Below are 144,179 nucleotides of genomic sequence, written 5' to 3'. Positions count from 1 at the left end.
GTATCAAGTGCTATTTACACATTTTTTAATTTAACCCTCACAACAACTCTGGAGCAGGAGTTATTATTGTCCCCATTTTAAAGTTGAGGAATTGAGGAACAAGGATGTTAAGAACTTGCCCAAAGTTCCATAAAGAGCAGTGATAGAACTAGAGTCTAAGCAGTTTTTCACTATTACACTATATTACCTGGATGGAATTTACCAAAGTTCATTCAGAAAACAAATAGAGGACACGAGATGATACAGGAAAATTACAAAAGAAGCTGACCATAGAGGAGTTCCCTTTTCCCTTCTGGAGAGAGGCTCAGGAGTACGTAGTGACACTTCATGACCCATGGACATTTGACTGGTATTTCCACTAGAAGGAGTATCACATCCTACTCCATAAAAAAGGAGAAAGTGACAGGAACTTCTATCTGCCTGCTAGAAAAAAGAAAGAAAGAAGCTTTACTGATGCACTGACAACCAAGAGGAATAAACACTTATATGGGTGGTCTTCTTGTTTGAGACTCTTCTAGAAAACCTCTCCTCTCAATCTCTATGCCCCACCTTGAAGGAAATTCACTAGAAACCCATTAGAACAAATAATGTTCACTTAATGTATTTAAAATTTCTTTCAGTTTCCCATTCTCTAAATAATCAGAAACAGTAGATTCTACAAATATAAATTAAGTCTAACATAAGCATAAGTAAAACATCAACAATGTAAATCCACTGTATGAAAATTATAATTTGATCTCAATGACAAAGATTTTTTTTCTGCAAGATTTTATCCGTTCCATGTTGGGATAACTAGAAATTGACTCTTGAGATTAAGTTCTTCTGGACCAGTAATTAACCTTGGTATATACACCAAGTATATCACAAGAGTGACTGTGCTGACCAGGGCACTACGAATTCATTACTGGATTCCTCATACTCATATTCTGGAGATTATGCCATAGGCAAGGGCACGAAAGTCTGAAGTCTAATCTCTTTCCATATCTTTGGAATAATGCCAAATTCTGCTACATTAACACATCAAATAAGCCAGATGTGAATAAACCCACTTCACCATTAGTCTATTTGTAAACAGAGACAATTTATTAATAACAAGCTGTATAATACTGAAAAGGATATGAGTTTCATACATTTAAGGTTTTTCACAGCTATGCTTCTAGTACCAGATAAAAATTCATTAAATCAAGTACTCCTAAAACTAGGCCATAATAGAATTCCTAAATTGATTAACTATAGAAACTATATGTTAAAAGAAATGTCAGACTCTTCTCTATCTGCCACAACCTCACCATGTTTCAATAGTGCAGAATCAAAAAATTTCACTCCACCCCGAGAAGTGTCGTGAAATTTTCAAGATGTGAAACCCTTATTGGAGGCATAGAAATAAACCTAGATTGAGGACCCTCAACCTTTTCCCTTTTGCTTCTTGATAGATAATTCTCTGGACTAGTCTAGCCACGACATCTAGGCCTTTATGATTTCTCAGAGCTATGATTCTAGAACTGGACAAAAAACTCATTAAATCAAGTACTCCCAAATCTATGCCATAATAGAATTCTTAGATTAATTATAGAAGCTATATGTTAAATTTTATGTATGAATTATGTCTATGTGTGAACTTGAGAGTAAAGATAGAATATGCTCCTCAAGCTACTTTGGTTATAGCAGCCCCCACTTTTCCTAGGCCTGTCCCATAGAGACCTATTTAACTCAACTAGAACTAGAATTCATCAACAGTGTGGTTTTAAAAGGCCAAAGCTTCAGAATAATTTTTAAAATGCTAATTTGCCAGCCCTTGTCCTCTGCACATATATATCCTTTTGAGAACCTTGGGGGGAAGGAGGAGCTGAAATAGAAACTAATTTGGCTATAAAACACTTTCTTAATCTCTCCCCATCACCATTCCAAATATTCTCCCATTTTTAAAAGATGTCATTTCGTTTACCTTATTTTTAAGAAAAAAATTTATTCCTGCAGATCAAAATTTCCTGCAACCACTTGAGAATTTCTGTGCTACTAGGCATTTAATGACTAGTTAATTTCCTGCAGATGTAAAAATACACTTGTGAGCTGCAGTAACATAAAATTTATTGTTACTAGCATCAACAATAACCTAATGCAGATATAACCAGACGTAAGAATGGCATTCTCCCATAATGAATACAAGTTTGGAGAAGCTTAGTTATGTTAAGCATGTCAGTTGAATGATACGGAAATTAAAAAGAAAGAGAAATGTTAAGAAATGGTAAGGGCAATTAAGAATCTGATCTAATTATATCAGTATTCATTATACATTAGGATTCTTAGAGACGTCTTAGTTTTCAGTTATGATCAGAAAGGATCAGTAAGTGCTCTTGAGCTAAAAATTACCCTCAAGGTCTTGGTGTTTCAGTTAAACCAAATGAACTTAGTGTGGTAATTTTGAGACATTTCATAAAAAAAAACACTTACACAAAGCAAGAGCTCTGGATCTGCATGAATTAGTTTCACCATGGATAAGAGAAGATACTTACAGCTTCTTGTCTCCAGGCCTGTAGGTTTTTCTTTAAATTTAAGGCTTGTTACTTTTCCTTTAAATATAAGACTCTAAAAACAAAACAAAAACATGGTATCAGACATAAGACTCAGGATAATAACTATCCAACCTTTTAAAAGAAATTTATTATGAGAAAACTTTGAAAAAAGCTATTTTTATACTACCAAATGTGCGGTATAAGTAGAAACACTCAATAGTAAGCATAAGGTCAGTATTATTAAGCTTACAAAATGGAAATTGTTTTTGCACCATTTATATTATTTTTTAATCAATCTAATGAAACAATGAAAATCTACTACAATACTAAAAGCTTAATATCAGGTTGTAAAAAACCTCCTATTTAAAAAACTATTTTCCAAAATGTAAAAACATAAGGGAAAAAATATTTGGTCTATAGTTCTCACAAATCTCCACACTGGGTAACTCATTAACAAACACTCCCCACACATATATGCAAGTATTTCACAGACTCTACAGTATTGTCAGTTTTAAGATGCAGCATTATTTGATGTCCCAAAAGGAATGAAAACACACTGTCAATTGTAAGACACCATTTAGAATAAGATATACTCCCAATTTCAGAGAAGAGTAAAAATAAGTGCTTCTTAGAATTAATGAAATATGGTATCTAGACAATCTCTGTATTTACTAGTTTAATTGTAAAATCTGCTTTTTCCTTCGATGGCACTCCATCTCTTTTGAGTTACAGAATGCACGCATTTTGCCTGAAGAACATTCATAAAACAGAAAGAATTCTGAGAAAGGTAAACTTATGGAAAACATGTTTCCATTACAGAGACATAGGATGAATTAAAATAATCATAGATGTTTTTCAACCAAAAATCCAACAATTATATTCTAGATCTAATATCACCTATTATTATAACATATTTCCTTCCTTTTCTTCTTTAAAAGAACACAAAACTATCTGATTTTGACATGAATGCCTTTATATAAACATATATATATAACATAGAAATAGTAGACTGTATACCAACTGTGGACCCATAATACAAATGTCCAAGTAAACGGGCTGCCTTTCAAAGTTAAAAAGCGGACATGCATATCTACAACACAAATGAACCGTCTTCAGTGTTTAAGTGAAATATGCATTTGTTATTATACCCAAGAACACTGAAGGGCTGTAGTCCTCAGAAGGGAAGAATAGCTATTTAAATGCACACATTTATATTCAAGAATGTCACAACAGAAGAGAAATAGCAAAACTTACAAATAGTTTGCTTTTATATTTATAACTGCCCCTGAACCCCTAGGCAAATGTTTTATTAAATGATGTAATAAATTCTGGTTTTACTGTTTGCTCCCTTTCAACTGTATTTTTTCCTCACTCTAAGTTGAGGTGTTTCACCTTAGATCAAGCTGAAACTTTGATTAAACAAATGTATTTACTTTGATGTAACTAAGTGTAACTATCAAACGACTCTTCTCTGATGCAGCCATTGCACAGGAAGATAAGATCAGAGAACAAGTAGTAGATATCAGAATTTTTCCTTATTTAAGAATAATTTCCAAAAAAAGTAAATAGTCTTATGCCACATAACAACATTTCAGACAATGATAGACAATATGTAACACAGCTGAAAAATTCCTATCACCTAGTGACAAAACCATCATGATGTCCAAGCACAATGCATTACTTTTTGTTTGCAGCGATGCTGGTGTAAACAAACTTTCACTTCTATTCATATAAAAAGAGTATAGCACATTCAATTATGTATAGTATACAATACTTGATAATGAGAATAAATAACTGTTACTGGTTTATGTATTTACTATAATATACTTTTTCTTTGAGATGGAGTCTCACTTTATTGTCCAGGCTGGAGTGCAGTGGCGTGATCTCAGCTCACTGCAACCTCCGCCTCCCGGGTTCAAGCAATTCTCCTGCCTCAGCCTCCAGAGTAGCTGGGACTACAGCTGCAAGCCACCATGCCTGACTTATTTTTTTGTATTTTTAGTAGAGAAGGGCTGTTGCCATGTTGGCCAGGCTGGTCTCAACTCCTGACCTCAGGTGATCCATTCGCCTTGGCCTCCCAAAGTGCTGAGACTACAGGCGTGAGCCGCCAGGCCCAGCCTACTATGGTATACTTTTTATTGTTATTTTAGAGTATACTCCTACTTAAAGATAAAAAGTTAACTATGAAACACAGCCTCAGAAGGTCCTTCAGGAGTTACTCCAGAAAAAGGCATTGTTACTACAAGAGATGACAGCTGGATCCACACGTTATTTCCTCCAAAAACCTTCCAATGGGAGCAGATGTGGAGGTGGAAGAGAGTAACACTGATGATCTTGACCCAATGTAGGCCTAGGCTAATGTATATGTTTGTGTCACAGCTTTTAACAGAGTTTTCAAAATGAAAATTAAAATAGAACGTTTTTCAAATAAAAAAACTTACAGGCTATAAAGAAAAATATTTTTATACAGCTAGCTGTACAATGTATTCTAAGCTGTTATTACAAGTCAAAAAGTTAAAAAATTTAAAAGTTTATAAATTTTAAAAGCTACAGGAAAGTTAATTATCAAAGAAAAAATATTTTTTAATAAATTTGGTGTAGCTTAAGGGTACAGTGTTATAAATTCTACAGTATAGATCCTGAGTATGAGAAAAAAAACAAGTATTAAAAGAGGCAGCCTGTGCCCTGGACTCAGGGGCTTCCCTAGGGGGTGCCCCACTTGCCCAAAGCAGTGCAGCCTGAACACAAAACTGTGAGCAGAGAGTCCCATGTGTGTTTGAAGGGTTTCCTATGTCCTCTGTGTTCTCCTATAGAAAGCAGCAGGGGTGTGTCAAGCACACACAAGACGCTCTAACAACACCCTGAGCACACCCTCATGCTGCTGAGATGCACCCGGACCCTGGACAGGCCGTGGTGAGAGCAGCCCGAGGATCGTGGCTGGGGACTGTGTCTGGCTTCATGGAGGAAGTCACATGGAGTGCCTTCTCCAAGAAGACGGCCAACGCCCTGCAGGCAGCCCGCTCCACTGCGCACGTATCAGTCTGTACAAGTGTGGGATTTCATTTGGCAGATCCCCAAGGCAGGAGAGAAAAGGAGGAAAGCTAACCTAACTCCAGGCTCTCCATAGACGCCAACATCTAGAAGTGTCTGACAGGAGGCATGCATCCTTGGCCCCTATGAGGCTGTGGGCCATCCCTGCAGTCCTGGCTGGGCAGCCGAGAGGCAGGCCTTGTGGATGCTCTGGGCACAGGTGCTGAGCAAGGTGGTAACCTAGTGCTTGTCCGGGAGCTGCAGCCGCCTGGAGGTCACGCGGTGGTGCATCGACCTGAGGAAGGGGTTGGTGCCTGCAACCGAACAGTGGGCATGAGCCTGAGGCAGCTGGCGCTGCACCCACGCCCTGCACACCCGGCAGTGCTCTGGGAAGTGGCAGCCCCAGGACTGGCTGAAGCACCAGGAGGATCCCTGCACGCTGCCTGCCTGGCCATCAGGCTCTCCTCCCGGAGCCTCACCATCAGTGAAGAACTGAATCTGAACGGGATTTGGAGCTCAAGGCTTTGCCTCTGACAACCTTGGGGACCCAGCCCTGGCTCTGCTATGGGCCAGCTCTGGGCTCAGGGAGACTGACTCCTGTCAACATGACTCTTTGGAGCCACATCACCCAGATGGGGTCTTGTGTGCCCAAGCTACTGGTAGGACCTGTCAGCTCCACTGAGCTCCCTAGTGGCCTCTGGGAAAAGTGGGGTCTGTCCTTGAGCCATAGGCTTTCTCACCCCTCAGCCACTGAACACAGCCACCCTGGAAAGCTGACCGGACACAAGATGAAGGGGCAAAGGGACACAGAAGAAGAGCAGAGCCTCCTATCTCTCAGGTTACCACTGGAACCTGAGAGATTCCACACAGGAGGAGCCAGAAGAGGGGAGGAAGGGGCCTGAGCCGGGGAGGGGCACAGAGACTGTCCCTGCAGCACTAGAAGCTTGGTTTTCCAGAATGACCCCTGCCTGCCCTGGGCCCCCAGACAGCTCCTCTGGGTCTGCCCACTGTACAGCCACTGCCAGTCCATCCACAGTGGACTCTGGGTAGGGTAGTGGGTGGGCACATGGTGGCACACTTGGGAGGTCCTTGTCGTTTGCAACACACAAGGCTGTACCTGTGACCTGGACAAGCCCTGGCCTGCCCCGCCTCACAGCCCTGCTCCTGAACAGGACTCTTCACACCCCGGGAGGTTCTGGTGAGGCTTGTGGCAAAGCCTGGATGTCTCTCTGACTCTCGGATTTTCAAACCTGAAGCCCAGAGTGCCCTGCATCAATGGGTGCCCAGAGGTCCTGCCTGCCACCTCCCTAGGGCCTCAGGCAAGCCGAGCCGCATCTGTGTTGGGGAGGTGAGGGTGCGTGGGGGCAGAGGCATGGCCAGTCTGTTCTGGGCTCCGTGTATGTGAAGACAAAGCAGACAGCCTGCTGGGGTGTGAACACAGGGTGGGGTCTGGGCATGGTGCCCTCCGGCTCAGATGGCAGAGACCTGGTGCTGTGGACAAGGCTTGCTAACTTGTGCCAGCCTGGCCCTCCTGGACACTCGCCCAGCTTGCAGATCAGGTGGACGGTGCCATTGTTGCTGCAGTGAGAAGAGTCCAGGTTTATCATGCACTTGGGGTCCAGCCTGGCCACCTCGCCCTGGAGCATGCTGGGGATGCTCTGCCGCTCATCATCCTCAAGCCTGTGCTTCTGGGTGCATACCACTGTGGACTTGAGGAGGCAGCATGGTGACCACAGTGGGAACACATGGTCCAGGGCTGGCCATCCGCTCTCTGCAAAGCCCAGCCCAGCTGGATGTATGTGATGAGTGGGCCGTGGATGGCAGTCATGGCTGGAGCGAATGTGCGGTACAGGGAATGGCTGAAGAGGGTGAGCGGATATTGGCCAGGACAGCATCCAGGAGCTGCTGGCATAGGTACTGCTGTTTGGTCAGCGGCACCAGGGGCAGTGGGCTGGAGGTAGGATGGGCACGGTCAGAAGCCCGGGACCTGAGGGTTCTCCATTTAGGGGGCCTTCCCACCTCAGGCCAGTCCTCACTCACAGCCAGATTCCCGAGGCCTCTCTCTCAGCCTCCACCCTTGTGCAGACAATGTTGGCCGATCCTGGGTATAATCCCCACCCCCACAGCCTTGTCCTCCCCAGAGTCCCTGCTGTCTCTGGACCGGGTGGCAGAGGCACCCACGGGGGCCACAGACAGAGGGTGACTTCTCCCACGTTCCCGCCCAGCACAGCAAACCTGGCCTGGAAGAGGCCTGGTGGGCAGGGTCTCAGGTCAGGCCCAGCCCCTACGCAGCCTGACCGTGAAGGCCCCTCCAGTGGTGCCCCCAGGAGTTCTTGAGGGAGCCCCGATCCCCCAGGGGTCCCCAGCATCCCACTCACCACCGCCATGTCATTCTTGAGTTTCTCCAGGGCGATCTCACACTTTGGCAAGGTCTTCAGGGGACCTGCAGAGAGAGGGGACTTGGGCTGAGCTCTGTGCTGGAGGGCTGGGAGACATGGCAGGTCTCAGGCTGGGATCTGGGATCCCAACCACTGCCACTGGGCCTCGGCCCTCAGAAACCTCTGCAGGAGCTCCCTTCAGCTGACCAGCTGTTCCCAGACCCAGAGTCTAGGCAGGTGGCCCTCACCCCTAGGAGCTGCCCATCCCTGTTGGCAGTGAGGCAATGGGTCAAGAGAAGGGACAGTGGCCAGGACCCTGACCAGGCTGGGAAGGCCTCAGTTGCACCTAGGCCAGTCCCTGTCCTGCTCAGTCCTATAACCCTAATGAAGAATCAACTCAAGAAGGCCTGGAGGACCACCCAATAGTGACTGGCATTCTATCCAGACAAGCAAAACAGAGAGACACTTCTAGATGGGGGTGGGGAGACACCCTGAGTTTAGGTGACAGGGAAGTATAGGCCAACGCCCATGCGGTTCTGAGGTGCTGCCCGAGCTCACAGCAGCCTGTGGCCCGTGGCCCTGCCTTCCACCTGCTTCTCACCAGCACCGTCTTGTTTCATTTTCATGACAGCACACATGGGCTGCAAATGGGGTAACTGAGATGCAGTCGCCTGTCCATGGTCACCGGGAAGTCAGGGGCAGAACTCCAGGTCATGCTCAGGCCCATCACGGCCAGCTGATGGTCAGGTCACTGCAAGCTGGGCCCCCAACTACTGGCTGGATGAGACCTGGCTGTGATGGGCCAGCATGAGGGCCACAGCAGTGGTCAGGAGTAGGGCAAAGGCTGGGCACCAGCCAAGATGAAGCCTGGGCTCGAAGCCCCAGCACACACCAGAGTGGAGACTTGGAGGCCTCTGTCCAGGGCCCAAAGAGCTGCCTAGGGCATTTGCTAACCCCACATCATCACCAAATGCCCATCCATGGCTGGATGACCCACGCCCTTGTGGACCCTACGTTGGCTGTGGGCAAAACTCACTGCTTGGAGAGGTCGGTCACAATGTCCAGAAGGCTCTTCATCTTGCTCAGGTCCTTTTTTCTGTCTGGGACAGCAGAGGGGACCATAAGACACGAGCCTGGTGGCATCCCCAGGGTGCTGGCCCCCACCCCGGCCGCAGCCCACCTTCATTCTTGTCGATCTTGTTGACCACGCGGTGCAGGGGCTTGATGCGCTTGGACAGCTGCTTCAGTGTGTCCCAGTACAGCTGCTGCTGGCCCGGCTGGAGCTGGCTGGACTCACGACAGAGCTGGGGTCACTGCAGGACTATGGGTGGGTGAGGCCTCAGCCACAGACCCTCAGGCTGGGAGCTTGGGCTCTGAGGGCCCCAGAGCACGCATGAATGGTATGACCTGAGGCCTTGTAAAGGTGAGGGGTGACCTAGCACCTCAACCTGCCAGGCCGTGTACAGCTCACATGATGGAGCTGTGGGTCCCAGGCCTGGCTTAGCAGGTGTGTGTAAACGACTAGGGGAGGGGACACTGGAGTTCTGTGGGGTTTGTGCTGTTTCTGGGTGCTGGGAAGGCTGCAGTGTGGGGCTGGGCAGGAAGCTATGGGGGACAGAGCAGGGCTGGAGCTGCTGCCAAGCGGAAGAAACATGGGAACTGGGCCCAGGCAAGGCAGCCACCAAACTCACTCTGCAACAAACCACAGTGGTGACCAATCCCCATCCTCCTTCCCATGCCAGCTGGGCGGGGACCTCACCCGAAACAAGGGGTGGGAAAACTGGCAAGACCAGCACCCCAAGCACAGAGCCAAGAGCACATACAGCTGGCATCCTGCTTCTGGAAGGTGATGGGATGCCAGCGAGACTGCAGGGTGGACACTTCCTTCAGCTAGAAGTCTTACGAGCATACCAGCTGGGTCTGCACCAGCTGAAAACACCGGCTGTTCCATGGCTGCTCACTTTCCAAATACCAAGAAATGGAAAGAAAAGGGAAGTTTGGCCCGGCACAGTGGCTCATGCTTGTAATCCCAGCACTTTGGGAGGCCGAGGCAGGTGGATCAGTTGAGGTAAGAGTTAAAGACTAGCCTGGCCTGTCTCTACGAAAAATACAAAAGAAAAATTAGCAGGGCATAGTGGTGCGTGCCTGTAGTCCCAGCTACTTGGGAGGCTAAGGCAGGAGAATCGTTTGAGCCTGGGAGGTGGAGGTTGCAGTGAGTCGAGATTACGCCACTGCACTGCAGCCTGGGGGACAGAACAAGACTCTGTGTCAAAAAAAAAAAAAAAAAAAAGAAAAGAAAAGGGAAGTTCTAGGCTGGGCTTGATAGCTCATGCCTATAATCCCAGCACTTTGGGAGGCCGAGGTGGGCAGATCTCTTGAGGCCAGGAGTTCGAGACGAGCCTGGCCAACATGGTGAAACCCTGTCTCTACTAAAAATACAAAAATTAGCCAGACATGGTGGCAGGTGCCTGTAATCCCAGCTCCCTGGGAGGCTGAGGCAGAATAATCCCTTGAACCCGGGAGGCAGGGGTTGCGATGAGCCGAGATCTCGCCACTGCACTCCAGCCTGGACAACAGAATGAGACTCTACATGAAGAAAAAAAAAAAGAAAGAAAGAAAAAAGAAAAAAAGAAAGGAAAAGTGAATCTCATTTTCCTGCTGGGCTTGACCTGAGGTGTTTAGATGAAGTGTCCCCTGGACAGGGGAGGGACTGTCCGAAGAGGCAAGAGCAGCAGCTTCCACTGGCTGGGCAGTCACTACGTCCCACCACCAGGCTGGCTCTCAACACACACTACGTCTTTCCTCTGCATGAAAGACCAGGACAAGGGAGCCCCCAGCAGGCCTGAGGACATGTGGAGACACACAGGGAAGTGTGGCAGTCGGGTTCCAACCTTGTCACACAAGGTGGTCAGCCTCCCCCAGCTGTAAGTGAACATAACTTCTGTGGTGTGTTTCACACAAGACTCCATCTAAGAAAGAAGATGATTGCTGGGCATGGTGGCTTACACCTGTAATCCCAGCACTTTGGGAGGCTGAGGAGGGCAGATCACCTGAGGTCAGGAGTTCGAGACCAGCCTGGCAAACATGGTGAAACCCAGTCTCTACTATACTTTTACTGATAAAGCAGACAATGAACATAATGTATAGAAATCTTGAGCACAAATAGACATCAAAATCACAAACAACAAAAGCAAAGATGTAATTACATTAAACTTGTCAAAAGTATAAGCAACAAAGGCAAAGATGTAATTACATTAAACTTAAAACCTTCTGCAAAGCAGAGGAAGCAATCAGTAGAATGAAGAAACAACCCAGAGAGGAACAAAATATTTGCAAACTATGCATGAGCCAAGGGGTTAATACACAAAATATATAAAGAACTCAAACTACTCAAAAGCAAAAATACAAATAATCTGATTTTAAAAAATCTACCCAAAACCTTTGTCTCCCACCATTATTTCTCCACCTTCTTTTCCCAACCGCCTTTGGCCTCCTCCCCCTTGCCACCCATTTTCTTCCTCCATCTACCCCAAAACTTTTTCCCCACCATTTTTCCCCCACCGTCATTTCGCAAAGCCTTCTCTACTCTCCCGCTCACCACCCTTTTCCCCATCTATCTACCCAAACACTTTCCCCACTGTTTTCTCCCACCGTCTTTTCCCCTTCTCCCTGGCCACCTTCTTTTTCCCCGTCTCACTCTCATCACCATCTTTTGCTCCTTCATCTAAGCAAAAATTTTTTCCCCCCTCTTTTCCCAAAGCCTTCTCCTCACTCCTGCTGCTCACCAACCTCTTTTCCCCCTTCATCTACCCAAAAACTGTTTTCCTCATCGTCTTTCCCCTGCTCCTCCTTGCCACCCTCTCCCTTCTCCATCTACCCAAAAACATTTCCCCATAGCCTTTTCGGAAAACCTTCTCCCCACTCCTGCTCACCTCCTTCTTTTCCCCCTCCATCTATCCCTCAAAGTTTTCCCCACCGTCTTTTCAGTATTTCCCCCTTCCCACTCATCCTCTTTGCCCTATCCTGCTTTCCACTCTGTTTTGCCCTCCATCTACCCCAAACTATTTTTCCATTTTTTCCCCCAACCCTCTTTCCCTGCTCCCTCTCGCCACCCTCTTTTCTCCTCCTCCTGGTCACCCTCTTTCCCCCGTCCATCTACCCAAACACATTTTACCCATCATCTTTTCTTTCTCCCCCGTCTTTCTTTTCTGCCTGCTGTGTTTTTGCAAAACCCTGTCTTCCTCCCGCTGGCCACCCTTTTCCCACTTGTTACCCTCTTTTCCCCCTCTATCTACCCAAAAACTTTTCTCCCCACTGTCTTTTCACAAAACCTTCTCTCCCTACTGCTTGCCCCCATTTCCCTCCCACCCTCTTTCCTCCTCCCCCTTGCCACCCTCTTCTCCTCCATCTACCCATAAACTTTTTACCCACTGTCTTTCTGCAAAACCTTCCCTCCCTCCCGCTCCCCACCCTGTTTCTCCCCCTCCATTTACCCAAAAACTTTTTTCCCACCATCTTTTCCCCACTGTCTTTTTGCAACACCTTCTCCTGCTCGCTATTCTCTTTTCCCTTTGTCACTAACCACCCTCTTTACCTCCCTCCATCTATCCCAAAACTATTTTCCTCCTCCTATCGCTTGCGCCACACTGCTTTCTCCGTTGCTGTCACCACAAACTGCAGCCAGGCGAGGCGTCCTCCAGCGTACGTGGCTCCAGCCTCCAGCGTACGGCCTGTGATTACCCATTCCCGGTCCTCTAAGCTGGGCACTGAGCAGCTCTACAGGAAGATACGGGAACCTTAAAGGGGCAGCCTTCCCTTCAGGATCATTCATATACTGAGGATATATATATATGAAGGTTCCTAGACTGCATGTTCTGATTGGATGAGAAAAACCCTCCAGGGTTACTGGGATTGGACTTTATTATCATGTTCTGATTGGATGAGAGCAAGTCTTAAGACAACAAATCACAGCATGAAAATAAAGCCCAATCAGAGTAGGCCTAGAGGTTTTTCTCTCATCCAATCAGAACATGTAGTCCAAGAACGCATGTGCGTAACCTCAGTATATAAAGCACGGTGAGGGCAACCTCAGGTCATTTCAGGTTCTTCAGTGGTGGTGTGCTGTTCTTCGCTTAGAGAACTAGGAGAGGGGACCGCCATCTGCTGCCAGCTGGAGCCAGGGTACTGGCTCTCTCCGGTTGGTGGTGGGAATGGAGCGGTCAAAGGGCAGCCGGCTGTGGGAGCTTTTCCTGCCGGGCAGGAGGAAGAGTAGAAGGGAGAGGCACGGGCGCATGCTGGAGGCTGGAGCTTGCGCCACCGCAGCTCGCCTCACTGCGATTGGTGGTGATGTCGGACACTGCAGTTCTGCCAGAGTGGTAGACGTGCCGTTGGGTAGGTGAGTTTTCTGGGGCTGCACTGCCCACCTCTGGGGGCAGGTGTTGGGTGTCCTTTTGGGGCTCACTGCCCAAAGCTGCACTGCCTGTGGCAGGCAGCTCGTTCGAGGCACTCTCTGGGGTTGTATTGCTGGCGGTTGGGGGGGTTGGCTGGCTATCACTGGCTACACTGCCTGCGGTGGCGGGGGTGGTGGGGGAGGCAGATTGTGTGCACTAATGTGTACTGTTGGTTGTGGGTGATGGGTTAGGGGCACTATTTTCTGCTCCACTGCCTGCGGCAGGGGGTGGGTTGGGTGGTTATTTGGAGCTATAATGCTGGCAGTGGGCGGTGGTTTAGGGGTGTTATCGAGTGCTGCACTTCACTTACTTGGGGTGCACTATCAGGAGTTGCACTGCCCGTGGTGGGGTTGGGGGGGTGCGGGTTTGGGTCACTGACTAGTGCAGCAACCCTCTTGGCTGGGTCGGGATGTGGGCCCTGTAATGTGCTACACTACCTGTTGGGGGGGGTGGCTTGGGGGGGGTACTGGGGTTATATGCCTGCAACTGGCACGGGATGTGTTGGGTGTGCTATCCGGGGGCTACACTGCTGGTGGCAAGGGGCAGGCAGGTTAGGAGTGCTGTCAGGGGCTACACTGCATGGCATTGTTGGGCTGCAGAGGTGGCAGCAACAGCAACAGTGGTGGCCTCCTTTCTCCTTCCAGTGACCATTCTTCTTTTCCCAGATTCCAGACTCTAGAGGGTAATCTTCTCCTGCTCATGCAATTGTGAGCACAGCAGGGCCCCCACACCCCCCGTGGTTCCCCAGCCTGTGCCTCATGCTGCCTGTTGGGGAGACCACCTGGGACTACCGGGCAGGGATTAGTGGGTATCATGGGGGACTGTGGGGCCAGGGCACTGTAGGTGGAGGCGTCAGGAACAGGAACCAGCACTTGGGTGGGGAGGGCTGCCTAGGTCTGAGTTTTTCCTACTCCTGCTCCTGGGGAAGTGCAGCCCTGGTGGGCCCAGCAATTTCTGGCCAGCTGCACCTGAACGGGGGCACTTTCAGCAAAGGCACTCACACCCACCTCAGGCCCCAGTTCCTGGCCAGCTTTGCCAGAAGGAGAAGCTGGACTTTGGAGGGTGGGTGTGAGTGCCTTTCTGAAACTGGTCCTTGCCACCCAGTGGCCAGCGTGACAAGGTGAGGCTCTAAGGCTACCACTCTCTGCATCCCATTCTAGGCTTTTCTGGCTTTGCCCTCCCAGCTGCTCCAAGCCAGGCTGGAGGAGGAGGACAAGGAAGAGTCACCTGTGGTAAACTGGAGCCTGCATATGGCTCTGCAGCTGGTCTCACGAGATTGGTGGCAGTGACAGAGACTGCAGCTCGACTGGAGTGGTAGGAGGGTGCCCGCGGGGGCAAGGTGGTAGGAGCCTTGTAGGGTGGGCTGCTGCATTGAGGGCGACAGCGGTTGTATTGGCATCGGTGCTAGTGGTGGTAGCAGCATTAAGTCTGGGGGCTGGGAAGGGGGAGTAGGAGCGCTGCAGGGCCCAGCCCGACCTGGGGATGGGGAGGAACCTGCGGGTACTGTACCAGGCCTTGGTGGCAGCAGTGGAGGTGCACCTAGGGAAAGGAGGAGTCCTCCCCCTTCTCCTGCAATCTCTGGAGGGTGCCCTCCTCCTGCTGGTGACTGAGCCAGGCGTGAGGGGCAGGATTGTCTTATTCTTAACAAAACTTAGGGGGTGACTATTTGCGTATCTTTTTTGTTTCTTTTTTGTTGTGATAGTCTCTGACTTTTTCAAATTTCATGAATTGGGGAGGGGATAAAAGGTATCATAATAGGCCTTCTACTTCCCACACCTGTTCTTTTTTCTTTCTTCTAGTCTGTATTGTCTTCTTCTCATCTTCTTGTTTCTCTTTATTTTCTTTTGCTGCTGCTTCTATTTCGTGTTTCTATTGTGGTTTATCCTCCTTTTTAAATTTTCTTTATGCCAAGCAATGGCCTTAACAAACAACAAACCGAAACTGAGTTAAAAAGAAACTCCTGTGTTGTATTTTTAAAATAAATGGTCCCTTACTGTGTTTTAGAGATGAGAAAAAAAATCAGTTGTATTAGTCACTTGAATAAGTATGCTTTCATGATCGTGTTAACCCACTTATGCCTAGTGTTCCATTATTGGAATACTGAGCATGAGGAATTAACTTACATCCTACTGCCCAAGATCATTGACAAGGTCTGATTTTTCACTCATGCAAAAATTCAAAAAATTGCAGCCTCTTGCATAAGTGGGCTAATGCGTTGTAAGTAGTTACTCAAGGAATCAAAAAATGAAGCATCACATAAAATATCGGTTGCAAACAGCCATTTCATTTCTGTCACATATTTGTCTGGAGCTATGCAAGAGTCACGGGAGTAATAAGTTCCAATTTATGAGATTATTAAGTGAACTGTATTCTCTTCATTTTATTTGCCACCATTTTCTTTTTTTCATTCATTCTTTCTTTTTTTATTTTTGAGACAAGAGTTTCACTCTTGTTGCCCAGGCTGGAGTGCAATGGGGCGATCTCGGCTCACCGCAACCTCTGCCTCCTGGGTTCAAGTGATTCTCCTGCCTCAGCCTCCCTAGTAGCTGGGATTACAGGCATGTGCCACCATGCCCAGCTAATTTTGTATTTTTGGTAGAGACGGGGTTTCTCCATGTTGGTCAGGCTGGTCTTGAACTCCTGACCTCTGGTGATCCACCTGCCTCAGCCTCCCAAAGTGCTGGGATTACAGGTGTGAGCCACCACACCGGCTCTCTGCCACCATTTTCAAGAGTATTGTCACCTGCATGAGCAAACCTGGTTCATCACCACCTCTTTGTAAGAAAAAAGGAAGTGCGGAGAGTTGTGTGTAACTTTTTTTCTTTTTTTTGAGATGAAGTCTAGCTCTTGCCCCCAGGCTGGAGTACAATGGTGCGATCTTGGCTCACTGCAACCCGCACCTCCTGGGCTCAAGCAGTTCTCCTGCCTTGGACCCCCGAGTAGCTGGGATTACAGGTACCCTGCCACCATGCCTGGCTAATTTTTGTATTTTTAGTAGAGACGGGGTTTCACCATGTTGGTCAGGCTGGTCTAGAACACCTGAGCTCAGGTGATCCACCTGCCTTGGCCTCCCAAAGTGCTGGAATTACAGGCTTGAGCCACCATGCCCGGCCGTGTATAATGTTTTAAGGCAAAGAGTCACAACCAAAAACAAGGCTTTGTTAACTTTTGCCTCTAAGAACCTGCAGTGTTGAGCCCTCTTTTATTCCTAGTATTACTACCTTTGGTGTGAACTGTTTTTTTATTTTTATTTTTACTCATTCTTCTGGAAGTTTATACATTTTCTTGCCTGCTTTAAAGACAATCTATATTATTTTTCAAGCCCACAGTAAGGTGTAAGGCCTGTAATTTGGACACTTTTCAGTTACGTTTAAGGTTATGAGCATGTAAGATACTGTTGATATGTGGAAGAATATGTATAATTACCACTAGATAGCTTATATTGAAGAGATAATATCTAAATGTTTGTCCAGAGTTGATTGGGTGCAGTTTCGTAGGTGTGTTTCTCAATAAATTGCATCCGTGTTTTAAAGCATATAGGAATTTGAATACTGTTTAACCTCATATAGTCCTTGTTTGTAGGTTTAATATTTCTGAAGACAAAAGTCATCACAGCCCCCTTTAAGGTTCAGTAATGTTAATAAAATTTGAGATACACAGGGTTAGAATCCAACAAATTCAGGGGAAAATTGTAAACTTATATAGCTGTAGAGCAGGAATGAAACTCAGGTTCTAAGTTCCTAGGGGGCCATGAGCTACCATACAGGGGCATCAGTGACTGGGCATAGAGTTGGCAAAATTGCAGGATGGTAAGAGAGTGAGCTGTGGAGCCTAACTCTATGTGAACATGAATTTTTAAACTGCATGGTGCCTCAGTTTATCCATCTTTATGGTGGGGACAGTAGTAAGTTTTTCTTTTTCTGCTCAGTTGTCCGAATTATTTCCCTTGTCTGTCTTGTTGCCACTCTTGATGCTCACATGAGAGGATCTAAGGTAATTTCTGACAGCCTGGGACTCCTTAAGGAAAAATAGAAGGTTCCACAAACCCCATTTTAGGAGAAACTCTGTTTTCCTCATGGAACCCCAAGAACTTTAAGCAGACAGGTCCTTCTCAAAACCTAAGGCTCTCCTCTGTTTTGCCTTGCGTTATCTGACCTTTTTGGTTTAGGTGGACATCAGAAATTAGTAGGGGAGAGAGATCTAAAGAAAGTTGTAGATATGAAGATGTATTTATGGTAAGAAAAGTTATGAAGGAAAGAAATGTTGTATGAGAGAGGATCTTATATGGCAAATTGTTGTCCTAAAGTAGAATGACTAATTACGAAAGAGGAAAATACAGGACAGGTCAGAAAGTTTAATCATGTCATAGATGGTCTGTGGAAGTTGTGTTATGGTTCATGAAATGGGAAAGAAAATCTTAACAGCTGCTAGATCTTTTTCTGTCTAGAAGTGTTGTGTATGTGATGTATATATAAAGGAGCTCTAGTGGCTTGGCTTAAAAGAAAATGAAAGCTCTTAAATATTTTGTCAGAAAAATAGAAGCTCTAATGCCTTTTATTTCATGTGAGTTCAGTAATCTTGGGGAAGTAAAGACAGTGTTAAAATCATTGGTAAAATAAAAATATCTTCAAAATTTATCCATTTGGTCTAATTTAAGTCAAAGTTCAGAAGTGCTTTAATGTCATAAATTGATTGTTTGACTTTGGAAAATAGTTCTGTTTATCTGGTTTGGAGCCATTAGATTTCTAGGTAAGGCCTCCAGACAGGTGGAGTTAGCCATGTCTCCTAGCTATGCTGGAAAGAGTCAGACTTTATCTACGGTTCCGTCTTGAATCCTAAACTCTGCACCTGGTACGTAATTAAAACTTCCTGCTGCTGCTAATCTCTGGGTTCCATTTAAAATCCTTCCATCACATGAATACTATCCCCTGTACTAAATTTTTCCACAATTAAGTACTTAGAATAGTTTTTGCTGACTTGACCCAACCATTAGTGATATATTTTAAAAATACTTATAATGTGTCACAATGTATTTAGTAAATGCAGGGAATGACATTTTTCCTTTTGTCAGCATTTACATAGCATTTATGTAGCAATGCTATTTCAAGTATTTTTAGTCATTTAAATATTGAATAATAGATAATGCTTTTGATTCTTTCATTTCTATGTAAATAAATGTAATTGAGATATTTAGTAAATAGTATCAATTACATGTTTCACTTATAGAATATACTTATAAAATTGGGATTATTGTTTTTATACACTGCATCATATTTCCTTGTTGGTTTTATAATAACTTAGAAATAATATTCTGGATTAACTGTGTGACTCATGAGAGAGGGAGTTTGTGCAATTATAGTCTTTACAAAATTTTATTAGATTTTCAAGACTTACACTGGAACTGTGAGAACAAGGTAATAAATAAGCATATCTATTAATATCATCTTTGGTCAACTCTTGGCTGGACCCAATGATAGTGTAGGAATTAACATAATTTTTCCTACTAAAGGTATTGGATTTGTTTTGAGAGACCACAGTTTAATATCATTGACATAGAAAGTTTAAAAATTGTTAGATTAAAATTTTTTAGTGCTGTTGAAGTTGTTTTACAGAAAAATATCTATCCTGGTTTACACTTATAGTTTTTTTAATAAGAACTAGATCAAGAGAAAGGGAGAGTAGTGATAAACGTCCAGGTTTTCAAGTTGAAAAGTAACAATCAGTGTATTACAACAGATAGATTTGATGTCAAATTGCAAATGCTGAAAACGTTATATGTAATTGACTAGCCAGAGTAATTATACAAGGCAAAGAAAGGAAAAGCATCTAAATAGGAAAGGAGGGGGTGAGATTGTCTCTGTTTTCTGAAAATGTAATCTTTTAACATAGGGAAAATCTTAGACTCCACCAAAAAAACACATTAAAGCTGATAAACACTATATTCAACAAAGTTGAGAGTTACAAAATTAACATACAAATAGTATTCTTGTTTTTATACACCGATGATAAACTATTATCTGAAAAATAATAAAGTAATTCCATTTATAATAGCATCAAAACAAATATATAAATAAATAAAAGGCCAAGGAGTAATTTTAATGAAGGATATGAATGATGTGTATACTGAAAATTATAGCACATTGATGAAAGAAATTGAAAGTGACATAAATAAACATCCTATATTTATAAATTGAAAAAATTAATATTGTCAAAATTTCAATGCTACCGAAAGCAGTCTACAGATTAAATGCAACTGCTATCAAACTCCAATGTCATTTTTCACAGAAATAGAAAAATTAGTCCTAAAATCTGAATGGAACCACAAAAGACCCTGAAAAACCAAAGCAATCTTGAGCAAAAAGAACAAACCTGGAGGCATCAGACTATACCTAATCTTTGATAAAGCAAACAAAACATAAAGTGGGAAAAGATGCCCTATTTGGTGCTGGCATAATTGGCAAGCCACGTGCAGGAAAATAAAACTGTTCTTCAAAAGGTTAAGTATAGAATTATCACGACTCAGTAAATTAACTCCTATGTATACAGCAAAAAGTAATTTAAACAAATGCCTTACACAAAAAGTAGCATACAACTGTTTATAGCAACAAAAAGTAGGAAAGAACAGAAATGTCCATCAGTTGAGGAGTGGATTAATAAAATGTGATCTGTCCATAAAATAAAATATTATTTGGCAATGAAAAAGAAAACGGTATTAATAGATGCTCCAAAAAGGATGAACATTGAAAAAATGATAAGTGAAAGTAGTGAGTCACACATAACTATATATTGTTATGATTCCACTTACATGAAATGTCCAGAATAGGCAAATCCTTCCAGAATTGGCAAATCCTTAGGAAGTAGATGGATGATTGCCTAGGGCTGGAAGGGTTTTAAAGGAAGAGTGGGGAAAATGGGAAAAGATTGCTAGTGGGTGCAAGGTTTCTTATAAGGAGCATAAAAATGTTCTAAAATTATATTGTGATTGTTTATGCACCCAATTAATACACTAAAAAAACCTGAATTTTATACTTTAATTGAGTGAATTAAATAATACATAAATTATATCTCAATGAACCTGTGAAAAAAGTTTAAAAATATGTGGTATGCATAAACAAAAAGTTCTTGTATTTCCATAGGGTTTTGGGGAACAGGTGGTGTTTGATTATGTGAGTAAGTTCTTTAGAGGTGATTCATGAGATTTTGGTGGACCCAACACCTGTGCAGTATACACTGTATACAATTTGTAGTCTTTAATTCCTCACCCCCTTCCACCTTTTCTCCCAAGTCCCCAAAGTCTGTTGTAGTATTCTAATGCCTTTGCATCCTCATAGCTTAGCTCCCTCTTACTAGCGAGAGCATACGATGTGTGCTTTTCCATTCTTAACGTTACTTCACTTAGAATGATAGTCTCTGATCGGCTGGGCGCGGTGGCTCACGCGTGTAATCACAGCACTTTGGGAGGCTGAGGTGGGTGGATCACGAGGTCAGGAGATCGAGACCATCCTGGCTAACATGGTGAAACCCCGTCTCTACTAAAAATACAAAAAATTAGCTGGGCGTGGTGGCGGGCATCTGTAGTCCCACCTACTTGGGAGGCTAAGGCAGGAGAATGGCATGAATCCGAGAGGCAGAGGTTGCAGTGAGCTGAGATCGTGCCACTGCACTCCAGCCTGGGTGGGTGACAGAGAGACTCTGTCTAAAAAAAAAAAAAAGAAAGAAAAATGAAAAGAATTAAAGTCTCTGATCCCATCCAGGTTGCTGTGAATGCCATTATTTTTTTTCCTTTTTATGGCTGAATAGTATTCCATGATGTATATCACAATTTCTTAATCTACTCATTGATGGGCATTTGGGCTGCTTACATATTTCTGCTATTGTGAATTGTGCTGTTATAAACTTGTGTGTGCAAGCATCTTTTTTATATAATGACTTCTTTTCCCCTCTGGGTAGATACCCAGTAATGGAATTGCTGGATTAAATGGTAGTTCTACTTTTAGTTCTTTAAGAAATCTCCACACTGTTTACTATAGTGGTTGTACTAGTTTACATTACCACTAGCAGTATAAAAGTGTTCCCTTTTCACCAAATGCCCACGAATATTTTTTACTTTTTGATGTTTTGATTATGGCTGTTCTTGTAGGAGTAAGGTGGCATGGCATTGGTTTTTTTTTTTTTTTTTTTTGAGATGGAGTCCGCTCTGTCACCAGGCTGGAGTGCAGTGGTGTAACCTTGGCTCACTGAAACTTCCACCTTCTGGGTTCAAGGGATTCTCCTGCCTCAGCCTCCCGAGTAGCTGGGACTACAGGTGCCCACCACCACTCCCGGCTAATTTTTGTATTTTTAGGACAGATGGAGTTTCACCATGTTGGCCAGGGTGGTCTTGATCTACCCACCTCAGCCTCCCAAAGTGCTGGGATTTCAGGTTTGAGCCACCGCTCCCAGCCTGACATTGTGGTTTTGATTTGCATTTTCCTAATCTTTAGTGATGATGAGCATTTTTTCATGTTTGTTGGCCATTTTTTATATCTCCTTTTGAGAATTGTCTATTCAAGTCCTTAGCCCGTTATTTGAAGGGATTGGTTTTTTTCCTGTTAATTTCAGTACCTTGTAGATTCTGGATATTAGTCCTTTCTCAGACGTATAGATTGTGAAGATTTTCTCCCATTCCGTGGGCTGTCTGTTTACTCTGCTAATTGTTTCTTTTGCTGTGCCAAAACTTTTTGGCTTAATTTTTTGGCTTTTAATCTTCATTTTGTTGTTGCACTTGCTTTTGGGTTCTTGGTCATGAAGTCTCTGCCTAAGCCAATGTGTAGAAGGGGTTTTCCAATGTTACCTTCTAGAATTTTTATGGTTGCAGGTCTCAGATTTAAGTTGACTTTTGTATAAGGTAAGAGATGGGAATTCAGTTTCATTTCTTGGGATGTAGCTTGCCAATTATCCAAGCACCATATGTTGAGTAGGGTGTTCTTTCCCCACTTTATATTGTTTGCTTTGTCAAAGACCAGTTGGCTGTAAGTCTTTGGATTTATTTCTGGGTTCTCTATTCTGTTTCATTGGTCTATGTGCTTATTTTTATACCAGTATTATGCTGTTTTGCTATGGGTTTGTAGTATAGATTGAAGCCAGGTAATGTAATGCCTCCAGATTTGTTCTTTCTGCTTAGTCTTGCTTTGGCTATGTGGGCTCTGTTTTGATTCCATATGAATTTTAGAATTATCAGGAGCCACCAGGTGCTGCAGCAGCTTCGGGATAACTTGAGGGCGCATCCTGGGGAAGAAACACCTCCTTTCCGTGGTGCTGACTGCTGAGGACAGTGCTTCGGTGTGGCTTCTCCGTGGCCCAGCTTCTTTGGGGCATTTTTCTTTCATGGTGAGTACAGAAGCTTTCGTTTTGTGGAATGTTCTGTGTATTTCTGCTAGATTCTCACTCCTTTTTTCTCTCTTGATATCTTGCCATTAATTTTACAGTAGTACTCATTCCCTGAGGGCTTTTGAGGTTGGAATGTGTGGGAGGCTTTAGGGCTGTTTCTGAGGGAGACTCCCCATGTAGGTGGAGAGAGAGGAAAGCTCTGGCTGTGGGAGGAAGGGGAAGCCTGGCTCAGGTGGGGTTTTGGGGCCAGGCCCCAGTTTGGCTGCCTTGCTTTCAAGCCTTGGATGGATGGAAAGGATCCAACTTAACCTCCAGGGTTTGCTGATTTTGTAATTTTTTTTTTTTTTTTTTTTTGGAGATACAGTCTTGCTCTGTTGCCCGGGCTGGAGTGCAGTGGTGGATCTCAGCTCACTGCAACCTCCATTTTCTGGGCTCAAGGGATTCTCCAGCCTCAGCCTCAACAGTATTTTGGCCTATGCCACCATGCCCAGCTATTTTTTTTTTTTTTTTGTATTTTTGGTAGCGACAGGGTTTCGCCATGTTGCTTGGGCTTGTCTCAAACTTCTGAGCTCAAAGCAATCCTCGCGCCTCAACTTCCCAAAGTGCTGGGATTACAGGCATTAACTACTGCACCCGGTCTGGTGAATTTTTAAATCTGTATCCCTGCTGTCGGGACGTAGGGGTCACATTTCTCCACTCCCTGCAGTGCCTGCCTAACTCTGTCCCTCTAGTCATGGCCACCTGACTGGGGGAAAGGACCTTGAGTGTGGTTTACTGTCCTCTTTGCAGAAATGTCTATTCAGGGTCCCTGCTCATTTTTGGATGGATCATTGGTTTTTTTTGTTGCTACTTAGTACTGTTAATGTGTTGTATATTTTCCATAACAACCCCTTAGCCGATTCGTGATTCCTCAAAACATTCTCCCAGCCTTTCTTTTTGGGTTCATTGTTTCCTTTTCCTTGCAAAAACTTTTCACTTTGATGTAGCCATGCATGTTTTCTTATGGCCAGGCATGATGGCTCGTGCCTGTAATCCAAGCACTTTGCAAGGCCAAGGTGGGCAGATCACTTAAGCCAAAGAATTTGAGACCAGCCTAGGCAACATGGCAAAAGTTCATCTCTACAAAAAATACAAAGAAATTAGCCAGGCGTGGTGGTGTGTGCCTGTAGTTCCAGCTATTCAGGAGGCAGAAGTGGAAGGATCACTTGTGCCAGAGATGTCAAGGCTGCAGTGAGCCATGATCATGCCACTGCATTCCAGCCTGAGTGACAGAGTCCTTGTAGTTATCACTTCTATGTTTCCTTCAAATTTTCTAACAATTTTTTTGAGACAGAGTTTCATTCTCTCACCCAGGCTGGAGCACAGTGGCATATCAGGGATTGTGAGTCCTCCAACTTAGTTTCTATTTCTCAGGATTCCTTAGACATTCAGGGCCATTTGTGGTTCCATGTGAACATCAGCATTGTGTATTCACGTTTCTTAAATTTCTGTGCATAGTAAAGTATATAATTAGAGAGTCTGCTGGGACTGTTTTTCCTCTGGGACATTTTGATTCATGTGTATTTTTAGTAATGATCAAATCAGGGTACTTGGCATATCTGTTCTCTCATACAGGTATTATTCTTTTGTGAAAACATTGGAATTGCTCCCTGGGGCTTTTTTGAAAAATATAGAATTACGGAGCTGTGGTATAGAGCACAAGAATGTATTTGTCCCAACTAACTGCAACTTTGTTTCCACAACCAATCCTCCCATTCCCTCCTTCCCCTCTCCTCAGAAAACCACTACTTATCCAAGGCAAAGTTTTCTGGATTCCATTTAAGTGAGATGAATCTGTAGTTATTTTTCTATGCTTGGCTTATTTTATTTAACATATTTTCCAGGTTCATCCATATGGCTCCAAATGAAAATTACGTTAATTATGGATGAAGAGTATTGTGTTGTGCAGATATACTGCAGTTTCTTCATCCCTTCATCTATGGATGGACAGGTAGGTTGATTCCATATCTTCTATATTGCGAATACTGTCATGAAACATGGGAAGGCAGGTAACTCCTTAAGGTACCGGTTTCCTTTGCTTTAAATGCATACGCAGTGTGAGGAACATCCCAACTTTTTCACAGCATATTCACTAATTCACATTGGCATCAATAGCGTATAAGAGTTTCCCTTTCTGTAAGTCTACACTGGCTGCTATCTTCCAAAAATGTTATTGCTGTTTTTGGTAATATTCTCAGTGGAGTTTGATGGTATCTGATATTGGAGTGTGATTCTGACTTACATGTTTGGAGTGATTAGTGATGTGGAGAATCTTTTCTTTCACCTGTGAATCAGTTTCATGTCCTTTGCAGAAGTGATTGTGCAGGTCCTTTGCATATTTTTAGCTTGTGTATTTTTTTAATCTTTTCCCCACTTAGTAGCTTTAGTGCTTGAATATGTTAGATAACAACCCCTTCCAAAATTACGATTCTCCACAATTTTAACCCAATCATCCTTTCCGCAAAGGTAAGATGCTTTCTCTTTGGGTTCATTGTTTTCTCCCCCATGCAGAAGCTCTAAAGTGTTGGTCTCACAGTTTTTTATTTGCTTTTGTCAGCAGGGATTTCTGTGTCCAATCAGAGAGAGAAAAAAGAGATCACAAAGTCATTGTATTGTGTATAGGTATTTTTGCCTGTAAGTGAGAGCATGTGGTATTTAGTTTTCTGTTATTGTGTTAGTTTGCTTAGCATAGTGACCTGCAGGTCCATCCTTATTGCTGCCAAAGCCATTAATTTTTTTTTAAGCTGTGTAGGATGTTGCGGTATCTATGTACAGCACTTTTAAAGCATGTAATCAACTGTTAAGGAGGGACATAGGTCGATGTTATTTTATATTTCCATGTGAATAGCACTTCCAAGAACGTACCCATGCCTGTGTCATTTTGAAAGGAAGATTTATGATTTATTTTCCTTTGTGTAGATACCCAGTTATGCGATTGCTCATTTGGATGGTAGTTCTAAGTTCTTTGAGGAACCTCCAAACCACTTCTCATAGTGTGAGAACTAGTTTTTATTCCCACCAAGAGTGTAGTGGGGTTTGGTTTCCTCCGCTGCCTTGCCACCATGTTAATGCTTGGACTTAGGACAAATGGCCATTCTGACCGATGTGAGATGGTATCTCACTGTTTGTGAGAGTTGCATTTCTCTGATGATGAGTGATGTTGAGGTGTTTGTTCATGTTCTCTACCCATTGTTTGAATGGTTTGTTTTTCTGCCTCTTGATTTTTTTAAGGTCATATTAGAGTCTGGCTATCAGACCTTGGTGAGAAGCATAGTTTGGGAACATTTTCTCCCATCCTGTAGCCTGTGTGTTTACTGTGCCAGTGATTTATTTTGCTATCTGGCAGTGTTACAGTTTCTTGGGCCCAGCTTGTCCTTTTGGTTTTTCTTACTGTTGCTTTTTGTTTAAATGCTTTTCCAAAGCCCATACTGAGAAAGATATGTCCTAGGTTTACTTGTAGGACTTTTATAGTTTGAGGTATTCTGCTGAAATCTTTCATTCACCTTGGGTTAGTTTTTGTATCTGACGAGAGTTAAGGCTCCAGTGTTGTCCATCTGCATGTGTCTAGCCACCTAGCCCAGTGCCCTTCACTGCATAGTGAGCCTTTTGTCCATCTGACGTTTGGTATTTCAGCATGGCTTTGGAGTTTCAGGGCATTTTGTGGTCCCATGGGAATTTTAGCATTGTTTGTTTATGTTGTTTTTAGGAAACAAAATTGGCCCTGTCCTAAATATGTACAACTAGAGGGTCGAGTGGGACATTTGGGTCCATGCATGCATCATATAGGGATGAAATCAGGGTATTTAGCATCCTTTTATGCCTGGTAGAGTTTTCATGTCTTTGAGTGAGGAGAGCAAGAACCCTCCTTTCTGGCTGTCTTGAAGACCACCCTTTGGTAAAATTTTCCCTAGTCATCCTGCTGAGGAATAGAACAGCAGGTTTCATACCTCTCATGCAATGTGTCACTTTGTACCTGTTTCCTATGCCCACCCTTGCCCAGCCTTCTGTTCCAACCCTGGCAAGCACGATGGTGCTTTGTAGGTCTGTGTGAGATAAAGTTTCCTAGATTCCTTATGAGTGAAGTGATGCGAGGTTTGTCTTTCCCTGCCTAGTGTGTTTCATTTACCATAATGTCCTCCAGGTTCCACATTGTTGCCACGGATGACCTGATTTCAGTACCCGTGTCTGGCTGAAGAGTATCTGGTTTTGACTGGATACTGCAGTTTCTGGATCTCATCCTCTGTGGGTGGACAGGTAGGTTGATTGCTTATCTTGGCTATCGCCACTGGTTCCACAGTCAGCGTGGGAAGGCAGATAACGTCTTCTGTGTACTGATTTCATATGATTCCAGTAGCAGCACAGCTCAGTGAAATGGTAGTTGTAATTTTAGTTTTCTGAGGAACCTCCAGGTGGCCTCTGTAGTGTGCATACTAATTACCTGTTAACAGTTGTGGATAAGGAAGCTAACCTCTCTGGAAATTCACAGCAGCTTCTTTTAAGATACACAAAGGTCTTTGTAATAATCGTTCCACCAAGAGAGACACAGTATCTGAGTCTTGTTCTGATTTTCATTTTTGCCATGATTAGTGGTGTTAACCAGGTGTTAACAAGCATACTTATTTTCAGTTTTATGTGTCCTTTGCAGAAAAGCCTCTTTGGTTTCTTTATCCAGTTTTGGTTCGGTAATTAATTTCTGTTTTCTGGTGTTTTTTGCTAGTTAGTAATGTTAGTTGTGTTTTTTGCTAGTTAGTAATGTTAGTTACACCTTTTCCAAAAAATGCCTCATCAGCTGTGTTTTTCTCCAAATGCTTCTTATCATCCTTTGTATGTTTCTTTCTTTTCATTCATGTTTTTCATTCTTTCTTGCCCACAAGCCATGTAGTCTGATGCAGTTTCAGGTGTGTGCAGTGTTCTGGTTTTCCCTTACTTTGGTGACTGATGAAGTTAAAGAAATTCACTAGCTTATCAATCTGTTGCCAGTGAGTTTTGGTTGTTGCTTGTTTGTATTTTTTTTGTCTTCTTTATTTTTTCTGTTTTCCTTTTTGCAAACCATGAGCATAGATCCAAGTTGACCCTGGTATCCGCACGCTATATGCTTTCTTCTTAGAGAATGACTTTATCAGTTTTGGGTTTAGGTCTTTCTTTCATGTTGAATGAATTGTTGTGAATTTCGCACAATAAGGACCCTATGTTATTTTGCTTAGGGATATCCAGTTCCCTGAACACTGTATTGGACAGACTCTCCCTTCCCAGGGTGACTTTTGTGGTTGTTTTCAAACATGTGCTTACTCGTATGTTGTTAAAGGAAAGTATCTTGGTCCCCCAAAATCACTAAGGAAAACTCAGGCTGGAAACTGCTTAGGGCCAACCTGTCTCCCATTCTATTCAAAGCCACCCCTCTGCTCACTGAGAGAGATGCATATCTGATTGCCTCCTTTGGAGAAGCTAACCAAAACCTCTAAATAATGTAATTATTTGTGTATCTCTTATCCGTGACCTTGAAGCTCCCTCCCTGCTTCCAGTCTTCCTGCCTTTGCTTAAAGTTGTTCCACCTTTCCAGAACAAACCTATGTACTTCTTAACATACATTGATTGTTGTCTCATGTCTCGCTAAAATGTATAAAACCAAGCTGTGCCCTGACCACCTTGGGCACATGTTTTCATGACTTTCTGAGGCTTTGTCGGGAGTGTGTCCTCAACCTTGGCAAAATAAACTTTCTAAATTAACTGAGACCTGTTTCAGATTTTCAGAGTTCACCTTTTGGTAACCACGAGGGATTCTGAGTGGAGATGCCCCTGACCTTTGGCAAATCTCCTGTCAGTGCTTGGGACCAGTGTGAGCTCACTTTATGACCCAAACCAATAGGACAATTTGCTGAGATCTGAGAGCACCCCCTCCAAAGAATCCTTCATCTCCAAAACTTTGGTCAAGATCTAAAGTTTATTTTGCTGTACAACTCCTCTTTTTTTTTTTTTTTGGAGTTTTACTTGCGTCCAACAAGACAAGTTTTCACACCTCCATGATGCTGGAAGGCAGGTAACTACTTTATAGAGTTTGAGCTCACTTCTTCTATTAGGCAAATTTGTTTTGTGTGTTTGTTTGTTTGTGTGTTTTTCCTGCTTCTAGGATAGTAGAGAGTAGTTTGCAGCCTGAGATCCATCACTAGGTAAGAAACTAGTTTTGGATTCTGTCTTGCAAATTCCTTTTAAAGAATAAAGTTAACATTTAACAACCAGCCGGTGTTAATTTCTGCTTACACGTTAGAGTGCTCAGAAATCATATAATTTGTGTGACCATTGTTAGTTTAGCAGCATTTTGTCCTCGCTGAAATATGGTAATAAGATTAAAAAGTTTTGTTTAAAGGAGCACAATTGTGTAAAAGTCAGCTTAATTAAAAGAGTAACATCCAGATGTGTGTGCATGTGTGCATGTTTGTATTTGAAAGGCCTTCATGTTTTTGGTTTTTTTGTTTGTTTTACTCTCCTAAGACCTTGTTTTTTGCTGTTGTTGAGCAAATGTGTTTATGTTTTTTTGGTCTTTTTTTTCTCAGTTGACTGAATTCTGTTTTCACTTGATTTTTCTTGACTAAAGTAGTTATTGCAACAGAGGCTACTCTTGGGTTTTTAAGGAAGAGTGTAGTTTAATTTTATGTTTAATTTGGCTCGAAGAAAATATTAGTGTCTCCCTCTAGCACTACCAGACTCTTTCTTTGTGTGCTTTATGTAGTAAATTTCGCTATTTGATTTTCACCTGAATTGTTTCCCTTAACGTTCAAATTTAAGGCTGTTTAGTTGACAACTGCCTAGGGTTGTGAAACAAGTTACCAAGAATCTGAAAGTCTGAGAGAGAAAAAAAGGGGGAGGTCTTCAATCTATAAAATGTACCGTGACAGCCCAATGCGTTCACCTTGCCCGCTGCCTAGACAGAACCAATTTATCAAGATAGAGGAATTGCAGTGGAGAAGGAGTAATTCATGCAGAGCCGGCTGCGTGGCAGACCAAAGTTTTTACTCAAATCGGTCTCCCCGAGCATTCGGGGATCAGAGTTTTTAAAGATATTTGGTGGGTAGGGGCTTGGGAAGTGGGGAGTGCTGATTAGTCAGGTTGGAGATAGAATCATAGGGGGTTGAAGTTAGGTTATCTTTCTGTCTTCTATTCATGGGTATGACGGCACAACTGGTTGGGCCAGATTACTGGCCTGGGCAGGGTCTGCAACACATATCAAGCCCTGATCTTAGGTTTTACAGTAGTGATGTGATGTTACCTGCAGGAGCAGTTTGGGGAGGTTCAGACTTTCGGAGCCAGAGACTGCATGACCCCTAAACTGTACATTCTAATCTTGTAGCTAATATGTTAGTCCTGCAAAGGCAGACTGCTCCCCAGGCAAGAAGGGGTTCTTTTCAGGAAAGGGTTGTTATCAATTTGCTTTCAGAGTCAAACCGTGAACCAAATTCCTTCCCAAAGTTAGTTGAGCTTACACCCAGGAATGAACAAGGACAGCTTAAGGGTTAGAAGCAAGATAGAGTCGGTTAGGTCTGATTTCTTTCACTGCCATAATTTCCTTAGTTACAGTTTTGCAAAGGTGGTTTCAGTACTTCCATAGATATGCCTGATAGATTTTTAGATGTATTTATGTATTGTGTGCAGAATGTTGAACTACTAAAAATATATAAAAGCTCTAATCGGCTTAAAGAAAAATAAAACCACTTAAGTTAAATACTAAGAAAGACTTGTCAAATGCTTTTTCAACTTTATGTAACTTAAGCAAAATCTTTAATAAATAAGCTACCTTTAAAATTATTGGTAAAATAATATTAGAAATGTCTTAAGAATTGGCAGCATACATTTTTGTTTACATTTAGTAATCAACCAATTTCATACATATTCCTGCCAAATACTATAAGGTGTCAAAATTTGGCATTGGGGCTTCAAAAGTATAAACCCAGCCCAAAACAGAATGATCTTTACTTGTGTAATTTTTAATAAGTAAGACATTGATATGGGGTTTAATAAAAACAGCTGCATGTTGAATTTAGTAAGATTACTAGCACTTCTAATCCTGTGGCTTTTGGCAGTCTAGTCCACAGACAATAAGGTAAGGACTGTTACTGCCTTTGTTTCAAATCTAAACTATAAACCAGGTTCCTCTCAGTGTTAGTTCAGCCTATGCCCAGGAATGAACAAGGACAGCTTGGAGGTTATGAGCAAGATGGAGCCAGTTAGGTCAAATCTTTTTTTCACTGTCTCAGTTATAATTTTGCAATGGCGGCTTCATAACTTTAAATCATGACTATCACAGATTTCATAAATAATCTAGATAAACAATTAAAATAATTAGGTAATTGTAATGGGATAAATACTTGTAGACAAGCTGGTCATAATTTAGAATATAAAGTTAAGTTAAATAATAGATATTTCATTATTTGGGTATTTTCCAATACACATATATTGTAGGAAAACATTCTTGCCAAAAAAGTGTCTTTTTTTTCTAAAAAAAAAAAAAAAGAACAAGTTTTGTCTAATTCAAAGGTTATTTAAAATTATATATAAAACAAAGTAAAAGGAACCAGGAAATAAAAAAAATGTAAAGAAAGTTGTAAAGAGGTAGTTTTTGAGGTAAAAAGAGTTTAAAGAGAAATACTATTATATAAGAAAGAATCCTGTGTAGTAAGTTTAGTCCTAAAATAAAATAACTGGTTGTTTAAAAAGAAGGGATGTTCAGAACAAAACAGAAAGTCTGACCATGTCATGAACAATGTAAGTTACAATAAGGATTTATATATTTAAAAAATCCAAAAACTTTTATATAATAAAGTTGTCACATTAAGTTTTGGTTTACTTAGGAAAAAAAACTGAGATTTTTTAAAATTGAAGTTATTACATCCATGTATCTTCCTGTATATGCTTTCAAAATCCTTGCAACATTGAGTTACAGGGCTTTTTAACTCCTATGTCTAAAAACGAAAACCAATTCCTGCTAAATCTTAAATAGCCACAGCAATTAAAGCCTCATCTTCAGGACCAGTAGAAGACGCCAATTTAAATAAACTGCTGCATTCCTGAGACACAGGGCAGGAAATGAAAGCTATTGAACTCCTCAAGACCAAGAGACTATTGTGAAAGAGGTGGGAGCATAAGATTGTAAGGGCCGATTTTGAAAGATAAAGTTGGTTCAGTTTCTCTATACATTAATTATCAATGTCAAAGTCAACTGATGCAAAACCAGTATATGGACGCCTGTGTCAGATTAACAAGGTTTTCCTGAAGCATTTACCAACTCCTTAGTACAGGTTATAAAAGGCTTATGGAAGTTATATTTTATCATCAAGATTACATTTTATAGATTTAGAAAATTTTAAAAAACAAATGTAATTGGCTTCATGCTGTTTTTATTAGGGCTTCTTGTTTAAAAAATTAAGTCTCCTGTCTCAAAGGATGCAGGTTTTTACTTTTAAAAAATCCTTGAATTATCACTTTGGTTAAATAAATGACTTTACAATGACCTGTAATCCTATTTTTTAATATCAAGTGTTTTAAACATTTTATATTTGACAAACTGTCCAAAATCAAATTATATATTATGTCTTTTTCCATCCTAAATAGAACATTAGTTTCTCTAAAGTCTAAAAATGACATAATTTGGCTTATCTGGTATAAAATTTATACAGGAAAGTATTGTCAGATAAGAAATGGTGTTTGGCTTTCTTTCATATCCATTTGTATAAATATGTTATTGGCATGTGTTCCAAAATGATGGGAAACTCCTGTAATTCTGATATAACTTAGTGTACATTATTTGTAATAATCATAATTGCTATGTTAAAATTATCGTGTGCCACGGAGGTAACACATTCACTTGTCAATTGTATCTTTTAACTATGGCTGCCTTTACTTTTTTTTCATCCACAGACAGTTGTCTTGTTTTGTCTTGTTTTAAACCCTCTTTATAAGGTGGGTTTATAATCAGCTGTAGGACTCTTAACAGGTGCACTTAAATTCAGGTTTTCTGATAATTTTGGAAATTGTTACATTGGAATAAAGCAAAAAATTTCGGAATTCTCTCATGGAGAGCTGAAATGTTCCTGACTATCAAACGGAACAGGAGTTAATTGAAATAACTGAACCAACAGAAAATTGAAGTAATCTTTTTGACTTTTTGCTTAAAACATTGCTGATACTTTGTTTAGTTTTTCAGAGTTAAGAAAACTTTGTTAGTTGCAGCTTTTAACAATAAAGTATATTCCTGTGAACAAAATTTGGAGCATATTTGTTTTTCTCTACCTAATTTCTCCAGAATTTGGAAACTGGGGGTATTCTTAATTTATGGCAATATAGTTATTTGCATAAGTGCAATAAGAGTCTGTTTTATTTTGCAATAGGACACAGTTGGAGAAGTTGGTTATTTTATCAAGGGTTTGACTGAAATGGTGTGCTTTCCTTTAAGGAATCAAACTTGACTTATAGAAGCCAATAAAGCCCGTGGAAAAACTGGCCTCATATTATGTGTACACAGTCCCTGTACAGGGTTTTGACCTGTGGTAAATAAAGAATGTCACTTTCTGACAGGTGCAGAAGCCCCAGGTTTATCTTGGAACCTCAAGAGGAGAGGAAATTCACGGAAATCATAGGTATTTGATGGCACAAATCCATGGCTGGGCTTGGCTTTAAAAAAGTCTTATCTAAGATTCCTCCTGTGGAACAAAGTTCCATCAAAGCCAATTTAAAAGCCTGTGTAAAAAGTAATTATTGTTGTTGCACTGTATGCAAATAATTAGGCCAAGAATAATAAAGCAAATCAGTTCTAACATGATTTATCTTTAGTAAAAATGGAAAACTGGAGAGAGAAAAAATTATGTTTCAAAACTACAGAAGACCTGTTTATAGATTCTAGTCTTGCCTAATATTTTTTTCAATTTTTATTATTTTCTACAGTTGGAACCAAATTCTAATTTTTCTTGGCTACAAGTCTTTAATGTTTTCAATTTTTTTTTCAATTATTCCTAACTTGGAGTCACTGAAAACTAAGCTGTGTTTTCTTAAAACCCTGTGAACTGAAGCCAGACAAATTAAACTTCAGAAGAAAATAACAGCAACCTGTTTACATACCTAAGCCACTTTCATACCTGCCTACTGAGGCATGGACTGCAGAGTAATGTGGCTTACATTGATTTTTCCAGGATTGTTCTTTTGTTTGTTGTTGTTTTTTCTCACTTCCTCCCCCCTATTTTAACTTCAAAGGATGTGAGACATCACAACCTGCTAAAAATGAGCTTTTGGGACCTACCTCTCTAGGAATAAACCCTCCTAGCCATGAGAGATCAGATGAAACCTGAGACCAGAGACTCATTTTCTTGTAAAATGCTTTTTCCAAAAGATTTTTTAAAAAGAAAAGGGGGGAAATGTGAAAGGAAAATATCTTGGGCCCCTAAAATCACTAAGGAAAACTCAGGCTGGAATCTGCTTAGGGCCAACCTGCCTCCCATTCTATTCAAAGTCACCCCTCTGCTCCCTGAGATAGATGCATATCTGATTGCCTCCTTTGGAGACTAATCAGAAACTCAAAAGAATGTAACCATTTGTGTATCAGTGATCTGTGACCTGGAAGCTCCCTCCCTCCTTCCAGTCTTCTGAGTTAGCTTCAACTTGTCACACCTTTCTAGACCAAAGCAATATACTTCTTAGATATATTGATTGATGTCTCATGTTTCCCTAAAATGTATAAAACCAAGCTGTGCTCTGACCACCTTGGGCACATGTCATCATGACCCTGAGGCTGTGTCACGAGTGTGTTCTCAACCTTGGCAAAATAAACTTTCTAAATTAACTGAGACCTTCATTTGAGTTTGCTGCTGGACACCCTCATTGTGTTTGTTGGCCTGTGTTTCTCTGTTAATGCCTATCACGAATCGCTTGGGTATCTAAAGCTTTGGGAAGTAGTTGAAAGTGGAAGAGTGTGATGGCACTCCACCGACTTTGTATGTGCAGAAACTGCTTTGGGAATGCGGGGCATTTCATTGTCCCACGGGATTTTTAGTAGTGTGTTGTGATCCTATTTGGAAAACAAAAATATCACATGGTCTATGTTTTTATTTAAAGGGTGCAATGGACCTTTTTACATGAATCAATGAAACTACAGGACCTAGCATCTGTTTCATGCTACAGTGAGGATTTCTTGATGGAGAGAGCATTCCAAGTCCTTTCCAGCAATATTGAATATTATGCTATGATATTGTTAAGCCTAGTCACCCTGCTGTGCTGTAGAACACCAGAGTACCTGTGTCTCATCTGAGCATCCCTTTGTAGCCATTTCCAATCCTCCCCCGAGCCTCTGGTACCCACTGTTGACATTGCTACTGTATGAGATTCACTTTGTTAGATTCCACGTGCATGAGATTGCACAGTATTTGTGTTTGTCTTCCTCTGCCTGGCTCATGTGTTTTTAACTTAATGTCCTCCAGGTTTCTCCATCTTGCTGGTAGTGAACTGATGTCCGGAAGTTTGATGGCCGAAGAGTATACCGTTGTGCATATATCCTTCAATTCCTGATTTTATCATCTGTAGAAAGACAAGTAGGTTGATTCCCCACCTTGGTTATTGTCCAGAGTACTTCAGGAAACACGGGAAGGGAGATACCTCCTTAAGGTAGGTTTCCTTGGCTTTGCAGGTATACCCAGTGTTGGGATGGCTGGAGGAACTGGTGGTTGTGTTGTTAATTGTTTCAGAAACCTCCAGCTGTTTCCCAGTGGGTATACAAATTTGCATTCAAACCAGTAGTATGTAATAGTTCCTCAGTCTGCAAATCTACACTGCCCTTATCTTCCAAAGTTTTATTGCTGTTTCTGGTCATACTCGTTCTCTGGGGAGAAATTCTTCTGATGTGGAGAAACTTCTATTACCTGAGAGGCTGTTTCAGGTTTTTTCAGAAATGCCTATGCCAGTCTTTTGGGCATTTTTAGCATTGGTTTTTGTCCACTTAGGTGTGACAAGCATTGTATATTGGTTTTTGTCCACTTAGGACCATTAGTTTCTTGAATATGTTAGATAAGAAGCCCTTCCAGATCCACAGTTTTCCATAATTTTCTCCCAGTCTGTAGGATGTTTTCTGTTGGGTTCACTGTTTTCTCTCCAGTGTTGAAGCTGTGTGAAGCTCTGAAGTTGTCCTTAGTTTCACATGGTCACATTAGCTTTTCTTAGTGGTGATTTCTGTGTCCCTTTGAGAAGAAAAGCAAGATGGTGAAGCCATTGTATGGTCTATGGGTATTTGGTTCCTATGTCTTCATTTTCTGCTTGTAGCTTAGGTTCACAGGTTCAAGTTTCCCCACAGTAGACATACACCCTATGCATTTTCCTTGGAGATTTTGGTTTCAGGATTGAACTTAGGTGTTCCGTAGATTTTGTGTCACTTTTTGTGTCTTGGGTAAAGGAAGGGTTCGGTCCTTTGCACGTGACCCCCCCCCCCCCGACAGTTTCCTCAACCATTGTGCCTTTGGTGTGCTTTTGGGGTAAAAGCAAGAATCCCATGGGTTCAGTGTTTATAACTGTGGGTTGATTATTTGGCTCCTTCGTTGTGTCCATTCTGTTATCTTTCTGTGTTCATGCCACTAAGAGGATGGATTCGGTCACTGTAGGCTTCTTGTTTTGTTTTGTGTGTTTTCTTCCTTTTCTCTATTTTTATTTCCAAAGCTGGGTTTTCTAAAACGATAGCTACTTTTATTGTGATCAAGGGGTACGCCTGCAGGTTCACTTCACTACATGGCTATACAGTAGAATTTTGATGCTTGAGGTCCTAACGTACCTGTCATCCAGGCAGTGAACACAGCACCAGTTGGGTCTTTCTTCCTCCAAGGCTCCCTGTCTCCCTTCTTTTTCTGTCTGGTAGTACCCAACGTCTGTTGATTTCATATTTATGTTGATATGTATTGGGTGTTGAGCTTCCACTTTAAATGAGAACCTGCAGTGTTTGGTCTTCTGTTCTTGCCTCAGTTGCTTAGCAGAGTGGCCTCCAGTTCCACCTATGTTCCTACTGAGGGCATGATTTTGTTTCTGTGTTTGATTTTCCTTAGTGGTTTTTTCAGCATTCTGTGATGTATAGGTACCACATTTTAAAAAATCCAATTTTCTGTTGGTGGGCATCTAGGTCAGTTCCACATCTTTATTCCTGTCAGTAACACTCCCATGGACACGTGAGTGTCTGTGTCTTTTTGATAGATGCATGTGTTTTTCCCTGGGGTAGATGCACAGTGTGGGATTGCTGCGTCAAAGCGTAGCTCTGCTTTCTGTCCTTTTTTTTTTCCAGAAATCTTCAGACTGATTTCCACAGTTTGAGATCTAGTTTGCATTACCTCCAAGAGAATAGCCATGTTTGCTTTTCTCTGCTGCCACACCAGCATGTTATGTTTTGACTTAGGACAAATGGCCACTCTGACCAGCGTGTGATGGCACCGGTACCTCATCTCTGATGATTGGTGATGTTGAGCATTCCCCATGCCTGTTGGAATGGCAATCCCTTGGAAATGTCTTCTCAGTAGTTACTACCCATAGGTATGTTACTCAGGCCACTGTGTGGCCCCAGCACTTGGTTTGCATAGGGACTTGGGGATTGTTTGTCATTAGCCGGGACAAATGTTACACTGCTGTTCCTACAGTGAGTAGTGGGAGTGGCGTATGGGGGCATATGCTTATGTCCACAGTTCCATCAGAAATCCCACTGCCTTAAGACAGTCTTACGGAAACTGAGTCCCAGCCTTGCAGCACCGGGTAGCCCTGTGGCATTTTGACATTGGGTGTGTCTGCATTGTTGAAGTCACTCAGCATGTTGCCATGCGTTTATCCACTTAGGTCAACGTTAAGGGAAGTTCATCGCCTCTGCTTCTTCAGTAACTCATGTCTGGTGCATCAACTGAATTTATTTCAGGCTTTTAAGCAGTTCCCCCAGATCTATGGGTAAAAAAAGGTTTTCACCATGCCCACCTCCCCAGTGAGTGACCAAAGTCTCATTGTTAATGCATCTGATGCACAGAGTTTAGTGGTCTGAGGGGGGTCAGTTGCCAAGCAGAGATTGAAATCACATTTGTATTTACATTATTACTTTTCTACAGTTTGGTTTCTTGCAGGCTTTCACACCTAATCTGGACTGAATCCTTGAATTACTTTGTCTACCAAGGGTTTCAAAGAACTTGATAAACTTGTTCTAATTAGCCAACATATTCATCCATGTTGTCCGTATACCAGGTGTAAAAATAAAACGTTTCTTAATGCACACAGGACATGGAAGGCAATCTACACATTTTCAAGTGTAGACTTTGCTTGTGACTCTTTTGTGAGGAGTAGTCATTGTTACTTTAGGAAAACCCTGAGTTTATCCAACTCTTGTTAGAATTGGATAAGTGTAAAAACCTACAATAGAATGCAAGTGTGAGAGCCAATTCCTCTGGTAAAATAAACTCATATTATTATTTATATATGTCTGGTCATTGTATTAATAAAATCAGTTTGTTTTGGCTGAAACACATGGTTGGCTTTTACAATAGATGTGAAAATGGGCTTATAGATCGTTGCTCTTTATTGTGAATATTAGGTTGTATTTATTGCCAGACTCTTTCAACAGCTTCTAAGTAGTGAATTTTCAGTGCATTGTTGTTGTTCTCCAAGTACAAGCAGCCACTTCAGTTTTACCACATTCATCTTCCACACACTGATGAACCATATGGAGACAGCAGGAATTGAAGTAGAACCAGAGGGAGTAGTTAGGACAGACATTCTGATTCATTCATTCTGATTCTCACTATTGTCAGTGAGTAAAGGTTCATTGAATTTTTCTTCTGATGAATAAAATGGTCAGTTTTCTCAGTGCAATGGCTTACTTTTGGAAGAGCAGCTCTAAAGACTTTACTACTGATTAGTAAAGTCTAAACTGCTTTCTGTATGTTTTTTTTAAATTCAACTTTTATTTTAGATTGAATAAAAATGTGCAGGTTTATTGTGTGATACTGAGTTTTGGGGTATGATTGAAGCCATCACTAAGGTAGTGAGCATCTCACTTTCTCCTTCTCTTCACTCTGTTACAGAGAACAGACCCTCCCAGTCTTCAGTGCACTCTAAATACTGGCTAATTCTGGCCAATGGAAGGCATCTGTGGAAGAAAAAAGCCTCAGATCATGTGCTATCTGTCTTTATTCACTGTGACATATTAGGTAATGGTCACAGACACTCACCATGGCCCCAGTTTTTAATAACATGACCCTGCTTTTGTGTTCCAGTAACTTCTGTCGTTTTCCCAATCCTAAGTATGATAGATACTTCCTGCTGCTGCTAATCTCTGGGTTCCATTTAAAATCCTTCCATCACATGAATACTATGCTGTGTTCTAAATTATTCCATAATTAAATACTTACAATTATTTTTGCCTACTTCTTTTGCCCCTTAGTGATATGTTTTAAAAACACTTATAATGTGTCACAATATATTTAGCAAATGTAGGGAATGACATTTTTACTTTCGTCAGCATTTACACTAGCATTTATGGAGCGATGCTATATAAAGTATTTTTAGTAATTTAAACGTTATATAACATATCCTTTGATTCCTTTGTTTCTATGTAAATAAGTATACTGGAGATATTCAGTAAACAGTATTTAATACATGTTTCATTTGTATAATATAAAATTATGATTATTCTTTTTAAACAGTACATCATATTTGCTTGTTGGCTTTATGATAACTTAGAAATAATATTCTGGATTAACTGTGTGACTCATGAGAAGATTTGTGCAACTATGTTTCCAAATTTACTTGATTTTCAAGACTTAAACTAGAACTGTGAGAACAGGGTAATAAATAAGCATATGTATTAATATCACCTTTGGTCAACTCTTGGGTCGCCCCAACGGTAGTGTAGGAATTAATGTATTTTTTCCTACTAAAAGTATTGGATTTGTTTTGAGAGACCACAGTTGAAAATCATTGACATACAGTTTAAAAATTGTTAGGTTAAAAAATTTTAAATGCATTTGAAGTGGTTTTATAGAAAAATAATTATCTAACTTCGTTTATGTTGACAGGTTGTTTTCTTGGATAAGAATTAGACGAAGAGAAAGGGAGAGTAGTGATAAATGTCCAGGTTTTCAAGTTGAAAAGTAACAATCAGTGTATTACAACAGATGGATGTGATGTCAAATTACAAATGCTGAAAATGTTATATGTAATCATGTAGCCAGAGTAATCATACAAGGCAAAGAACGGAAAGGCATCCAAATAGGAAAGAGGCTGGAGTGCAGTGGCACCATCTCAGCTCACCGCAACCTCCACCTCCCGGGTTCAAGTGATTCTCCTGCCTCAGCCTCCCAAGTAGCTGGGACTACAGGTGCGTGCCACCACGCCTGGCTAATTTTTATATATTTTTTAGTAGAGACGGGGTTTCACCATATTGGCCAGGCTGGTCTTGAACTCCTGATCTCATGATCCACACACTTCGGCCTCCCAAAGTGCTGGGATTACAGGCATGAGCCACCGTGCCCAGCCAATATAGAGATAATCTTTAAAGACTCCATAAAAAAGAAAAAAAGTGTTAAAGCTGATAAACGCATTGAAAGTTGAGTTACAAAATTAACATACAAATAGTATTCTTGTTTCTATACACCAATGACAAACTATTAGCTGAAAAACAAATTAATAAAGCAATTCATTTTATAATAGCATCATAACATATGTAAGTAAATAAAAGACTAAGGAGTAATTTTAATGAAGGATGTGAAATATTTGTATACTGAAAATTTATAGCATTGTTGAAAGAAATTGAAAGTGACATAAGTAGAAAAACATCCCATATTTATGGATTTGAAAAATTAATATCGTCAAAATTTCAGTGATACCGAAAGCAATCTACAGATTAATGCAATCACTATCAAAATCCAATGCCATTCTTCACAGAAATAGAAAAATTAGTCCTAAAATCTGAGTGGAACCGCAAAAGACTCTGAAAAACCAAAGCAATCTTGAGCAAAAAGAACAAAGCCAGAGGCATCAGGCTACTTGATTTCAAACAATATTAAAAAGTTATAGTACTTAAAACAGCATAGCACTGGCATAAAAACAGACACCTAGACCAGTGTGAAGGAATGTAGAACCTGTAAATAAATCCATGTGTCTGTGGTCCGTTGATTTTTGATAAAAGGACAAAGAATACACAATGCGGAAAGAAAATTCTCTTCAATAAATAATGTAGAGAAAAACTGACTATTCACATACAGAAGAATAAAATTGGATTGTTATTTCACTCTTTATACCAACATCAAGTAGCAGTGCATGAAAGACTTAAATATAAACCTGAAACCATAAAACCGCTACAAGCAAAGATAGGAGAAAACCATATGACAGTGGCCTCAGCTATGATTTTCTACAGATGACCCCAAAAAGTACAGGCAACAAAAGCAAAAATACACAAATGAGATGCCATAAAACTAAGAAGCTTCTCTGCACAGCAAAAGAAACAGTAATAGAGTGAAGAGACAACCCACAAATGGGAAGAGAATGTTTTTAAACCGTATCTCAGGTAAGGGGTTCACACCAATAATATGTAAGGAACTCAACCCAGAAATGAGAAAACAAGCTTACTAAAAAATAAGTAAAGGAGTTGAATAGACATTTTCTAAAAACAGACATACAAAAGGCCAGATTTTTATAAAAAATGTTGATAAAAAACATCAACATGCCTAATTATCAGAGAAATAGATGTCAAAACCATGAAGATATTATCTCACAGATGTTACTGAGGTTATTATAAAAAAGATGTGGCCGGGCACGGTGGCTCACACCTGAAATCTCAGCACTTTGGGAGTCCAAGGCAGGTGGATTGCCTGAGGTCAGGAGTTTTAGATCAGCCTGGCCAACATGGTGAATCCCCGTCTCTACTAAAAATACAAAAAATTAGCTGGGCGTGGTGGCATGCACCTGTAATTCCAGCTACTTGGGAGGGTGAGGCAGAAGAATTGCTTGAACCTGGGAGGTAGAGGTTGCAGTGAGCCAAGATTGCGCCCCTGCACTCCAGCCTGGGTGACAGAGCAAGACTTCATCTCAGTAAATAAATAAATAAATAATTTTAAAAGGGTGGAAGATAACTGTTGATTAGAATGTGGAGAAAACGGTTGTACACTGTTGGTCGGAATTGAAATTATTACCACCATCTTGGAAAATAGTATGAAGCTTTCTCAAGAAATTATAAATATATTTACATTATGATTCATCAATGCCTCTTCTGGATATACGTCTAAAGAACTTAAAATCAGTATGTCAAAGAGACATCTGCAATTTCATGTTCATTGCAGAGTTACTCATAATAGCTGTGATTTAGAAACAACCTAAGTGTTTATCAACTGAAGAATGGATTAAAAATATGTGAAAATTTGAAACCCTTATACACTGCTGATGAGAGTTTAAAACAGTCTGGCAGTTCTTCAAAAGGATAAGTATAGAATTACCATATGACTCAGTAAATTAACTCCTATGTATACTCCAAAAAGAAATGAAAACAAACATCTACTCAAAAGGTAGCATACAAGTACTTATAGCAACAAAAAGTGGGAAGCAACAGAAATGTCCATGAATTGCAGAGTGGATTAATAAAATATGGTCTGTCCATGAAATACAATAGTATTTGGCAATAAAAAAGAAAAAGGTATTAATATGCATGCTTCAAAAAGGATGAACGTTAAAAACATAAGTGAAAGCAGTGGGTCACATGTAACTATGTATTATTATGATTCCATTGACATGAAATGTCCAGAACAGGCAAATCCTTTCAGAGTAGGCAAATCCTTAGGAAGTGGGTGGATGGTTGCCTAGGGCTGGGAGGGGTTTAAAGGAAGTGGAGAAAAAGGGAAAAGATTGCTAATGAGGGTAAGGTTTCTTTTAAGGAGCATAAAAATGTTCTAAAATTATATTGTGATTGTTTATCCACCCAGTTAATACACTAACAAATTGAAATTTACACTTTAAATGAGTGAATTAAATAATATATAAATTACATCTCAATGAACTTGTGAAAAAAGTTAAAAAATATGTGATGCATACACAGATACACAAAAACTTATTGTATTTTTTTATTTCCATAGGTTTTTGGGGAACAGGTGGTGGTTGATTATATGAGTAACTCCTTTAGAGGTGATTAGTGAGATTGTGGTGCACCCAACACCTGAGCGGAATACGCTGTATCCAATTTGTAGTCTTTTATTCCTCACCCGCCTCCCATCCTTTCCCCCAAGTCCCTAAAGTCCACTGTAGTATTCTAATGCCTTTGCATCCTCATAGCTTCGCTCCCACTTGCGAGTGAGAGCAAACTGTGTTTGGTTTTCCATTCTTAAGTTACTTGACTTAGAATAGTAATCTCCGATCTCATCCAGGTTGCTGTGAATGCCATTATTTTTTTCCTTTTTATGGCTGTGTGTGTGTGTATATATATTATATCGATTATATATATATAATAATTTCTTAATCTCATTGATTGATGGGCATTTGGGCTGGTTACATATTTCTGCAGTTGTGAATTGTGCTGCTATAAACATGCGTGTACAAGTATCTTTTTCACGTAACGACTTCTTTTCCTGTGATAGATAACCCAGTAATGGAATTGCTGGATTAAATGGTAGTTCTACTTTTAGTTCTTTAAGAAATTTCCACACAGTTTACTGTAGTGGTTGTACTAGTTTACATTCCCACCAGCGGTGTAAAAGTGTTCTTTTTTCACCATATCCCCACCCACATTTATTATTTTTTGATGTTTTGATTATGGCCATTCTTGCCAGGAGTAAGGTGGCACGGCATTGTGGTTTCGATTTGCATTTCCCTGATCATTAGTGATGATGAGCAGTTTTTCATGTTTGTTGCCCATTTTTATATCTTCTTTTGAGAATTGTGTATTCAAGTCCTAAGCCCATTATTCGAAGGGATTGGTTTTTTTCCTGCTGAGTTCTTTGTGGATTCTGGATATTAGTCCTTTCTTAGATGTATAGATTGTAAAGATTTTCTCCCATTCTGTGGGTTGTCTGTTTACTCTGCAAATTGTTTCTTTTGCTGTGCAGAAACTGTGGATTAATTAAGTCTCACCTGTTTATCTTCATTTTGTTGTCGTGCTTGCTTTTGGGTTCTTGGTCATGAAGTCTTTGCCCAAGCCAATGTGTAGAAGGGTTTTTCCAATGTTATCTTATAGAACTTTTATGGTTTCAGGTCTCAGATTTAAGTTGACTTTTGTATAAGGTAAGAGATGGGGATCCAGTTTCATTTTTTGGCATGTGGTTTGCCAGTTATCCAAGCACCATATGTTGAATAGGGTGTCCTTTCCCCACTTCGTTTTTGTTTGCTTTGTCAAAGACCAGTTGGCTGTAAGTATTTGGGTTTATTTCTGGGTTCTCTATTCTGTTTCATTGGTCTATGTCCTTATTTTTATACCAGTATTATGCTGTTTTGCTAACTATGGCCTTGTAGTATAGATTGAAGCCAGGTAATGTAATGCCTCCAGATCTGTTCTTTCTGCTTAGGCTTGCTTTGGCTATGTGGGCTCTTTTTTGGTTCCATATGAATTTTTGAATTATCTTTTCTGTTTCTGTGAAGAATGATGGTGATATTTTGATGGAAATTGCTTTGAATTTGTAAACTGCTTTTGGCATTATGGTCATTTTTACAATATTGATTTTACCCATCTATGAGCATGAGAGGTGTTTCCATTTGTTTGTGTCATCTGTGATTTCTTTCAGCAGTGTTTTGTAGTTTTCTTTGTAGAGGTCTTTTACTTCCTTGTTAGGTATATTCCTAAGTGTTTTATTTTATTTTTTTGCAGCTATTGTAAAAGGGGTTGAATTCTTGATGTGATTCTCAGCTTGCACATTGTTGGTGTATAGCAGATCTATTGATTTGGGTACATTAATTTTGTATCCTGAATTTTTGCTGAAATTATTTATCAGTTTTAGGAGCTTTTTGGAGGAGTCTCTAGGTATACAATCATGTCATCAGCAAACAGTGACAATTTGACTTCCTCTTTACCGATCTGGATGCCCTTTATTTCTTTCTCTCATTTGATTGCTCTGGCTGGGCCTGTCAGTGCTATGTTGAATAGAAGTGGTGAGAGTGGGCATCCTTGTATTTATTGTTCCAGTTCTCCGAGGAAATGCTTCTAACTTTTCCCCATTTAGTATTATGTTGGCTGTGGGTTTGTCACAGATGGTTTTTATTACCTGAAGCTATGTCCCTTCTATGCATTTTTTGCTGAGGGTTTTAATTATAAATGGATGCTGGATTTTGTCAAATGCCTTTTCTGTGTTTATTGAGATGATTATGTGACTTTGCTTTTAATTCTGTTTATGTGATTATCACATTTATTGACTTGCCTGTGTTAAACCGGAAGAGCCAAGGTGTTCTCAGGAGCCACCGTGTGCCGCGGCAGCTTTGGGATAACTTGAGGCTGCATCCTGGGGAAGAAACACCTCTTGTCCGTGGCGCTGACGGCTGAGGACAGAGCTTTGGTGTGGCTTCTCTGTGGCTGGCTTCTTCGGGGAGTTCTTCCATCATGGTGAGTACAGAAGCTTTCGTTTTCTGGAATGTTCTATGTATTCCTGATGGGTCTTCCTTTTTCTTTCTTTCCATCTTAGTATGAATTTTATAGTAGTACTCAGTCCCTGAGGGCTTTTGAGGTTGGAAAGAGTAGGAGGCTTTAGGGCTGTTTCTGAGGGAGACTCCCCATGTAGATGGAGAGAGAGGAAAGCTCTGGCTGTGGGAGGAAGAGGAAGCCCGGCCCAGGTGGGGTTTTGGGACCAGGCCCCAGTTTGGCTGCCTTGCATCCAAGCCTCAGGTGGAAGGAAAGGATCCCAGCCACCTCCAGGGTTTGCTGATTTTTTAATTGTTTTTATTTTTTTGGAGATAGGGTCTGGCCCTATTGTGCATCCTGGAGTGCAGTGGCAGATCTCAGCTCACTGCAGCCTCCACTTTCTGGGCTCAAGGGATTCTCCAGCCTCAGTCTCCCCATTAGCTGGGCTTGTGCCACCATGCCCAGCTATTTTTTTTTTTCATATTTTTGGTGGCCACGGGGTTTCGCCATGTTGCCCAGGCTTATCTTGAACTTCTGAGCTCAAAGCAATCCTCCCACTTCGGCTTCCCTAAGTGCTGGGATTACAGGCGTGAGCTACTGTGCCTGGTCTGCTGAATTTTGTTTTTCTTGTATTTTTGGTAGAGGCAGGGTTTCGCCATGTTGCCCAGGCTGGTCTCAAACTTCTGAGCTCAAAGCAATCCTCTCGCCTCGGCTTCCCAAAGTGCCGGGATTACAGGCATGAACTACTTCAGGTGGTCTACTGAATTTTTACATTTGTTACCCAGCCGTCGGGACATAGGGGTCACTTTTCTCAACACCCCCCGCCCCCCACAGCGTCTGCCTAACTCTGTCCATCTAGTCACGGCCACCTGACTGTGGAGGAAGCGCCCTTCCATGTGGTTTAATGTCTTCTTTGCAGAAATGTCTATTCAGGTTCCCTGCTCAGTTTTGGATGGATCATTTGTTTGTTGTTGCTACTTAGTACTATTAATGTGTTGCATATTTTCCATAACAACCCCCATTAGCCGATATGTGATTTGTTCTCCCAGCCTTCCTCTTTGGGCTCATTGTTTCCTTTTCCTTGCAAAAAGTTTTCACTTTGATGTAGCCATGCATGTTTTTTTATGGCCAGGCATGATGGTTCATGCCTGTAATCCAAGCACTTTGGGAGGCCAAGGTGGGCAGATCACTTGAGCCAAACAATTTGAGACCAGCCTAGGCAACGTGGCAAAACTTCATTTCTACAAAAAAATACAAAAAAATTAGCCAGGCGTGGTGGTGTGTGCCTGTAGTTGCAGCTATTCAGGAGGCAGAGGTGGGAGGATCACTTGTGCCGGAGAGGTCAAGGCTGCAGTGAGCCATGATCATGCCACTGCACTCCAGCCTGAGTGACAGAGTCCCTGTCTCAAAAAAGTTTTTTTGATCTGTTTAGTAACATTCATTTCAATAAGAGTGAAATGACATCTGAGTGTGGTTTTGAAGTATTTTTTTTTATAACAGTGATGTTGAGGACCTTTTCTCTTACCTGTTAGTTTTATTTCATCTTTGCAGATAACTCTATTCAAGTTTTTTGCTCAATATGAGTTCAGATATGTATTTTTATGCTACTTAGTATTGCTTTTTTCTGTGTACATGTTTGGTAACAACAATTTATCACTTCTATGATTCCCTCAAATTTTCTAACAATTTTTTTTTTTGAGACAGAGTCTCATTCTCTTACCCAGGCTGGAGCACTGCGGCATATCAGGGATTGAGTCCTCCAACTTAGTTTCTATTTCTCAGGATTCCTTAGACATTCAGGGCCATTTCCATGTGATCATTAGCATTGCGTATTCACGTTTCTTAAATTTCTGTACGTAATAAAGTATATAATTAGAGAGTGTGCTGGGACTGTTTTTCCTCTGGGACATTTTGGTACATGTATATTTTAGTAATGATCAAATCAGGGTACTTGCTGTATCTGTTCTCATACAGGTATTATTTCTCTGTTGTGATAACACTCAAATTGCTCCCTTCTAGCTTTATTGAAAAATGTACTATTTTGTTAACCAGAGTCACCCAGCTGTGGTATAGAATGCAAGAACGTGTTGGTCCCAACTAACTGCAACTTTGTTTCCATAACCAATCCTTCCATCTCCTCCTTCCCCTGTCTTCGGAAAACCACTACTGTACCTTTTACTTATTGAAGGCAAAGTTTTTTGGATTCCATGTAAGTGAGATGAATTTGCTTGTTTTTCTATGCCAGGCTTATTTTATTTAACAATATATTTTCCAGGTCCATCCATATGGCTCCAAATGAAAATTACATTATTTTGTTAAGGATGAAGAGTATTATTGCATTGTGCAGATATACTGCAGTGTCTTCATCTCTTGATGTGTGGTTGGATAGGTAGGTTCATTCCATATCTTCTATATTGTGAATAGCGCTTCATAAAACATGGGAAGGCAGATAATTTTTTATGGTACCAGTTGCCTTTGCTTTAAATGCATACCCAGTATGAGAAACTCCCAAGTTTTTTTCACAGTATGTTCACCAATTTACGTCGACATCAATAGCATATATGAGTTTCCCTTTCTGTAAGTCTACACTGGTTGCTGCCGTCCAAAATTTTTATTGCTGTTTGGGTAATATTCATTCTCAGTGGAGTTTGATGGTATCTGATATCGGAGTGTGATTCTGACTTACATGTTTGGAGTGATTAGTGATGTGGAGAAACTTCTGTTTCACCTGGGAATCAGTTTCATGTCCTTTGCAGAGGTGGTTGTGTATATCCTTTGCATATTTTTAGCTTGTGTATTTTTTTAAATCTTTTCCCCACTTAGTAGCTTTAGTGCTTGTATACGTTAGATAACAACCCCTTCCAAAATTATGATTTTCCACAGTTTTCCCCCAATCATCCTTTCCACCAAGGTAGGATGCTTTCTCTTTGGGGTCATTGTTTTCTCCCACATGCGGAAGCTCTAAAGTGTTGGTCTCACAGGTTTATATTTGCTTTTGTCAGCATGGATTTCTGTGTCTCATGAGAGAGAGAGAGAGAGAGAGAGAGAGAGAGAGAGAAAGTGAGAGACAAAGAGATGGCAAAGTCATTGTATTTTCTATGGGTATTTTCCCCCTAAGTGAGAACATGTGGTACTTGGTTTTCTGTTCTTTCCTTAGTTTGCTTAGCATAGTGGCCTGCAGGTTCATCCTTCTTGCTGCCGAGAGCATGAATTTGTTTAAGCTGTGTAGGATTTTGCAGTATCTATATACAACACTTTAAAACATTGAATCAACTGTTAAAGGGAACATAGGTCAATTTTATTTTATTTTTTCTTTTGAATAGCACTACCAAGAACATACCCATGCCTGTGTCATTTTGAAAGAAGGATTTATGATTTAGTTTCCTCTGTCCAGATACCCAGTTATGCGATTGCTCATTTGGATGGTAGTTGTTAAGTTTTTTGAGGAACCTTCAAACCGCTTCTCATAGTGTGAGAACTAGTTTTTATTCCCTCCAAGAGTGTAGCAGTGTTTGCTTTCCTCCGCTGCCTTGCCAGCATGTAAATGTTGGACTTTGGACAAATGGTCATTCTGACCGACGGGAGATGGTATCTCAGTGTGTATGTGAGTTGCATTTCTCTGATGATGAGTGATGTTGAGGGTTTTTTTTGTCTATTGGTCACTTGTACATCTTATTTTTACAAGAACGTCTTCATGTCTTTTACCCATTGTTTGATTGGGTTATTTGTTTTTCTGCCTCTTGATTTTTTTAAGGTCACGTTAGAGTCTGGCTATTAGGTCTTGGTCAGAAGCATAGTTTGGGAACATTTTCTCCCATCCTGTAGGCTATGTTTTTACTGTGCTGGTGATTTATTTTGCTCTCTGGCAGTGTTTTAGTTTCTTAGGCCCAACTTGTCCATTTTGGTTTTTCTTGCCATTGCTTTTAGGGACTAAGTTATTTAAATTCTTTACCAAAGCCCGTGTGGAGAAAGGTATTTCCTAGTTTTTCTTGTAGGACTTGTATAGTTTGCGGTCTTCTGCTGAAATCTTTCATTCACCTTGAGTTAGTTTTTGCATCTTGTGAGAGGTAAGGCTCTAGTGTTGTTCATCTGCAAATGGCTAGACACTATCCCAGTGCCTTTCATCACACAGTGAGCCCTTTCCACATCTGAATTTTGGTGTTTCAAAGGTCAGATGGTTGCGGGTATGTGGGGTTGCTTCTGGGTTTCCTATTCTGTCTAGGTGGAGGTGGGTCTGTAGCTTTTCTGTGAAATTTGAAATTGGAGAGTGTGGTCCATCTGACATCGTCTGGATCTCCCAGCCTGACTTTGGAGTTTCAGAGCATTTTGTGGTCCCATGGGAATTTTAGCATTCATTGTTTCTTCACATTGCTTTCAAAAAACAAAATCGACCCCATCCTAAAGGTGTACAAGTAGGGGGTAGAGCGGAATATTTGGATCCATGCATGCATCACATAGTGATGAAATCAGGGTATATAGTGTCGTTTTTTGCCTTGTAGACTGTTCCTGTCTTTGAGTTGAGGAGAGCCAGAACCCTTCTTTCTGGCTGTCTTGAAAACTATCCTCTGGTAAAGTTTTCTCTAGTCACCCTGCTGAGGTGACTAGAGGTTTCATTTCTCTTATGCAACGTGTCACTTTGGACTTGTTTCCTGTCCCCACCCATGCCCAGCCTTCTGTTCCAACCCTGGCAAGCACTATGGTGCTTTGTAGGTCTATGTGAGATTAAAGGGTCTTAGATTCCCCATGACTGAGGTAATGTGAGGTTTGTCTTTCTCTGCCTAGTGTGTTTCATTCACCATAATGTCCTCCAGATTCCACAGTGTTGCCGCAGATGACGTGATTTCAGTACCTGTGTATGGCTGAAAAGTGTTTGTTTGTGAATGGATATTGCGGTTTCTGGATCTCATCCTATGCGGGTGGACAGGTAGGTTGATTCCTTATCTTGGCTATTGAGACTGGTTCCACAGTCAGCGTGGGAAGGCAGATGTGTCTTCTGTGTACTGATGACATATGATTCCAGTGCACACCCTGCGGTAGCGTGGCTCAGTGAAATGGTCGTTGTATTTTTAGTTTTCAGAGGAACCTCCAGGTGGCCTCTGTAGTGTGCGTACTAATTTACCTTGTCAACAGTTGTGGATAAGAGAGCTCCCCCCTCTGGAAATTCACAGCAGCATTTGTGGTTTCCCTTCTTTTAAGATATATGAAGTTCTTTGTAATACTCTTTCCTTTGAGAGGGACACAATATCCGAGTCTTGTTCTGATTTTCATTTTTCTTATGATTAGTGATACTAACTAGGTGTTAACAAGTACATTTGTTTTCAGTGTTGTGTATTCTTTGCAGAAAAGACTCTTTGGTTTCTTTGCCCAATTTTGGTTTGCGAATTACCTTCTCTTTCCTGCTGTTTTCTGCTAGTTAGTAGTGTTAGTTACTTACACCTTTTCCAAAAGTCTCCTTAGCTGTGTTTTCCCCGATATCTTTCTTATCATCCTTTGGATGTTTGTTTCTTTTCATTCATTGTTTTCATTCTTTCTTGCCCCCAAGCCATATAGTCTGATGAGTCTGATGCGTATTCAGGGGTGTGCAGTGTTGTGGTTTTCCACTACATTGGTTACTGATGACATAAAGGAAATTCACTAGCGTACGAATCTGTTGTGAGTTTTGCTTGTTTGTTGTTTGTATTCTTTTCTTTCCCCCATATTTTTTCATTTTCCTTTTTGCAAACTGTAAGCATAGATCCAGGTTGACCCAGGTATCTGCACACCATATACTTTCTTCTCAGAGAGTGATAGTTTCAAGTTTTGGGTATAGGTCTTTCATTCATGTTGAATAGATGGTTGTGAATTTCACACAATAAGGACCCTATGTTGTTATTTTGCCTAGGGATATCCAGTTCTCAGAACGCTGTATTGGACAGACTCTCCGTTCCTGTGGTGACTTTTGCGGTTCTTTCTAAACATGTGCTTACGCTATATCAATTTGAATTTACTCCTGGGCATCCTCATTGTGTCTGTTGGCCTGTGTTTCTCTGCTAATGCCTATCACAAATCATGTGGGTAACTAAAGTTTTGGGAAGTAGTTTAAAGTGGAAGAGTGTGATGGCTCCACCGACTCTGTGTGTGTAGGAATCTGGGTAACTAAAGCTTTGGGAAGTAGGTTAAAGTGGAAGAGTGTGATGGTCCACTGACTTTGTATGTGTAGGAATCTGGGTAACTAAAGCTTTGGGAAGTAGTTTAAAGTGGAAGAGTGTGATGGCGCTCCACTGACTTTATGTGTGTAGGAATCTGGGTAACTAAAGCTTTGGGAAGTAGTTTAAAGTGGAAGAGTGTGATGGTCCACTGACTTTGTGTGTGTAGGAATCTGGGTAACTAAAGCTTTGGGAAGTAAAGTGGAAGAGTGTGATGGCACTCCACCGACTTTATGTGTGTAGGAGCTGCTTCGGGAGTGCGGGGCACTTCATTGTCCCACAGGACTTTCAGAAATGTGATGTGATCCTATTTGAAAACAAAAATTTCACATGGTCTGTGCTTTTACTTTAAGGGTGCAAGGGACCGTTTGACATATGGATCAGTGCTGTTGTGATCAGATTACAGGAACTCACGTCTCTGTTTCAGGCTACAGTGAGTATTTCTTGGTGGAGAGAGTACCCCAATCACCCCTTCACGCTATATCGAATATCATGCTAGTATATTGTTAAGCCTAGTCACCCTGCTAAGCCGTAGAACACCAGAATTCTTGCCATTCATCTGAGCGTCACTTTGTAGCTGTTTCCAAGCCTCCCCTCAGCCTCTGGTACGCACTATTGACGTTGCTCCTCTATGAGATTAACTTCGTTAGATTCCACGTGCATGAGATTGTGCTGTGTTTGTGTTTGTCCTCCTGTGCCTGGCTCATTTCCTTTAACTTAATGTCCTTCAGGTTTCTCCACCTTGCTGGAAGTGACCTGATGTCCAGAAGTTTGATGGCTGAGGAGTATACCATTGCGCTTGCGTCCTTCATTTCCTGCATTTCTTCCTCCATGGATGGACAGGTAGATTACCTCTATACCCTGGTTATTGTCCAGAGTACTTCATCAAACATGGGAAGGCAAATATCTCCTTAAGTTTCAAGTTTCCTTGGCTTTGCCGGTATACCCAATGTTGGGATGGCTAGAGGAACTGGTAGTTGTATTGTTGTTTCAGAAACCTCCTGCTGTCTCTCCCAGGGGATATAGAAATTTGCATTCCTACCAATAGTGTGTGAGAGTTTCTCTGTCTGCAAATCTACACTGCCCTTATCTTCAAAAAGTTGTATTGCTGTTCCTGGTCATACTCATTCTCTGGGGAGTTTGGCAGTATCTGAGTGTGGTTGGGATTTACATTTAGGGGATGATTACTGATGTGGAGAAACTTCTGTTACCTGCAAGTCTGTTTCAGGTCTTTTCAGAAATGCCTATGCCAGTCCTTTGGGCATTTTTAGCATATGTATTGGTTTTTATGATTTTTTCCACTTAGGACCATTAGTTTCTTGAATATGTTAGATAAGAAGCCCTTCCAGATCCACAGTTTTCCATAATTTTCTCCCAGTCTGTGGGATGTCTTCTGTTGGGTTCACTGTTTTCTCTCCAGTGTTGAAGCTGTGTGAAGCTCTGAAGTTGTCCTTAGTCTCACGTGGTCACATTAGCTTTTGTTAGCGGTGATTTCTGTGTCCCTTTGAGAAGTAAAGCGAGATGGCAAAGCCATTGTATGGTCTACGGGTAGTTGATTCCTATGTGTCTTCTGTTTGTAGCTTAGGTTCACAGGTTCAAGTTTCCCCACAGTAGACACACACCCTATGCGTTTTCCTTGGAGGTTTTGGTTTCACAATTGCTCTTTGGTGTTCAGTGGATTTTGTGTCATTTTTTGTGTCTTGTGTAAGAGAAGGGTTTATTTCAGTCCTTTGCACATGAACCCCCAAGTTGGTTCAACCATTGTGCCTTTGGTGTGCTTTTGGGGGAAAAGCAAGAATCCCATGGGTTCAGTGTTTATAATTGTGGGTTGATTATTTGGCTCCTTTGTTGTGTCCATTCGGTTATCTTTCTGTGTTCATGCCACTAATGGATGGATTGGGCCACTGTAGGCTTTTTCTTTTGTTTTGTGTGTTTTCTTGTATTTTCTTCCTTTTTTTCCATTTCCATTTCCAAAGCTGGGTTTTCTAAAATGATAGCTACTTTTATTGTGATGGAGGGGTGTACGCCTGCAGGTTCATTTCACTACATGGCTATACAGCAGACTTTTGATGCTTGAGGTCCCAACTTACCCGTCACCCAGGCAGTGAACACAGCACCAGTTGGATCATTCTTCCTCCAAGGCTTCCTGTCTCCCTCCTTTTTCTGTCTGGTAGTACCCAGCGTCTGTTGATTTCATCTTTATGTTCGTGTGTGTTCAGTGTTGAGTTTCTGCCTGTAAGTGAAAACCTGTGGTGTTTGGTCTTCTGTTCTTGCCTGAGTTCGCTTAGCAGAGTGGCCTGCAGTTCTATCTATGTTGCTGCTGAGGGCATGATTTTGTTTCTGTGTTTGATTTTCCTTGGTGGCTTCTTAGTATTCTGTGGTGTATAGGTAACACATTTAAAAACATCTGATTTTCTGTTGGTGGGCATCTAGGTCAGGTCCACATCTTTATTCCTGTGAGTAGCACTCCCATGAACATGCAAATGTGTGTGTCTTTTTGATAGACACATGTATTTTTCCCCGGGGTAGATACACAGGGTTGGATTGCTGGGTAGAAGGGTAGCTCTGCTTTCTTTCCCTCTTTGTTGTTGTTGAGAAATCTTGAAACTGCTCTCCGCAGTGTGAGACCTAGTTTGCATTACCCCAAGAGTGTAGCTGTTTTCGCTTTTATGTACTGCTACACAAATATGTTTTGTGTTTGGACAAATGGCCATTCTGACTGGTGTGTCATGGCACTGGTACCTCATCTCTGATGATTAGTGATGTTGAGCATTTTCTCGTGTCTGTTGGTCTTTTTTAGGTCTTGTTTTGACTAGTGTGTTTGTGTCATTTGCCCATTTTTTACTTGTGTTATTTTTCTGCTTCTTGCTTTAGGTAAGGTCCTCTAGATTCTGGCTGTTTAGAACTTGGTCAGATGCTTGGTTTGGGAACATTTTCTCCCATCATGTAGGCTATGTGTTTACTGTGTTGGCAGTTGCTTTGCTGCGCAGCAGGTCCGTAGTTTCTTAGGCCAGACTTGTACTTTTTGTTTTTTCTTGCATTTCTTTTGGGTACTAAATTGTCTTAAGTGGTTTGCAAAAGCCTATGTTGAGAAAGGTGTTTAATAGGTTGTCTGTTAGGACTTTTATATTTGAAGTCTTCTATTTCAATCTTTGGTTCATCTTGAGTTAATTTTCCATATGATGAAAGCAGGGCTGCAGTGTTAATTGTCCTGCACATGGCTAGTCATGTATCCCAGCTCCATTCATCGCATAGTGAGCCTTTTCTTTATTTCTTATTTCTGTGGTTTTGTCAAAGGTCAGATGGTTGTAGTTCTGCCAGGCTACTTCTGCATTTTCTAACTTGTCTAGGTGAAAGCTAGGTCATTTTTTTTCTGTTACGATCTATTCTGATTTCTTGGGTTCAAGAACAGATAAATAAATTTTAGAAACTGAAGAACCCACTTACATTCTCAAGGTTAGAAACCATCACCATCATCCTATTCTGTGATGCTATGGACTTTATTGAGTTACATCTTTGCCCTTTTCCCTCAAGTCTCTCCTCTGGATTTATTTTGTGAAATTAGATTCTGAATCACATTTTGTTGCATAAACTGTGTTTGAGCAAAAAAAAATTTTTTTTTCTAAAAACATCCTTAGTATACATGGGGTGAAGAACAACAAACGTGTCTCCTCTTTCCAGTAGTTACACCATTACACTCCTTTCCAGCCTCTTTGCTGCTGCATATGGCCATTCAAATGAGCCCTGGCTAAGTACACGTCGATAGAAGTCAATGTTTGCTTCTTGCAAGCCTGGCCCGTGATTCTATGTTCTGATTTAGAACATTCTGATTTAGAACATAAAAAGGAAGTGAGACTTGCTGAATGAGACAGAGAAAGCACTCTTGAACACTTCCTCTGACAAGCTCCAAGGCACACTAGTTGTCTTGCAGTGCTTTGGACAGCTACTCGTTTGTTGGACAATAATTTCCCAACATGGGGACAACCCAGAGCATTTTCCACGTTCATATTCTGCTTCAGTTGCTCATGTTTTTGATCAAAGCTAGACAGTGACTAATCCAAGAGACTCAGACCCCAGGCCAGCGTGGAGTCCTGTGGTTGAAGACAGGCTGGACCATCAGAGGAAGAAAACAGCCATTTTTTCTGGATTTTCACTTTCTCTGTTTTCAGGAAACCTGAAGCCGGCTATGTTATTCAGGCATGACTGAAAAGAGATTATTTTGAGTTGTTTTGGTGGCACCAAGAAATGTGCCAATGTGACGGCCAAAAAAGCAGAAAGACCAAGGCATTGAGAGTGGGAGAGCCACTGATGATGCTGGGTTTGGTAGGCTTTTCGAGATCTCCCAGCCCCAAAACAGCCAAGCAATGTTGTCCTGGGTTGTGAGTGGGCTCAGCCCCTGTGTACACCCATGCTTGGATTCTGGCACACATGGCACCCACAGGAGGCAACGCCCCCTCCAGGAGACCGGTTGGCAGGACCCTGTCTCCACATGTGAAGACAGCAGGCAGAACCCACACGTCCTCTACTTCTCCCAGTGCCAGTCACCCGTGGGGGTTCACGATGAGACCCACAGGTCCAACCTGCAGGCAGAGTTGCCACCCCAGCCTGAGTCAAAGTGGACCTTTTTCTGCCAGAGAGGTCTGCTTTCCCATTGGCCAAAATGGCCTCAAATGACAGAGACAGAACAAGGCACAAGTGCCCATTAGAGTGTCTGAGCCCACCTGGTGTCTGCTCCCACACATCTCCTGGGAGGTCCCAGCAGGCACCCAGGCCTGGGCCACAGCTTACCCCACATTCAGAAGTGGATAGCACAGCTGCCCTGTGCAGGCCTCAGGGAGGAAAGGGAGAAAGAGAGATGACAAAAGCAAGACAAGAAATGCAGCAAAAGCGCGCACACACACACACACACACACACACACTGACACTTATCTGGGGCAGGCCATCCTGTCACCATGATGAGCAGTGCAGGCAGCCGAGAGCCGGGCAGGAGGCGGTGCCGCTGTCCCCTGAGTTAGGGTCTGGATCCAGGGAAGAACATAGAGTCCATAGAGTCAAGGGCCACTGACCTCAGGACCTGCAGTTTGCAGGGAGGGGATGCTGTGAGAAGAACTGTTCCACGTCACAGCTAAATATGTCTGACTTCAAGAAAATATTTCAAACCAAAGTACATTTATGGAAGATTCTCGATGATATAAAAAAGCACAGTTTAGAAAATGTGAAAGCAATCACAGGACAGATTCATATATTTTCATCTAAATTTAGTTACAGAGTTTTTCTAAAACTGGGATCAGGCCAGGTATGGTGGCTCGGGCCTGTAATCCTAGCACTTTGGGTGCCTGAGGCAGGAGGATCACTTGAGGCTGGGAGTAGGAGACCAGCCTGGGCAACATGGTGAGACCCCTTATCTCTACCAAAAATACAGAACTTGGCCAGTCATGGTAGCACACCCCTGTAGTCCCAGCTACTCAGAAGGCTGAGGTGGGAGGATTGCTTGAGCCTGGGAGGTTGAGGCTGCAGTTAGACAAGATTGCACCACTGCATTCCAGCCTGGGTGACAGCCCGTCTCAAAAAATAATAACAATAATTCCTGATTTTAATAACGATTCTGGAGTTGTGTAGGTTCTCACTCACGTGGGAGCTAAAAAAGCTTGATCCCATGGACAAAGAGAATACAATGGCAGTACCAGAGGCCGGGAAGACTGGGTATGTGGCAGGGAGAATGAAGAGAAGTTGGCTATTGGATACAAACCTACTGTTAGAAGAAATAAGCTGTAATGTTTGACAGCAGGCTGTGGTGACTAAGTAACATTATTCTGTGTAAATATTCAAAGTAACCAGAATACACATTTTATGCATGTAACAAGTATTTGTATGTACCCTACAAAGAGGTAAAATATTATGTGTCAGTAAGATGGAGAGGTTATGCCCAAGCCTCCAGAGAGGGGCTCCTTGGATCCACACAGCACATCTTGCCCACCTGCATCCACTGCTGCACTATGCTCGTCATATCTGGGCCTTCATGTTCTGGTCCCCAAGGCCGGTGATGCTGACTCAGGTGGCCACACTGTGGACCTGGGTGTTGGTGGCCCAGAGGGTGGGTGCTAGAGGCTTCCTGCCCTTCTTGTTTCACTGGGACCAGATGGAGCCAGGCAGTGACAGGCTACCACCTTCTTGACCAGATCCTGGAACACAGGAGTGTCACCTGGCCCCTCGTCATCCCAACTTAGCACCCAAAGTACCTTTGGGCCTGGACCATGGCTGGGCCGGAACTCAGGATGGTTAGGATGCAGCTCAAGCCTTGTGGCATCTCTAGGTTCTCTGTCCACTGAGGGTGCCCTGGGACACAAAGCTGGTGGGAAGAGGTTGGCATTTCCCCAGCCTATCCTTACTCATGCCAAGCACCCCAGACTGTCCTTCCTGGTGCATTGCCCTGGTCACATTCCCCAGGGCAGCTCAGGGCTTTGTTTAGGGATTTCCCATAGTCAGGTGCCTGATAAGTGTTGAGACGTGCAAGGCTACTTGGGCAGATGGGTAGGTGCTCTTTGGTGAGCACCCCCAGCAGGGCAGTCCCCCACCCAGGTGACTACCTGCTCCTGCTTGTGTTGGACTGTTACAGCACTTCATGCCAGGGCCACCAGCTCCCATCCCTCCTGTCAGGAAGGACACAGACAGCAAGTGTCTGGGGGTAAGGCATTTGCCAGGTAACACAGGTGGCGAGTGCCGGAGCTGGGATTTGAACCTGGATCATGGCACTCTGTATGGGGCAATGGAAGGTTTGAGGATGCCCATGTAGGAAGGAAGGGCAACGTGGCCCCACTGAGCCCAGCTGCTCCCTGTGAGCCTGGAGGAAATTGCTCAGCCCCCCAGCTGGGGAGAGAGTCCAGGAGGCCAGGCTTCCTCTTGCTTCCTGGCTCAGGGGATCACAGAGGAACAAGGAAATTTAGTGTGTGTGTCTTCTTTTTGTTTCATTCAAAATTTAATTTAGTATCAAGCAAGAGGAGCTTTAGCTTAACCCTGCATATCAGGCAAGATTTCAGTTACAAAATAGTACTTTTTTTTTTTTTTTTGCACTTGCGATTGGCTTTTCCTCTACTTCTTTTGGTAAGAGCAGGTTGGTGTCCAGGCTCAGAATCCATTTTTCCTCCCACACCAAAGCACCTGTGGTTTGGGTGAAGCAGACTGGAGCCTGGCTGCATAAAGCTTCGCAGCAGGAGAGTCCTGGCAGGAGCGTTGAGGTGCCACTGCCCTGGTCCAGCTGAGAGGCCAGCACCAGGGAGGCTCAGTGTCCTGTTCTCAGGATCTGCACATGGGGTTGCCTTTCTGCATCTCCCCATCAGTGGTAGGTTCTCCTCCAAGCCCCCTCTTGCTGGCCTGGACACAGCGGCCTGCACCTTGACCCTATTGCATGCCAGTGGAGCAGAGCCCCCCAGGCCAGAAGCCCCACAGATGTTGGCCCTGGCTTGGACAGGCAGGGGGCACCGGGGCAGGAGCTGGCTGCGATCCTGTGGCCCCAAATGCCCCCTCGCTGATGGCCTCGTGTTCTGGGTGTGGAGCAAAGAGGAGCAGGTATCGAAGGCACCTCAGGCAGGTGCTGGGCTCGGTGGGCGTCTTGTGCTCCATGATTTTTTTTCAAATTTTATTATTATTATACTTTAAGTTTTAGGGTACATGTGTACAAGGTGCAGGTTTGTTACATATGTATACATGTGCCATGTTGGTGTGCTGCACCTATTAACTCGTCATTTAGCATTAGGTATATCTCCTAATGCTATCCCTCTCCCCTCCCCCCACCCCACAACAGTCCCCGGTGTGTGATGTTCCCCTTCCTGTGTCTGTGTGTTCTCGTTCCATTCCCACCTGTGAGTGAGAACATGCTCCGTGATTTTGAGGCCATTTGCAGCCTGCTCCGCCAGCCGGTGCTCTGAGCTGCAGCAGCTGCCATGCACAACAGCACCACCAGGAGTGTCCTGGGGGCTTTCTTCAGAGGAGGCTGTCAGCATCCTCAAGTTCCAGCCACTTAGCCCCAGTCCTGCTTCAAGAAGCTTTTTCTTTCACCAGAGGCTTCTCAATGGCCTGAAAGCTCGGCTGACTCCCAGGAAGTTTGCCGGGAACACCAGGCTATCAGTGACATTCGTGGTGCCAAGGCTTATGCAGGTTGCACGCATCGGCCACTGTCTGTGACACGTGCACTGACATCACCTGAGATGCGCACGCCGCACGCCGCACGCCGCACGCGCACGCCGCACGCGCGGCAGTGGCTTGGCTGGCTTGTAACGGCTTGCACGTGCATGCCGCGCGCGCACGCCGCGCGCGCATGCCGCACGCGCAGCAGTGGCTTGGCTGGCTTGTAACGGCTTGCACGTGCATGCCGCGCGCGCATGCCGCACGCGCAGCAGTGGCTTGGCTGGCTTGTAACGGCTTGCACGTGCATGCCGCGCGCGCACGCCGCGCGCGCGCGCGCGCGCGGCAGTGGCTTGGCTGGCTTGTAAGGGCTTGCACGTGCATACCGTGCGCACACACGGGACGCGTATAACGGTTTGGCTGGCCTGTAACTGCTTGCACGCGCATGCCGCACGTGCGTAATGGCTTGGCTGGCCTGTAATGGCTTGCACGCGCATGGTGCACGCGCGTTAACGGCTTGGCTGGTCTGTAACAGCTGGCATGCGCACACTGCACGTGCGTAACTGCTTGGCTGGCCTGTAGCGCTTTGCTTGGCTTGGCGTCTGTCGCTTGGATTGACATTTCTTCCTTGGACTGACGTTTCTTCTGTCACGTTGCTTTTCTGGACTTGACCTTTTCTCTCCTGGGTTTGGCATTCCCTTGGGTGGGCCGGGTGTTTTCTTGGGGGGTGGGGTTGGCCCTTCCTGGGGTGGGCGTGGGGTCACCCCGGGTGGGTGTGGGCTTTCCCCAGGTGGGTGTGGGTTTTCCCTGGGTGGGGTGGGCTGGGCTCCCCTGCTGGGGTTGGCAGGTTTTGGCCCGGACTTTCCTCTTCAAACAGATTAGAAACCCGGAGTTATCTGCTAGTTGGTGAAACTGGTTGGTAGACGCGATCTGCTGGCTACTACCGGCCTCCCCTGGCTGTTAAAAGTAGATGGTGGCTGAGGCTAGTTCAATGCCGGCTTCCTCCTCTGTGAAGAAGCCATTTGTTCTCAGAAGTAAGATGGGCAAGTGGTTCCGCCACTGCTTCCCCTGGTGCAGGGGGAGCGGCAAGAGCAACGTGGGCACTTCTGGAGACCACGACGACTCTGCTATGAAGACACTCAGGAGCAAGATGGGCAAGTGGTGCTGCCACTGCTTCCCCTGGTGCAGGGGGAGCGGCAAGAGCAACGTGGGCACTTCTGGAGACCACGACGACTCTGCTATGAAGACACTCAGGAGCAAGATGGGCAAGTGGTGCTGCCATTGCTTCCCCTGCTGCAGGGGGAGCGGCAAGAGCAAAGTGGGCCCTTGGGGAGACTACGACGACAGCGCTTTCATGGAGCCGAGGTACCACGTCCGTCGAGAAGATCTGGGCAAGCTCCACAGAGCTGCCTGGTGGGGTAAAGTCCCCAGAAAGGATCTCATCGTCATGCTCAAGGACACTGACATGAACAAGAAGGACAAGCAAAAGAGGTAACCAGGCCTGGGCTGGGAGGAGGTGGGATGTGGGAGGATGATGGGGACATACCCTCCTGGCAGGGGAGGAGGGGAGCCTGGTTTTCTTGCCTCCGCAGGCCTCACACCACCCTGGATGTGGAAACCTCAGAGAGTTCAGGGCACAGGCCCCTTTATGAGCAGCAACACAAAAACAAAACTTTAGCTGATTTCCAATCAAATTATAATTTTCCTCCTAAAACACTAATAGACTGTTTTGAAGTGATCTAACTCACAACATTGTCGATGCAGCAGATTATTTTTAATGTACAGATTTTAAAACAATGTTCTATGCATTAAAAAAGTGTATATTGAGAACTAAGAATGAAGCCCCATAACACATCAACTTCAGGGCTAAATATTCTTCCAATAAAATCCAGTATGGATTTTATATCAATGTACACTATGTAAAATATGTTCTTTACTGAGTAATCTTAGAAGGAAACTGAAATGGGAAGATGGTTCTTGTGCTTGAATAGGAAGATTGAATTTTCTTAAGATGTGAGCTTTTTGGCTGGGCGTGGTGGCTCACACCTGTAATCCCAGCACTTTGGGAGGCTGAGGAGGGCAGATCATGGGGTCAGGAGATCGAGACCATCCTGGCTAACACGGTGAAACCCTGTCTCTACTAAAAAATATTAAAAAAATTAGCTGAGCGCGGTGGCAGGCACCTGTAGTCCCAGCTACTCAGGAGGCTGAGGCAGGAGAATGGCGTGAACCCGGGAGGCAGATCTTGCAGTGAGCCGAGCTCACGCCACTGTACTCCAGCCTGGGAGACAGAGCAAGACTCCGTCTCAAAACAAAAAAAAAAAAAAAAAAGCTTTTTTTATTTATCACTTTTACTTAAGCCAAATAAAAATAGCAGTTTTAGAGTTTTTAAATTACACATGCTCTCTTTTATTATTGTGATAAGTTAATTTTTTTGTAGCAGAATGGACAAAGGCTTGCTTTTCCAGATGTCAAAATGTGCATGTTATTTATTTCCACAAATTGTTTACTAACAGCTGAAAAGACATCAATGAATAAAATAGAATAGGAAATTTAGAAATACCCAAATATATGTAGGAATTTAGCGCTTGATAATGGTGATGTTTTGTATTATTTAAAAAAGATGGATTGTTAATAATTCATTTTTGGAGAAAACTAGCTAGATGTTTATATCACAAAAATCAGAGTATAGATTAAAAATTTTAAATATACAAAAAGAGAAACATACCAGAAGAAAACACAAGTGCCTATTTATATATGCAGATATCTATAACTATCTATCTATATATAGATATATATATAGATATATAGATATATATTTCTTTTTTTTTGATGGAGTCTCACTCTGTTACCCAGGCTGGAGTGCAGTGGTGCGATCTCGGCTCACTGCAACCTCTGCCTCATAGGTTCAAGCAATTCTCTGCTTCAGCCTACTGAGTAGCTGGGATTACAGGCGCGTGCCACCACGCCTGGCTAATTGTTTTGTATTTTTAGTAGAGATGGGGTTTCACCATCTTGGCCAGGCTGGTCTTGAACTCCTGTCCTCGTGATCCACCCACCTTGGCATCCCAAAGTGCTGGGGTTACAGGTGTGAGCCACCATGCCTGGCCTATATATGCAATAAAATAAGCACATTTTAAAATTGGGGAAAGTACTTTTTTGCATATCTACCAGTGACCTATGTGCATAGGAAAAGATAGCATTCCTGGTAGAAGAAGAAATTTAAGTTAGAAGAGGAATGAAATACCGTTTTCTATTTAAGTTAGAGGAGGAATGAAAGGCCAGGTGCAGTGGCTTATGCCTGTTACCCCAGCACTTTAGGAGGCTGAGGCAGGTGGATCATGAAGTCAGGAGTTTGAGACCAGCCTGGCCAGTGTGGTGAAATCCTATCTCTACTGAAAATACAAAGAATTAGCTGGGCATGGTAGCATGCACCTGTAATCCCAGCTACTCAGGAGGCTGAAGCAAGAGAATTGCTTGAACCAGGGAGGTGGAGGTTGCAGTGAGCCGAGATCGTGCCACTACATTCCGGCATGGGTGACAGAGTGAGACCCCATCTAAAAAAAAAAAAAAAAAAAAAAAAGAATGAAATACTGTTTTCTATCCACAAAGTTTGTGAGGATGAATAACAGTGGTACTTATATAGTTGTTTAAAGTTGAAGTTGCTGCAGCTTTTCAAACAGACACTTTAGTGGTAAGAACCACATTTTAAAAATGTTATGCTTTTTACTCATCAGTTCCATTATACTGAAATATCTTTACCAAATAGATGTCTGTTTTTCTTAGTATTGCTTAAAATAGCAGTGTATTTAGAAAAGCCCATATAAAGATTTCATGAACAAATTTCAGTGCATCCATAGGACGGAATAATATGTAACTATTGAGGGTGTCAGTACATAGAGATATGTCGACATGCAAAGATGTACTTTGCTATAGCAAGTGAGAAAAAAATCAGTTTGTTACACATATACATGAACAGAATCTGCTCTTGTGTTAGCTGAAAATATGTAGAAAATATAATCAAACTTGTTTCTGGGGATTTGTAAGTGAAGTTTTTCCTTTTATCTGTGATTTCTGCAATGAACATCTGAAGTTTTAATTAAGGTTCATTAGTAATGCAATAATCCTTGGGAAGAGAAGGAATATGCTTCTTGCATAGATGCAAATAATTTCTCACATTCTATTATTTATTTTTATTTCTGTGGTTGGCTATCTTCTGTGAACTTTTACCCTCTTCAGAAGTAGAGGGATTGTGTTTACCTGTTCCTGTAGATTTTATTGTATATATATATATTTTATTACATAATTACCTTTTCATTATATATAGATTAACGTGTAAAAAGTATGAATTAATCATTTTAGTTGAGTTATATATTTATGAAAATTAAAATAGCAAATATAAATGATTGTTACTATTGCAAATGTATTGCCCTACTCTACAGGAGTTTTCTTTAAAAATATTGAACTCCCAAGCTGTGTTCATCCATTTTTTTCAATCCGTTTAGTCATCAGACATAAGCCAGACACCTATTATGTGGCAGGCATATTCTACTATCTCTCAGGATCCTTCCATCTTTGAAAACATTTATGTTTGCCTGCTGGGCTTGAGCAAGCTGAGAGATTTAAAATTGGGGCATTAGGACTTAATCTCAATTGAAGCTTTTCCTCCCTCCTTTCAAACAGAAGCATTTCTGAAGGTAGAAAATAGTAAAAGACAACCCTTAACTGCCCTTTTGAAAATGTATAAGTCTTGGATAAAGACTTTTAGTTGTTTTAAGAACTAAAATGTGGTACATAAACAGCATGGAATACCATGCAGCCATAAAAGAAGGAACGAGAGCCTGTCCTTTGCAGGAACATGGATGGTGTTGAAAGCCATTATCCTTAGCAAAGTAACATAGGAAGAGAAACCAAATACTGCATGTTCTCACTTATAGGTGGGAGCTAAATGATGAGAACACACAGATACCTAGAGGGAAGCAACACACACTGGGGCCTATCAGAGGGTGGAGGGTGGGAGGAGGGAAAGAAGCAGGAAATAGAATGAACGGGTACTGGGCTTAACACCTGGGTAATGAAATAATCTGTACAACCAACCCCTTTGGTGCACGTTTACCTATGTAACAAACCTGCACATCCCGCACATGTACCCCTGAATGTAAAAGTTGAAAAAAGCTCCACAAATAGTTTCATAAATCCGTTTTAAAAAGAGAAAATTTATAACAGTCTTAAATCCTAATATGAATGATTGGAAATATCTGATGTACATACATTGTATAAATCTAAGTATTGACAAAAATGAGCCCATGCTATTCATTTGAATTCCAAGTTTTCTTTGGCTTAAAGTTTATTGAAAACCAAAGTAAGAATTGGTTTATCTTAGAAATTTGTTTTTGTTTTCACTTCAGCTCTCTTATTCCATAGTACTTTTAAGAACTAAAATTTAAATGCTGGTCATCTGACTGGAACCGCCCCAGACCTGTTATATTATAACATATTCTACTTAATGTAAGGCACCAGAGATTGTATGATGCCCCATTATTTTATGTCTCAATAAGAGAATTATTTAAATGCCCCCAATTATAGTAAATCATGAATTGTAAGTGGTATTTCAGTGGAGACAACATGGAGACAATGATCATCTTAGAATCACTAAAATACAATGTTATGTGTAATATTTAAAACACACCTGAAAGTGTAGGTATAACTGTATCACCTCACTTAATTCAAATGTTGTCTTTAGTGGTATTAGTAAAAATTATAATATCTAACAATTATTGAGCTGTTATTTGTGTTAGGAACTATTCTGTATCTTTTGTGCAGAGTCTCATTTAAGCATTACAGTGGTTTTCTGTGAGAAAGCTACTATTTTCATTCCTATTTTATTGATGAGGAAACTGAGACCCCAAAAGGCTAAGCAACAGCCAGAAAGTGACAGAGCTTCAAGTAGGATTCCAGCCCAAGTTGAATGTCATCCAAGGGCTATGCTCTTTGTATTCATATAGGCTGCTCTTTCATTAATACAGCGAGTAATGAGAGATAATAAATCGTGTGCTTTTTTCATGGAAAAGTTAAATGTTTGTTTTGAAGGCAGAGTAATAGCAGGCTATTCAGTGTTTGCAATTATGTGTATCATTGATATGGCTGTAGCTAGTGCACTACAATTTCCTAAAAAGTCTTCTCCCTTTCATAGGACTGCTCTACATCTGGCCTCTGCCAATGGAAATTCAGAAGTAGTAAAACTCCTGCTGGACAGACGATGTCAACTTAATATCCTTGACAACAAAAAGAGGACAGCTCTGACAAAGGTATGCAGTAGCCAACTATGTCAGCGTGAGGTGGGTTTGATTTCAATACATAGCATAAAAATGAGTTTTCTCCTTTAAATATAACTAGTTGGTGAAAGCTGTGGAATGTTATTTTGAAATCCTAGGATTTGTAATTTGTTTATGGTGTAATACTGACAGGCCGTACAATGCCAGGAAGATGAATGTGCGTTAATGTTGCTGGAACATGGCACTGATCCAAATATTCCAGATGAGTATGGAAATACCGCTCTACACTATGCTATCTACAATGAAGATAAATTAATGGCCAAAGCACTGCTCTTATACGGTGCTGATATCGAATCAAAAAACAAGGTATAGATCTACCAATTTTATCTTCAAAATACTGAAATGCATTCGTGTTAACATTGACCTGTGTAAGGGCCAGTTTTCCATATTTGGAAGCTCAAGCATAACCTGAATGAAAATATTTTGAAATGACCTAATTATCTAAGATTTTATTTTAAATATTGTTACTTTCAAAGAGGCATTAGAGGGTACAGTTTTTTTTTTTTTAATGCACTTGCGGTAAATACTTTTTTTTGAAAACACTGAATTTGTAAAAGGTAATACTTACTATTTTTCAATTTTTCCCTCCTAGGAATCTTTTCCCCTAATGAATGTAAAATGGCAAAATTTGCCCTGAAATAGGTTTTACATGAAAACTCCAAGAAAACTTAAACATGTTTCACTGAATAGAGATCCTGCTTCTTTGGCAAGTTCCTAAAAAACAGTAATAGATACGAGGTGATGCACCTCTCAGTGGCAAGGCTTAAGATATTTCTGATTGCTCATGAGGCAGAAGTGGAAAGGGAAAAAGAGAGCAATCAGAAATATCAGGGCCAATTTGGAAATTAGGCAATAGAGGGAAAAGACCATGAAGAGGTTGTGTGTGTGTGGTGGTGTTGTTGTACATTTATTTGTTTCCTTTGTATGGTGAGACAAAGTTCTCTTTGATTTTAGAGAATGACAGTTTTCAGTTTGGGAGAGGGAGTTAGTGGGTTATAAACTGCCTAGAGATTAATTTTAGGGGGCCTCTGAGGAAACAGATTGGCAGTGAATAGGTGGGTAATGTAAGGGGAAACCCTTGAGCAGGGGGAATATCAGTAATTAACTGACTTAGTATCCTATTCTGGTAGAAATGGCCAATTAGAGCCTCAGCTCTGCTTTCAAATCTAGAGTGTCTGGATGGGAAGGTGGAAGATAAATGAGTAACAAGATCAAGTTGGATTTTGAGTTGACTAGACCCTGTTGTGTTACAGGGAAAAATTATGTGGTGTTTTCAGCAAATGGGTCTCTCTCCTACTCTTTACTCTTTTTGGCCAAATCTTCAAATGAGAAAGGGAATTGGTTATGTGAGTGGTGAGAAATGAGACTGAAGTAATTGTCTATTGCACTAGCTTTCAGCTAGAATTGTGCATCCCAGTAACCTGAGGAAAAATTTTAAATAATCAGCAAGTCTAGGCTTTTTCCTGAAGATTTTGATACAGTAAGTCTAATAAAGGTTGGATATGTATATTTAAAAATGTTTCCTTGAAGCCAGGCATGTTGGTGCATGGCTGTAGTCCCAACTGTTAGGGAGGCTGAGGTGGGAGGATTGCTTGAGCTCAGGAGTTCGAGTCTAGCCTTGTCAACATAATGAGACCCTGTCTCTAACAACGACAGCAACAATAACAACAGCAACAATTTTCTCAAAATCTGGATACACTCCTGCTTAAGAACCACTGAATACATAAATGTAATATATAAATTCTTATATCTCAGAAACTTAAGATATCTCTAGAAGAGTTGGAGTTGGATATGTGCTGATTTCTTTAAATCTTTCCTTTCCAATAACATTAATCTGACTTTTTTTTTTTTTTTTTTTTTTTTAGATTGAGTCTCACTCTGTTTCCCAGGCTGGAGTGCAGTGGTGTGATCACAGCTCACTGCAACGTCGACCTCCCGAAGCTCAGATGGTCCTCCAACCTCAGTTTTTTTTTTTCTTTCTTTCTTTCTTTCTTTTTCTTTTTCTTTTTTTTTTTTTTTTTTAGTAGAGAGGTTTTTGCCATGTTTCTCAGGCTGGTCTTGAACTCCTGGGCTCAAGCAATTCATCCCCCTTAGCCTCCCAAAGTGCTAGGATTACAGGTGTGAGCCACCATTCCTGGCCTAGTCTGACTTTTATCTCTGTGGTTGAGACATTAAAATGAATATTATTGGTAGTATCTATCAGGTTACAGAATAATATATTTTCCTTTCTACCATCAGTTATTCACTGCCATTCAGAAGGTAGTAGTTAGCTGTGAGCAGTCTTTCAATAAGTAGAGGGTGGCCCTCTCAGGATTTTGTGTCCCTTTGTTCAATCATTCAAGTGCTTAGGTCAGTAAGTCATTAAGAGCAGAGTTTTCTCAATTGGAATTAAGCAAATTCTAAACTGTTTTTTATCAATTGAAGCTGTATTATGGACTGTCCAGTGTGTCTCTTTAAGTATGTAGAGCTTTGGCATAATCAGCATGGCAGTTTTAAACACTTAAAACCATGGAGTTATTAAGAATACAGATAGGAATTCTGTTAATTTAGTTTCAGTAGTCCTATGAACTGATTATTTAGTAACAATCTGGGAAAATTAAATATAAATAGATTTTAAATAAATGTTGGAAAATTTTTTCAGATGGGCAGTGTGAGTTTTAATAGCAATTTTTGTTGCATGTTGGAGGTTGAACTTTCAGTAAAACCTGAAACTAAAGAAATATTTTACATGCAAATTCTTGCTTTATACGCAATTTGTCTTAGGATTGAGGATATAGAAACAAAAGATACAGCCCCTGCCCTCAAGAAGCTCTTTGTTTAGATGGGAAAAAATATTATCATCCAATAATTCCATGTCAAATGCTGGGTTAGAAGCAAAGAGCCTTGGAAGCAGTAAATGTTTAAAGTGAGTTTTTGAGATGAGTAGAGTTACTGTGGTGAGGCAGAGAAGGGGTGTTTCCAAGGGAAGGAGCAGCGTGTGGGAAAGCACAGAAGAGTGAGAAGGAAGCGACTACATTTTATTTACTTCCCATGCATGTAAGTCCATAAGATCTTATATAAAGTTTCCACTTCGGTTAAGGAATATGTACTTTTTTGAATTACATACGTTTTTGCTTTATATTGTTTTACAGCATGGCCTCACACCACTGTTACTTGGTGTACATGAGCAAAAACAGCAAGTGGTGAAATTTTTAATCAAGAAAAAAGCGAATTTAAATGCACTGGATAGATATGGAAGGTATAGTTCCTTCTTTTAATCTGTGTGTTCTAGATGGATAGCAGTCACTCAATTCATAAATATTAAATTAATAAGATTAATGTATACTTATTGGGATATAGTGATCAGTATGAACACATATCAGTTAGGTAGAAAAACAATTATTTGGACTGGGCAACATAAAAGTTTTAGTAGGATTCATCTTTTATTATATTGACTGATGTTATTTGCTATGTGATGTTTTTGGTTACATGATCTTATGTTAGCTAAAGGGATTTCATATTTTATGAAGTTTGAACTTTAACTTTTAGTTTACTTTATGACTCAGTATTGAACTTCTTAACCCTTTCTAATAGTTTTTAACCTGTGTCTTACATGCTTTTCCACTAAATACGCTGTATTAAACATAAATAGGGGTTGAAAATCCTTTTGTCTTTTCAATGATTCTGCCTTAAGTTGCTTTCTTTGAAGAATATTAATGTTAGCTTATCCCTGCATGACAATTAATTGCTGTTCCCACATACTGTGGGTTCAACAGCTTTTTTCCTTTTTTATTTCCAGTGTATTTTGATGTTTTTATTTTTAATTGGTATGGAGAGAGGGAGTGAAGATAGTTTTAAGTGGATACACTTTTCCTTTAATGAAGACAAGCCGTAGGTGGGTGATAAAGAGAAAAGAGCTAGGCTTTAGATTCACACAATACTGGGTTTAATTCCTAACTTTCTTACTTGCTAGGTGTGTGACCTTGGGAACGTTATTTACCACCAAATATGTTGTCATATATGAAAAGTAGGAGAATATATCCTTCAAAGTTGGCTGTGCATAAGAAAGATATATGTGGCATTTAATTCAGTGCCTAGCACTTGCTTATTGGCATCATTAACTGAAACTCCTGTGACTACTATTCTTACCATTATTATTAATCTTACTTGCTTTCAGCATGCAGAGAGCTCTTATTTATTTTACCCCCTAGCTGATATTCTATTACAGCATATCAGTCTAGGGAAGCTGTGATGAAATCTTCACTTAAATCTTTGTTCATTTCAGATAAGTGGCCCTAATATTGTTTCTTGTCCATCAAAGGACTTTAAATTAGTAGCTTCAGCTATGCAATACCCCACTGAGATAAGAGGGTTTTTTTTTTTGTCCCTTCCTTTTAACCTTGGTGGTATTTTACAAAGATGAATACTTGAGCACTGAAGATGCTTATGTCTTTTAGTGCATGTAAATGTTTGATTCTGCATGGACAGGCAAGATGTTAAATTGGTAAAGTATATCAAATTAGCTTTTAAAATAACTTTATTACTGTTCCTATCTCTGTCATTTTAGAACTGCTCTCAAAATAACTTTATTACTGTTCCTATCTCTGTCATTTTAGAACTGCTCTCATACTTGCTGTATGTTGTGGATCGGCAAGTATAGTCAGCCTTCTACTTGAGCAAAACATTGATGTATCTTCTCAAGATCTATCTGGACAGACGGCCAGAGAGTATGCTGTTTCTAGTCATCATAATGTGTAAGTGTTTACATTAAAAGGTTAGTTAATGCTAAATTGAGGTTTAAAATAATTATAACAGTTCCATCTTACATATCAGGTGAGATGTCATAGTTTAGTTCAGGTAGTTTTCGAGTGGCAGTGAGTTAGTCCCCTGCATCAGCCAGAAATCAGACAAAAAACAAGACAAGTTAGAAGTACCAGTGGGTGCAGGATTCTTTATCTCAGGACTTCTAAGACCTTTATCCATAGAGATCCCAACATTGTTCATTTGATCCAAGTGTAGCACCTATGCATGGGATAAAAAATAGTATCACATCTTTGATTTTTCTGATTAGTTATTTGGGTCTTGAAATGTCCAGTTTATCAGAAAGTCTTGTACTGTCTTCTGGGGACTATGTCCTAGATACTCCTTGAATTTTTCAGGAACCGAAGGGGTTCACTAAATCCAAGGAAGACAGTCCCTTTTATCAAGTCAGAAGGAGGAGGAGAAAAAAGGACATTGCAATCATTCTGTTGTTTCCATTGATTCTGCTGCTGCATTGTTGCCACTCAAACTGGTCCTGCTGCCTTAAGATGAATCGGTAGATTCAGGTCCCTCAAGTCTTCATGGCAATTGATACAGTGACTTTGATGTTTTTTGTTCCCATACCTATGGTTATATGCTCAGCCCTTGTTCCCAAAGCACCAGCGCCCTGCTCTGGCCCCTGGGCATCCTGACTTTATCCACACACAAAATGAGCAAATTGACCCTTCCCCCCATATTCAGAACCTAATGTGGAACCCACATCTTAGCCAAGAATTAGCTGAGACCTTCATGGTAAGAGATCCTTTGAGGCCGTTGTTGGTCTTTTCTCTAGCAGATATTAGGTAGGCTTGTTCTAAAGGGTCAGAGGAGTTCCAAAGGGTCAGAGGAGTGGCAGAAAGAGATCAGTGTTTGTTTCTTCTTCTTTGCTACCAGATCTATACTGTGAGGCACCTTTATATCCTGTATAGAACCTTGGGCAGTAGAAAGTCCCATATGAACCTTCCCCTGAGCAGTGGCTCCCAGCTGTGATTGGCCCCTTGAGTGATCCGATTTACATGATAATGAAAATCGTCCAAGCTACTTCCATCTCTAGCTCAAGATTTTAAGATATTTTCAAACTCTAGCTCACAGGAAGCCATTGAAGAGAATTCTCAGAATCTCAAGTAGGTTAGTTGGACTTAACAGAGCCAAGCCTTGTCCATGACTCATCACTAATCATGTGTAGAAGTAGGGCTTTGTGCTTGCTTTGGTGGCACATATCCTAAAATTAGAACAATACAGAGAAAGTTATGTCTGCATAAGGAGGCAGCACAGATCTTTGAAGCATTCCATATTTTGTGCAGTCACTGGAAGGTCATTTGACTATTTGCTGACTAGCTCTGAGGAAACAGTGTGAATCAAAGCAAAATGGGTGCCACCAAAATATTGAAATTGTGATTTGCGCTGCAAAAATAGTCATGTAAGATGGTCTATGAGATGACTTAGAGCTGAATAACATGTTTGGTGCAAAATGTATTGTTAGTATGTATGTCGAAAATTACAGAATGTCAACTTGCAACTTCTTCATGGAAACTAAAAAAAATAAAAGTAGACTTTTGGTCTCCCATGTCAGCCGGAATTGAACATCAATATAAAGCATCATTGTAACCAACATCTGCTGGCTGAGAGTTTGAGTCTGTAGAGAAGGCTCATTGGTCCAAACCAGGTCTTAACATCCATTGGTTTTTCTGCCCTTGGTGTGATTGATCAACTCCGTAATAGTGGACAATCACATTATCTACTTTAATGAGATATTTATGAATACATTTAGTTACAAACTATGACATAGTCGAGATGCCCTGAAATATAAGCCATAAAGAGTAGGACAACTAAGAGGCAAAATTAGGACTTAATAACATTTTCTGAAAACTACAACATTTGCATATTAGAACCTATGAACAAAATACGCATTGGGTTTTATTTGTGATTCCAAGATAATTTTAGTCATAAAGTTTAGGAAGAGATTATTCCATTGCTTTACTGTTTCTCTCAGCATTTAAAAAATGTTATCTCATTAAATTTTTATAAGAACCTAGGGAAATAAGGTAGCAAAGGTCCTCACTTTGTTGAAGAAGACATTGAGCCTAAGAGAAGCAAGTTGTCCAAGAACAAATAGCTGTTCATTATGGAGCAAGGACTTATGCAGAGTTGGGGCACTTTCTATTATGTCAGGTTAATGCAACCTAATTAACTGGGTCACATGCCCTCGATTTATGAGTATTTCACCCTACATTTTTTCTTCTTTAATTAGAAGCTTAAAGAGAAGTTTGCAGAATGTACTCATAAGTGGATGGGATAATACTGTTAAGTTCTGATATTCTGATATTGTTTGAAAAACTCTTAAGAATTTTACATTTGGTAAGTATTTTTTATATCAGTATTAAAATAGTAATTTGGTTTATTACAATTTTATACATAGAATTTGCCAGTTACTTTCTGACTACAAAGAAAAACAGATGCTAAAAGTCTCTTCTGAAAACAGCAATCGAGGTAAGACTTATAACAGTGAATCACTTTAGGTCAGTTTTCCCCAACCTTTTTGGCACCAGGGACCGGTTTTGTGGAAGACAATCTTTCCATGGGCTGGGGAAAGGTGGGGATGGTTTCAGGATTATTCAATCATGTTACATTTATTCTGCTATTTTATATTATTATTACATTGTAATATATAATGAAATAATTATACAACTTACCATAATGTAGAATGAGTGGAAACTCTGAGCTTATTTTTCTGCAACTAGATGGTCTTATCTGGGGGCAAAGTGAGACAATGATAGATCATCTGGCATTAGATTCTCGTACGAAGCACACAACCTAGATCCTTCGGATAGGCAGTTCACAACAGGGTTCATGCTCCCATGAGTTTCTAATGTTATCACTGATCTGACTGGAGGCAGAGTTCAGGCTGTAATATGAGCCATGGGGTGTGGCTGTAAGTACAGGTGAAGCTTCCTTGGCTTGCCTACTGCTCACCTCCTCCTGTGTGGTGTGGTTCATAATAGTCCGTGGACTGGTATGAGTCTGTGGCCTGGGAGTTGAGGACCCCTGCTCTGGGTGGTTCTACCATAGATAAAAAAGTAAAAGTAAGGAATTTTTGATCACAAAAGAACACTGAAGCACAGGTCATGTTACACATGCTTGTCCCAATAAGGTCTCACTATTACTGACTTCATTCCTCCTCATTTGAAGTTGGAAAGAGATATATTGACTTTTTTGGAACAAGATGTGTTCTTCTACCTGCTGGTTAATTGTCATGATAACAGTAATTTTGTTAGAACAAGATGCTCTGCTACCATTTGCCAAAAGAGTGTTATAATAAATATTCAAATTGCCCAACTCTAGGCTCAGCAGATTATCATAAAAGTAGAAAAATGTTTCACACTAACAAAAATGCTAGTATGCTACCTGATTGTAGACACCTAATACATTGTATAGTCCAAACTGTATGAGGACACCTTTAATTTAGCCATCTATTTATCAAAGAGCTTCTGTAAGTTAGGTTTTATAAGTTGCAGGAGACAAAAAGGGAATAGATGTAGTTTTCATCTTTAAGGTGCTCATAATAGAGCTGTCTCTATTTCATTTCTGTGCTTTTTCAACAGAATTTACAAAGAAAACATATCTATTTATATTTTCACTTGTCCACTTAAATAACTATCAAATGTCTTTTAGATACTAGCCATTTTTTCTAATGCTACAGAGCACAAACAATTAAAAGTAGAGACAGGAGCTTGTTATTATCATTGTCATTTTCATTATTTTACTACTTTATTCAGTGCTTTCTGTGTGCTAGATGCCCACTGGAAGCTTATAATTATGATTTATTATATATTGATTATGTGCCAGACATATGTAATGAGGAATGAAAATTTTGGAAAAAAGTAGGTATGATTTAAAGTAAGCATGCAGAGAGAGAATTTTTCTAGGTAAAGAAGCAGAAGAATAATGTTTGGCAGAAGGAACATGCAACGAGGTTGTGTGTTTGCCAGAAGGAACATCTAATGAGATTGCCTGTTTGGCAGAAAGAGCAGCAAGTGCAAAAGACAAGATGCTTGAGTGAACTTTGCAGGGATTCTGAGCAATTCACTTTTGCTAATACCAAAAGTGTGAGATACGAGAGGTTGGGAATGAGGTGAATACTTAGCTAAGGCAAGTTCATGATAGACTTTTTAATACTATAGAAATGAGTAGGTTTTACCCCATGGGCCATGGGAAGTTTACCAGGTAGAATGCTTTGGACTGCAAATACTAGATGAGCAGTGGCTAAAACAGTAGGAACCAGAGTTGTTTTGTTTGTTCATTGATATCCTAGGATCCCACTTGTCCCTCTTTAAGCTGTGCTGTTGGCAGTGTTTTATTCACGTAACTGGGAGAAAACTTAGAAGCATGCAAGGGCTTCCTGTAATATTTCATTGGCTAGGTCAGAGTACCTGCTCATTCCCAAACCAGGCACTGGGAAGGAAAATACATGATTAGCTTAGAATAAACATTTCTCTTTCTGAGGCTGAGGAGGGGGATTGGGATAATAAACATCCCAATAGACTTGTGTTTCATCTGCAAGAAAGAATAAGGAATGGCTATTGATAGGGAGCCAACAATGTGTGCTGCAGGGGCTCATTGGAGAAATTTGAGCAGGGGAGTCACAAGATTAAATTTGAGTATTAAGGCTTCTGGTTATGGTGTAAAATGGGTTAGAAAGCTTTTTCCGTAAAGGACTAGGTGGGAAATATTTTAGACTATGTGGTCTCTGTCATGTCTTCTTAACCCTGCTGTTGTAGTGTGAAAGCCACCAGAATTATATGTAAGCAAACAGGCATGACTGAGCTCCTATAAAACTTTACTTACAATGCCATAATGCAGATTGGATTTGGTCTGTAGCCTATAGTTTGCTGGGATTGATGGAAGGTTCTTTACTATGTAAAGAAACCAGGAGACAAAGGAAGCTTTTGCAGTAGTCAGCTATGGTTTCCTTGTCATACATCCTTGGAGTAGCATCAATGTATTACAAGGTTTTCACCTGTCCATAGTGAAATAAATAAAGTTAGGAATCTCAATTACTCGTTTTAATATGTTGGCCTTTGTTTTTTTTTTTTTTTTTTTTTTGGTGTTATGCTTTTTTCATTTGTTTAGCTTAATTTTTTTCCTGTAAGAAATAACATTAATTGTTGGCAGGTTTTCTTTTAATAAAAGCCATTTTGTAAATGTTTATGTTCCCAGTGGCAGTGGGAATACAAAACGGAGGCAGAAGAGAGGTATCATCAATATGATTTAGTGATAATTGAATGAGAAAGGCTTGGGGGACAGAGAGAAATCTCAGATGATGTACAGGTTTCCAGGTTGTACACTAGTATTTAATCTAGACGTGAGGAAGGAGTGGGAAATTTTCTGGTGAATACAGAAGAGCAAAGAACAGCAGGTCAGCAGGAATGACTAATGTTTTTCTATGCATGTTTAATGGAATATTCGTGTAGGATATTTTGAGTAGGTAATTGGATAATCAGCATTTGTAACTTGCATCCTACTAGTTTGACTCTCACTAATAACACTTGTCAAAGATCCAAGAATCTGAAAGTGGATGATAAATGTCCATGTGTATCACCATCCATGACTGAAAGTCAGCATCCACAGAACACAGAATTGGGATAGATGAACTTAATAGATAAAGATGAATATCAGAGTTGTTCCTCTTAGGGAATGATACTCTCCATGACCTGTGTGTGTCACAGCTGCCAGAAAAGAAAGAGCAAGGAGCGTATGAAGGCAGCACAGCAAATTCAGTCCTAGAGTGCCCTGCTTGGCTTCGTGTCATAATTCTGACTTCTAATAAATCATTTTCTGCAAAATATGCTTTGTGTTTTTCCCTCTTGCTGCCTGCAGCCAAACAGAATCCCTTTAGCAGTGCATTTTTGTGTTCTTCCTTTAAACAAATCAACATATAAATAATAAAATGAAGAAAGAGAGTGTTTTTTGTATAGGCTAGTGTTTAACATAAACTTGAGAGTGAGTACCAGGATTATACTTAGAATTTACGGACTGGGTAGGAAGACTAGATAGAAATCTAAAGATTGCTGACTCAAACACAATGTGGTTTCTTTGCTTTATTGTCACAGCTCTGACTTCACAACTATTGGTTAAATTCATATGCACTATAACTTTAGAAAGCACCTGCCCAAACCAAGTATTAAGTGATTTATTATAATTTCTCTGACTTACTATAGAACTGACTTTCCACGTGTTCATGAGAATTGAATTTGCTTCATAGTATCATCTTAGGTTTGTCCACATGAGCTGTCACCTTGTCTTAATGAATAATGGTTCACTAAGAATATTGGTTTTGGCATTTAAAGTGATCTATATCTAAATGCATATAGGACCAGGGACCACTCTTGAACATTAATGTCCAAGCATCTTAAAATTACACATAAGGCTTTCATTACCTGACTTCTTCCCCACTCTCCATCTTTAGCCCTTTTCCCTGTGTGCCCTTTCTCTGGCATTACTGAGCTGCCGGTAGTGCCCTACTCACTTATCCTTCTATTGTAGGCAAATACTTTCACTCTTTCAGGCCTCGCTCCCACTCTTGCTGCTGTCGGGCATGTTGTCACCCTTTCCTGCCCTCTACCCCTTTTAATCTGGCCAGCCTCAATATTTAAGTCTCTGCTTGGGCATGTGTTCTAGAAAAGCCATCCCTGAGATGCTTTATTTTCATTCTTTTTAAACTCTGATGCCTAGCATGTATTTAGCAGGACTCAATAAGAAATTTCTGAGTAAAATGTGAGTAAGATGATGTGCAAGACTCTCCTCTGCAGTTTTGGAGCAGAGGGGACAGACATGTGGAGGAATAATGTATAGCTTAGGGGGTAAAGATGCAGTGGACAAATCAGTAAACTATTAAGGCAGCCTCAAGTAAGGAGGTACCTATTTATCTGGGGAAAGACATGCAGAATCAAGGAAGACTTCTCATAGCATTGTGTTAAAAGATGACAATAAGGCTGGGTGTGGTGGCTCACACCTGTAATCCCAGCATTTTGGGAGGCTGGAGCAGGCAGATCACAAGGTCAAAATATCAGGATCATCCTAGCCAATGGTGAAACCCCATCTCCACTAAAAACACGAAAATTAGCTGGGCATAATGGTGCATGTCTGTAATCCCAGCTTCTCGGGAGACTGAGATAGGAGAATCCTTTGAACCAGGCAGTCGGAGGTTGCAGTGAGCTGAGATTGTGCCACTGCACTCCAGCCTGGTGACAGAGCAAGAGCCTGGCTCAAAAAAAAAAAAAAAAAAAGATAAATGAAAATAAATATGTCAGAATAGTGGAGGAAAACATTTTTAGATATTAGGAAGTCATTGTACACTAATAAACGTGTCATTAGTAACTTTGGAAATCATTTATAAGGTACTATTGTTGCAGAAAACAGGAGGCAGGAGAGACCCAGTGGGTGAAACAGGAGGATTTCATTTAGGTGCGCACGAGCTCAGTGGATTTGCAGCCAAAAGCTGAGCCCTGAACAAAGACAGGGCTTGGCTTATGTAGGCAAGCTTACAGAAGCAAAACAAAGGCAGTTAATCATATAGTGGCAGTTTGGCAACCTCAGCGTAGCTTGTGACCTTGCAACTGCAATGAAGGAAAACAGGAACTTGCAAATAATATGCATTTGTAAAAATAGCTATGAGTAAATGCTGAGGGGAAGGGGAGACATTAAAGGAATTTGTTTTCTTAACCTTGCTCTGGGATGTCTGCAGCCCATATCTGTGGGCTCTGGCTTCTCAGGCAGGGTCACCACGACCTTTCCTGGGCCCTGCTTGTTACTATCCTTAGAGTCAGAGTAGCTAAGTGCAGGAAAACTTGTTTCTCTTTAAAACTAAATTTCCTTTTCTTTACATTTACTGCTTCACTATTAGGAAGTGGAGAACAACATACTGTGTTACCTTATGTGCTTCTACTGTGTTTTAAAGTTGTGTTTCTGGTGGTTTTGTTCATTTATGTTGGGTGGATGAATTTGTGAGTGAATGACATCAGTTGTCTCCCCAAGTGGTTTGTTGAAGTTTGGGAGGATTATTTCCTAAATAACTATTTCTTGAAAAACTAAACACTCAACTTATGAAATAAAATGTTGTCTTACATCTATTTTTATAAAGGCAATAGTTTTTAACTGTTGTGAGTGGTTCATTTTAACTGAATATATGGATTTCTCAACAGAACAAGACTTAAAGCTGACATCAGAGGAAGAGTCACAAAGGCTCAAAGGCAGTGAAAATAGCCAGCCAGAGGCATGGAAAATTTTAAATTTGAATTTTTGATTTAATGTTGTTTTCTTTGCTTTAATAATATTAGAGAGTCCAAATGAAATTACGTTTCAGACTAGGTTTTGAGAATCAATAGATTCTTTTTTCAAAGAATTTTTAAATAGATTCTTAAAATTTATTTTAATAAATTCAGCAATCTCATTAACAGAAGAATGAATAGATGCTAATTTAACATTTGATATTTAACTTAAAAAACATAACCACTATATAATTTAAAATATTCTTATTTTACAATATTCTTATTTAAAATATTCTCATCTGCCTTTTTGATTAGCTTACAACTAATCTTTCCTGTTGGAATAGAGGCAAAAACAATTCCAGAACTTTATTTATTCTTTTATTTTTACAACACCCTAACATGATGAAGAAGGTAACATCAATTATTGGATTATATTATTAAGCAATAGTATTATGAACAATGTAACTCTGATGATCCCTGAGCTGGATTCATGGTTAAGGAGTAATCATGGCCAGTGATTGAAAATCTGCAGTTTTATATTGTCAGTCACTGATACCAAGATTACAGATATATTCTGCCTTGTAGTCTCTCACTGATCTCAGCATTTCTGTTCAGGGAGGGAACCAGGTCATAAAACCAACCCAACTGCCTATTAAAAGAATCATATCTTGCAGAATGGGACCTTTGGTATTAGTGCACAAACACAATAACATTCTAACTTATTTCAGTTGCAGAAAATCAATACATATTATTAAAAATCTTTTATCTGCTGTAATTAGTACACATTAGAATATATTAGAACTGGACTTAAGCAGATAGTATAGATACATAACACTATCATATTATAGTATATAATTTCAATTAAAATTTAAGAATTTGTATCTCTTTCTGTTTGGTGTTGATTTTGACTCCTAATAGTTTAAAGGGTGCCTACAACCCAGTTAGAAATCTTTTAAAAAAGGACTTCAGTGCACTGTAGGGGCTCACTAGTTAGGGTTTCGTGAGGTAAACTCTTTTCAAGTGAGGAAGCCTTTGGAACACTACAAATCATCTGCTAATTCATTTTTGGTAGATTTAACACATAACAAATTAAGTTTAGTCCGAACAAATAGTGACCAAGTTAAGTTTGCTGGTTCATGTTTTTCTTCTCCCTTTGGCTAAGGTGAATTATTTTTCCCATGTTAATCAGAAGCCAGTGATGTGGCAGTAGCTAAACATAGATTAAAAAGTTAATTCTTAATTGTAATTATTATTTATTTATTTTAATAGTTAAATTTTAATTTTAATTATTTTCTAATTTTTCATTGTCCATACTTGATTACTTAAGAATAAAATTTTTTTAAAACATGCATTCCAAAAGAGGAGACATCACAGAAATACAATAAGCAAATTAACCTTCTGTTTTTGCATCTGCAGAAAATGTCTCAAGAACCAGAAATAAATAAGGATGCTGATAGAGAGGTATACCTTCATATTCACATGTTTCTGTTAAATTAGATTTTTACATTATGTTGTTTAACAAAGTGCTGTAAGTGTAGGCATACATGATCCTATCATGTAAGTAGCATAAATCATCAGTGAAAAAGTTAATATTTAACTCAGAAAGAATTCTGTACATTGAGTTTTCGAGAGATACAAACCCTAAGATATTCTTTGATTATTATGGAACAATCCTGAATGGTGCCATAAAATGCTAGGTAATGCCACTTTAGGAGCTTTGGACCAATCATTTTATCTTTCTTGGTTTTAGTCTGATTATCAATAGATTATGTGGCTAAAGAAGATAGTTTCTTATTCTGTGTATCTTCCAGCTAGAAAATTGTATGGCTATTGAATGTGAAATTTGGGGAGCATCTCATTTTCTGGAATTCTACGTTTGCACCTCAGCAGTTTCACTCTGCTCCTTGTGTTGTGGCAAACTTTGGTTCCCACATTTCAGTGAGCACCATCATGTTTTTGATATCCCAGGAACCAAATGAAAAAAGAATGCTCAAAGGCAGTGGGGGAGAAGAATATCTTAGTGCAGAAAAGGGCAAACTTCCTTTCTATTCCTGAAGCCCCAGAGTGTCTCATCCTCTAAATCTGACTGTTTAATGTAAAATCTAGGTAGTAAAGACAGAAGAAGACACATTTTGCATCTTTTTTTGTCTTTTTATTTGTGTGTTCCCACGAGCCAAATAGGGTAAATACATATATAAGATTCTGAAGAGTGATTGAGAATAAAAGCACAAAATGAAGGAGGGCCCTTTTTGAATTTTGGAAAATTCTGTTTTATTCATTGAAACAGAAATGAAGCAAACTTCACAAAAATTTCTGTGATATATTAATGATATGGTAATTACATCTTAAAGTTATATGGTGGTAGTTCTGTATATATGATCAAATTTAAGTGTGAAATATTTTTAGTGACTAAAATAATGGCAAACTGAGTCAATTGGTAAAATCTTTTTAGGTTCTTTTTATTCAATAAAGTGATAACCATCCTTAATATCCCACTCAAGGTTGAAGAAAAAATGAAAAAGCACAAAAGTAATAATGTGGGATTACTAGAAAACCTGACTAATGGTGTCGCTGCTGGCAATGGTGATGATGGATTAATTCCTCAAAGGAAGAGCAGAACACCTGAAAATCAGCAATTTCCTGACACTGAAAGTGAAGAGTATCACAGGTAAGCCTATGGCAACGTTGAACAGGAGATAACTATGAGCTGGCAAACTAACCCTAATTTGGGCTAATATTCATGATGAACAAATTTTATAGTTTTACTAGGACATTCAGCCTTGCCTGTTAATAAGAAAAATGAAAATCAGCAAACAATGAGTTACCATTTTTTCCAGTCATTAGTTTATTTGAAAAATAACCAGTATTGGCAAATGTGAGGGAAAAGGCATTTTCTTTTCTTTTTAGTCAAATTTTCTTTTAGCTTCAAGGGTACTTGTGCAGATTTGTTATATAGGTAAAGTGTGTCATGGAGATTTGGACTACAGATTATTTCATCAGCCAAATAATAAGCAAAACACCGGAAAGGTAGTTTTTTGGTCGTCTCCCTCCTGCCATGCTCCACCTTCAAGTAAACCCTGGTGTCTGTTATTCTCCTCATTGTGTCCATGGGTTCTCATTGTTTAGTTCCCACTGATGAGTAAGAATATGTGGCATTCGATTTTCTGTTCCTGCATTAGTTTGCTTAGGATAATGGCCTCCAGCTCCATCTGTGTTGCTGCAAGGGAAATGGTTTCGTTGTAAAAGACATTTCATACACTGCTGGTAAATACATTTTGAACATTAATTTAGTAGCATATTCACAAACACATGTATAACATTAAGGATATGTAATATATGTAAAGGATATTTGTATAGATTTGTTACATACATACTTATGTATAAGGACATTTATTACAGCATTATTATATCAAAAAGATGGATCCTTATCAATAGGAAATTGTCCTTGTGAAAACTAAATCCTTACCAATAGGAAATAGCTCAATTTTCATATCCAGAAATTAATGTAGTATGAAGCCATTTTTTACAAGTGAGGTTAGATCTAGAGTATACTGATTATTTCACAATTAAAATATATTTAAAGCATTAATGATAACACATCTTAAGATAATTTTGTTAGAATTCTTGTAATATTTGCTGTGTTGCAAATGGAAGCTACATGCTACATTGACACTGTACCTTGTTAGCAACAAGATTGCTAGTTATTAAATTTTTGTTGTCAGTGCCTGAGTGCTGAAATATTGGACCCTCAGTCTGAATATTGCCAAGGGATTGTACATGGGGATCTATATTTAATATAAACATTTCAGTATATTGGGTAAAACTTTTATTAAAATACATCAAAGGGTCTTTCATCTGCTAAACCAGGAGTTGGCCAGCTTTTTCTGCAAAGAGCCAGTTAGTAAATATTTTAGGCTTTGTGGACTATATATATATATATATATATATATTTTTTTTTTTTTTTTGAGACAGGGTCTCTGTTTCCCAGGCTGGAGTGCAGTTGTGTGATCATGGCTCACTGCAGCCTCAACTTTCTGAGCTCTAGTGATCCTCCCACCCCAGCCTCTCTACTAGCTGGGACCACCGGTGTGCAGCATCACACCCAGCCAATTGACACTATGGACTGTAAAGTGAATAAGCATGGCTGTATTCCAAGATACTTGACTTACAAAAACAGTCAGTGGGCTGGATTTGGCCCACAGATGCTTATTTGCTGACCCTTGTGCTAAAAGGAAGGTGCTGCTAATGCATTGACTCTTACATGTAAAAGTGCCCTGCATGGGTGACATTATCTTTTCTTTGAGAAAAGGATATATTTGAGTATTCACCTCACCACGTTTTTCCACAGTGACTTCATATAATTTTAAAAACTTCATTTATAAAACAAGATTATTTTCTGCATTTCTCTCTCTTTATTCCTGTTAATAGAACTCAGTATTTTACTGTGATCAGTTACTTTGTATATTTGATGAGTGTCAGCTGTCCTAGAATTGGCTGATTTTATCAAGCAAGAAATACTCTCCTTGAAACTTTTAGTATTTCTTGGTCGTTATGTATAAGCATGAACAAAATGATAATCAGCTTATGTAATCTAGAAATGTTCAAGGCAACTTTTACTCTATAGTTATAAGAATTTAACACCTCAGTCTGGCATTTGTAATGACACGTGTATAATTTTTATAACCTTTAACATATATAATTGTTATATAAAATTTGAAAACTACACCTGTTATATAAAATTTGAAACTATTTGTCTATTACTTTTCCATGACTGTGGAAGAAAATTACAACATTCTCAGTCATGACTCCTAAGTGTGATGTCCTTAAAAGAACTGTCTACACTCACGAACTCAAATTTTCTTTTCATTCACTCTTGATCTCACACCAGTGTCTTCAGTTTCAGCAGTCCTCCAACGTTGTTTTTCTTCAAGATTATCACTAATTTTTTTCTGTAATAAATCTATGCATTTTTCTTACACCTCATTTTATTTAATCTGTCAGCAATATTTGAGCCAATGGAGGGCATCTCCTCCCTAGCGGCGTCTTCACTTGGCTTTCAGGACATCACTCCCTCAGGCTTTTCCTCCTGCCTTTCTAGTCCATTCATCATGGTCTGTTTTGCTTGCTCCTCCTCATCTTTCTCTTTTTGGACATTGTTGTTTCCCAGGGCTCAGTCCTCAATCTTCTTTCTTGTGACTGATTCTTTTTCTTTTTTTGAGACAGAGTTTGACTCTGTCCCCCAGGCTGGAGTTCAGTGGTGTGATCTCGGCTCACTACAACTTCTGCCTCCTGGGTTTAAGCGATTCTCCTGCCTCAGCCTCCTGCGTAGCTGGCATTACAGCTGTGTGCCACCATGCCTGGCTAATTTTTGTATTTTTAGTAGAGACAGCATTTCCCCATGTTGGCCAGCCTGGTCTCAAACTCCTGACCTCAGGTGATCTGTCTGCCTTGGCCTCACAATGTGTTGGGATTACAGGTGTGAGCCACTGCACCTGGCCCCTCGTGACTTTTTCTACTGTGTATATGCTAGTGATTTCCAAATGTATGTCTCCAGCTCAGATTTCTCTCCTTAATTCCAGATTTCTATATCAGCCTGCCTACTTGACGTCTCTATTTGGTATCACACACTTCTCAGATCCAAAATTGGGCTACTGATGTCCTTCCTGAAATCCACACCTCATGTTGTCTTTCCTACTTTGGTTAAGGGTAACTCTTAACCACAAATCTGCCAAAAATCTCGGTGTCATTCTTGACTCATCTCTCTCTCTCTGACACCTCACATCTAATCTCTCAGTAAATCTTGTGAGGTCTACCTGAAGAATATGTCCAGAAGCCAGTCATATCTTGTACATCTGAGCCACGGTCATCTGCAGTCTAGATGAGTGTCATAGACTGGGAATTGATCATCCTGGCTTTTAAAAACTTCCCTTTTCATCCATTCTTAACTCAGTGGATGTATTTAAAACATGAGTCAAATTGTGTCATTCCCCTGCCCTAGCCCTTCTGATTGCCTCCCATTTCACTCTGAGTATATGTCAAAGTTCCTCCTAATTATCTCCCTTGCTCTGCTTCAGCCACAATGAATTCTTGTCCTCCCTTATCTACCCCTAGTGCTTAAAGACTGCAGGCACACCTCTGTACTTGGCAGTTCCCTGTGTCTGGAATGCTTTTTCCCCAGATATCCTCCTAGCTTTCTCTTTCCATTCCTTCAGTTCTCTATTTAAAACCCCCTTTCTAAGAAGAGGAAAAAGGGTAAAAAGAAACACATTAAGTAACAACCACTTTCTGAGGAAGAACCATGTACTACCCAGATGCATCATGCTTAAGATGCAATTGGGAGCATACAAGGAATGCTCTCTAATGTAATCGTGGGAAGGTTCAATGAAACAAAAGTGATTTATCATCTCCAACTTCAAACCTATTTGTATCTTGACATCAACGCTGTTAACCTTATGTCATCGTTTCTTAGAGTCTTTGATATACAAATAAAAGGTTTTTTTGTGTTAGAAAAAAAAAACCCTTTCTCAGCAGGGACTTTTCTGGCCATCCCAACTTTCCCCCCACCCTCCCTGTCAAACACATAAACGTTTTTTCCTGCTTTAGTTTTTCTCCTCTAACATACTGTATATTTTGCCTTATCTTTCTGTTGTTATTGTGTGTTTTTCTCACTCTCATGAATAGGGTTTTTATTTTTCACTACCGTATCCTCACTGCCTAGAAAAAGGCTTAGCATTTTGGACGTAGCTACCTAATAAATACTTATTAAATGAGTGAATGGAGTTTATCCTGAGTATATTGTTTGATTGATTCTCACTTTAAAAATGTTTGACATGGGCCGGGCGCAGTGGCTCACACCTGTAATCGCAGCACTTTGGGAGGCCAAGGCAGGCGGATCACAAGGTCAGGAGATTGAGACCAGCCTGGCTAACACGGTGAAACCCCGTCTTTACTAAAAATACAAAAAAATTAGCCGGGTGTGGCGGTGTGTGCCTGTAGTCCCAGCTGCTGGAGAGGCTGAGGCAGGAGAGTGGCATGAACCCGGGAGGCGCAGCTTGCAGTGAGCCGAGATCACACCACTGCACTCCAGCCTGGGTGACAGAGCAAGACTCTGTCTCAAAAATAAATAAATAAAAAAAATGTTTGACATGGTTCATTCTAACAGTTTTGCCTGGTAATTGTATGCATTTTTAAAATTGTTTTGGCTTTTTATAATAAGCTACATTCTTTATATTAATTTTTTTATTTAGGGAGAAAAGCCCAATATTGTGGTTATTCACTATTTATTGTTTTACTAGTAATCATAATTGTAATTGTGGTAAACTGAGTCAGAGGAATTGCAAACTCTACTGGTATCTTATTTTATTTTTTTGAGATGGAGTCTCGCTGTATCACCCAAGCTGGAGTGCAGTGGCGTAATCTCAGTTCATTGCAACCTGGGTTCATGCATTTCTCCTGCCTCAGCCTCCTAAGGAGCCGGCCCTTGCATAAGGCGGTCACACAAATTTTGGAAGCATTCCACATTTTTCACAGTCACTGGAAGCTCATTTGACTGTTTGCTGACTAGCTCTAAGGAAACAGTGTGAATCAAAGCAAAACGGTGCCACCAAAATATTGAAATTGTGATTTGCGCTACAAAAATAGTCATGTAAGGTGGTCTGTGACATGACACCAGAGCCAAATGATGTGTGGGGTGTTGTGTGCAAAATATATTGTTAGTATGTATGTTAAAAACTAGAGAATGTCAACTTGCAGCTTCTTCATGGAACCTGAAAAAAAAAATAAAAGTAAGGTTTTGGTCTCCCATGTCAGCTGGAGATGAACATGTATATAAAGCATCATCGTAACAAACATCTGGCTCAGAGTTCGAGTCTGTAGAGAAGAATCGTTGGTCCAAGTCAAGTCTTAACATCCATTGGTTTTTCTGCCCTTGGCATGATTGATCAACTCTGTAATAGTGGACAATCACATTGTCTACTTAAATGAGATATTTATGAAAAAATTTAGTTACAAACTATCACATAGTTGAGATGCCCTGAATTATAAGCCATAAAGAGTAGGACAACTAAGAAGCAAAATTAGGATTTAATAACATTTCCTGAAAACTATAACATTTGCATATTAGAACCTATGAATAAAATACACATTGGGTTTTATTTGGGATTCCAAGATAATTTCAGTCATAAAGTTTAGGCACAGATTATTCAATTGTTTTACTATTTCTCTGAGCATTTAGAAAAATGTTATCTTGTTAAATCATAACAACAACCTAGGAAAATAAGGCAGCATAGTCCTCACTTTGTAGAAGAAGACATTGAGCCTAAGAGAAGCAGCTTGTTTAAGAGCAAATAGCTGTTCATTATGGAACTAGGACTTACGCAGAGTTGGGACACTTTATATTATGTAATGCTAATGCAAGCTAATTTACTGGGTCAAAGTGCCCTTGATTTATGAGTATTTCACCTTTTTTTTTCTTCTTTAATTAGAAGCTTCATGAGAAGTTTGTAGAAAGTACGCATAAGTGGATGGGATAATACTGTTAAGTTCTGATATTTTACATTTGGTAAGTTTCCAGATCAGTATTTTAAAACAGTAATTTTATTTATTATATTTTTATACATAGAATTTGCAAATTACTTTCTGACTACAAAGAAAAACAGATGCCAAAATACTCTTCTGAAAACAGCAACCCAGGTAAGACTTGTGATAGTGAATTACTTTAGGTCAGTTGTCCACAACCTTTTTGGCACCAGGGACCGGTTTTGTGGAAGACAATTTTTTCATGGACTGGGGGAAGGTGGGGATGATTTCAGGATTATTCAGTCACATTACATTTATTGTGCTACTTTATATTATTATTACATTGTAATATATAATGAAATAATTATACAACTTACCATAATGTAGAATCAGTGGAAGCTCTGAGCTTGTTTCCCTGCAACTAGATGGTCCCATCTGGGGGCAAAGGGAGACAGTGACAGATCATCAGGCATTAGATTCTCATATGAAGCACACAACCTAGATCCCTCGGATGGGCAGTTCACAACAGGGTTGATGCTCCAATGAGTATCTAATGTTATCACTGATCTGACTGGAGGCAGAGTTCAGGCTGTAATATGAGCCATGGGGAGTGGCTGTAAATACAGATGAAGCTTCCCTGGCTTGCCTGCTGTGCACCTCCTCCTGTGTGGCGTGGTTCCTAACATGCCATGGACTGGGACCAGTCCGTTGCCTGGGAGTTGTGGAACCCTTCTCTGAGTGGTCCTATCATAGATAAAAAAGTAAAAGTAAGGAATTTTTGATCACAAAAGAACAGTGAAGCACAGGTCATGTTACATATGCTTGTGCCAACAAGGTCTCACTATTACTGACTTCATTCCTCCTAATTTGAAGTTGAAAGAGATACATTTACTTTGTTGGAACAAGATGTGTTCTTCTATCTGCTGGTTAATTGTCATGATAACAGTAATTTTGTTAGAAGAAGGTGCTCTGCTACCGTTTGGCAAACGATTGTCATAATGTACAATTTGCCCAACTCAATGGTCAGCACATTATAATAAAAGTATAAAAATGTTTCACAGTAACAAAATTGCTAGTATGCTACCTGGATGTGGACATCTAATACATGGTACAATCCAAGCTGCATGAGGACACCTTTAATTTAGCTATCTCATGATCAAAAAGCTTCTATAAGTTAGGTTTTATAAGTTGCAAGAGACAATGATGGAATAGATGTAGTTTTAGTCTTTAAGATGCTCATTACAGAACTGTCTCTATTTCATTTCTGTGCTTTTTCAACAGCATTTACAAAGGAAACATTTTTACTTATGTTTTCACTTGTCCACTTAACAAATAACTGTCAAATGTCTTTTAGATAGTAAGCATTTTTTCTAAGGCTACAGAAAACAAAAAGACAGACAGGAGCTTGTTATTATCATTGTCATTTTTATTCTTTTGCTACTTTATTCAGTGCTTACTGTGTGCTAGATGCCCACTGTAAGCTTATAATTATGATTTATTATATATTGATTATGTGCCAGACATATGTAATGAGGAATGAAAATTTTGGGAAAAAGTAGGTATGATTTAAGGTAAGCATGCAGAGAAAGAAGAATTTTTCTAGGTGAAGAGCAGAAGAATAATGTTTGGCAGAAGGAACATGCAACGAGGTTGTGTGTTTGCCAGAAGGAACATCTAATGAGATTGCCTGTTTGGCAGAAAGAGCAGCAAGTGCAAAAGACAAGATGCTTGAGTGAACTTTGCAGGGATTCTGAGCAATTCACTTTTGCTAATACCAAAAGTGAGAGATACGAGAGGTTGAGAATAAGGTGAATACTTAGCTAAGGCAAGTTCATGATAGACTTTTTAATACTATAGAAATGAGTAGGTTTTACCCCGTGGGCCATGGGAAGTTTACCAGGTAGAATGCTTTGGACTGCAAATACTAGATGAGCAGTGGCTAAAACAGTAGGAACCAGAGTTGTTTTGTTTGTTCATTGATATCCTAGGATCCCACTTGTCCCTCTTTAAGCTGTGCTGTTGGCAGTGTTTTATTCACGTCTCCTTTCATGGTTGGCTAATCCGCAGCAGCTCCAAACATCTTGTTCTCACAACACAACATCGCAAGGGCTGCTTTTCTTCACGTGTCTTTTAAACAGTGAGAAAACTTAGAAGCATGCAAGGGGCTTCCTGTAACATTTCATTGGCTGGGTCACATTACCTGCTCATTCCCAAACCAGGCACTGAGAAGGCAAATACTTGATTAGCTTCGAATAAACATTTCTCTTTCTGAGGTTAAGGAGGGGGATTGGGATAATAAACATCCCAATAGACTTGTGTTTCTTCTGCAAGAAAGAATAAGGAATGGCTACTGATAGGGAGCCAACAATGTGTGCTGCAGGGGCTCATTGGAGAAATTTGAGCAGGGGAGTCACAAGATTAAATTTGAGTATTAAGGCATTCTGGTTATGGTGTAAAACGGGTTAGAAAGCTTTTTCTGTAAAGGACCAGGTGGGAAATATTTCAGACTATGTGGTCTCTATCGTATCTATTTAACCCTGCTGTTGTCTGCTGTTGTAGCGTGAAATCATGATTATACATAAGCAAACGGGCATGACTGAGCTCCTATAAAACTTTATTTACAAAGCCGTAATGCAGATTGGATTTGTCCTGTGGCCTATAGTTTGCTGGGATTCATGGAAGATAACCATGTAAAGACCAGGAGACAAAGGAAGCTTTTGCAGTAGTCAGCTATGGTTTCCATGTCACACATCCTTGGACTAGTATCAATGTATCATAAGGTTTTCACCCATCCATGGTGAAATAAATAACGTTAGGAATCTCAGTTACTCATTTTAATATGTTGGCCTTTGTTATGCCTTTTTCATTTGTTTTGCTTAATTTTTTTTTCATGTAAGAAATAACATTAACAGTTGGCGGTTTTCTTTTAAATAAAAGCCATTTTGTAAATGTTTATGTTCCCAGTGGCAGGGGGAATACAAAATGGAGGCAGAAGAGAGGTATTGTCAATATGATTTAGTGATAATTGAATAAGAAAGGCTTAGGGGACAGAGAGAAATCTCAGATGATGTACAGGTTTCCAGGTTGTACACTAGTATTTAACCTAGTTGTGAAGAAGGAGTAGGAAATTTTCTGGTGAATACAGAAGAGCAAAGAACAGCAGGTCAGCAGGAATGACTAATGTTTTTCTATGCATGTTTAATGGAATATTCATGTAGGATATTTTGAGTAGGTAATTGGATAATCAGCATTTATAACTTGCATCCTACTAGTTTGACTCTCACTAATAAGACTTGTCAAAGATCCAAGAATCTGAAAGTTGATGATAAATGTCCATGTGTATCACCATCCATGACCGAAAGTCAGCATCCACAGAACACAGAATTGGGATAGATGAACTTAATAGATAAAGATGAATATCGGAGTTGTTCCTCTTAGGGAATGATACTCTCCATGACCTGTGTGAGTCACAGCTGCCAGAAAAGAAAGAGCAAGGAGCGTATGAAGGCAGCACAGCAAATTCAGTCCTAGAGTGCCCTGCTTGGCTTCGTGGCATAGTTCTGACTTCTAATAAATCATTTTCTGCAAAATATGCTTTGTGTTTTTCCCTCTTGCTGCCTGCAGCCAAACAGAATCCCTTTAGCAGTGCATTTTTGTGTTCTTCCTTTAAACAAGGCAACATATAAATAATGAAAACAAGAGAAAGAGTGGTTTTTGTATGGGATAGTATTTAACGTAAACTTGAGAGTGAGTACCAGGATTATACTTAGAATTTATGGACTGGATGGGAAGACTGGATAGAAATCTAAAGATTGCTGACTCAAACACAATGTAATTTCTTTGCTTTATTGTCACAGCTCTGAATTCACGACTCTTAGTTGTATTCATATGCACTATAACTTTACAAAGCATCTTCCCAAACCAAACCTTTACTGATTTATTATAATTTGTATGACTTTATTATAGAATTGACTTTCCAAGTGTTCATGAGAATTATTAAGAATTCACTACATAGTATCATTTCAGTTGTGTCCACATGAATTATCTGTCACCTTGTCTTAATGAATAATGGTTCACTATAAATGTTGGTTTTGGCATTTAAAGTGATCTATATCTAAATGCAGATAGGACCAGGGACCACTCTTGAACATTAATGTCCAAGCATCTTAAAAGTACACATGAGGCTTTCATTATCTGACTTCTGCCCCACTCTCCATCTTTAGCCCTTTTCCCTGTGTGCCCTTTCTCTGGCATTACTGAGCTGCTGGTAGTGCCCTACTCACTCATCCTTCTATTGTAGGCAAATACTTTCATTCTTTCAGGCCTGGCTCCCGCTCTTGCTGCTGCCGAGCATGCTGTCACCCTTTCCTGCCCTCTACCCCTTTTAATCTGGCTAGTCTCAATATTTAAGTCTCTGCTTGGGCAGGTGTTCTAGAAAAGCCATCCCTGAGATGCTTTATTTTCATTCTTTTTAGACCCTAATGCCTAGCATGTATGTAGCAGGACTCAATACAAATTTTCTGAGTAAAACAAAGACTGTTTTTACAAAGATGATGTGCAAGACTCTCCCCTGCAGTCTTGGAGCAGAGGGGACAGACATATGGAGAAATAATGTACAGCTTAGGGGGTAAAGATGCAGTAGAAAAATCAGTAAAATACTAAGGCAGCCTCAAGGAAGGAGATACCTGTTTATTTGGGGAAAGACATGCAGAATCAAGGAAGACTTCACCTAGGATTGTTTCAAAAGATGAAAATAAGGCTGGGTGTGGTGGCTCATGCCTGTAATCCCAGCACTTTGGAGGCTGAGGTGGGCGGATAATGAGGTCAGGAGATTGAGACCATCCTGTCCAATGGTGAAACCCCATCTCTACTAAAAATACAAAAATTAGCTGGGTGTGGTGGTGCTTTCCTGTAATCACAGCTACTCAGGAGGCTGAGGCAGGAGAATCGCTTGAACCAGGGAGTCAGAGGTTGCAGTGAGTTGATCGCACCACTTCATTCCAGCCTGGTGACAGAGCAAGACCTGGCTCATTAAAAAAAAAAAAAAAAAAAAAAAAAAAAAAATTAAAATAAATTTGTCAGAATTATGGAGGGAAACATTTTAGATATTAGGAAAATGTTGTACAGTAATAAAGGTGTCAGCAGTGATTTTGGAAATCATTTATAAGGTACTATTAGGAAGTGGAGAACAATATACTGTGTCACCTTATATGTTTCTACTGTATTTTAAAGCTGTGTTTATGGTGGTTTTGTTCATTTATGTTGGGTGGATGAATTTATGAGGGAATTTTTAACATGTTTGTATGTCTTCAATCTGGTGACATCTGATGTCTCCCCAAGTGGTTTTTTGAAGTTTTTGAGAATTATTTCATAAATGACAATTTCATGAAAGATTAAACACTCAATTTATGAAATAAAATGAAATGTCTTAAATCTGTTTTTAAAAGGCAATAGTTTTTAACTGTTCTAAGTGGTTGATTTTAACTGAATATATGGATTTTTCAAAAGAACAAGACTTAAAGCTGACATCAGAGGAAGAGTCAGAAAGGCTTAAAGGAAGTGAAAATAGCCAGCCAGAGGCATGGAAACTCTTAAATTTAAACTTTTGGTTTAACTTTTTTTTTTTGCTTTAATAATATTAGATAGTCCAAATGAAATTACCTTTGAGACTAGGCTTTGAGAATCAATAGATTCTTTTTTTAAGAATCTTTTGGCTGGGGGGGTGGCTCATGCCTGTAATCTCAGCACTTTGAGAGGCCGAGGTGGGCAGATCATGAGGTCAGGAGATCGAGACCATCCTGGCTAAGATGATGAAAACCCGTTTCTACTAAAAATACAAAAACTTAGCCGGGTGTGGTAGTGGGCACCTGTAGTCTCAGCTACTCAGGAGGCTGAGGCAGGAGAATGCCTTGAACCTGGGGGGTGGAGCTTGCAGTGAGCCGAGATCTGCCACTACACTCCAGCCTGGGCGACAGAGCAAGACTCTGTGTCAAAAAAAAAAAAAAAAAAAAAAGAATATTTTAATAGATTCTTAAAATTTGTTTTAATAAATTCAGCCACCTTATTAGAAGAATCAATAGATTCTAATTTAATATTTGATATTTAACTTCAACATAACCCACTATGAAATTTAAAATACTCTTATTTTAAAATATTCTTGTCTGCCTTCTTGATTAGCTTATAGCTAATCTTTCCTTTTGGAATAGAGGTAAAAACAAATTTCAGAACTTTGTTCTTTTATTTTTACAACACCCTAATATGATGAAGAAGGTAACATCAATTATTGGATTATATTATTAAGCAATAGAATTATGAACAATGTAACACTGATGGTCCCTGAGCTCGATTCATGGTTAAAGAGTAATCATGGCCAGTTATTGAAAATCTGCAGTTTTATATTGTCATTCACTGATACAAAGGTTAAAGATATATTCTGCCTTGTGGTCTCTCATTGACCTCAGTGTTTCTGTTCAGGGAGGGAACCAGGTCAAAAAAGCAACCCAACTGCCTATTAAAGGAATCATATCTTGCAGAATGGGACCTTTGGTGTTAGTGCACAAACACAATAACATTCTAATTTATTTCAGTTGCAGAAAATCAGGACAGATTAAAATTTTTATTTAGTGTCATTGGTACATATTAGAATATATTAGAACTGGACTTAAGCAGATAATCTAGATACATAACAGTATCATATTATAGTATATAATTTCAATTAAAATTTAAGAATTTGCATCTCTTTCTGTTTGGTGTTGATTTCGGCTCCTAATAATTTAAAGTGTGCCTACAATCCAGTTAGGAATCTTTTAAGAAAGCACTTCAGTGCACTGTAGGGGCTCACTAGTTAGGGTTTCATGAGGTAAACTCTTTTCAAGTGAGGAAGGTTTTGCAACACTACAAATGATCTGCTGATTCATTTTTGGTAGATTTAACACATAACAAATTAAGTTTAGTCTGAACAAATAGTGACCAAGTTAAGTTTGCTGGTTCATGTTTTTCTTCTCCCTTTGGCTTAGGTGAATTATTTTTCACATGTTAGAAGCCAGTGATGTGGCGGTAGCTAAACATAGATTAAAAAATTAGTCTTAATTTTAATTATTATTTATTTTTTTAAGTTTAATTTTAATTATTTTCTAATTTTTATTGTCCATACTTGATTACTTAATAATAAAATTATTTTAAAAACATGTGCTCCAAAAGAGGAGACATCACAGAAATACAACAGCAAATTAACCTTCTGTTTTTGCATCTGCAGAAAATGTCTCAAGAACCAGAAATAAATAAGGGTGGTGATAGAAAGGTATACTTTTATATTCAAATGTTTGTGTTGAATTAGAGTTTTACATTATATTGTTTAACAAAGTGTAGTAAGTGTAGGCATACATGATCTTATCATGTAAGTAGCATAAATCATCAGTGAAAAATTTAATACTTAACTCAGAATTCTATACATTGAATTTTAAAGAGATGCAAACCCTAGAGATATTCTTTCATTATTATGGAATAGTCCCGAATGGTGCCGTAAAATGCCAAGTAATGCCACTTTAGGAGCTTTGGATCAATAATTTTATCTTTCTTGGTTTTAGTCTGATTATCAATAGAAAATGTGGCTAAAGTAGATAATTTTTTATTCTGTGTATTTTCCAGCTAGAAAATTTTATGGCTATCAAATGTGAAATCTGGGGAACAACTCATTTTCTGGAATTCCATGATTGTACCTCAGCAGTTTCACTCTGCTCCTTATATTGTGGGAAACTTTGGTTCCCATGTTTCAGTGAGCACCTTCGTGTTTTTGATATCCTAGGAACCTAATGAAAAAAGATGCTCAAAGGCAGTGGGGGAGAAGAATATCTTAGCGCAGAAAAGGGCAAACTTCCTTTCTATTCCTGAAGCCCCACAGTGTGTCATCCTCTAAAATGACTGTTTAATGTAAAATCTAGGTGGTAAAGAGGGATGAAGACACATTTTGCATCTTTGTCTTTTTATTTGTGTTCCCACCAGTCAAATGGGGGTAAATACATATATAAGATTCTGAAGAGTGATTGAGAATAAAAGCACAAAATAAAGGAGGGCCCTTTTTGAATTTTGGAAAATTCTGTTTTACTCATTGAAACAGAAATGAAGCAAACTTTACAAAAATTTCTGTGATATATTAGTGATATGATAAGTACATCTTAAAATTATATGGTAATAGTTCTGTGTATATAATCGAATTTAAGAGTGAAATGTTTTTAATGACTAAAATAATGATAAACTGGTCAAGTGATAAAATCAATTAAAAATATGCTTTCTATTCAATAAAGGGATAACTATCCTTAGTATCAAACTTTCATTCAAGGTTGAAGAAGAAATGAAGAAGCACGGAAGTACTCATATGGGATTCCCAGAAAACCTGACTAACGGTGCCACTGCTGGCAATGGTGATGATGGAGTAATTACACCAAGGAAAAGCAGAACACCTGAAAGCCAGCAATTTCCTGACACTGAGAATGAACAGTATCACAGGTAAGTCTGTGGCAACATTGAACAGGAGATAACTATATGCTGTCAATCTAATTCATGATGAACAAGTGTTATACTTTTACTAGGATATTCAACCTTGCCTGTTAATCAGAAAAATGAAAATCAGTAAACAATGAGTTACCATTTTTTTCCAGTCATTAATTTATTTGAAAAGTAGCCAGTATTGGCAAATGTGAGGGAAAAGGCATTTTCTTTTCTTTTCAGTGAACTTTTATTTTAGCTTTAGGGTACATGTGCAGGTTTATTATATAGGTAAACTGTATCATGGAGGTTTGGGGTACAGATTATTTCATCAGCCACATAATAAGCAAAATACTCGAAAGGTAGTTTTTTGGTCGTCTCCCTCCTGCCACGCTCCACCCTCAAGTAGGCCCCAGTGTCTGTTATTCTCCTCTTTGTGTCCATGAGTTCTCACGTTTAGTTCCCACTAATGAGTAAGAATATGTGGCATTTGATTTTCTGTTCCTGCATTAGTTTGCTTAGGATAATGGCCTCCAGCTCCATCTGCGTTGCTGCAAGGGAAATGGTTTCACTGAAGAAGACATTTCATTCACTGTTGGTAAATACATTTTGAACATTAATTTAGTAGCATATTCACACTCACACGGATATATAACAGAGTAAGGGTGTATAATACATGTAAAGGATATTTGTGTAGATATGCTACATACATACTTACATATAAGGACATTTATTACAGCATTATTATATTAAAAATTTGGAGCTAGTCTACTTCCTTATCAATAGGAAATAGCTCAATTTCCATACCCCCAAAATAATGTATTATGCAACCATTTTTGAAAAGTGAGGTTAGATCTAGGGTATACTGATTATTTCACAGATGAAATGTATTTAGAGCACTTAGTTTGATGACACATCTTAAGAGTTCTTGTTAAAATTCTTGTAATATCTGCTGTGTTGGAAATGGAAGCTACATGCTACATTGACACTGTAACTTGTTAGCAACAAGATTGCTGATTATTAAATTTTTGTTGTCAGTGCCTGAGTGCTGAAATATTGGACCCTCAGTCTGAATATTGCCAAGGGATTGTACATGGGGATCTATATTTAATATAAACATTTCAGTGTATTGGGTAAAACTTTTATTAAAATACATGAAAGATCTTTGATCTACTAAACCAAGAGTTGGCCAGCTTTTTCTGCAAAGAACCAATTAGTAAATATTTTAGGCTTTGTGGACTGCATATATTTATTTTCTTGAGACAGGGTCTGGCTCTGTTTCCCAGGCTGGAGTGCAGTTGTATGATCATGGTTGTGTGATCACTGCAGCCTCGACTTTCTGGGCTCTAGTGATCCTCCCACCTCAGCCTCTCTACTAGCTGGGACCACAGGTGTGCAACATCACACCCAGCTAATTGACACTATGGACTGTAAAGTGAATAAGCATGGCTGTGTTCCAGGATACTTGACTTACAAAAACAGTCAGTGGGCCGGATTTGGCCCACAGATGCTTATTTGCTGACCCTTGTGCTAAAAGGAAGGTGCTGCTAATGCATTGACTCTTATATGTAAAAGTGTCCTGCATGGGTGACATTAACTTTCCTTTGAGAAAAGGATATATTTGAGTATTCACCTCACCATAATTTTTCCACAGTGACTTCATATAATTTTAAAAACTTCATTTATAAAATAAGATTATTTTCTGCATTTCTCTCACTTTATTCCTGTTAATAGAACTCAGTATTTTACTGTGATCAATTACTTTGTGTATTTGATGAGTGTCAACTGTCCTAGAATTGGCTGATTTTTATCAAGCAAGAAATATTCTTGTTGAGACCTTTAGTATTTCTTGGTCTTTATGCATAAGCATGAACAAAATGATAATCAGCTTATGTAAACTAGAAATGTTCAAGGGGCATTTAATGCCACATGTATATAATTTTTATAACCTTTGAAATATATAATTGTTACATAGCATTTGAAACCTCCACCTGTAATGTAAAATTTGGAAACTATTTCTTGTCTATCACTTTTCCATGACTGTGGACGAAAATTACATCATTCTCAGTCATGAGTGTTAAGTATGTTGTCCTTTAAGTAACTGTCTACACTAACGAACTCAAATTGTCTTTCCATTCACTCTTGATCTCAATGCCAGTAAGTCTTCAATTTCAGGATTCCTCCAGAGTTGTTTTTCTCGAGGTTATCTCTACTTTTTTCTGTAAATAAATCTATGCATTTTTTCTTACACCTCATTTTATTTAATCTGTCAGCAATATTTGAGCCAATGGAGGGCATTTTCTCCCTAACGGCGTCTTCACTTGGCTTTCAGGACCTCACTCCCTCAGGCTTTTACTCCTGCCTTTCTAGTCCATTCATCATGATCTGTTTTGCTTGCTCCTCCTCATCTTTCTCCTTTTGGACATTGTTGTTTCTCATGGCTCAGTCCTCAATCTTCTTTCTCATGACTTTTTTTTTTTTTAAGATGAAGTCTGGCTTTGTCCCCTAGGCTGGTGTTCATTGGCACGATCTTGGCTCATTGCAACCTCTGCCTCCTGGCTTCCAGCGCTTCTCCTGCCTCAGCCTCCTGACTCGCTGGGATTACAGGTGTGTGACACCATACCTGGCTAATTTTTGTATTTTTAGTAGTGACAGGGTTTCCCCATGTTGGCCAGGCTGGTCTCAAACTCCTGATGTCAGGTGATCTGCCCGCCTTGGCCTCACGAAGCGTTGCGATTACAGGCCTGAGCCACACTGCCTGGCCCTTCATGACTTTTTCTACTGTATATATGCTAGTGATTTCCAAATGCATGTCTCCAACTCAGATCTCACTCCTTAATTCCAGATCTCTGTATCAGCCTGGCTACTTGACAGGCCTAGCGTATCAGACGTAGCTACCTAATAAATAGTTATTTGATTAGCTGTTGGGTATCACACACTTGTCAGATCCAAAATTGGGCTACTGATGGCCTTCCTGAAATCTACACCTCATGTAGTCTTTCCTACTTTGGTTAATGGCAACTCTTCCAGGTGCTCTGCCAAAAACCTCGGTGTCATTCTAGACTCATCTTTCTCTCTCTCTTGACACTTCACATCTAATCTCTCAGTAAATCTCGTCTGGTCTACCTGAAGAATATGTCCAGAAGCCAGTCATATCTTGTACATCTGAGCCACCATCATCTGCCATCTAGATGAGTGTCATAGACTGGGAATTGATGGTCCTGGTTTTTAAAAACTTCCCCTTTCATCAATTCTTAACTCAGTGGATGTATTTAAAACATAAGTCAAATTGTGTCATTCCCCTGCCCCAGCCCTTCTGATTGCCTCCCATTTCACGCTGAGTATGTGTCAGAGTTCTTCCTAATAACTAAAAGGCAGTCAACCATCTGGCATGTTATCTCTCCTGCTTAAACTTCTGTTTCTTATCTCTTTTGCTCTGTTTCAGCCACACTGAACTTCTTGCTATTCCTTACCTATCTCTAGTGCTTAAAAACTCCAGTCACACCTCTGCACTTAGCAGTTCCCTGTGTCTGGAATGCTTTTTCCCCAGATATTCTTCTAGCTTACTGTTGCCATTACTTCAGTTTTTTACTTAAAATCCCCTTTCTAAGAAGAAGAAAAAGGGTAAAAAGAAACACGTTAAGGAATAACCACTTTCGGAGGAAGAACCACGTACCAGCACAATTCCTAGTCCAGAGAAAAATGAAGAAAAAGAAAAAGAGATAACGAGGACTAACAGAAAGGAATTACAATTGTATCACCAGGACGCATCAGGCTTAAGATTCAATTGGGAGCATACCAGGGATTCTCTCTAACGTAATTGAGGGAAGGTTCAATGAAACAGTGATTTATCATCTCTAACTTCAAACCTATTTGTGTCTTGACATCAACTCTGTTAACATCATCATTTTTTAGAGTCTTTGATGTACAAATAAAAGTTTCTTTGTATTAAAGAAAAATCCTCTTTCTCATCAGGGACTTTTCTGGCCATCCCAACTTTCCCACGACCCTTCCCATCAAACAGGTAAACATTTCATTTTCCTGCTTTAGTTTTTCTCCTCTAATGTACTGTATATTTTGCCTTATCTGTCTGTTGTTATTGTGTGTTTATCTCACTCTCATGAATAGGGTTTTTATTGTTCATTACCATATCCTTACTTCTTAGAAAAAGGCCTAGCCTATCAGACATAGCTACCTAATAAATAAGTATTAAATGAATGAATGGAGTTTATCCTGGCTATATTGTTTGATTGATTCTCACTTAAAAAATGTTTGACAGGGTTCATTTTAACAATTTTGCCTGGTAATTATATGTATTTTTAAAATTCTTTTGGCTTTTTATAATCTACATTCTTTATATTAATATTTTTTCACTTAGGGAGAAAAGTCCAATATTGTGGTTATTCACTATTCTTTTACTGGTAATCATGATAATTGCAATTATGGTAAAATGAGTCAGATGAATTGCAAACTTTACTGGTATTTTATTTATTTAGAGACAGAGTCTCGCTCTGTCACCCAGGCTGCAGTGCAGTGGCGTGACCTCGGCTCACTGCAACCTCCGCCTCCTGGGTTCAAGTGATTCTCCTGCCTCAGCCACCTGAGGAGATGGGATTACAGGCACGTGCCATGATGCCAGGCTAATTTTCGTATTTTTAGTAGAGACGGGGTTTCACCCTGTTGGTCAGGCTGGTCTCGAACTCCTGACCTCAGGCAATCCACCCGCCTTATCCTCACAAAGTGCTGGGTGGATTACAGGCGTAAACCACCATGTCTGGCCACTAGTATTTTATTTAAAAAAATATTAGGGTGGTAAATGTAATGGACTCACAAATTCTTTCCAAGGGATTATAGACCTTTGGTATTTGAAATAAAAAGACAGTTGGAATCTTTTGCTTCGGATAGTAAGACTATACTGGTCAGGCACTGTCTATTCTGATGGAGCAGCTGTTGCTGCTTGGCTGTCTTTCAGAAGCAAGCTGCTCACATTGATATTGGTTGGTGAGCAAGGCCAGTGGTCATTGATCGATTGACTAGATTTTGAACTGGCTCTGGGTGGCTTCTTGTTACCATGGCTACAGGTCAATTCTTTCCTAAGTTTGAGTCAACTTTAAACAGAAATTTTCTGTTCAAAAGTTGCCTTCCATTAACTATGTTCAAAATGAAACTTTTTAATATTTCAGAATTGTGGATTTAAAGTTTTGGTTTTGATGACTTGGTTAATAACAGCTCTCACGAAGATTTTTTTTTGATACATCGTCTTAACCAGAAGAGTTCTCTGTATAATTTATTTCTTAAAAATAATTGTTTTGTGTTTGTTTTTAGTATTTTTAGAAGCTTTTGCTCAAGTCCTAACATAATCTCCAGTAGGAGATTTTAGTCTGTCAGTTCATGTATGTATATGATAGTCATATTGTCTATTTAAATTCCTTTTTATGTTCACTTTTTTCTCTGTACAATAATAGTGATGTTGTTATACATTTTTATCTCATTAAAAAGTAGTTACAATATTCTGCTGGCAAATCTAGCTTTTTCTATATTTTGACTGAATAGGTTAAAAGTGAAGAAAATTTATCATATCATTCTATTTTCAAACAAAACCATAACTAATAAAAATTATTATTTTGAATTATAAATAATGACATTTAGATATTTTAAAAATAAGGATACCCCCCCCCCCCCGAATAGTTTGGCTTTGTGTTTCTATGCAAATCTCATGTCAAATTGTAATTCCCAGGTGTTGAGGAAAGACCAACTGGGAGGTGATTGGCTCATGGGGTCGGTTTCCTCCATGCTGTTCTTGTGATAGTGAGTGAGTTCTCACAAGAGCTGACGGTTTCATAAGGGGCTCTTTCCCCTTCCATTCTCTCTCTCCTGCCGCCTTATGAAGAAGGTTCCTGGTTCCCCTTCACCTTCTACCATGGTTGTTAAGTTTCCTGAGGCCTCCCCAGCCATGCATAACTGTGAATCAATTAATCCTCTTTCCTTTATGAATTATCCAGTCTCAGGTATGTATGTGTATGAATTACCCAGTCTCGGGTATGTACATATGTATATGTGTGAGTATATATACACACATACATATATGTGATACATATATGTGATGTGAGATATATATATTTGTATATATCTCCATTTTCTTTATTCCACTCATCAGTTGATGGACACTGGCTGATTCCATATCTTTGCATATTGTGAATTGTGCTGCAGTAAACATATGTGTGCGGGTGTCTTTTTGAGAGTACGATTTCTTTTATTTTGTGTAGCTATCCGGAAATGAGAATGCTGGATAAAATGGTAGGATCTTCTTTTAGTTCTTTGAGAACTCTCCATACTGTTGTCCATAGATTTGTATGAATTTGCATTCCCACCAGCAGTGTATCACTGTTCTCCTTTCACCACATCCACACCAACATCTGTTGTTTTTTGTTTTCTAATAGTGGCCATTCTGGCTGCAGCGAGGTGATATCTCACTGTCGTTTTATTGTGCATTTTCCTGATGATTCGAGATATTTCGCATGTTTTTATATGCTTGTTTACCGTTTGTTTGTACATCTTCTTTTGAGAAATGACTATTCATGTAATTTGGCCACATTCTAATAGAAATATTTGTGTTTTTCTTGTTGATTTGTTTGAGTTTCTTGTAGGTTATAGATATTAGTCCTTTGTTAGATTCATAATTTTCAAATTTTCTTCCCATTGTATAGGTTGTTGGTTTACTCTGATGATTATTTCTTTTGCTGTGCTGAAGCTTTTTAGTTTAATTAGGTCTTATTTATTTTCATTTTTGTTGCATTTGCTTTAAGGTCTTCATCATAAATTCTTTGCCTAGGCCAATGTTTTCAGGTCTTAGGTTTAGGCCTTTCATCCATCTTGAATTAATTTTTGTATATGTTGAGAGATAGAGATCCAGTTTCATTCTTCCACATGTGGCTCTCTTTTTTTCCCAGCACTATTTATTGAATAACCTGTACTTCCTCCAGTGTATGTTTTTGTATGCTTGCTCAGAGATCACTTGGTTGTAGCGGCTTTATTCCTGAGTTGTCTGTTCTGTTCCGTTGATCTATGTATCTGTTTTTATACCAGTACCACGCTGTTTCTGTTACTGTGGCCTTAGAGTATAATTTGAAGTCAGGTAATGTGATGCCAACGTATTTGTTCCTTTTGCTTGGTACGTCTCTTGCTATTCAGGCTCTTTTGTGGTCCTACATGAATGTCAGCATTTTAAAATAATTCTGTGAAGAACGACATTGGTACTTTGGTAGGAATTGTATCGAATATGTAGACTGCTTCGGGCACTATGGTCATTTTCACTATATCAGTTCTTTCAGTCCATGAACATAGGATGTATTTTCATTTGTTTGTGTCATCTGTTATTTTCTTTGGTGGTGTTTTCCAGTTATCTTTATATAGATCACTCACCTTTTTCATTGAGTATATTCCTAGGTATTTCACACTTTTTTGCAGCCACTGTAAAAGGGATTGGATTGTTGATATGAACTCTCAGCTTGGTCGTAGTTGGTGTGTAGTGGTGCTACTGATTGGTATTCATTCATTTTGTAACCTCTGAGACTTTACTGAATTCATTTATCAAATCTAGGAGTGTTTTGTAGGAGTCTTCAGGGTTTTCTAGGTATAAGGTAATATCATTGGTGAAGAGATAGTTTGACTTCCTCTTTTCCAATTTGGATGCCCTTTATTTCTCTTGCCCAATTGCTTTGCCTAGGACTTCCCAGTTTTATTCTTAATATGCATGAAATGAAAGTAAAATGGAAAGTGCTTAACGATGAGTTTATTTCACATCTCTCTCTCATACACAGATAAAATTATTTCAAAGTCCTATGTTAAAAACATAATATTAGACCCTGTCTTGTTCTAAAAGGAATTTCTAAGTTGTTTATAAAATACATAGGAATCAAGAATGTAAGTGGAAAATGTTTCCAAAAAATAAACATAAAAAGTATGAGTTATAGGCCATAGACCAGTACCAGTCCCTGGCCTGTTAGGACCTGGGCCACACAGCAGGAAGTTAGAGGCAGGTGAGCAAGCAAAGCTTCATCTGTTTGCAGCCACTCTCTGTCGCTCACATTACCACCCGAGCTGCTCCTCCTGTCAGATCAGCGGTGGCATTAGATCGTCCTAAGAGTGTGACCTGAACCCTGTTGTAAGTTGCTCATGCAGGGGATATAGGTTGTTCACTCCTTATGTGAATCAAATGCCTTTATGATCTGTCACCATCTCCCATCACCCCCAGATGGGACCATCTAGTCGCAGGAAAGCAAGCTTAGGGCTCCCACTGATTCTACATTTTGGTGAGTTATATAATTATTTCATTATATATTAATAATAATAGAAATAAAGTGCACAATGAATGTGATGTACTTGAATCATCCTGGAACCATCCCAAACCTCAGGTTCCTGGAAAAATTATCTTCCGCAAAACCAGTCCCTGGTGCCAGCATGGTTGGGGATACTCGGTTAACAGATGTGAGACCCCTTTGCCTTGTCTTGGAATAATGTGCAGATATACATTGTGTGAATGACATCTGATGGCGCCATCTTGCCCTGTAGATCATTTTGGGGACACCACCAGTATTTCATGAAAATTAAATTTTTTTCATGTGATGAACAAAATGATACTCAGAAGCAACTTTCTGAAGAACAGAACACTGGAATATTACAAGACGAGATTCTGATTCATGAAGAAAAGCAGATAGAAGTGGCTGAAAATGAATTCTGAGGTATTTAGTTATTTTCAAATGTTTTTATATGTGTATATATTTTTTAAAAACTATGTATTTTGGATATACAAAGGATTTTTAAGTCATATATATGTGTGTATATATTCTATATATCCTTTGTCATGTATGCATATCTGTACATATAGGATAAAGCCATGTTCTTAATTCAACTCCATTTGTCTGCAACAGTCGAGCAGTGACCTTCACAATGGCCTCAATCCAAAGGAGAAGCATTTGATATTTTTCATAAGAATTGATGATCTTTCCATATCAAAAATAAGTTTTGCTACTAAAAACAAATTTTCTAGTTTTTGGACATTAGTTTTTTTTAAAAATGTTAATAGAGAAGTCAATTGATTGTTTTCACTGATAGGAAAGTAGGAAATGTATAGTTGGGTCAGAGGCCACATTGTGGATGTCATCATCCTTACTTTTGTGGAGAGGAACACTTTGCTCCAAGTAATTTCTCATTTCAATGTAAAGAGGTTTGAAAACAATGACATGCCATGATACACATTTAGTGATAATTTATTGATAAGTATTTTGTTCCTAGAGAAATATTTGAGTATATTTCCCCTATTTCACAGTTCCTCTTTTATAAAGAGGAAATAAAAGTTATCACAATGGCAAATAATCTCATGATTTCTAAGAAAATCTCTATAAGTTGTATCTTACTTACCATTCATATTTTGAAACAAAAGGCTTCTTTTGTATTTATATATTTACACCACAGAAGTAACTGTGGTTTTGTGGAGGATCACTAGAAGTAGCATCAGCAGACCTGGGGAAAATCCTGCATCTTGTATATATTTTTTGACTTCTCCTTTTAAGAATCACGATCTTAAATGAGTTCAGTATTGTTTGTAGGAGTGCAGTGCTTAGATACAGATGTGTACAGTGTAGAAGGGTACAGTGCTTAGATTTAAGTTATAAATAAATATAATTCTTATAACTGAGTATAAAAATATTAGAAATGTAGAATATCGGTAAAACGTTCTTCAGTAAAAGAAACTTAAAGAACTTTGAGAAATTGCTTCTGTCCAAATATATGCATAGCTAAGGCTCTTAGGATGGTGTGGTTGATAGATATCAGAGTATAAACCTAATCTTAAAAATATAGTCAAATGTATTAATCTTATATTTTATGCCTCTGGGTTTTTTGTAACTCAGAGAAAGGCTTTTTTAATTCTGAGATTCTTAAAAATCCTCTAGTGATTTATTTTTCATAGTCTTTAAATAAAGATTTAAACTTTTAGGAATTCAGGAGCAGATTCCTAAAAGTTTAAATCTTTATTTAAAGACTATGAAAAATAAATCACTAGAGGAATTTACACTCTGTTAGGTTTGAAGTTTTGTCCAGTTTTTTCCAGTTAAATATCCACTATGGGGATTCTTTCATTATACAAATACAGATGTTATTTTTTAATTTCAGAAGAAATCATGATATATCAATCTATTGAGTGCTAACTAAAAGTTCCCTTTGTTTACTTAGCTTTCTCTTAGTTATAAGAAAGAAAAAGACCTCTTGCATGAAAATAGTACGTTGCAGGAAGAAATTGTCATGCTAAGACTGAAACTAGACATAACGAAACATCAGAGCCAGGTAAGAGAAAAGAAATATTTGGAGGAAATTGAAAGTGTGGGAAAAAAGAATGATAATCTTTTAAAGGGTCTACAATTGAATGAGCTCACCATGGATGATGATACCGCCGTGCCCGTCATTGACAACGGCTCTGGCATGTGCAAGGCCAGCTTTGCAGGTGACGATGCCCCCCGGGCTGTCTTCCCTTCCATCGTGGGGTGCCCCAGGCACCAGAGCATGATGGGGGGCATGCGTCAGATGGAGTCCTATGTGGGCAATGAGGCCCAGAGCAAGAGAGGCATCCTGACCCTGAAGTACCCCACGGAGCACGGCATCATCACCAACTGGGACGACATGGAGAAGATCTGGCACCACACCTTCTACAACGAGCTGCGTGTGGCTCCCGAGGAGCACCCCATCCTGCTGACCGAGGCACCCCTGAACCCCAAGGCCAACCATGAGAAGATGACTCAGATCATGTTTGAGACCTTCAACACCCCAGCCATGTATGTGGCCATCCAAGCCATGCTGTCCTTGTACACCTCTGGCCGTACTACTGGCATTGTGATGGACTCTGGTGACGGGGTCACCCACACTGTGCCCATCTATGAGGGGAATGCCCTCCCCCATGCCACCCTGCGCCTAGACCTGGCTGGCCGGGAGCTGACTGACTACCTCATGAAGATCCTCACCGAGCGTGGCTATAAGTTCATCACCATGGCCGAGAGGGAAATCGTGCGTGACATCAAAGAGAAGCTGTGCTGTGTTGCCCTGGACTTCGAGCAGGAGATGGCCACAGCGGCCTCCAGCTCCTCCCTAGAGAAGAGCTACGAGCTGCCCGACGGCCAGGTCATCACCATTAGCAACGAGCGGTTCCGCTGCCCCGAGGTGCTCTTCCAGCCTTGCTTCCTGGGCATGGAATCCTGTGGCATCCACGAAACTACCTTCAACTCTATCATGAAGTCTGATGTGGACATCCACAAAGACCTGTACACCAACACAGTGCTGTCTGGTGGCACCACCATGTACCCTGGCATTGCTTACAGGATGCAGAAGGAGATCGCTGCCCTGGCGCCTAGCACGATGAAGATCAAGATTGTTGCTCCTCCCAAGCGCAAGTACTCCGTGTGGGTCAGTGGCTCCATCCTGGCCTCGCTGTCCACCTTCCAGCAGATGTGGATCAGCAAGCAGGAGTACGATGACTCAGGCCCCTCCATTGTCCACCGCAAATGCTTCTAGGTGGACTCTGACTTAGTTGCATTACACCCTTTCTTGACAAAACCAAACTTCGCAGAAAACAACATGAGATTGGCATGGCTTTAATTGTTTTCTTATTTCATTTTTTGTTTTGTTTTTTATTGGCTTGACTCAGGATTTAAAAACTGGAATGGTGAAGGCGAGAGCAGTTGGTTGGAGTGAGCTTCCCCCAAAGTTCTAAAATGTGGCTGAGGACTTTGATCGTACATTGTTTTTCTTTTCAATAGTCATTCCAAATATTGTGAGATGCATTGTTTCAGGAAGCCCCTTGCCCTGCTAAAAGCCACCCCACTTCTCTCTAAGGAGAATGGCCCAGTCCTCTCCCTAATTCAGACAGGGGAGGTGATGGCATTGCTTTCATGCAAATTACGTAATGCAAAATTTTTTGAATCTTTGCCTAAATACTTTTTAATTTTGTTTTATTTAGAATGATCAACCTTCGCGGCCCCCCTTTTTTGTACCCTAACTTGGGGTGTATGAAGGCTTTTGGTCTCCCTGAGAGTGGCTGGAGGCAGCCAGGGCTTACCTGTACTCTGACTTAAGGAGAGTTGGAAAAAAGTGCACACCTTAAAAAAAATTCAATGAGGAAGCATTAACAAAAACAGTACTTCTGTACAGTGGACAGCTTGGCATGTTGACAACTGAGAATAAAATGCTCAGTTCTGAACTGGACAATGTAAGACACAACGACAAAACACTGGAAATGGAAATTCAATTACGTCATTGTAGACTGGCTACTGCTCTACATGATTGTGACCAAAGTCAGCTGAAAGAGACTTCTTTCCAGAGAACAAGACATGAACAGGTTTATTTACAGAAGACAATGAGTTCTCATTTGTCTAACCTAAAAGATTACAGATTCTTTCTCAACAAGTCTAATGTAGACAGTAAAATCAACAGGCTCAAAATTAAGTTCCATGAAACAAGATAAAACTCTGAGAGAAAAGATGGGGCAGGCCGCCGTCTTTCCCGTTCGGGCAACTTAGTCATTCCAGCCTGAGGGCTTTGGAGAGTACAAACCGACTAGGGAAAGAAGAGATCCCACAGCACAGCATAGCTGCTTTGCCAAATCATGGCCAGACTGCTTCTGTAAGCAGGCCCCTGATCCTGTTCCACCTCACTGGACAGGACCTCCCAACTGGGGCCTCCAGCTACCCCCACCAGCATCCCTTGGCCAATGGAAATTTGAAATGTTCCTGGGACAGAGCTCCTGGAGAGAGGGGCAGGCCACCACCTTTGCTGTTTGGGTGACTAGCCGTTCTGGCCTGCAGGCTTTGGAGAGCCCAAGCTGACAAGGGGTAGAAGAGGTGCCTCAGCACAGCACAGCCACGCTACGAAAACATGGCCAGACTCTTGTTTAAGTGAGTCCCCTACCACATTTCTAGTCAGTGGGTGAAGTCTTTCAACCAGGGTCTCTGGCTACCTTGACTGCTGTTCTCTGGCCGACAGAGGTCTCGGCCTCCCTGAGTCAGAGCTCCCAGGGGGAGGACCAGATTTTCATCTTTGCTGTTTGGGTGACCCAGCCATTTCAGCCTTAGGGCTTCAGAGTGTCTGAGGTAGCCAGGGGCTGAAGTGAACCCCCAGCACAGCACAGCTGCTCTATAAAAACGTGGCCAGACTTTTTCTTTATTCAAGTCCCTGTTCTTATTCCTCCTGACTAGGTAAGACTTCTCAACTTGCCTCCAGCCACATCTTATTGGTGTGTTCAGATTGGCAACAGGTTCGTACCTCAGTGGTACAGAGCTTCCAGAGGAAGGGGTAGGCTATCATCTTCCCTGGAAAATACGAGTCAATTAGGGACTTGAGGGGACCCCCAGCATACCACAGCAGCCCTTCAGAAAAGTGGCCGGACTCTGTACTTGATGGGCAGATCCTCCTGGCCTGGGTCTCTAGCCAGCCCACCACTGGAGCTATCAAGCCAGTAGCAACTCAGCAGTTCCTTGGACAGAGCTTCCAGGAGCAAATGAAATCCTTCCTGCCACTGCCTTTGCAGTGAACTGCCCTTGCTATCCTCAGAAGATATATCAAGGGAGCAAAGACCCTAAGTGCCATATCAACACCTCCAATAAGCTGAAGTTGACCCGAAGAACAAGCCAATCCATCTCCCACAGGTACCACACACACTCCACTACTCATCACCTGACAGGGAACCCTGGCTTGGGCCCACAGCACAGACCCTCCATCCTGGGCTGATTACACTAAGTGATTGCTAACTCACATGTCTCTGGGATGGAGCACCCAGGAGACAAGCAAAGTGGTGGAGCAGCAAGTCAGGTGATGTGGAGCCCAGAGGGCAGGGACAGCTATCTCTCTAGGCTCCACTTGCCCTTGTGAGACACTTTATCCCAGCACTTTAGGAATGCTGAGGTCAGACCAGCCACATCTCATGTGCAAGATTGCCCAGCAGACATCAGGTCTGAGAGTTCCCCTTTTAAAAAAGGGGACTTGCTTAAAAAAGAAGTCTAGCCACGATTGTGTAGTGCAGCTGTGCTGTGCTGGAGATTCACTTTTGGGAGAATGCTCCTCTGAGATCTGATCTCTGGAGGCTGGGCAGTCTTGCACATGAGATGGGGCTGGTCTGATCTCAGCACTCCTTAGTCTGCTTGCCTCTCCCAGGGCCCCAGCCTGGCCACACCTGCTTACAGGGCATTCTCAGATGCCCATACCATAGTTTCTGTGCTAGTGGACCGTACCATATCAGTGGAGAGCTGCAGCAAGGTGGCCCCTACGGCCACGCACCAGCCTGCACATTACCTCTCCATACTGCAGCCCTTTATATGGAAACTTCCTACATCACTTTGCTGTGTGTGTTTACACAGGTGGATTTTGCTTTACTTGCACTGACAGCACACGGGAGTGCAGCACACACCCCAACCCACATCAACTGCCATTAAAGAAAAGAAATTTCAGCCCATAATTTCATGTCCAGCAAAATTAGGCATCATAAGTGAAGGAGAAATAAGACCCTTTTCAGACAAGCAAATGCTGAGGGAATTCAATATCACCAGATCTACCTTACAAGAGCTCCTGAAATAAGCACTAAATATGGAAAGAAAAAACCATCACCAGCCACTACAAAAACGCAGTGAAGTACGCAGTCCAGTGATGCTAAAAACCAACCGCATACGTTAAGTCTGCAAAATAACCAGCTGACAGCATGACGACAGGATAAAATCCACACATACCATTACTAACCTTAAATGTAAATGGGCTAAATGCTCCCATTGAAAGACACGGGGCAAGCTGGATAAAGAACCAAGACCCACTGGAGTATGCTGTCTTCAAGAAACCCATCTCACATGCAGTGGCATACATAGGCTCAAAATAAAGGAATGGAGAAAAATATTTCAAGCAAATGGAAAACAGAAAAAAGCAGGTGTTGCACTCCTACTTTCTGACAAAACAGACTATACGAATAAAGATAAAAAAAGAGAAGGACATTACAAAGGTGGTCCTGACCTTTGATAAATCTCATTGCTTGATACCAACCTGGGCTGTTTTAATTGCCCAAACCAATAGGATAATTTGCTGAGGTTGTGGAGCTTCTCCCCTGCAGAGAATCCCTGATCTCCCAAAATTTGGTTGAGATGTAAGGTTGATTTTGCTGTACAACTCCTTTTCTGAAGTTTTACTCATTTCCAACAAGGAAGGCAAGTTTTCCTGCTTCCATGACGATGGAGAGCAGGCATCTCCTTTCCTGAGTTTCATCTTGCTTCTGACAGGGAAGGTGAGTGTAAGTTTTTTCCAGCTTCTAAGATGGCAGAGAACAATCACCAGCCTGAGCCTTATTTCCAGGTAAGTAGCTGAATTAGAGTTTTGTCTTAAAATTTTTCCTTAATGATTAAAATTTAAGATTACCCACCAGCTGCTTTTAATTTCTCCTTACCATTAGAACACTCAGTAATCATATGAATTGTGTATTTGTTTGTTTTGCTTAACTCTTTCTGTTTGTTTATGTTTGGGGTTTTATTGTTGTTGTTTCACTTTTCTCCCATCTCTTCCTGACTTGGTCAAATCCAAAGGAATGTTCCAAATTGTGGGGAGCAAGGCATCTGAAATGGCTAAAACTCCTGTGGCTGCAAAAAAAAAAAAAAAAAAAAAAACACACACACACACACAAAAAGAAAAACAAAAACAAAAAACACAAAAAAGCCAAAAAAAAAAAACCCAAAAAAACAAAAAAAGGCAAAAAAAAAAAAAAAAAACCAACAACAACAAAAAAACCCCAGAAAACAACAACAACAAAAAGCAGAAAATCCAGTTGGAAATTTTTTAAAACTTTTTTTTTTTATATAAGTGGTCTCATCTACATAACAAGGCCATCTTTTGCTAGCAAAGGCCAAACTGAAGGAGTAATGGTGGCGAGCCAATGTTAAGATTCTGCCCTGTTCACTACAGAAACCTGAGTTTGGTTCCTAAGTCTAGTTCTTTCTGTTTGATATTTGTGTTGCTTTTAAAATATCAGCAGTTTGTCCCAGCTATGATGTGGTAGTAAGAGACTCAAAACGATTTTCTTTACAAGTTCTATGATTAAAAGCTTAAGAAAATTTGTTTTTTTAAAATTATACTTTAAGTTCTGGGGTACATGTGCAGAACATACAGGTTTGTTACGTAGGTATAACATACACATGCCATGGTGGCTTGCTGCATCCATCAACCCATGATCTGCATTAGGTGTTTCTCCTAATGCCATCCCTCTCCTAGCCCCCCACGCTGACAGGCCCTGGTGTGTGATATTCCCCTTCCTGTGTCCATGTGTTCTCATTTTTCAACTCCCACTTATGAGTGAGAACATGTGTTTCTGTTCTTGTGTTAGTTTGCTGAGAATGATGGTTTCCAGCTTCATCCATCTCCCTGCAAAGGACATGAACTCATCCTTTTTTATAGCTTCATAGTATTCCATAGTGTATATATACGACATTATCCAGTCTGTCACTGATGGGCATTTGGGTTGGTTCTAAATCTTTGCTGTTGTGAACTGTGCCACAGTAAACATACGTGTGCATGTGTCTTTATATTAGAATGATTTATTATTTTTTCAGTATATACCCAGTAATGGGATTGCTGGGTCAAATGTATTTCTAGTTGCAGATCCTTGAGGAATCATCACACTGTCTTCCACAATGGTTGAAATAATTTATACTCCCAGCAAGAGTGTAAAAGCATTCTTATTTCTCCACGTCCTCTCCAGCATGTGTTGTTTCCTGATCTTTTAATGATGGCCATTCTAAGTGGTGTGAGATTGTATCTCATTGTGGTTTTGATTTCCATTTCTCTAATGACCAGTGATGATGTGATTTGCTTCACGTGTTCTTTGGCTGCATAAATGTCTTCTTTGGGAAGTGTCTGTTCATATCATTTGCCCGCTTTTTCATGGGGTTGTTTATTTTCTTTTAAATTTGTTTAAGTGCTTTGTAGATTCTGCATATTAGCCCTTTGTCAGATGGATAGATTGCAAAAATTTTCTCCCATTCTGTGTGTTGCCTGTTCACTCTGATGATAGTTTCTTTTGCTCTGCAGACACTCTTTAGCTTAATTAGATCCCATTTGTCAATTTTGGCTTTTGTTGCCATTGCTTTTGGTGTTCTAGTGATGAGGTCTCTGCCCATGCCTGTGTCCTGAATGGTATTGCCTAACACAAGGCCATTTCTGTGCCTGAATGCCATACCACCCAAAGTCATTTATAGATTCAGTGCTATCCCCATCAAGATACCACTGACTTTTTTCAAAAAATTAGAAAAACTACCTTACATTTCATATGGAATCAAAAAAGAGTCCGCATAGCCAAGACAATCCTAAGCAAAAAGAACAAAGCTGGAGGCATCACAGTACCTGACTTCAAACTACTCTACAAGGCCACAGTAACGTAAACAGCATGGTACTGGTACAAAACCAAGTATATAGACCAATGGAACAGAACAGAGGCCTCAGAAATGACACCACACTTGTAAAACCACAAGATCTTTGCCAAAACTGACAAAAGTAAGCACTGGGGAAAGGATTCCCCATTTTATAAATGGTGTTAGAAAAACTGGCTAGCCATATGCAGAAAACCGAAACTGGGCCACTTCCTTACACTTTATATACAAAAATTAACTTAAGAAGGATAAAAGAGTTAAATGTAAGACCTAAAAGCAAAAAACCTAGAAGAAAACATAGGCCACCAACCTCAGGGGAAATATACTTGTAGTGAAATGCATGGTACAAACGTGCATTCCCTGCTTCCTTGAGTGGGTGAGGTTGGTGGCTGGTCCATCTGCTCCAAGCGTACCCTTACAGAGGTGGCTGGTTGCTCTTTGAGGCAGCTTGGCCTTGCCTGGCATGCACAAGCTTCAGTGCAACAACTGTGCTATAAATGGAGCCACAAAGGGGAAATGAGCAGCAGGCTTAGGACCAGGGTGTACGCTGCCTTTGGGGCTCCAGTCCGTGCCTCAGGGATGGTATGGCACTGCGAGCTTCTTGGTTGCCAAGAGGCAGACCACAGGCCATTTTGAGAAGGACTTCATGTTCAACTGCAGAAAGCAGCCAGGATTACCATCTAGGGTACTTGTCCTTTTGTGGCCCTGGCCAGACTTAGAAATTGGGCCAATGCAGGAGAAGCTCACTCAGAGCTGTGTGGCAGTAGCTCGGGCGTGTGCGTGCCAGGCAAGGGCAAGCTGGCTCAAAAAGCAACAAGCCACCTACTCGAGGGTGGACCTGCAGCAGGTAGACCAACCACAAACCTCAGTTAACCAGGGAAGTACATGGCCTGGTTCCCACAGCCCGAGTGGCTGCCACGTGATGGCTGATAGAGCAGAGGACTTCAGAAAAGCAGATGGCCCTTTGGTCCTACCTTTAGGGTAGAAGAACTGATGTGCCATTTGCGGGAGCGAGTGAGGTTGGTGGCTGGTGAACCGGTGCCTGGCACACCCTGGCAGAGTTGACTGGTTGCTCATTGAGCCAGCTTGGCCTTGCTCGGCCTGCACAAGCCTCAGTGCAACAACTGTGCTACGAATGGAGCCACAGAGAGGAAACAAGCAGCAGGATCAGGAGCAGGGTGTACGCTGCCTTTCGGGCTCCAGTCCATGCCTCAGGGGTCATATGGCACTACGGGCTTCTTGGTTGCCAAGAGGCAGACCACAGGCCGTCTTGAGGAGGACTTTACATTCAAGTGCAGAAAGCAGCCAAGACTACCGTCCAGGGCACTCGGCCTTCTGTGGCCCTGGCCAGACCGAGAATTTGTGCCAAGGCAGGAGAAGCTCACTCAGAGCAGCGTGCCAGTAGCTGGGGCCTATGCATGCTAGGCAAGGCCAAGCTGGCTCAAAGAGCAACCAGCCACCTGTGCAAGGGTGCGCCTAGAGCAGGCGGAGCATCCACCACCTCACCCACTGAAGGAAGTGGGGATGGCCAGCTTCCCACAGCTTGATTGGCTGCCACCTAATTGCTGATGGAACAGAGGCCTTAGGAAAAGCAGATGGCACTGCGGCCCTACCTTTAGGGTAGAAGAAGTGATGCACATGTCTGGCTGCTAGTTGGTGATTGATGCACCTGCTCAAGGCACACCCTTGCAGAGGTGGCTGGTTGCTCTTTGAGGCAGCTTGGCCTTGGCCGGCATGCCCAAGCTTCAGTGCAACAACTGTGCTACAAATGGAGCCATATAAAAATGTGCAGCAGGCTCAGGAGCAGGGTGTGCACTGCCTTTGGGGCTCCAGTCCATGCCTCAGGCGTCATATGGCACTGCGGGCTTCTTCGTTGCCAAGAGGCAGACCACAGGCTGTCTAGAGGAGGACTTTATGTTCAAGTGTAGATAGCAGCCAGGATTGCCACCCAGGGCACTCGGTCTTCTGTGGCCCTGTCCAGACTTAGAATTTGTTCCAAGGCAGGACAAACTCACTTGGACCAGCGTGTTAGTACCTGGGGCCTGTGCATGGCAGGCAAGGCCAAGCTGGCTCAAAGAGCAACCAGCCACCTGTGCAAGGGTGCGCCTGGACCAGTTGGACCAGCCACCAAGCTCACCCACACAAGGAAGCAGGGATGGCGAGATTACAACAGCCTGAGTGGCTACCACCTGATGGCTGATGGAGCAGAGGCCTGAGGTAAATCAGATGGCACGTTTAACTCTTTAATGGATCTTAAGTTAATTTTTCTATAAAGCACATGGCACCAGTCCATGCCTCAGAGTTCGTACGGCACTGCGGACCACAGCAGGCCGAGTCCCGTGGGTGGCAATCCTGCCTGCTCTCTGCATTTGAACATAAAGTCCTCCTCAAGACGGCCTGTGTTCTGCCTCTTGGCACTACATTTAGGGTAGAGGAAAGGATGTACCATGTCTGGCAGGGAGTGAGGTTGGTGGCTGGTCCGCCTGCTCCTGGCCCAGCCTAGCAGAGGTGGCTGGTTGCTCTTTGAGCCGGCCTGGCTTTGCCTGGCATGCGCACAGCTCAGTGCAACTATTCTGCTACAAATGTAGCCACAGAGAGGAAATGAGCAGCAGGCTCAGGAGCAGGTTGTGCATTGCCTTTGGGGATGTAGTCCATGCCTCAGGGGTCGTATAGCACTGCGGGCTTCTTGGTTGCCTAGAGGCAGACCATAGGCCATCTTGAGGAGGACTTTATGTTCAAGTGCAGAAAGCAGCCAGGATTACCATCCAGGGGGGCCTTCTGTAGCCCTGGCCAGACCTTGCAGAGGTGGCTGGTTGCTCTTTGAGCGAGCTCGGCCTCCCTGGCATGCACAGGCCCCAGGTACTAACACGCTGCTCTGAGTGAGCTTGTCCTGCCTTGGCTGCCACCTAACTGCAGATGGAGCAGTGGCCTTAGGAAAAGCTGATGGCGCTGTAGCCCACCTTTAGGGTAGAAGAAGTGATGTACCATCTCCGGCCGCTAGTTGGTGACTGTTGCACCTGCTCCTGGCATACTCTTGCAGAGGTGGGTGGTTACTCTTTGAGCCAGCTTGGCCTTGGCCGGCATGACCAAGCTTCAGTGCAACAACTGTGCTACAAATGGAGCCATATAGAAATGAGCAGCAGGCTCAGGAGCAGGGTGTGCACTGCCTTTGGGGCTCCAGTTCATGCCTCGGGTCGTATGGTACTGCAGGCTTCTTGGTTGCCAAGAGGCAGACCACAGGCCTTCTTGATGAGGACTTTACGTTCAAGTGCAGAAAGCAGCCAAAATTACCATCCATGGGACTGAGGCTTCTGTGGTCCTGGCGAGACTTAAAATTTATGCCAAGCCAGGACAAGCTCACTCGGAGCAGCGTGTCAGTAGCTGGGGCCTATGCATGCCAGGCAAGGCCAAGCTGGCTCAAAGAGCAACCAGCCACCTCTGCAAGGGTGCGCCTAGTGCGGGCGGAGCATCCAGCACCTCACCCGCTCGAGGAAGTGGGGATGGCCAGATTCCCACAGCCTGAGTGTCTGCCACCTTATTGCTGATGGAGCAGAGGCCTTAAGAAAAGCAGATGGCACTGTGGCCCTACCTTTAGGGTGGAAGAAGTGATGTACATGTCGGGACGCTAATTGGTGACTGGTACACCGGCTCCTGCCACAGCCTTGCAGAGGTGGCTGGTTGCTCTTTGAGCCAGCTTGTCCCTGCCCGGCATGCACAAGTTTCAGTGCAACAACTTTGCCACAAATGGAGCCATATAGAGGAAACAAGAAGCAGGTTCGGGAGAAGGGTGTACCCTGCCTTTGGGGCTCCAGTCCATGCCTCAGGTATCACATGGCACTGCGGGCTTCTTGGTTGCCAAGAGGCAGACCACAGGCCATCTTGGGGAGGACTTTATATTCAAGTGCAGAAAGCAGCCAGGATTACCATCCAGGGGGACCTTCTATAGCCCTGGCCAGACCTTGCAGAGGTGTCTGGTTGCTCTTTGAGCCAGCTTGGCCTCCCTGGCATGCACAGGCCCCAGGTACTAACACACTGCTCCGAGTGTGCTTGTCCTGCCTTGGCTGCCACCTAATTCCTGATGGAGCAGAGGCCTTAGGAAAAGCAGATGGCACTGTGGCCCACCTTTAGGGTAGAAGTGATGTACCATGTCTGGCCGTTAGTTGGTGACTGGTGTACCTGCTCCTGGCACACTCTTGCAGAGGTTGCTGGTTGCTCTTTGAGCCAGCTTGACCTTGCCCAGCATGCACAAGCTTCAGTGCAACAACTGTGCTACAAATGGAGCCACAGAGAGGAAACAAGCAGCAGGCTCAGGAACCAGGTGTGTGCTGCCTTTGGGGCTCCAGTCCATGCCTCAGGGGTCGTATGGCACTGCAGGCTTCTTGGTTGCCAAGAGGCAGACCACAGGCCGTCTTGATGAGGACTTTACGTTCAAGTACAGAAAGCAGCCAGGATTACCATCCAGGGGACTCGGCCTTCTGTGGCCCTGGCCAGACATAGAATTTGTGCCAAGGCAGGACAAGCTCACTCGGAGCAGTGTGTCAGTCGCTGGGGCCTATGCATGCCAGGCAAGGCCAAGCTGGCTCAAAGAGCTACCAGCCACCTCTGCAAGGGTGCGCCTAGAGCAGGCAAAGCATCCAGCACCTCAGCCACACAAGGAAGTGGGGATGGCCAGCTTCCCACAGCTTGATTGGCTGCCACCTAATTGCTGATGGAACAGAGGCCTTAGGAAAAGCAGATGGCGCTGTGACCCTACCTTTAGGGTAGAAGAAGTGATGTACATATCCAGCTGGTAGTTGGTAGCTCATGCCCCTGCTCCTGGCACACCCTTGCAGAGGTGACTGGTTGCTTTTTGAGTCAGCTTGGCCTTGGCTGGCATGCCCAAGCTTCAGTGCAACAACTGTGCTACAAATGGAGCCATATAGAAACGAGCAGCAGGCTCAGGAGCAGGGTGTGCACTGCCTTTGGGGCTCCAGTCCATGCCTCAGGCATCATATGTCACTGCAGGCTTCTTGGTTGCCACTAGGCAGATCACAAGCCATCTTGTGGAGGACTTTACGTTCAGGTGTAGAAAGCAGCCAGGATTGCCACCCAGGGCACTCGGCCTTCTGTGGCCCTGGCCAGACTTAGAATTTGTGCCAAGGCAGGACAAACTCACTCTGAGCAGCGTGTTATTACCTGAAGCCTGCGCATTCCAGGGAAGCCCAAGCTGGCTCAAAGAGCCACCAGCCACCTGTGCAAGCGTGGGCCTGGAACAGTTGGACCAGCCACCAAGCTCACCTACTCAAGGAAGCAGGGATGGCCAGGTTGCAACAGCCTGAGTGGCTGCCACCTGATAGCTGATGGAGCAGAGGCCTGAGGCAAATCAGATGGCACGTTTAACTCTTTAATGGATCTTAAGTTAATTTTTCTATAAAGCACATGGCACCAGTCCATGCCTCAGAGCTCGTATGGCACTGCGGAGAACAGAAGGCCGAGTTGCCAGGGTGGCAATGCTGGCTGCTTTCTGCACTTGAACATAAAGTCCTCCTCAAGACGGCCTATGGTCTGCCTCTCGGCCCTACCTTTAGAGTAGAAGAATGGATGTACCATGTCCGGCAGCAAGTGAGGTTGGTGACTGGTCCACCTTCTCCTGGCCCAGCCTTGCAGAGGTGGCTGGTTGCTCTTTGAGCCAGCTTGGCCTTGCCCAGCATGCGCAAAGCTCAGTGAAACTACTCTGCTACAAATGTAGCCACAGAGAGGAAATGAGCAGCAGGCTCAGGATCAGGTTGTGCATTGCCTTTGGGTCTCTAGTCCATGCCTCAGGGGTCGTGTAGCACTGCGGGCTTCCTGGTTGCCTAGAGGCAGACCACAGGCCATCTTGAGGAGGACTTTATGTTCAAGTGCAGAAAGCAGCCAGGATTACCATCCAGGGGGGCCTTCTGTAGCCCTGGCCAGACCTTGCAGAGGTGGCTGGTTGCTCTTTGAGCGAGCTCGGCCTCCCTGGCATGCACAGGCCCCAGGTACTAACACACTGCTCCGAGTGTGCTTGTCCTGCCTTGGCTGCCTCCTAATTCCTGATGGAGCAGAGGCCTTAGGAAAAGCAGATGGCACTGTGGCCCACCTTTAGGGTAGAAGTGATGTACCATGTCTGGCCGTTAGTTGGTGACTGGTGCACCTGCTCCTGGCACACTCTTGCAGAGGTTGCTGGTTGCTCTTTGAGCCAGCTTGACCTTGCCCAGCATGCACAAGCTTCAGTGCAACAACTGTGCTACAAATGGAGCCACAGAGAGGAAGCAAGCAGCAGGCTCAGGAACCAGGTGTGTGCTGCCTTTGGGGCTCCAGTCCATGCCTCAGGGGTCGTATGGCACTGCAGGCTTCTTGGTTGCCAAGAGGCAGACCACAGGCCTTCTTGATGAGGACTTTACGTTCAAGTGCAGAAAGCAGCCAAAATTACCATCCATGGGACTGAGGCTTCTGTGGCCCTGGCGAGACTTAAAATTTGTGCCAAGGCAGGACAAGCTTACTCGGAGCAGCGTGTCAGTAGCTGGGGCCTATGCATGCCAGGCAAGGCCAAGCTGGTTCAAAGAGTAACCAGCCACCTCTGCAAGGGTGCGCCTAGTGCAGGCGGAGCATCCAGCACCTCACCCGCTCGAGGAAGTGGGGATGGCCAGGTTCCCAGAGCCTGAGTGTCTGCCACCTTATTGCTGATGGAGCAGAGGCCTTAAGAAAAGCAGATGGCACTGTGGCCCTACCTTTAGGGTGGAAGAAGTGATGTACATGTCGGGACTCTAATTGGTGACTGGTACACCGGCTCCTGCCACAGCCTTGCAGAGGTGGCTGGTTGCTCTTTGAGCCAGCTTGTCCTTGCCCGGCATGCACAAGTTTCAGTGCAACAACTTTGCCACAAATGGAGCCATATAGAGGAAACAAGAAGCAGGTTCAGGAGAAGGGTGTACCCTGCCTTTGGGGCTCCAGTCCATGCCTCAGGTATCACATGGCACTGCGGGCTTCTTGGTTGCCAAGAGGCAGACCACAGGCCATCTTGGGGAGGACTTTATATTCAAGTGCAGAAAGCAGCCAGGATTACCATCCAGGGGGACCTTCTATAGCCCTGGCCAGACCTTGCAGAGGTGTCTGGTTGCTCTTTGAGCCAGCTTGGCCTCCCTGGCATGCACAGGCCCCAGGTACTAACACACTGCTCCGAGTGTGCTTGTCCTGCCTTGGCTGCCACCTAATTCCTGATGGAGCAGAGGCCTCAGGAAAAGCAGATGGCACTGTGGCCCACCTTTAGGGTAGAAGTGATGTACCATGTCTGGCCATTAGTTGGTGACTGGTGCACCTGCTCCTGGCACACCCTTGCAGAGGTGGCTGGTTGCTCTTTGAGCCAGCTTGGCCTTGCCCAGCATGCACAAGCTTCAGTGCAACAACTGTGCTACAAATGGAGCCACAGAGAGGAAACAAGCAGCAGGTTCAGGAGCAGGGTACGCGCTGCCTTCGGCTCTCCAATCCATGCCTTAGGGCTCCTATGCCACTGCACGATTCTTGGTTGCCAAGAGGCCGACCGCAGGCCGTCTTGAGAAGGACTTTATGTTACACTGCAGAAAGCAGCCAGGATCACCATCCAGGGGACTTGGTCTTCTGTGGCCCTGGCCAGATTTTTAATTTGTGCCAAGGCAGGACAAGCTCACTCAGAGCAGCGTGTTAGTACCTCAACTCTGTGCATGCCAGACAAGTCCAAACTGGCTCAATGAGCAACCAGCCACCTCTTCAGGGGTGCGTCTGGAGGAGGGGGACCAGCCACCAACCTTACCCAGTCAAGGAAGTGGATGGCCATGTTCCCACAGCCTGAGTCGCTGCCACCTGATGGCTGATGGAGCAAAGGCCTTAGGAAAAGCAGATGGACCTTGGCCCTACCTTTTATTTAGAAGAACTGATGTTCCATGTCCTGCAGCGAGTGAGGTTGGTGGCTGTGCCCCCAGCTCCTGGCACACCCTCGCAGAGGTGACTGGTTGCTCTTTGAGCCCTCTTAGCCTTGCCCAGCATGCACAAGCCTCAGTGCACCTACTGTGCTACAAATGGAGCCATATAGGGGAAATGAGCAACCATCTCAGGAGCAAGGTGTATGCTGCCTTTGGGGGCTCCAGTCCTTGCCTCAAGGGTCTTATGTCACTGCGGGCTTCTTGGTTGCCAAGAGGCAGACCATAGGCTGTCTTGAGAAGGACTTTATGTTCAAGTGCAGAAAGCAGCCAGGATTACCGCCCTTGGGACTCTGCCTTCTGTGGCCCTGGCCAAACTTAGAATTTGGCCGTAGACAGGACAAACTCACTTGGAGTAGCGTGTCCGTAGCTGGGGTCTGTGCATGCCTGGCAAGGCCAAGCTGGCTCAAAGAGCAACCAGCCACCTCTGCAAGGGTGCGCCTAGAGCAGGTGGAGCAGCCACCAGCTCACCCACTCCAGGAAGCCGGGGTAGCCAGGTTCCCAAAGCCTGAGTGGGTGCCACCTAATGGCTGAAGAAACAGAGGCCTTAGGAAAACCAGATGGCACTGTGGCCCTACCTTTATGGTAGAAGAGCTGATTTAGCCTGACTGGCAGCGTGTGAGGTTGCTGGCTGGTCTGCCTGCTGCTGGCACATCCGTGCAAAGATAGCTGGTTGCCCTTTGAGGCAGCTTGCCCTTGCCCAGCATGCACAAGCCTCAGTGCAACAACTGTGCTGCAAATGGGGCCATATAGAGGAAAGGAGCAGCTGGCTCTGGAGCATGGTGTGCACTCCCTTTGGGCCTTCAGTCCATGTCTCATGGGTCGTATGACACTGCGGGCTTGTTGGTTGCCAAGAGGCAGACCACAGGTCGTCTTGAGGAGGACTTTATGTTCCAGTCCAGAAAGCAGCCAGTGGTACCACCCAGGGGACTTGTGCTTCTGTGGCCCAGGCCAGACGTAGAATTTGACAAAGTCAGGACGGTCTCAGTCAGAGCAGCATGTCGGTCCCCGGGGCCTGTGCATGCCAGGCAAGGCCAAGCTGGCTTAAAGAGCAAGCAGCCACCTCTGTTAAGGGTGTGCCTGGAGCAGGTGGAGCAGCCACCAACCTCACCCACTCAAAGAAGCAGGGATGGCCGGGTTCCAACATCCTGAGTGGCTGCCACCTGATGGCTGATGGAGCAGAGGCCTGAGGAAAAGCAGATGGTTCCAACATCCTGAGTGGCTGCCACCTGATGGCTGATGGAGCAGAGGCCTGAGGAAAAGCAGATGGCACTGCTTTGTAGTGCTCTTCTTTGTCTCTCTTGATCTTTTTCAGTTAATGTCTGTTTTATCAGAGACTAGGATTGCAAACCCTGCTCTTTTTTGCTTTCCATTTGCTTGGTAAATATTCCTCCATCCCTTTATTTTAAGCCTATGTGTGTCTTTGCACATGAGATGGGTCTCCTGAATACAGGACAACAATGGGTCTTTACTCTTTATCCAACTTGCCAGTCTGTGTCTTTTAACGGGGGCATTTAGCCCATTTACATTTAAGTTTAGTATTGTTACATGTGAAATTTATCCTGTCATGATGTTCCTAGCTTTTTATTTTTCCCATTAGTTTGCAGTTTCTTTATAGTGTCAATGGTCTTTACAATTCGATATGTTTTTGTAGTGGCTGGTACTGGTTTTTCCTTTCTACGTTTAGTGCCTCCTTCAGGAGCTCTTGTAACACAAGAATGTGGATTTATTTCTTTAAGGTAAATATGTGGATTTATTTCTTGGGACTGTATTCTATGGCCTTTACCCCAAGAATCATTACTTTTTAAAATGCAATTCAAATTAGCATAAAACATTTACAGCCTATGGAAAGGCTTGTGGCATTAGAATCCTTATTTATAGGATTATTTTGTGTTTTTTTGAGATATGGTCTTTGTCATCGAGGCAGAAGTGCCGTGGTTTGATCATAATTCACCACAGCCCTGAACTCTTGAGTCCAAGCCATCCTTTTGCCTTAATCTCCCAACCAGTTGGATCTACAAGCATAGGGCATCATGCCTGGCTGATTTTTTCACATTTTTTTTTTTTTTTTTGTCGAGATTATGGTATCACTATGTTGCTCTGGCTGATCTCAAATTTTTGACCTCAAGGGATCTTTCTGCCACAGCCTCCTAAAGTGCTAGGATTATATGCATGATACACCATGCCTATTGTAGAGTATTACATTATTTTCAAAGTCTTATTCTAAGAGCCATTTATTGCCTTTGGCCTAAATAACTCAATATAATATATCTGAAACTTTTTTTTGACAAATTTTCGGGCATGATGATGAGAGAAGGGGGTTTGAAACTTTCTAATAAGAGTTAACTTAGAGCCATTTAAGAAAGGAAAAAACACAAATTATCAGAAAAACAAAAGTAAGATCAAGTGCAAAAGTTCTGTTGCAAAGATGATGAGTAAAGAATATATGTTTGTGACTCATGGTGGCTTTTACTTTGTTCTTGAATTTCTGAGTACGGGTTAACATTTAAAGAATCTACATTATAGATAACATTTTATTGCAAGTAAATGTATTTCAAAATTTGTTATTGGTTTTGTATGAGATTATTCTCAGCCTACTTCATTATCAAACTATATTATTTTATTAATGTAGTTCGATGATCTTACAGCAAAGCTGAAAGCTGTATCTTCAAAATATGTCTATTTGACTAAAAAGAAGTTATTCAACAGGAGTTATTATCTTTGAAAAAATACAACAGGAATGTAAAAACTTGAAGAGGATAAAAAGATGTTGGAAAAAGTAATATTAAATCTTAAAAAACATATGGAAAGTACACATTGGTGAAGTACAAAAATATAAATTGGATCTAGAAGAAAGGGCAATGCAGGCAATAGAAAAATTAGTAGAAATCCCTTTACAGGTTAGTTTGTAAAATCAGGTAAGTTTATTTATAATTTGCTTTCATTTATTTCACTGCAAATTATATTTTGGATATATATATATATTGTGCTTCCTCTGCCTGTCTTACAGCAATTTGCCTTGCAGAGTTCTAGCAAAAAGGTGGCATGTGTTTTTACTTTCAAATATTTAAATTTCCATCATTATAACAAAATCAATTTTTCAGAGTAATGATTCTCACTGTGGAGTCATTTGATTATTAAGACCCGTTGGCATAAGATTACATCCTCTGACTATAAAAATCCTGGAAGAAAACCTAGGAAATATTCGTCTGGACATTGCACTTGGCAATGAATTTATGGGTAAGTTCTCAAAAGCAATTGCCAGAAAAATGAAAATTGACAAGTGTGATTTAATTAAACTAAAGAGCTGCTTCTGCACAGCATGAGAAACTCTCAAGGGGGATTGAACGGACAGCCTACAGAGTGGAAGAAAATATTCACACACTATGCATACAGCAAAGGCCTATTATCCAGAATCTATAAGAGACTTAGACAAATCAAGAAGCAAAAAATAACCCCATTAGAAAATGGGCAAAGAACATGAACAGACAGTTTTCAAAAGAACACATATGTGGCCAACAAACATATTAACACATGCATACCATCACTAATCATTAGAGAATGCAAAGCAAAACGTCAATTAGATACCATCTCACACCAGTTAGAATGACTTCTGTTAAAAAGTAAAAATAATAAAAATATTTAAATATTCAATAGAATGTTATTTAGGTTGAGATAAATTAATTTGTCATTATTCTCAAAACGTGGATATTCAAGAATAACCTTACTTCACATGTAATAACACAACAACTACCTTAAAAAATAAAAGCTGGGGCCTAGCACAGTGTCTCAAGTCTGTAATCCCAGCACTTTGGGAAGCTGAGGTGGGCTGATCACGAGGTCAGGAGTTTGAAACAAGCCAGGCCAACGTGGTGAAACCCCATGTCCACTAAAAATACAAAAATTAACTGGGCATGGTGGTGGGCACCTGTAATCCCAGCTATTTGGGAAGCTGAGGCAGGAGAATCATTGGAACCTGGGAGGTGGAGGTTGTAGTGAGCTGAGATCAGGCCATTGCACTCCAGCCTGGGCAACAGGGCGAGACTCCATCTCAAAAATAAATAAATAAATAAGTAAATAAAATTAAATGAAGAAAAACAAAAGCTGGAAGTTCTATGAAAATATTAATGCACATACCATCTTTTGAAAATGTTCATGGTTTCTCTAGAGATTTCAATACCTATTCTAGCTTATTATAGTAACCTATAATTTGTATTATACCAACTATGGTATAAAAACCTTAAAATGTATATTTTTGTTTCCTCTCTCCTTTATACTATTTATGTCATGCATTATAGTCTCAAATATTATGAATTCCATAATATAAAGTTACTCTTTTTTTAAAAAAAATAAGACAATTATCTTTAGAGCAATGTAAAATAATTGGGCTATATATCTTTATATCTTCTCTGGCACTCTTTATTTCTTTGTGTAGTTTCAACTTTCATCTGCTTCCATATTCCTTTTGCCTCAAGAAATGTTTTTGACATTTATTTTAGTGCAGACCTGTTAGCAAGGGACTCTTGCAGTGTTAATCTGAAAATGTCTTCATTTCATTGTTATTTTCACTATATAGTTAATGGATGTAAGATTGGGGGGTGACTTTTTTCAGTTATTTAAAAATTTTGTATCATTGGTTTCTGACTTGTAGAGTTGCTGACACGCAGTTCACTGTAATGTCTATTTCTGTTTATCTCTCTACACAGTGTTCCTATTTTTCTGTGACTGAATTCAAGATTTTTGCTAATCGTTGGTTTTCAGCAGTTTGACTAGTGTGATTATTCTAGCGTTCTTTAAATTTTGTCTTTATCTTTCTTGGATCTCTTTGAGTTTATTTGGTCTCCTTAGTCATCTTTTTCAAATTTTTCTTCCCTTACATTCTGTTTTTACTCTCCTGGAATTCCAATTAATTGTATTTTACTTAATTTCATGTTACCAGAGAATTCTTGGATTCACTGGAGTATTTTATTTGCTTGGCTCATTGGTTTATTTTGTTTTTCTCTTTCCTCCCTTTGTGCTACCATTCAAATAATTTGTATTGACCTAGCATAAAATTTACTGCTTCTTTCTTTAGCTCTGATGACCAGTCTGCTAATCAGCTTGCTGTTGTAATTCTTCATTTCTGTTCTCATGCTTTCACTTATTTCTAGCTTTTGCCTTTTACTGTTCCCATCTCTGCTGAAATTCCTCATTTTTCCATACATGTTGTCTTTTTTTAAGTAGATTCTTTAACATTTTGATCATTACTATTTTAAATTAGTTGCATTTAGTTCCAACATCTGAATTATCTCTGAATTTGATTCTATTGACTTTTTATCTTTTGAAAATATTATAACTCATAACCCAAATTTCTAACTTGGTTTTATGTGTCTCCCAATTTCTAAAAAATGCAAATCATCAGATGTAGAAAATCAGTAGATCATGAGATAATTGTTTATGTTGAGATTGTTTTGTATTTATGTTTCATTTTGGTTTGTGTCATGCTATTAGTGTGGGCAGGAACAAAGGTTGGTTTTTGCCACGGTGTCTGAAACATTCAGTGAACCACGTAACTCAGATTTCTCCAGCAGCAGGCTGCTATATCATGTGCCTTGTGTGGGGCCTTAGGCTCTGGAGGGCATATTCCAGTGCTCCTGTTCCAGTTATCTTTCCGTAGTCCTTACCACATATGTCATAGGAGGGTCTCTCTCCACTTTCTTGTTCCTCTCTAACTGTAGAACATCATTTTGTGTGTGTGTGTGTGACTAGGCAGAAAATTCAGGTTGGGGGCAGAGGTATGATTCATGTTATTTTTGAGCCAGTTTCATCATTGGACACTCAGAGAAGGGGTATTTTTAGCACTTCCTGACTCTTATTCTAGTGGGAATCAAACTGTCTCTTATCTGTGTTGTTTTTTGAGGAAGAAATGATACCTTGCCCTCCTCCCACCTCAGTGGTAGAAAACCTTTGTTTTATATCATTGCAAGTTTTCAACCCCACACTAAGGACATACTATTTTATTTCTTCTTCCATAGGAACAATGCACCTTTGTCTGTGTTACTGGATGGAGATTTTCCAACCCTTTACCACAGTAGCACAACTCTGCATTAGTGCAAAATCCTGGCCCCAAAACAATCCTTGTTCCTCTCCTGATGGAGAAGTATTTTTCTTGCATCCCTCCCCCAGAAGCAGTGATCCTTTGCCTGGTCTCAGGTGGGATAGGGTAGGGTATGAGAGGTTTCTTAACCTTCTCGGAAAGCTGATGTGTTTTGCTGCTTCTTATCTCCCAGAAACAGTAGACTTTTGCGTGGGTTCATGGACCCAGATGCTTTTTTGCCACAGAAAATTAAGGGTTTTGATTCTTAGGAGAGAAGCAAATGTTCATGTAGTCAATTTTTTTCTTATTTATTTTTTGCTTTATTATTTCAGTAGTGATGAGTATGATCATTATTTTCCACTTATGCCACTTGCAACTCTAATATTTTGTTTTTATTAGCCCCCCTTTGACAGTTCAGCACTAAATCAAATGCAGATGATCATCAGTTGTGTGAATAAAGTGTTTTTATTGAGAACAAAATTGTTGATATAGACACAAATTAGGATATTATCCTACTTAGCACAATATGTCACTGGCTCAAAATGTAAAATCCTCTTTAGGCTGAACAAAGAATGGTTCTTAAAACTATTGTCCCTTTTTGACAAATAAAAAAAATCTCAATGCTTTTTATCTCATGGATAGATTATTAAAATAATTACATACCTGATCTTCATTTTATGTTCTCTCTCTTCAAGATATTTCCTTCAAAACTACTTTGACTGATTAGTCTCTTTTGAATTACGTTAGACTTTGTATTTTCTCCACAAGCTCATCAGGGTAAATCCTGCCTTTACATTTTTTTATAAAAATTCTCTTTTTTTTTTTCAAATCTTAGTTGAGCTGAAAGATTTCCACCAAATGTCTCCTATGCCACAAAGCCTTATTTTACTTATCTCCCCATCCTCCTTGCTCAAGCTCATTTAGGAATATTTTTATTAAAACATTAATGTAATACTGTTTTTAAAAAAATCTGAACATATAGTATTTTCAATTTGAACACAAAATAGTGCTCTAACTTGAAAACAAGTTTTAGAAACAAATGTTTCTAGAAGGAGGATCAACAGTGTCATAAATATCATAATCCAATTTTCCTGTTTGTACTAAAACACTAGCAAATATTTATTCAGAAATTGCTGTCTGCCTGAAAGTATAATGCTTTTGATACACATTATATCATATAAACTATGTACTATTATTTGTAGTATCTTAAGAGTAAAAATATCGAGTCTTAGAGATGTTAAGCAATGTGCTCAAATAGCATAGGGAAAGTTGGAATTCTGAAATTCCGACTATGCCGTAGGTATGATAGGAGAATCAATGTTTGTCAAATGTAAGTGTCAAGTCATTGTGGGGATTCAGATGCCTCTGATTCCTGGGGTCAATACACTTAAGCAGATCATGTCACTACTTAGTTAAATCTATTTCATTAAAGCAAAATTCCACAAAGATTATTGGCACCAAAACCATTATTTTTCTTCCTCCCTTCCTTCTTTCCTTCTTTGCTTCCTTCCTTCCTTCCTTCCTTGCTCTCTCGCCTGCCTGCCTGTCTGCTTTTCTTTCTTTCTTTCCTTCTTTCTTTCTCTTTTTCTTTCTTTTTCTTTCTCTTTCTTTCTTCTTTCTTTCTTTCTTTCTTTCTTTCTTTCTTTCTTTCTTTCTTTCTTTCTTTCTTTCTTCTTTCGAGACAGGGTCTCAGTCTGTTGCCCAAGCTGGAGTATAGTGGCACAATCATGGCTTACTGCAGCCCCAGCTTACCCAGGCTCAGGTGATCCTCCCATCTCATCCTCCTGAGTAGCTGGGACTACAGGCAAGCCACTATGCCTGGCTAATTTTTTTTTTTTTTTTTTTTTTTTTTTTTTTGGTAAAGATTGGGTTTCACCATGTTACCGAGCCTGGTCTGCAACTCCTCAGCTCAAGCAATCCACCTGCCTTTGCCTCCCAAACTATTGGGATTCCAGGTGTAAGCCTCACGCCTGGACAAAAATATTATTTAACAAGTTCAATTTAACTATTAGATTTTGGACAATGAGGGATAGAATTTTCTACATCATAATTCATCTTGTGTTCTTTATTTAAAGTAATACATAAGGATTTCAATTCAATTCAAATATATTTATTAGCAAATTAAATGGCTTTTTCAGGATTCCAAACTTTTGTTGAAGACATAAATGTTAAATGATGTCACTAATTTTAATTAGATTAACAAAAAGGTATTCTGGTGTGTAATAACAGTGACAGAATGGGCTATTAATTTTATTTTCTTCCTCTTTCTCTCTTTCCCCTTTTTAAAATATTTTACTTTTTAGGCGCTTTGGCATCCTGCAAATATAATAATGATAATTAAACAAAACACTCAGAGAAACTGCCAACCCTAGGATGAAGTATATTGTTACTGTGCTTTGGGATTAAAATAAGTAACTACAGTTTATAGAACTTGTATACTGATACACAGACACTAAAAAGGGAAAGGGTTTAGATGAGAAGCTCTGCTATGCAATCAAGAATCTCAGCCACTCATTTCTGTAGGGGCTGCAGGAGCTCCCTGTAAAGAGAGGTTATGGACTGTGTAGCTTCAGGTAAGATACTTAAAACCCTTCAGAGTTTCTCCATTTTTCCCAGAGTTTCCCCAAAAAGGTTATGACACTTCATAAGAATGCTTCACTTGTGAAAAACTAATATCAAAGTCTTCTTGTAGATTATATTTAAGGACAAATCTTTATTCCATGTTAAATTTATTTAGCTTCCCCTGTAGCTAATATTTCATGCTGAACACATTTTAAATGCTGTAAATGTAGATAATATAATTTATGGATCATTAATGCCTCTTTAGTAGTTTAGAGAAAACGTCAAAAGAAATGGCCCCAGAATAAGCTTCTTGATTTGTAAAATTCTATGTCATTGGCTCAAATTTGTATAGTATCTCAAAATATAAATATATAGACATCTCAGATAATATATTTGAAATAGCAAATTCCTGTTAGAAAATAATAGTACTTAACTAGATGAGAATAACAGGTTGCCATTATTTGAATTGTCTCCTATTAGTTTTTCATTTCTTGTGTTACTCATGTTTTACTTATGGGGGATATATATAACTTCCACTGTTTTCAGAATTATTGTATGCAGTCAGTATGAGAATGCAATTTAATTTTCCTTGATGCTTTTTCACACTTCTATTACTAGAAATAAGAATTCAGTAATATTGGCAAAGAAAATTGACCAGTTCAATAAAATTTTTTAGTAAATCTGATTGAAAATAAACATTGCTTATGGCTTTCTTACATCAATATTGTTATGTCCTAGACACCTTATCTGAAATTACGGCTTCAAAATTCTAATTATGTGCAAATGTGTAAAATACCAATACTTTATGTTCAAGCTGGGGCCTCCTCAGGCGTCCTGGGCTGAGAGAGAAAGATGCTAGCTCCGCAAGCCGGGGAGGGAACACCGCCACATTGTTACACGGACACACCGCCACGTGGACACACGACCAGACTCACATGTACAGACACACGGAGACATTACCACATGGAGACACCGTCACACAGTCACACGGACACACTGGCATAGTCACATGGACGGACACACAGACATATGGAGAAATCACCACACGGACACACCACCGCACTATCACAGGGACACAGACACACGGAGACATCACCACATGGACACACTGTCACACTACCACAGGGTCACACAGACACACGAGACATCACCACACTGTCACACGGACACACCATCGCACACATGAACACACCGACACACTGCCATATGGACACTGCCACACACACTGCCACACTGTCACATGGACACACCTCCACACCATCACACCACCACACACACTGCCATGTGGACACAAGGACACACAGACACTGTCACACAGATACACAAAATGCTGTCACACGGAGACATCACCATGCAGATACACCACCACATGGACATAGCACCAGACACTCTGCCACACAGAGACACCACCACACAGAAATGCGGACACACTGCCACACAGACACCACCACATCGTTGCCACACTTTCATGTGTCAGCTGGCGTTGTGGGCCCCACGACTCTGGGCTCTAATCGAGAAATTACTTGGACATATGGTGAAGGCAAAATTTTTTTTCATTTTCTGAGACGTAGTGTCGCTCTGTTGCCCAGGCTGGAGTGCAGTGGCGTGATCTCCGCTCACTGCAAGCTCCGCCTCCTGGGTTCACGCCACTCTCTCGCCTCAGCCTCCAGAGTAGCTGGGACTACAGGCGCCCGCCAATTTTTGTGTGTTCTTAGTAGAGACGGGGTTTCACCTTGCTAGCCAGGATGGTCTCGATCTCCTGACCTCGTGATCCGCCCGCCTTGGCCTCCCAAAGTGTTGGGACTACAGGCGTGAGCCAGCGCGCCAGGCCAAGAATTTCTTTCCATCTCCTGTGTCATTGCTTTGGCAGTGGAAACGCACGTGGCCTCTAAAGAGTGGGTCCCAAGGTCATGAAGGCCTGTGGGGTGGAGGGCAAGGTCTCTCTTTCCAGGCTGGAATGGCGGAAGACGTGGCGGCAGAGGGGCTGCATGTCCTCCTTGCAGCAGGCCCCTGAGGACCTTTATCCTCCTGAGCCATGAATGTCCCTCAGGAGTGTCTAAAGCGCCCGGTGGGGCAGAGGGACCCCTATAGGCCTTAGGAGCTCTGGCCAATTAGTGGTCAGTAAAACGCAGAGGTGAACACCATAGAACCACAGGTCCAGGAGAATTTTGTAAACGCTCCGAGGATGCCCTTTTTTGTTCTCCCACTGCAAAATTGTTTTAAAAAGGAAAAAAATCCAGCAATGTCTGGGGAAAGTCAATACTGAGTGTCAGCGCGGGATGCTGCCGCTGATAAGATCCCGGCGTCCTGGCTGAAAGTGGCCTCGGGGACAGCATCTCCGCGCACCATGGCAGCAAACACCAGAGGTTTGTGGGCGGATGGTGTCCCTGCGGCCATCCCCGCTCCTGAGTGCGGAAGGACAGACAGGAGCGGGGACTTCTGGGTGTTCCTGGTGTCAGCCAGCTTGACGCCATTGCTGCTCCTTGAAGTCCGGGATTTGGAGAAGCACCTGGTTCCTGATGGAGGCCGTGGGCCTCTTGGTCCCCGCTTACCAGGCAGCGGCGCCAGCCTAGTTCTCAGCCCCGCCCCGGATGGGCGCCGCCTTCCATCATGCCAAAGACTTTCCGAAATTGCCCTTCTTGGGCCTGGGAAGCAGATCCTGGGCGTCCCTGGGGCCTGTGGCGCTGGCAGCAGCTCCACGTTGAGGTCGCCTGCACCCCGCACTGCGGAGTGCTGGAGGTCCTTGAGCCGGGCGTTGGGAGGCCAATCCGCAGGTGCTGGGCGCCCGGTGCGGGTCGCAGTCTCAAAAGCGCCTGGAGGTGACATCCAGGAGCACCACTGCGCCGCCCACAGGGAGACCCATGGCGAGGCGCGCCCCCTAAGGCGGCCAAGGAAAAAGCAGGACAGAGAGGTGCCCCAGAGCTCGATCTCAGGCCACAAGCACCGACCAAGTTCCTGGTCTCCGGGAGGTCTTTTTTTTTTTAATTTCTTCCATATTTTATTATTATTATTATTATTAAGTTTTCAAGATGGATTAAAGACTTAAATGTTAGACCTAAAACCATAAAAACCCTAGAAGAAAACCTAGGCAATACCACTCAGGACATAGGCATGGGCAAGGACTTCATGTCTAAAACACCAAAAGCAATGGCAACAAGAGCCAAAATTGACAAATGGGATCTAATTAAACTAAAGAGCTTCTGCACAGCAAAAAAAAAAAAACTACCATTAGAGTGAACAGGCAACTCACAGAATGGGAGAAAATTTTTGCAATCTACCCATCTGACAAAGGGCTAATATCCAGAATCTACAAAGAACTTAAACAAATGTATAAGAAAAAATCAATCACATCAAAAAGTGGTCGAGGGATATGAACAGACACTTATCAAAAGAAGACATTTATGTAGCCAACAGACACATGAAAAAATGTTCATCATCACTGGTCATCAGAGAAATGCAAGTCAAAACCACAATCCGGGAGGTCTTGCCAAAGACGATCTGGGCTTTCCGGGCAACGTGCTAGAGCTTCTGGGAAGCAGTCGTGGCCCTTTGGAGATTCCACGGCTTCGGATCCCTACTGCAGGATGCTCCACTGTGTCTGCCGGACTCTGGCGTTTTGCTGAGGGGTAACCTCGGAATGGCTAGAAACAAGAACACTGGGATGACCCAGTCGTGCCCCAGGTATTCCCGCACACGTGGTGGCAAAGGCGCGCAGACAGAGTGCCCAGTCAGCTTGGTCAGAGTTCTTTACAGGTTAGTGACAGACTTGGTCCCGCGCTTGTGTCCTCTCATGTTTTCAGTTAACCTGCGGACCCCCAGGGGCTCCTCCATCTCCACTGTGTTCTCCTCGGGCTGAAGCCCAAAGTCCCCCATTTTCTCCTCAAACAGCTCTCAGAGCCACTTCTGCAGGCAGGAGGACAGCGCGTGGACTCAGTGTCTGACTTGGGAAGCCACCTCTGAAAGAACTGCTGGGTGACTATGGTCGTAAGTCAATCAAAGCAGACTTTCCCTGGCTTGCTGCGCTACGTTGATTTTGTTTTCGTATTTTAAAAGAAGCAGAAGGGAGGTCCTAGGAAATTTGCCCAGTGCAGATGCTGACAAGAGTGGTGACATGAAAAAGATTACCCAGAAGGAAAACAAGAGCTATTTTCTCAACATCTGAAATCTGCGTAGGCTTTTGGAAAAGTGAAACTAGATGCAAAGCACAATGATGTAATTCTGGCAATTTCCACTGACACAGAACTCAGTCAATCTGAATTAATCTAAGGGTTACAAGGAAAATGGCACTCCAAGAAGTACCTATTAACATCACTCAGCTGCTGTGAAATAGGCTTACAGGCAACATGGAGTGTCAATTATCCAGTGTTTAAAGTCAGTGATACAGATTGGACTACCATATCTAAGGCTCATAAAGTCTTCTTTAAAGGATTGACAGGTGGTTTATCTGATATGTAGACAATGATTCTCAGCAGTTAACTAGCACAACTTGCTAATATCAATTGCTTGAGAAAATCAGATAATTGCTTGAGAAAATTAGGACATTGCTTTGAGGAAGTTAGGTAATTAAATAAATTACTTTTTTTAAGAATAGTTTAATATTTTGGCAAGTAGACTTTAAAGTAGATTGGTAATATCTTAAAGGCTACTTTTAAAGAAGTAGCAATATAACATATTTAATTATAAAAATAATGTTGGAAACAATTCAACTTTCTATCACAGATAATTTCACAAATGTAGAAATACCGTCTCAATAATTAGAAGAAGTAGCAGCAATTTCTGTCATTTTTATGCAAGTTACTCCTAGTCCATTTATTTGGTTTTAAATAGTGTTTTTAAAATTTGTTTTCAAACAGGGCTAATCATAAATAATAGAATATATTTTACAAGAGTTGAAGGTAACAAAAAGTAAGTGCCATTTAAAAAATTGTATTCGATTGTTTAAAAATGTTGTGGGTACATAGTATGTGTATGTATCTGTGGGGTCCATGAGATGTTTTGATACAGGCATGCAATGTGAAATAAGCACATCATGGGGAATAGGGTATCCCTCCCCTCAAGCATTTACCCTTCAAGTTATAAAAAATTCAATTACAGTCTTAGTTATTTCAAAATGTACAATTAAATTATTATTGAATATAGTCACCCTATTGTGCTATCAAATAGTAGGTCTTATTAACTCTCTATTTTTATACCCATTAGCCATCCCCACCTTCCCACAACACACCCTGCCGCTACCTTTCCCAGCCTCTGATAACCATCCTTATACTCTCTGTGTCCATGAGTTTGTTTTGATTTTAGATTCCACAAATTAGTGAGAACATGTGACATTTGTCTTTCTGTGCCTGGTTTATTTCACTTAACATAATGATCCATAATGTTCCATCAATGTTACTGACAATGACTGGATCTTATTTTTTGTTATGGCTGAATAGTCCTCCGTTGTGTATATGTACCACATTTTCTTTATCCTTTCATCTGTTGATGGACACTAAGGTTTCTTCCAAATCTTAGCGTTGTAAACAGTGCTGCAACAAATACGGGAGTGCAGATATGTATTTGACATACTGATTTCCTTTATTTTTGGTATACACCCAGCAGTAATATTGCTAGATCATATGGTAGCTCCACTTTTAGTTTATTGAGAAACATCCAAACTGTTCACCTTAGTGGTTTTACTAATTTGCATTCCCAGGAGCAGTGTACAAGAGTTCCCTTTTCTCTGCATCCCTGCTAGCATTTGTTATTGCCTGTCTTTTGCATACAAGTCATATAAACTGTGGTGAGATGATATCTTGTTGTAGTTTTGATTTAAATTTCTCTGATGATCGGTGATATTGAGCACTTTTCTTATACCTGTTTGCCATTTGTAGGTCTTCTTTTGAGAAATACCTATTCAAATCTTTTGCCCCCCTTTTTTTAGCTAGGTTATTAGATTGTTTCCTAAAGAGTTGTTTGAGCTTTCTATATATTCTGATTATTAATCCTTGTCAGATGAGTAGTTTGCAAATATTTTCTCCCATTCTGTGGATTGTCTCTTAACTTTGTTGATTGTATCATTTTCTGTGCAGAAGCTTTTTAACTTAATGTGATCCATTTGTCCATTTTTGCTTTGGTTGCCTGTGCTTGTGGGGTATTGCTCAAGATATTTTTGCCCAGACCAATGTCCTGGAGGTGTTCCCCAAAGTTTTTCTGTATAGTTTTATAGTTCGAGGGCTTGGCTTTACATCTTTAAGCAACTTTGATTTTACTTTTGTATTTGGTGATAGATACTAGTCTGTTTTCATTCTTCTGCATATGGATATCCAGTTTTTTCAATACCATTTCCCACCAGTGTATGTTCTTGGCACCTTTGTCAAAAATGAGTTCACTGTAGGTATGTACATTTGTTACTGGGTTCTCTATTCTGTTCCATTGATCTATGGGTCTATTTTTATGCCAGTACCATACTCTTTTGGTTGCTATAATTCTGTGGTATAATATGAAGTCAGAAAATATAATTCCTCCAGTTTTATTTATTTATTTATTTTTGCTTAGGATAGTATTATTTCTTATACTGAAAGCATTCTATGTTATTTATTATTAGTCTAATTTTGTAGTTTTACAATGCTATCCTCTTTTACAAAGCTATGGTCAACTCAATGTGTCCAGATCAGGGTCATTTGTAGCTATTTGCAAAAGTAGCAATATTCTGGCTGGGCGTGGTGGCTCATGCTTATATTCCCAGCACTTTGGGAGGCCAAGACAGGCAGATCACCTGAGGTCAGAGGTTCAAGACCAGCCTGGTCAACATGGTGAAACCCTGTCTCCAATAAAAATACAAAAATTAGCCGGGGATGATGGCAGATGCCTGTAATCCCAGCTACTCAGGAGGCTGAGGCAGGAAACTCACTTGAACCCGGGAGGTGGAGGTTGCAGTGAGCCCAGAATGTGTCATTGCATTCCAGGCTGGGTAACCAGGCACGACTCTGTCTCAAAAAAGAAAAAAAAAGCAATATACTGTGTAATTGTTGATAGCATAATTCACTGTTATGTAGATCAGCGAGCAGAGGATTCTGAATGCATGAACATATCATGAACATTTCAATACATTACTCATAATTACTGATGAACTAAAGAGAAACCAAGAAATTATGGTGATAGTTATATTGACCTGGAGAAATGTAGACACAAAAGAACCGTAAGATGAGAAATGTGTTAACACAGTCTATAAGGGCATGCAAGAATAAAAATAGGGGAGAAAACAGGAGAGTTTTTCAAGAGCTTTCTGGTCATGTAAGTCAATTTGTATCGGTTAATTTTTAAAAGGTTTATTTACATGCAATAAACTGCACATACTTCAATTGTACATTTTGATAATTCTTGGCATTTGTAGCTCTATAAAACCAGCAACTTATTATACTAGCAAACATATCCATTACCTTTACCACCAAAGTTTTCTTGTGTTTTTTCTACTCACTTTTTCCTGCCTATCCCCATCCCTTCCACAGGAAACCACTGATCCACTTCCAGTCACTATCCATGAGTTTTTATTTCCAAATACATGAAATCATATGGTATGTATACTTTCTGATCACTCAGCATCACTATTTTTGAGATTTATTCATGTTGCTACATCTATCAATTGTTCTGTTCTTACTAGGGAGTATTATTTCATTATATACGTATACCATAGTAAGTTTATAAGTCACAAATTCACTTGCCATGGACATTTGGAATGTTTTCAGGTTTTGGCTGTTGCAAGTAAAGCTGCTATGAAGATTCATGTAAAATCCTTTGAATGGGCATATGCTCTTAGTTTTCATCTCTAATAGAAGTGGAATAGACAGCTATCATGTCTGTAATATGCAAACACAAAGGCTGACAAAACTGATTTCTAAAGTGGAAACTCCACTGGATAACCTTGACTCCAGCCTGGCTTTTGAGATTATCTCCTATGTTTGTGCAATGATTGGTCCTGGGGTAGCCACATGACCCAAGGAGGACCATGTTTAAACTTCTGAGTTTTCATCGAGATTAACATGCATTTGTTGAAAGAGAAAGCCCTTTTCTTCTAATCCCCCAGCTGCAAATGCTTTCAGGGATCACATCATGTTGGGACATTTGGTTACAGTGTTTCCTAAACTTCGAGGGTAAAAATTGTTGAAGTAGGTAAAAATGGAGCAAATACAAAGAAAAAAGGAGTCCAGAAACATCAAATAAAAAAGAAAGGGCCTCCATAAAATCATTTGAACTTATGATTAATTCATTAGTCATTAAAACAAGTTTAATGTACAAAGAATCATCCCCCCAACCACCCTTTATTCCTTCACCAAGTTTAAGTTACATTTTTTTAACTTGCAAACAAAAGATTTGTCATTAACTTAGACATCAAAACTCCTTGTCTCCAAGAGCAATCATTCAACTCTGTCCCTCTCACTGTTACCATAATATGTTCACTTCATTCTGCATACACCTGCTCTTTGCCCTTGTCTCCCTATTCTGTTCTATTAAAGTTACATCCAGACATTTATTTCATTTTGTATCAAAGAAACTGTATACATGTTTTTAATCTTAGAAAAATTTCTGAGTAATTTTTTGTCTCATATTTGATTTTAAGCCACCCAAGAAGCATTATTTTTTCATTTAGTATTTTAACTTTTCTAACCCAGGACTTTTATAGTAGATATTATGTCTTTTTCTAAATGCTCTGCTTCAATTTACATTTTAAATCTAATTTTTAAAAAGTGTATGTTTTCAATATTTGCATCATGTATCTCAGGCCTAAATATCCCTTGATAACCAATACTGCCTTTTTTTCTCTGCATTTTTCACATATTTCAATAGGGAGCTATATTGCCTGACACAATAAAAGTTTTTGCCAATATAACATAACACATAGGCAAAATTTTGTTTCCAAGTGATTGATGATGTGGTGCCTTCAGTCTAATCCCAATCCCTCAATGTAATCATCATCCCTATCTAATGAAATATGAAATAAATATTTCACTGTTTCTAAAATTCAGCAGACAAATATATAGCCTGTCACATATAGCCTGTAACACCAACATATAAAAATTAAAGCAGTTCCTTCTCCACTCCCACTGCTTCACTTGACTAGCCTTGAAAAGTAATAACAATAATAAAAAATGAAAGCAAAATTGTTCTTTACTTATCTTTGAAATTTAATGGATATACTGTCAGAAAAGCTCTTATATATATATGGAGGGCCTCTATAAAATATAGACTCTTAACTAGAAAAGTAGACTTACATGATGGTTAAATTAAAAACGCAATTATATATAGTACCTTCAGAATTGCACCAGTACTTATTTCAGAATGCATGATGTAATTGACTAAACCATTTAGGGCTAGACCTCTGAAATAAAAGGCATTCACACTTTGTGATTCTAAGGGGAAAATATTATTCAAAATAGAAGCATGCAGAACCTTTACCTGATCATGATAAAAAAATTTTCCTACTTGTTGTTAATATGCCACAGCTTTTACAAGGTCAGCAAAAAGAGATTATCCCACAATATAAGCTGATGGCCAAAATTATCTGCCTTAGTTTAGTTACCATAATATCTATTAAGTGTAAATTTCTTCTGAAAGAAAACAGATACATTTTTCTCAGAAATGTCTTTAGATGAAGATCTAGCACATCTGTTTTTCTAACTTTTGAAAATTTTGTTTTTATTGATAAATATATATGGGGTACAATGTGGTACAATACATGTAAATATTGTGAAATGGACAAATTAGGCTAAATAACATATCCTTCACCTCAGATATTTATTACATTATGGTGAAACATTTAAAATGTACTATTTTAGCGCTTTTAAGATATGCACTATATTATGAGTAACTGCAGTCACTTTGCTGTGTACCATATCACCAGAATGTATTTCTCCTAACTGAAGCATTATCCCATTGAATATTTCCCCTTTTTCCACCCCCACCGCCCGACCTGCTCAGCCTCTGATAAACCACCATTCTGCTCTTAACTTCTATGAGTGCACATTTTTGGATTTCACATGTAAGTGATATGATGAGATATTTGTCTTTCTGTGTCTGGCTTATTTTACTTAGTATAATGTCCTCTAAATTCATCCGCGTTTTTGCAAATGACAGAATTTCATTCATTTATAAAGATAAGTAGTATTTTTGTATGCATCCTACATATACTTTTAATTTTCCACAGCTTTATTGAGATATAATTCATACATTATGTAATTCACTCATTTAAAGTACAAACTTCAAATTCTTTTAGTATATTAACTGGGTGGACAAATAATCTTCATAAGATAATTTTAGAACATTTTAATGCTCCTTAAAAGAGACTTGCACCCATTAGCAATCTTTCCCTATTTTTTCCAGCCTTTTTAAAACCCCTCCTAGTCTAGGTGACGACTCATCTAATTTCTGACTATGAATTTGCCTATTCTGGACATTTCACATAAATGGAATCATAATAACACATAGTCATTTCTTACTTCTTTCGCTTAACATATTTTTAATGTTCATCCATTTTGGAGCATGCATTAACACTTTTTTCCCTTTTGTTAACAAATAAGATTCTATTTTATAGACACACCACATTTTATTCATCCACTCCTCAGTTGATGAACATTTCTGTTCTTTTCTACTTTTTATTGCTATAAACATTTGTGTACTACTTTTTGTGTAGCATTTTTCTTTTCTTTTTGGTAAATACATAGGAGTGGAATTGCTGGGTCATATGATAACTCTATGTTTAACCATTTGAAGAACTGCCAGACTGTTTTACATTTTAAGATCTCACCAGTGGTGTAGAAGGGTTTCAATTTTTCCACATATTTTTATCCATTCTTCAGTTGATAAGCACTTAGGTTGTTTCTAATTCACGGCTATTATGAATATTGCTGCAATGAACATGAAATTGCAGATGTCTCTTTTTGACATATTGATTGAAATTCCTTTGGACACATATCCAGAAGTGGGATTGATGGATCATAGGGTAAATATATTTATAATTTCTTGAGAAAGCTTCGTACTGTTTTCCAAGGTGGCTGTACTAATTTCCATTCCTACCAACAGTGTACAGGGTTTCTTTTTCTCCACATCCTCACCAACACTTATCTTCCATCTTTTTTTATTATAGCCCTAGTAAAATGTGTGAGGTGATATCTCATTGTGGCTTTGATTTGCACTTCTCTGATAATTAGGAATGTTTATGATTTTTTCATGTACCTGGTTGGCCTTTTGTATGACGTAGGAAATGTCTATTCTGATTCTTTGCTTATTTTTTAATAAGCATATTTTTTTCTTATTTTTGAGTAGGTTGAGTTGCTTATATATTACTATATGAGCCCCTTATCTGATGTATGGTTTAAAAATATTATCCCATTTGTGGGTTCTCTTAATTCTATCATTGCTTCTTTTCCTGTGGAAAAGCTTTTAAGTTTTATGCAGTCTCATTTGTGTGTTTTTGCTTTTGTTGCCTTTTGGAATAATCTACAGAAAATCATAGCTCAGGCCAATGTCATACAGTCTCCTTCTATATTTCCTTGTAGTAGTTTTACATTTAAACTTTAATTTTGATTTGATGCTTGTATAAAGAGCAAAATAAAAGTCAAATTTTATTCTTCTGTATGTGGATAGTCAGTTTTTTCTACACCATTTATTGAAAATAATTTTCTTTCTTCACTGTGTATTTTTAGTTATTTTATCAAAAAATCAATTGACCACAGACACACGGATTTATTTACAGGTTCTATATCCCTTTGTACTGTTTTACGTGTCTGTTTTTATGCCATTGCTATGCTGTTTTAATTCCTATAGCTTTGTAATATAGTTTGGAGTCAGGTAGTCTGATGCCTCCAGCTTTGTTCTTTTTGTTCAAGATTGCTTTGGTTGGTCCAGGTCTTTTGTGGTTCCATACAAATCTTAGCAGTAATTTTTCTATTTCTGTGAAGAATGACATTGGAATTTGATAGTGGTTGCATTTAATCTGTAGATTGCTTTGGGTAGCATTGACACTTTTACAATACTAATTTTTGAATCCATCAATAAAGGATGTTTCTCCATTTATTTATGCCATTTTAATTTTTTCATCAATGTGCTATAGTTTTCAGTATGTAAATCTTTTGTGTTTTTGATTTACTCCTGTCTTTTATATATTTATATATGTTTTGATTCTATTATAAATTGAATTGCCTTTAATTTATTTTTCAGGTAATAGTTTGTCATTAGTTAATAGAGACAATAATGATATTTGTATGTTGATTTTGTAACTATTAACTTTATTGAATTTCTTCATCAGCTATAACCATTTATTTTGGTGGAATCTTTAAGATTTTCTCTATCTTAAGATTATATTTTCAAAAAACAGAAACAATCTTACCTCTTCCTTCCCTATGTGGATTTCTTTTACGTCTTTGTCTTGTGTAATTGTTCTGGCTAGGCAATTACACATAATGTTTTCATCATTTGTAATTTTACATCACATCCATCTATTGTGGCACATTGATTGCTACTTTTCAAGTTGTAAACCTGGATATTTATCACTACTCTTCCTCCAGTACAGGAGTCCATGCGTGGTGTGGGCCCTACTGTGCCACAGTCCAGGGCACGGCTGGGCGGAGGTTCTCTTGTGCAAGAGTCCGTGGCTCTGCGGAGCAAGAGTTCTCCAGTGCCTTAGTCCAGGGTTAGTCAGGGGTGGGGCTCCTTCAGTAGCTTAGTCCAGTGCGCCGCCCTGCGAGGGTCCTCCTGAGCAGGAGTACACGATGCGGCGGGGTCCTACTGTGCCTTAGCCCAGGAAGCGGGCGGCTGGGTCCTCTGGTGCCATAGTCCAGGCTGCCAGGAGCTGGGTCCTCTGGTGCCATAGCTCAGGCCGGCGGGAGCTGGGTCCTCTGGTGCCGTAGTCCAGGGTGCAGCAGAACAGGAGTCCTGCGGAGCAGTAGTCCAGGGCGCGCTGGGGCGTGGATCCTCAGGTGCCATAGTCCAGAGCGCGACAGGGCAGGATTCCTGCCTTGCTATATCCAGGGTGCAGCAGGGCGGGGGATCTCTTCTGCAGGAGTCCAGGACGTGGCAGAACGGGAGTCCTCCGTGTAGGGGTCCTCCGGTGCTGCAGTCCAGAGCACAGTGAGGCTGGGTCCTCCCGTGCCATAATGTAGGGCATGGCGGGACAGGGATCCTGCCCTGTGATAGTCCAGTGCCTGAGTCCGCAGTAAGGCAGTGGTCCTCCAATGCTGGAGTTCACGGTGTGGTGGGGTCACGGTCCTTCAGTGTCTTAGTCCATGGGTACCAGGGCGGGGGTCCACAGTTGCCATAGTGAGGACCTGGGAGGAGTGTGGTTCCTGCCTCGCTGTAGTCCGGGGAGCAGGGGGCAGGGGTCCTCTCTTGTCAGTCTCTGGCGCGGGGTGGGGGTGAGGTGGGGGTTTTCCTATGCGATAGCCCACGGGGCGGTGAGGCCAGGTCCTCGCTTGCCTTTGTCGTGGGCGCAGGGGGGCGAGGGTCTTCGGTGGTGGAGTCCTCGGAGCGGCAGGGCAGGGGTCCTCCAGTGCCATATACCAGGGTGCGGCGGAGTGGGGGACCTGTCCTGCAGTACTCCAGGGCATGCGGGAGTGGTGGTCTTCCTGTGCCATAGTCCAACGCGCGGCGGGGAGGGGGTCACCGCGGCCTGCAGTGCACCACGCACGAGACCCCGGTCCTACTGTGCCTCAGTCCAGTGCGCGGAGGGACGGCAGTCCTTCTGTGCTGTAGTGCAGGACGCGGTGGGGCAGCAGTAACCCAGAGAGCGCCGTGGCAGGGGGTCCTCCAGTGCTGGAATCCAGTTCATGGCGGGTCAGGGGTCTTATCGTTCCGAAGTCGGTGGCAAGGATCCTCCCGTGCCATAGTCTAGGGGGCGACGGGGCAGGGTTCTCTAGTGCAGGTGTCCAGGGTGCGGTGGGGCAGGAGTCCTCTGGTGCAGAAGTCCAGGACGTAATGGAGTGGGAGTACTCCAATGCCAGAGTCCAGGGCTCTGCGGGGCGGGGTTCCCCCATGCCAGAGTGTAGGGCGCTTTCAGGCGAGGGTCTTGGCGTGCAGTAGTTCAGGGTGCGGTGGGGCAAGGATAGTCCAGATCTCCATGGCGGGGGTTCCTCTGTGCA

The 144,179-nt window shown here is 41.0% G+C and overlaps 3 pseudogenes; 2 read left to right on the top strand and 1 right to left on the bottom strand.

Moving 5' to 3' along the window:
* Nucleotides 1–5,687: 5,687 nt before the first annotated feature.
* Nucleotides 5,688–11,079, bottom strand: LOC100980333 (mediator of RNA polymerase II transcription subunit 15-like; annotated as a pseudogene).
* Nucleotides 11,080–60,181: 49,102 nt separating this feature from the next.
* On the top strand, nt 60,182–113,415 carry LOC117978762 (POTE ankyrin domain family member I-like; annotated as a pseudogene).
* LOC117978767 (U6 spliceosomal RNA) lies at nt 71,971–72,071 on the top strand (annotated as a pseudogene).
* Nucleotides 113,416–144,179: the final 30,764 nt, after the last annotated feature.

The sequence above is a fragment of the Pan paniscus genome, chromosome 15 (assembly GCF_029289425.2).
Source record: "Pan paniscus chromosome 15, NHGRI_mPanPan1-v2.0_pri, whole genome shotgun sequence".
NCBI classification, from domain to species: domain Eukaryota; kingdom Metazoa; phylum Chordata; class Mammalia; order Primates; family Hominidae; genus Pan; species Pan paniscus.
The sequence above is the reverse complement of the archived record's forward strand: the minus strand, read 5'-3'. Positions and strand labels throughout refer to the sequence as shown.